At 33.3% G+C, this 144,179-nt stretch overlaps 10 protein-coding genes and 2 non-coding genes across 14 annotated transcripts; 8 read left to right on the top strand and 4 right to left on the bottom strand.

Annotated features, from left to right (window-relative positions):
- The first annotated feature begins 181 nt into the window (after positions 1-181).
- Positions 182-288, top strand: LOC113764333. The gene has a single exon (XR_003467603.1). It is a non-coding gene; the product is annotated as a small nucleolar RNA R71 (small nucleolar RNA).
- Positions 289-32,704: 32,416 nt separating this feature from the next.
- On the top strand, positions 32,705-33,834 carry LOC113760463 (zinc finger A20 and AN1 domain-containing stress-associated protein 5). Its single transcript, XM_027303044.1, has one exon. The coding sequence runs from the start codon at positions 32,939-32,941 to the stop codon at positions 33,500-33,502; it is 564 nt and encodes a 187-aa protein (XP_027158845.1). The 5' UTR covers positions 32,705-32,938; the 3' UTR covers positions 33,503-33,834.
- A 9,759-nt stretch (positions 33,835-43,593) lies between these two features.
- Positions 43,594-49,944, top strand: LOC113763259 (cathepsin B-like protease 3). 3 transcript variants are annotated; one of them, XM_027307017.1, is made up of 12 exons: positions 43,594-43,696; positions 44,543-44,694; positions 46,431-46,484; positions 46,582-46,662; positions 46,811-46,967; positions 47,073-47,077; positions 47,168-47,242; positions 47,330-47,455; positions 47,534-47,752; positions 49,222-49,335; positions 49,426-49,461; positions 49,550-49,944. In XM_027307017.1, the coding sequence occupies exons 2-12, from the start codon at positions 44,632-44,634 to the stop codon at positions 49,688-49,690; spliced, it is 1,071 nt and encodes a 356-aa protein (XP_027162818.1). In that variant the 5' UTR covers positions 43,594-43,696; positions 44,543-44,631; the 3' UTR covers positions 49,691-49,944. The 3 variants fall into 3 exon arrangements, with proteins under 3 accessions (XP_027162818.1, XP_027162817.1, XP_027162819.1); XM_027307016.1 differs by having other exon boundaries at positions 43,597-43,696; positions 44,533-44,694; XM_027307018.1 differs by having other exon boundaries at positions 43,609-43,696; positions 44,558-44,694.
- A 3,441-nt stretch (positions 49,945-53,385) lies between these two features.
- Positions 53,386-59,324, top strand: LOC113760745 (cathepsin B-like protease 3). The gene is made up of 12 exons (XM_027303444.1): positions 53,386-53,523; positions 54,417-54,553; positions 56,367-56,420; positions 56,520-56,600; positions 56,748-56,904; positions 57,010-57,014; positions 57,107-57,181; positions 57,266-57,391; positions 57,472-57,687; positions 58,571-58,684; positions 58,775-58,810; positions 58,898-59,324. The coding sequence occupies exons 2-12, from the start codon at positions 54,491-54,493 to the stop codon at positions 59,030-59,032; spliced, it is 1,062 nt and encodes a 353-aa protein (XP_027159245.1). The 5' UTR covers positions 53,386-53,523; positions 54,417-54,490; the 3' UTR covers positions 59,033-59,324.
- Positions 59,325-80,327: 21,003 nt separating this feature from the next.
- Positions 80,328-88,867, bottom strand: LOC113759473 (histidine kinase CKI1-like). Its single transcript, XM_027302051.1, has 8 exons — positions 88,861-88,867; positions 88,672-88,769; positions 84,177-84,416; positions 83,366-84,052; positions 82,759-83,134; positions 82,108-82,682; positions 80,865-82,025; positions 80,328-80,537 (listed from the first exon to the last, which is right to left on the bottom strand). The coding sequence occupies exons 1-8, from the start codon at positions 88,865-88,867 to the stop codon at positions 80,328-80,330; spliced, it is 3,354 nt and encodes a 1,117-aa protein (XP_027157852.1).
- On the bottom strand, positions 88,723-100,597 carry LOC113764053 (uncharacterized protein At5g08430). The gene is made up of 10 exons (XM_027308090.1): positions 100,203-100,597; positions 100,060-100,097; positions 96,746-97,701; positions 95,837-95,946; positions 94,257-94,316; positions 93,322-93,372; positions 92,845-92,915; positions 91,746-91,954; positions 90,376-90,477; positions 88,723-89,417 (listed from the first exon to the last, which is right to left on the bottom strand). Exons 3-10 carry the CDS (start codon positions 97,398-97,400, stop codon positions 88,996-88,998), a joined length of 1,680 nt encoding a protein of 559 aa, XP_027163891.1. The 5' UTR covers positions 97,401-97,701; positions 100,060-100,097; positions 100,203-100,597; the 3' UTR covers positions 88,723-88,995.
- A 14,568-nt stretch (positions 100,598-115,165) lies between these two features.
- LOC113763050 (sm-like protein LSM7) lies at positions 115,166-120,992 on the bottom strand. Its single transcript, XM_027306734.1, has 6 exons — positions 120,714-120,992; positions 119,191-119,255; positions 118,846-118,927; positions 117,651-117,722; positions 116,102-116,154; positions 115,166-115,548 (listed from the first exon to the last, which is right to left on the bottom strand). The coding sequence occupies exons 2-6, from the start codon at positions 119,191-119,193 to the stop codon at positions 115,459-115,461; spliced, it is 300 nt and encodes a 99-aa protein (XP_027162535.1). The 5' UTR covers positions 119,194-119,255; positions 120,714-120,992; the 3' UTR covers positions 115,166-115,458.
- A 2,473-nt stretch (positions 120,993-123,465) lies between these two features.
- Positions 123,466-125,692, top strand: LOC113761945 (60S ribosomal protein L31). Its single transcript, XM_027305146.1, has 2 exons — positions 123,466-123,629; positions 125,207-125,692. The coding sequence occupies exons 1-2, from the start codon at positions 123,544-123,546 to the stop codon at positions 125,484-125,486; spliced, it is 366 nt and encodes a 121-aa protein (XP_027160947.1). The 5' UTR covers positions 123,466-123,543; the 3' UTR covers positions 125,487-125,692.
- Positions 124,109-124,193, top strand: LOC113764308. The gene has a single exon (XR_003467580.1). It is a non-coding gene; the product is annotated as a small nucleolar RNA SNORD25 (small nucleolar RNA).
- A 2,992-nt stretch (positions 125,693-128,684) lies between the features above and the next one.
- On the top strand, positions 128,685-130,645 carry LOC113759472. The gene is made up of 4 exons (XM_027302050.1): positions 128,685-129,632; positions 129,886-130,034; positions 130,237-130,451; positions 130,554-130,645. Exons 1-4 carry the CDS (start codon positions 128,685-128,687, stop codon positions 130,643-130,645), a joined length of 1,404 nt encoding a protein of 467 aa, XP_027157851.1.
- Positions 130,646-132,775: 2,130 nt separating this feature from the next.
- On the top strand, positions 132,776-135,970 carry LOC113763431 (protein gamma response 1-like). The gene is made up of 3 exons (XM_027307247.1): positions 132,776-132,857; positions 133,475-134,894; positions 135,117-135,970. Exons 2-3 carry the CDS (start codon positions 133,484-133,486, stop codon positions 135,806-135,808), a joined length of 2,103 nt encoding a protein of 700 aa, XP_027163048.1. The 5' UTR covers positions 132,776-132,857; positions 133,475-133,483; the 3' UTR covers positions 135,809-135,970.
- A 1,888-nt stretch (positions 135,971-137,858) lies between these two features.
- Positions 137,859-139,451, bottom strand: LOC113761049 (DNA damage-repair/toleration protein DRT100-like). The gene has a single exon (XM_027303863.1). The coding sequence runs from the start codon at positions 139,220-139,222 to the stop codon at positions 138,122-138,124; it is 1,101 nt and encodes a 366-aa protein (XP_027159664.1). The 5' UTR covers positions 139,223-139,451; the 3' UTR covers positions 137,859-138,121.
- Positions 139,452-144,179: the final 4,728 nt, after the last annotated feature.

Below are 144,179 nucleotides of genomic sequence, written 5' to 3'. Positions count from 1 at the left end.
ACGTCTCGTATTACCTCTTTCATTGGCCCATTGGTAGTTATTTGTTGCCATTTCTTCTATCAAATTATGAGCCTCTTGGGGTGATTTACCCATTAAAGCTCCACCTGCAGCTGCATCGATCATAGTTTTAGTAGAAAAAACTAAACCATTATAGAAGGTTTGTATGATTAACCATTCCGGCAGTCCATGATGTGGACATTTCCGAAGCAAATCTCTAAATCTTTCCCATGCCTCATATAATGATTCACCTTCCAATTGGCTAAAACTAGTGATATCCATTCTAAACTTAGCAGTCTTACCTGGTGGAAAATACTTATTTAAGAATGCTCTTGATAGTTCATCACATCCAGTGAAAGTATTAGGAGCATGAGAGTGTAGCCAAAGTTTGGCCTTATCTCTCAATGAAAATGGGAACAATCTTAGCCTTATAGCATCATCACTAACTCCATTCATTTTAATTGTATCACAAATTTCCAAGAATGTAGCTAAGTGTGTATTAGGATCTTCTACTGCATTACCTCCAAATTGAGATTGTTGAACCATTTGGATAAGTGATGGTTTAATCTCAAAATTGTTAGCATTTACCGTAGGCCTTACTATGCTTGTTTGAGATCCTTGTGTTCCCGGTAGAGTATAATCTCGTAGAACTCGCCTATTTGGGTCATTTTCGGCCATCTCTTCCTCAAATGGTAGATCTATTGAGATTTCCTCTATAGGTTGCCAAATCTCTTGTTCCTCTTGCTGTGGTGGATGCCTCCTTTGTCTACGTAGTGTCCTCTCAATTTCTGGATCGAAAGGTGTAACTTCCCGAGACGCCCGGTGCATACACTACAAACAGAAATAAGAGATATTATGCAATTTCAATTGTCAAAAACTGATTACAATATAAGATTAAATATAATCTAAAAAAAATAAAGCTGTCTAAATTAATAAAGATGATTAGGCTCTAATATTGCCGCTCCCCGGCAACGGCGCCAAAAACTTGACGGGGTTTTTTTATATCAATGCAAGTTTAATTCCGAATTTACACCCGTTGGACTGCAAGTATACAGGTCGCAATTGTAGTACAAGATGTGTATCGGGTCGATCCCACGAGGAGCAATTAAAACAATTATTAGATACTAATTTACTCTATTATTTAGACTTACAATTAATTTGAGCAGAAATTTCAGAATGTAATTCAACTACAAAAATTCTTAACTAGATAAATGCAATTTCACAAAAGGAATAGAATTCACTAAATATTAAGATCTAGGGATGTAGATTCCACTTATAACACAAAAGATCTAAAATGAATTAATTCAACACTTGTTACTGCTCTTGTTTAACCAAGGATTCATTTCCAGAAATACCAAAATCACATTCTCATGATAATAATGGGTTAAAACAGATTAGTTTTTCCTAATCTCTTGGTAAATACTAAATCTGTTCTTATTCACACATGAAATGCAGATTTCATCCACTTGAATGTATTTCTATTCTCATGAATATACTACTCAAGCTCTACTTATGTCATTCCATTATTTTTACCATTTCTCAATGAGTAAAAACAACTATAAACCTGCTATTGGTGATCAAGCAACAACAAGTAATCCAACATACACAAGTAGATAAGTTAATACAAGACATAACAAGCATAAATCACAATCACTTCATATCATTTGGCCATAAGCTTCATCTACTTCCTAGATAAAGGAAATTAGCTACTCATGAATGATGAAACACTCATAACTTCATTAATGCAAATCATCATGAATTTACAAATACAAAAAGAGTAAAGAAAGTCTTAGCCAAGATATGGTGAAGCCTTCCAAAAATCTCCTTGTCTTGAACTTAGATGATTACAAGATGAAACCTCAATTGTCCTTTGCAAATACCTAGCTAGAGAGACTATGTTTTTCTGTAAGAAGCTAAGCTACGAATGGATCTCAGATCTCTCCCCATATCTCTGCATAAAAAACACTCAAATGCTCCATTTTTCCAAGTCAAATTCTATCCTTTGATTCCCAAATCTCCACTTTGTTAGCATAGTCAAAAACCAATATTTTTGACTTGAAAATAAGCCACTTTTCTTGCCCTTTTGTCTTCTGAAGCATGTGCACCGAATTCCCTTGCATCTTATAGCTGGAAAGTGGTATGAACACAAGAGAATTGGCTGAGTCAAATTGCAGAATTTCGGCTATAAAACGCGCCTACACAAAACGCGGTTACAAGTCACGTTTTGTGTACTCGCGTATTCACTTTGGCCTTACTTCATCTGCGATTTTCTCTATCATAAAGGCCGAACTAGCTTTTGTGCAAAACACAAAAGTTGTAGCCCTTTGAGTTAGCTTTCCAATGCTTCAAGAATCATCCAAATCGGAGCTTTGTAGCCTGAGATATGATCGAAATACTGAAGAGTGTCAAAACTGACTTGTATTGCATTTCCTCACTTGAACGTTTTTCACTTCATTCTTCTTGTTGCCACTTGAATTTATCACAAAATCTCTATTTTTTACCTCATTTGACATCCTTTGGTGATTGAATCATCATTCCTGCATAAAAATGAAGTTTTTACCATTAAAATCAATAGAAATGCAATATTATCCACTTTTACCAAAAATATATAATTTTACCAAAAACCTCTTTATTTTAATTATAAAACTAAATAATCAACTCAAAATTAACTAATAAAATGCACTTAAAAATACGTAAAATAAACTCTTATCATTTGTAAAAAAATATAATTCCATTACTGTTGACGGCTATTGAAACTTGAAAGAAGCTGCTTGATCTGACTGTAGCACTTTCTTTGTTCTGTCCAACCCATCGCTGCAGGTAAAGCCATGCATTGTTGCCCAGATTTTCTGCTTATGCTAATGGTTAATGATGTGTTTAGTTTTTGCATTCCTTTTTTGTATCATTGTTTATATCACGACATCCTATCTTCTCTCTTACATGATTGTGTTTGGCAGTTGCTTTGGTCAGTTCTTATTTTCTCTTTTACTGCTCTGTTCCTTCGAAGCCTCTTCTTCGTTTTGCTCTTCTTGATACAGATTGGTCAGGTGAGCTTTTTCTTTTACTCAACTATCTCGTCTATAATCCTGTTTATTCCAATATGTGGTTTTTGGTCGGTCATTCGTGGACTAACTCAGCTTTACTTACTTTGTTTATGGGTGTTTTGTATTTTGTCGTTGCATTAAGGTAAGCCTATTTTAAATTTCCTATCTTCTTTGATTCTTTATTCTATCTTTCATTTGTCCATTATTTGTTCTTATTTGTGTTCTCCCTTTTTCCCCTGTTTTCCCTTTACATTTTGCATGCAGCTTTTTTCGCCTGTGGTTGCTGTAAGGAGCTTTCTTTCTTCGTCATCTTTGTCATCTTCTCTTATATATCTGCAGCTTGTATTGGTTCAGGTTAGCTAATCATTCTCTCTTTTTTTTATAGCTTTTTGTTCTACCAGTTTTTTCTTTCTTCACCATCTTCTATTATATACTCTGCAACCTCCTTTTTTTTTTGCTGTAGGTTACACGTTCGTTCTTTTTTCCCTCTTTTTACTTTTTGTTCTGGCAGTTTTTGTTTCTTCGTAAACTCCTGGAAAAGGATATGAGTTTGTCCGAGAATTATTCCACAGGCCTTTTGTATTTTGATGTTGTTTATTTATTAGTTTTCACATACTTCTTTATTTTCCTGTTGCATTCAATATATATATGAATCTCTACATCTGTTTATGTTGTATATCTATTTCTTTCCTGGTTCTATTAGTTGAGTTTTATTGTTCATTGTTGTGCTGGTTCAGGTTATTGTTGTCAACGAATGATGTCTGCTTTATTTTTTTCTTACATACTATTTTTCTATCTTCTGTCTCCTTTTTCCTTTGTCTGTGCTTTTGTAAATTATTTTCTGTTCCTTGTTCCTTGGTTAATTAAGTTAGATGGATAGAAATGCAATACGCCGAAAACGATACGCAGAAATGCCCCAAAGTGAGAAGGCTACGCTTTTACGCCGTCGAAGTGAAGCTAGGGCTGCAAAAAAAAGAAAGGAATCATCGCGTTCTTTTGTTCATAGTGTTCCACTTGGTTATGTAGAAATAGGTGTATTTTTTAATGATCTTTGTTCACGTGGAGACAGTAACATTCAGGATAGTGGAAATGACAATGTTACACTTAATGAAATGCTACGACATAGCTCGCTTGGTTTTGCTGATGATCAAGGTGTTCTGATTAGAGAGGGATTGGACTACATGGCCAGCAGTGGATCTGCTGCCACTAATGTTTCCAGTCCTGCTCCTTCTTCTGTTGTTCCCATTGAATCAAGTCCATTTCTTATTATTCCTGAAGGTATATCCAGCCTGATTTTTCGCCACACATCAGCCATGTCTTTGTCACTCTATTGTTATACTAGTATCTTCCCCTATTTTTAGTTAGGCATCCCATCCTGATACAAGTCCAGCCTTTAATTTATGTACATTATAGAAACTTCACTCATTGGTGAGCTAGGGAGTGGAAGAGGTAGGAAAAAAACATGTGCGGTCATGCAAAGAGAAGAACAATGTGGATCTTCTCATCATTATCCTGCAGTACAATCTTCTAGGAAAAGGTACATGAATTCCATATCCACAAAACCATCTCATGTTTCAAAAAACACTGCTATTCTTTCTGCCAAGAATAAGCAAGTCTTCAATCTTCAGAGAGATAAATTAGATAATGTTTTCCAAGTTATGAAAAAGTCAAATTCTGATGTTGAAACATGTATCAGCTCTGAATCTTTAAGTTGTTCTTTGAGAAACTCTATTCCTTCCTCTGTTACATTGGATCCTCAGATAAGAAATACACTCTGACAAGCAAAAAGAAGCATGCTTTCCAATTTCCAATCTTTGGTCTACTATTCAACCTTCTAGGCAGCAATGCAGGAACACCTTGTCAAGAACATTGACTTGGGGTCCTCGAAACAGTACAATCCTACCTAATGAGATTAACCAAAGGTTTAATATACAGAATGAGAATTCGGATAATGCTTTTCATCATATGAATGAGCCAAATTCTGAAATCAATAATGTTATCAACTACAAATCTTTGGATAATTTTTCAACAAACCTTGCGTCTTCTTCTACTCAAGTTGATTCTGAGCCTAGATGTCTCTCTGAAGGTACAATATTGGTCTTTTAAATTGTCACATTTGCCAATATCTTTTGCTACTTGTCTGATTTCTTCTGATCATGGAAGAAAAAAAACAAAATGCTCTATTCACCATACATGTAAGATACTATGGCAAGATAATCTGCAATGGACATCTTATTAAGATTTACTATTGCAGTTATCCAGCCTTGTGACCAAAATTTAGCTCTGCAGCATCAAGCAAAGGCTGATGTTGCCAAGAGAAGAAAAAGACATAGAAACCCTTCTAATCTTGCTGCTGCTATTACTCCTCCTAGGCCAACACGTAGCCATCTTGTTCGTAGTAGAACCCGCGCAGCAGGTTGCATTTCGTTTATTAGTGACCCTAATACCGTTTAAGTCATTTTTTTACTATTCTCCCCCTCTCGCAGAACTGGACTTTGTTATTCCATCAGCTATATTGACCCATCTGCAGAGGCAAATGGTACAGGTGCTAAGACATATTTTTCAAGGATTGATCATATTCCTGATGCACCTTTGCTCCTTCCTGATGCTCCTGACTGTCAATATTGTGGGGCTAAGAGGTTCTATTTAGAACCTCCTACTTTTTGTTGTTCCAAAGGGGAAATCTTTATTGTCGCTCCTCGCATGCCTTATGCTCTCAAGCGTCTTTTCACAAGAAACGATGAAGAGAGTGAGCATTTTAGAAAATTAGCTTGAACCTATAATAATAACTTGGCTTTCACAGCTTTTGCTGCAAAATATGATTCAAAATTAACAAAGAATACAAAGGGCATTTATACTTTTCATGTTCAATGCCAAGTTTACCATTTTCTCAATAGCTTATCACAATCAGCTGATAGGTCTTCTGGAATTTAGCTATATATTTTTGATACTGATGAGCAGCTCAAAAGAAAAGTAGCTAGCTGTGACAAGTTGCGTGAGAGCACTTTGAGGTTGATGATGGATATCCTTTCTAAGAATCCTTATGCTAGATTTTTCAAGGATCTCAGAGATGTGCCAAATATTAACAACTTCAACATTGCTCTTAACTGCTACCCTGGTCTAGACCAACATGTATATAATCTCCCTTCTACTTTCCAGGTTGCTGCAACATGGACTGAAAGTGATGATGAATCTCTTGATAAACAGGCACATATTTTGGTCTATAGTCATTCAAATACAAGTCAAAGGATCCAGCATTACTACGGTTGTTATGACCCTTTACAATACCCTTTATTATTTGCTCGATGTGAATCTGAATGGCATCATGGAATTAAATGAGTCTATAAGAGAAAGAGAGGTGATGATTTATGTGAGGATGAAATTAATATTGATCCATCTTCTATTGAACGCTCCACTGATTTGATTGATTTGGAAAGAAGAGGCAAGTGCACATGCTGTCTGTCCAAATTTGTGAATATTATTTACAATAAATGCATTTCTTCATTGATATACTATTTCTTTCCTTTTTATAGTTGCTGACCGTGGCAAGAAAGAAGAATACACTGTCTCAGCTAGAGAATATTACTGTTATAGATTTTAGATTAGAGATAATGATGAATCCATATTGTTGCACACACTTAGATTATTACAGCAATTTTCTGTTGATGGGTATGTAAAGATTGAAACTTCTAGGCTGGATTTTCAATGAAAAAGACAGAATGATATTCGGACTGAAAGTCTTGAAGGCATGATGGATAGTCTTTCAGTAGGCTAGACTGAAGGTTCAAAAGTTGGTCATAAAGTGATATTACTAGCTTCGTTCATAGGCGGACCATGAGATATGAGGTGTCGATATCTTGATGCCACGGCCTTGGTTCAAAAGTATGGAAAACCTGATATTTTTCTTACGATGACATGTAATCCGATGTGGAAAGAAATTCAAGACAATCTACAATTTACAGAAAAACCTCAAGATAGGCCAAATCTTTTGTCTAGAGTGTTCAGAGCAAAATTTGAAATGCTTAAATCTAAATTTTTAGTTAAGAAAATCTTTGGAGAAGTAGCTGCATGTGTTTATGTTATTGAATTCCAAAAAAAAGGATTTCCTCATACTCATTTGTTATTAATTTTGAAACTACGGTTCAAGTTGTTGAATCCTCAATCTTATGATTGGATAGTATCTGCCGAACTGCCTAACCCTCATTAGTATCCCCATCTATACTCTCTTGTTCTTAAACACATGATTCATGTTCCATGTGGAGTTATGGATCAACTAGCCCATGTATGAGGAATGGTTCATGCAAGAATCATTATCCAAAAAATTTCTGTGAACAAACAGTTCATGCTGAGGATAATTATCCATGTTATAGGAGGAGAGATGATGGTAGAAAGGTAAAGGTGCGTAGATATGAACTTGACAATAGATGGGTTATTCCATATTGTCCTTATCTATTGGCCCTTTTTGATTGCCATATGAATGTGAAAATTTGTTCTACTTTGAAGCTGGTGAAATATTTATACAAATATATTTTCAAAGGACATGATTAAGGCTGTAAACAAGTCGAGTCAAGTCGAGTTTTGACCTAATCGAATCGAGTCCTGACTTAATTTTATTGAATTCGAGCTCGAGCTCGAGCTCGACGAGCTGATAATTTAAAGCTCGAGTTTGAGCTCGACTTGATTAAGCTCGAGTTTGAGCTCGACTTGATTAAGCTCGAGCTCCAAAAAAATAAAAAATAATTATTTTATTTTTAAAAAAATAAATAAAATAATATTTTTTTTCTTAATAAATAAAATAATATTAAGGATATATATATGTAATTTTACTATTAAAATAAAAAAATAAAAAATATATATATACTTAAAATAAAAAAATAAAAAATATATATATACTCAAACTCCCGAGCAATATTTTGAACTCGATTTCGAGCTCGAGTCGAGATTAACTCGATTCGTTTGCAGTTCTAGACATGATCTTGTTAGTTTTAAGATTGTCACTGGAGAAAACTCTGCTGATGTTGATGAAATAAAAGAATTCTAGTAGGGAAGATGGATTTCACCCCCTGAAGCATTTTGACGAATCTATGAATTCCGACTAAATGAGATGACCCCAGCAATTTATTCTCTTCAAGCTCATCTCCCTAGTCAGCAGCTTATCACTTTCAGCAAAAATTTAAATCTTTTAGAATTGATGAGAAAGATTGATTTTTCAAAGACCATGCTAACCGAATTCTTTGAAATGAACAAAGCAAACTCAAAAGCTGAAAATTTGAAGTGCTTTTATAGAGAGTTTCCTGAGCATTTTGTTTGGTCTACTAAATTTAAAATTTGGACTGAGAGAAAATGTAAAAAAGGTTATTCGAAGACTGGTAACTGTTAGTTCTAAGGAAGGAGAAAGGTATTACCTTAGACTGCTGCTAAATCATGTCCAAGCACCTATGTCATTTGATGATCTTTTAACTGTTAATGGTCAGAAAATGAATTGCTTCAGGGAAGCTGCTTTGAACCTTGGTCTATTAGACTCTGATACATATATAGAAGATACTCTTGAAGAAGCAGCAGTTTTTCAGATGCCATCATCGTTGAGACTATTATTTGCTACTGTTCTTGTTCATTGTTCACCCACTAATCCTAGATTACTCTAGGACAAATTTGAACAACAGTTATGCAGTGATTATCAAAGATCACAGGAACTTTATCACTATTCTTCTACTAAAATCAGAAGTAAAGTTTTCAAAGATATCAGCAGATTGCTTGAGTAGATGAGTAAAAATATTGATGATTACCATTTAGTTCCAGATACCCTTAGAGCTGCACATCATGAACAGATAACAAAAGAAATTGACAGTGAAAGGAATATTGAGGTATTACCAAAAGATTTGCTTTTGCTTTTTAAATTGAATGCTCAGCAACGACATGCTTATGATTTAATTCTGCATGCAATTTCTTCTTCTGCTGGCCAAAGTTTCTTTATCGATGGTCCGGGTGGAACTGGTAAGACCTTTCTCTATAGGTCGCTTTTAGCTACTTTAAGATCTCAAGGGCATGTTGCTATTGCAGTGGCAACATCCGGTGTCGCAGCATCTATTCTTCCAGGCGGAAGAACAACGCATTCTACTGCTAGATTTGTCAACAAATAAAACCTGCCAGCTCAGTAAGCAAGGTAGTGTTGCAAGACTACTTTTTGAATCAAAACTAATCTTGTGGGATGAAGCATCAATGGCCAAAAGAGAAACTATTGAGGCCTTTGAGAATTTGGTAAAAGACATAATGGAATCTGAGCTGCCATTTGGAGAAAAGGTCATCGTTTTTTAGGGAGATTTTCGACAAACTTTACCTGTGATTGAGCAAGCTTCAAAACAAACTCTCATAGAAGCTAGCCTTCCTAATTCACCTCTATGGAAAAAATTTCATATGTTGAAACTGACAGAAAATATGCGGGCCATTTTGGACCCAGCATTCTCAGAGTTTCTTTTGAAGGTGGGTGAAGGAAGAGAGCCTGTTGATCCACAGGGCCAAATAACCTTATCGAATGACATGGTCATTCCATATTATGAAAAAGAAGAATCTATAAACAGGTTATAAAATTGTTATTCAACTATGCTTCTTTTTACTACTTCTTCTCTTTCTAAATTTGCCCTTTATATGTATCTTGACTTACCTTTCTTATATCCAGGTTGATAAAATCCATATTTCCAGATTTATTGGTTTATTCAAATGATCCTTATACTATGATCAATAGGTGCATTCTTATTCCAAAAAACAGTTCAGTTGACAAGCTAAATGATATCATGATAAAAAGGTTTCCTGGAAATCTTCATGTTTATGTTAGCTCTGATAAAACTATTGATCAGCGCCATCAAGGAGATTATGAAGATTTTCTCAATTCACATAACCCAAAAGGTCTTCCTCCTAACAAGTTGTTGCTTAAAGAAAATTGTCCCCTCATTCTTTTAAGAAATCTGAACCCTGTAGAAGGATTGTATAATGGTACACGTCTCATCTGTAGAGAGCTCAGACACAATCTGTGCTGAAATAGCTTTTGGCCAACACCAAGGAAAAAGAATCTTTTTGCCTAAAATTCCTCTTCAAACATCTGATAGTGAAAAAAATGGCCTCCCATTTATAAGAACACAATTTGCTGTTCGACTTTGCTTTGCCTTAACAATTAACAAATCTCAAGGACAAACTCTTGATTATGTGGGGATTTACCTTCGTGAGCCGGTTTTCTCTCGTGGACAGTTGTACGTAGCTTTATCTAGAGCTAAAGCATCAGCTGCAATTAAAATTCTTATTGTGCCTGAAACTTTTGGAGACATTAAATTTAATTGCAAGACTAGAAATGTTGTGTTTCAAGAAATATTTCAACTAACTCAGCACTGATGTTATTAAGCTTTAGGTATACTATACAGATTTATTCATTCATTGTTCTTTGACTGATATGGTACTTTCCGGCCATAATAACTTTCTTCTTTTTCAAGAATAGTTGTTCCTGTATATATCAATGCTTCTGATATCTTTCTTCTTTTCTATCCATGAAAATGCAGAATGGAAAAGTTGCTGACAATAAAAAAAATTATGCCTGAAATGCAAAGCTGGACATGTAAAATCACAGTTCAAGAAAAACAACAAGTTACTCAATTAATGTCCACCCCGACAAAAAAACAAAAGTTCACATTTGTTAATACTGAGGTACACGGCCAAAAATATCTATATTAGACATATGCATATTTAAATTTTATAGAAAATAAACATGAATGACATGAAGTTATGTTATAATACAATAGGGATCAAAAGTTGAAGGCATTATTTTCAATAATGACATCCCTAGAATGAGCTCAATCCTCCAAGTTTATAAGAAATACAAGATATCCAATGCTGAAGTGAGTCCGATCTTGCCGAAATATCAGACTGCTGAAATAAATCATCAATGGACAATCACTAGCAGAACTGTTATTGAAGAGATTGTTGATGATGAAGACATGATGCCTGTCAAGTTCAACTTCACAAAGTTTAGAGATTTAGCACAGTACATGGATAATAAGGCTAAATAAGTTGGTATATCTCATTACTTGGTCTATATAAATAGCAGGTATATCTCTACATGAAATATTTGACATATTTTTCCTTTTTGTAGATGTCCTCGGAATAGTTATTGAAGCATTGGAGAAAAAGACAATTACCACAATCTACAGAGAGTCTATTGTTCAAAAGTTTGTCCTTGTAAATGAGGAGTAAGATATCCAATTCTTATCTTATATATAATGATCAGTAGTTATAATTTCTCCTATTAGATATATCTTATTAACTACTGATTATTTATTTCATAGTAGATCGCAGACTGTTGTACTTTCTATGTGGGATGATTTCATCAAAAAAAAAAAGGCGAACAGATAATTTCTGCCATGAACAACTATCCTGTTATTATTGCTCGAAGGATAAAAGTCAACAACTACAATGGGAACTTAGAATTCAATGCCTAACCATCATCTGATACATTTATATATAACTCTCTCTAACAAATGGTCCTAAATGAATAAGTATTCTCTGTAGGTGTTTCTCTGTCCATATGGTTTGATTCTGCAATCCTCGTTGATCCTCCTGTTCAAGAAGCAAGGGAACTAAAGAATTGGTTTTGATTTATTTCTTCCCCCTCATTATCATTCTCAGCAGTTCATGATTGATGCTATATAATTCGTTCTTTACATCTTTAACCTTATTTTATTATAGGGCATTGAGAAATAGCAAGCAGTTGACAGTTATTCTGGAATAGAAAAGTTATACTAGATACAACCCAGAAATTTCATTGAAACCAGACCAAAAATCCATCTTAATTTGCAATGTTAATCCTTCCCACAAGGTATAAACATCTTCGCTAATAGCTTATTTCACAGTATGTTTAGTTATCAAACAATATATTCATACTTTTTACTTTTGATTTTGAGAGTACATGGGTCAAAGTTCACTTTCCAACAGATATTTCAGAAATACTGGTATATGAGCTGCAAAAAATGTTATCGAGGTACTGCAGCAGCACATGGAGTCATTTTTAGCTGTAATACTTGTAAAGAAAAACATCCTGCTGAGCCAAGGTCCTTCACTGAAACCTTTTTTTTTTTTGTAGAAAAGCTATAAAGTTTACTATCATCATCATTTTTTACACATGCTAAGCTTTTATTTGCAAACATTTTTCTAGGTGTCGCTTTGATATGGATTTACGAGATCATACTGGAGTCATCACATTTTGTAGAAAAGCTATAAAGTTTACTATCATCATCATTTTTTACACATGCTAAGCTTTTATTTGCAAACATTTTTCTAGGTGTCGCTTTGATATGGATTTACGAGATCATACTGGAGTCATCACAGCTTCTATCTTTGGAGAACAAGCTGAACAACTACTAACGTTCAATGCTCTTGAAATAATGGAACACTTTAAGGGCTAATTGCTTAGAATATGGACGAAAAAAAGATTAATCGGACATCCATGGCTCTGACAGACCCACGGTACGAATCTATGGGTGCCAGTCAAACCTTCTGACGCTGCTGACAGCCCGGCAGCGGAAAAAACTTTTTTTTTAAAATAAAATTGTCGGCTGCCGGGCTGCAAGGCCCGGTAGCCGACAACTTCTGCACAAAGCTAGCTGCCGGGCTGAGAGTGCTCGGCAACCAGTCCACTTTTTGAAGAAAAAAAAAGTCCCAACGTTGAATTTGAAGTTTCCAAAACCAGAGAATTTGGACAAAAAAAAAGGCTGCTTGAATTTAGGCTTGCTTTAGCGTCTCGTTTAGCATTCCGTGTGGAGACTTCACTTTTCTGCGCATAATGCAAGGAAGCCAACTCTACCATGTGAAGATGCAAGAAGGCCAACGCTACCATGTGGAGATGCAATTAATCTTGTATATTCGAGTACTGGAAAGTGGAAAGTTCGATTAATCTTTTTTTCATCCATATTCTAAGCAACTAGCCTGTCTATAGTGGAAAGTTCATTTTACTGCGCATAATAAGAAGAAGCAATGCAAGGAGGTCAACTGTAATATGTGGAGACGCACAAAGAAGTATATTGGGGCACTGGAGAAAGCGGATTATGCATGGATAAAAAATGTTATATATTTTAAAATCATAATAAAAGCCCTCTTAAAAATTTATTCATCATCTAATGTCCAATACTTATATTTGGTAAATTAAAATAGTTAATTAAATATTCTATTATAATATAAGTAACTATATGTCATTGAGTCGAACGAATAATAATTTATTTTTTCTTTTTTTGGCATTTCAACTAGTTGTCTATCAAGTTTCAATTGAAATAAAGATTTTATAATTATTTAAATTATTCAATAAAATAATCAATTTAAGATGAACATAAATATAAATACATTAAATTGTATTATTGAAATATTTGATTTCATATGAATGAAAGACAAGAAGAAATGGCAAGAAATTTTTTAAAAATTCATGTGAGTTCTTTATAGTGGTAATCACCTTTATTTGTTATTATAATCATAATACCTGATCATAACCGATTGAAACTCATATCCTAATACTATTTACAACTAAAGTTACTATATACTCCAATTAAAATTTTCTTTTTTTCACTAAATTTTCTTTTATATATGATGTATGTGTTATCATTTGTTGATAATTAATATAACGAAAAGATGCTATTTAGGCTAATATGTCTTGACAATGTGGATTACTTTAAGGATTTTAATGAGAATTAGACCACATTTTTTATGGATTCAATCTAATTCACATTTTATGTCATTTGAAATATAATTATTTAAAACATAAGGGACCAAAAAATACGAAGTAAAACTTTTGACTAATTCTGACTTGTTTTGACCGTTATATATTATAGTTTTGTATTAGTTGTCCTAAATTTGGCTAAAATAAAAAATTTGCTATCATAATTATTTAGGTCAAAATATCACGGATTAGTTTAACTGATAGACCAAACGTTGGGGGGACCAAAATTGCACATGTTCCTTTATCTTAATCATATTTGATATCCCAACCCTTTCTTTTATATTTACACCTCAATTATTTGAAATATGAAACTCAATTAAAAAATAAAATCTACCACAATATTTGACATGTGCAAAATTCACTAAATAATGTTGAAAATTTCACTCATTTTCCAATACAACAATTTCACCTTTTTTATTAAAAACTTATGTCGCTTGACGTACTAAATCCGACAGTCTTTTAAGTTAATTAAATGACATTTCAAAATTCGAATAGCAGAAATAGACGAAAACAGTTTTGTTAAATCAATAATTACTTCTATAAGATGTTAAACTAAACAAAGGCCGTTTTAAACAAAAAATCTCATTCATTTTACAATAAGATGCAATTCTCAAATTGTTGAAAAATTATTTGTTAAAATTGTTATGTAATTTTTAATGTACAATATAAATTTATAAATATAAATTTATTATGCAATATAAAAACAAAATAGTCATATACAATGTCTATCATAATTATCCCGAAATGAACTTTCCACCGTAAACGTAACCTATTGCTTCTGCTTCTGCTTAAATGCATTCTTCTTTAACCCCCATTGCTTAAATGCTTCTATCTTGATTAGAGTCGGAATGTTTGACTGACACTTTTTAAAAAAAAAAATTGAACTGGCTGCCGGGCTCTCTCAGCCCGACAGCCAGCTTTTTGCAGAAGTTGTCAGCTACCGGGCCTTGTCAGCCCGGCAGCCGACAACTTTATAAAAAAAAAAAAAAAAATTCCGCTGCGGGGATGTCAGAGCTGAAAAAAAAATTTGACTGACAAGCCCAGCACCCATAGATTTGCACCAGACTAATGTCAGAGCAATAGATGTCCGAATTTTCTTTTTTTCAACCATATTCTGAGTAATTAGCCCACTTTAAGCAGGTCCATGTTCAACTGCCAGCAAATTATTAAGAAGACAATTGTTATTACAATGCTACATTATTCGTTTATACTAAATCATAAACTGGAACCATATTCTCTGTTTTCTAAAAACTTTTTTTAAATGCTTTCTGATTCACAGAACATTGAACTTCCACTTGAAACTGTCCACAAAAAACTTAAATCAAAGTGGTTCTTGGCACACATTAAGCCAGTACAAACTCAAGTTGCAGATACAAAGCAGCGATATACAATCATTTATTATTCTGAGATTGTCGATGCTGCTACTCAAGTTTCCTCTGTCAATGAATCAATCGTTCCCTTTCTATCAGTTCATGATCAGGATGACCCTTCACAGATCACAACTTCAGGTATATGAATGTACTTATTGCACATAAATAAATTTTTTTTCTTACTCTAAATTAATGTCATGGTTCTCCAGGCACTGTAACTATTGAAGAAAACAATCCAACTTCAAAGGTTCGTCTTTCATTGAATCAAAAGTTTGATCAGGCTAAAGAACCAGAAAAGAATACCTCTCAACTTGAAGGGACTAGCCGCAGCAAGAAGCCAAAACTGAACTAAGTTTTCATGTTCCACAGTTTGTTTTGAAACTTATGATTGCTACTTTGGACCTAAACTGCTCCTCTATGCTTTTTGTTCAGTGATTTATGATTTTAAGAAATCATAGTATTGCTGCTGTCTTTTGTTCAGCAACTTATGATTCCCATAAATCATAGAATGACTGCTACTTAACTATGCTCTTTCTTGTTTCAGGATTACATAATGATCTCTTGTTGTCCAAAACTGAACTAAGTTCTCATGTTCCATATTTTCTTTTGAAACTTAGGATTGCTACTTTGGACCTAAACTGCTCCTCTATGCTTTTTGTTGAGTGATTTATGATTTTAAGAAATCATAGTATTGCTGCTGTCTTTTGTTCAACAACTTATCATTCCCAGAAATCATAGAATGACTGCTATTTAACTATACTCTTGCTTATTTCAGGATTACATAATGATCTCTTGTTATCGACACAAAATCCTTTATTTGTCAAGCTAAATGTTTTATGTTATCAAAATTGTTTCCATTTATCTTTCTTCTTCAATTTATCTTTCTTACACGTATAAAAATACAGGTTCACAAAGTAAACCACATGCTCATTCTTATTTACCACAACCTTATCTCATTTTTATTATTCTGACAATATGCACCAACTCAATTTACTCTTACCATTATTTTCTGTCAAACTGTAACTGTGTATCAATTAAATTATAAGCTGACATATTCAACCATCTTCATTAATGATTCCTGTCCTTATGCATTCATTACGTTAAAAGAAAATTTCTTTTAAGTTTCTTCATTTTTTATATATACCTATCTTTTCTATCCTGAACTTCACAACTCTATTCTTACCATACATTCATAACCCCTTCAGATTCAGAATCTTTTTTTATTTCTAAACTCTCTTCTTTCATTTCAATTTTAAACCTTACTACCAACTAGAACAAATCCATACCTTACTTTTCTTCAAGATGGCAAGCACTAATTCACAAAGATGTTGCTTTCTCATCAGATGCAAAAATAGAGGCCAAGTACATTCCTTTTTGTTCAATACCACTATGTTTCCAAATTTTTCCCTTCTTTAGATTTCATTTAAAAACCATGTCATGTTAATATCATATGCAGGTTTTGCCTCCTCTTTTCAAATCGTTACTATCTCAACATGGCCATCATAGAATTATCTTCATGCATGGAATAGAACAATGGAATATTACAGTAAATGATGACTTGTTTGGAGCAGGATGGGATGAATACTGTGAACAGAATATTGCTAAGGAACATCACATACTATTGCTTCGACATACTGGGAATTTATTTTTTGATGTTATTAATTTTTGTGAACTGCAACAGCAAGTTAATCTCAGCTGGACAATCCCTCTAACCAACCTTCATCTTCAGCAAGATTGTATACATTCATAATACATCTTTATCCTTTCTATTTCATACTAATGTTCCAATCCGACATTATTTATTCCAACAAAAATGTTTCTTATGTGCAGCTCATGCTTGTTCACCAATTCATGAAGAAATAGTGACATCTTCACTTCAACCTCATTTTTTGTAAGATTTATCCAGTTCAGTATGCTTTTATCAAAACTTTCACTCAGATGACCCGTATACATTGGTAAAGAATCCTTATCATATTTTCCTTAAAATTATTCCCTAGCTAACTCATTTCCTTCAACCCAGCTCCCTAACTTTTACTTTTTGTATCAGAAAATCCCACGATTTGTTGACTACTTTCTCAATGAACAAAAAACTCCACTTATAGCTCTCAGAACTGGAGATAACATATCAGAAATTGGGATGAAAGGGAAGCGGCTCAAAAAAAATTGGAAAGCTTTCGTTCTCCAACATCAACTCCAGCACAATGACGTCCTTGTTTTCATCCCAGAATCAAGGACTATCTTTACTGTTTTAATATTTGATAGCAATGGGGATGAAAAAATTTTCCCTTGGTACCCTGTATTTCATATGCATTATTATAATTAGCCAATTTATTATTATAGTTACTCATTAACTTTTTGTATCTGTAACATTATTCATAAACTATGTTATCCTTATTTATTAATAATGAATTTCCTTTATTCTCTGTGGTTAATCAATAAACATGATTTGATAAATAAAAATACTAAAAAAAGGTAAAAATCAATTACAAATTGAACTTTACATCCAATAACAATTTCCTTTTAATGAACATTTACCTTGTTATCCATCTTAGCAGTAGTTCACCTCCTTCATATATAGCTGTCTTTTATTTTACCAAAAAATTTTACATTGGAATATGGTAGCATGCGTTTCAAAACCAAAAAATTTCGACAATATATTTTACCATTATCCACCATTTCATATGCAATTTATAATCACTTTCTACTTTATGGATCAAACTTTAGATATAAATGGAAGCAACATCAACAACTGAAAAGCCATTTCTACTGCTTTTCCATTTATAACTTTTAATGCTTGGACCATTCTAACATTTTCAGCTATCATGTACACCACTCTCCTACATTTATCCCTTTCTTACTTTTAATTTTCAATGTATGATTTCAGCCTATTTCACTTCCACACCCAACTCTCATCTTAATCATTCCATATTTATATTAATCTAAACTTAGCAGCCTATATAGTTTACATGCTTCTTCTTACTCTAACATCACGCCAGCTCTAAATAACCAATACAAGTTACGGCATAATTGCATTGATCCACCACGCATAGTGCGGAAACCACCTCCTAGTTCATACCAAAAACAGGTACGAAGGAGAGCTGTAATTTGGAGGCATCAAATTTGCTTTTTTTTTTTCTTGGCTTTTTCCCCAAGTCTGGTCAGTACAAAGGCCGCCTCACCCTGCAAAGATTTATCAAGAAAATTCCGAAAGAAAAGCCATTAGATGGCCCAAAATAGCCAACAAAAAACCAGCTTTTATCCTCACCATTGAGGTGAGGGTTTTGTGGTTCTCATTTCTTTTAAATAGTAAAAGACGTAGCTTTAGGGCAAGAAGGAGGCAAGAAGGAGGCAAGAAAAGTCGACTGCACGAGAATCTGAGGTGTGACAAAAGAGAAAGAAAGAGAGAGAGAAAAAAAAAAAAAGGTTTTGCAAAAATTTTTCGAAAAAAACAATCTGGCTGACCCGTGGTCTTAGAGCTCGATTTTTGCTTTTGATACAGCTCCGTTGGGGGAGATCTTGATTTCTGGGTAATCTAGGATCTTAGTAGAAGAATTTTCATTTAGAAAATTTTGGAAAAAAAAAACTCTGCAACCCCTTCGAATTGAGGCTTGAACTTGCTGCAGTCACAATTCTTGAACATTCTTCGAAGAAAGTTTCAGCTCTTGGATCCGTTCTACTTGAGATTTACCGCACTTATTTGACTCCACAAAGCATCAGAGGTGCCCTAGTTCATTCCTTTTCTTTCGTAGATGCTTAGATCCGTACCAAATTGGTTGAAAAATTGCTGCACATCGTTTGGTTTCTTTTCTCTGCTATTTTCTCTTTCTTGTTGCAGCCAATTTGTTTTATCTTCCGTTGAATCTTTTGTTTCAGTGATAAGATCTTGTGTCAATATTTGAGGTTGCATAACCTTATGTATTTAGATCCGAAATTTGGAAATTATTTTGGTACGATTTTTGGGCTTGATAAGCTTCCAAAATTGCAGAAAGCTTCGAGGAGCTTGCATGGAAGAATTAGGAAATTTCAATTTTGCCCCCTCGACTTTTGCATAATTACACTACAGCCCAAAAGTTTGTGAAAAATGAATCAAGTCTTCCCTTTTCAAGCCTTGATCTTCTTTTGTATATTTTATGTATGCTTTGAGTGATTTATTTCTTGATTTAGGATATAATTAATGCTTAAATGATTTTGTTGGATAGAAATTACCTAGTTAAATATTTTCCTTTTTTCTTTTGGGGATTTAGGAAAATAATTTAAGAAATGGGCTAAGGTTATTTTTTGGGTTTTGGTAAATGGATTTGCTTTTATTTTCTTTGGGTTAGGACATGGACTTTGGAATTAAAGTCCAAAGTTTTTTATGGGCCCTATTTTAAAAAACTAAATGGACTAGCCCATCCTTTCTGTGAGTTTTCTTTGGGCCTAAGAAGTTACAGCCCAGAAAAAGAAACAAGATGACTCAAAGGCCTTCTAGCCTTGAGAAATCAGAAAACAGAATTTGCAATTAAGCCCCTGATCGTCTGCGAAATTCATTCCAGCCCTAAAAATTTTTTATTTCTTTCAATTAAGTCCTTAATTTAATTGCATTTTGTTCCTTAAACTTTATCTTTTATTCAATTTTAACACCTAATTTTTTCAATAATTGCAAATTAACCCTAAAAACTTTCTAAATTTTTATAATTGGGTCCCTGATAGTTTTAATTTCTTAAGTATGATTGTTTATCTTCTTTAATTGTTCATCATGCTTCATTTAAATGCATTTAATTAGTAACTTCTAGGGATTTTATATTTATTCATATTTCTTTATAATAATAAAGTGAATTTGCTATATGTTTACATTTTCTTTTAAATTGTTAATTAAATTGGTGCCTTGACTATTTTGTTGATTTTGGTGTATAAATAGGACAAATTCCACCTCATTTAACCACTATTTCAAGGGAAGTACCTTCTATTATTACTTTAAGTTCTTTTATGTACTCCTATGTGTTTTTTTTTATGTGTGATTCCATGTTTTAAGTGTTTTCTCTTTTATTCCCTCATTTTATTCATTTTAAGTTTTAAATTGTTTTATTTAATTTTTTATGATTATTTGGGAGTAGGGCTGTTAACGGTCCGGGTCTAGACTCAGACCCGGACCGAATCCGTCAAAGTTATCCAGGTATGGGTAGGGATTTAATTCCGTTACCCGGATCCGGATCCGGATCCATTTTGTCAAACAAAAAAACGGGTCGGATACGGAATATAGTATTCCGGCCCGTATTGGACCCGGATCCGGATATAAATGGATTAATAATTTAAAATATATATTTTTATTAATATAATTTGATTAGGATGATATATTTGAGTAATCAATATAATTGGACCCGGATCCTAATCAAAATAATTTGATTAGGGTGATGTATTTGAGTAAGGTTAATTTGATTTCTTTTCTTATTTGATTTTTTTTGTATTAGTTAGAAATTAGTTTATAAATATATGTTTTTTTCTCATTTTTGTTAGGAATTATAAATTTTGTTAGTTTTTTTTCGGATAGACCCGAATCCGGATTCCGAACTAGAGTAAAAGACCCGTCAGGTAAACGGGTCGAATCCGGATCCGATATAGTGTGCCGGGTCCGAATCTGGAGTAATGAATTCCGGCCCGGACCCGACCCATTGACAGGCCTATTTGGGAGGTATTTAAATGACAATTTGTAATAAATAGGTGCTCAAGAAATGTATTTAATTAGATCATGTAATAGATAGATTTTATTTTTGCCAAAATTATAATTAGTTAGATAAATGTAATGGATAGGTTTATTATTTCCAAAAATTTCCCTTCTAGATTGTAGTTAGGACCTTCAATGTAATAGTTAGTTTTTATTTGCTTGCATGTTTATCTGCTTGTGTGCTTATGTGTTTATCCGCTTTCTCTAAAGTTTTGCATCTAGATATTATGTCTATGTGTTATGTGCTCTATGTACTTTATGTGTTTATTTGTTTTAATTATGCTTTATATGTTTTATTTATTTATAATAAATATATGACGTCACCAAAATAGTCCAATATTATTTGCAATCTTTTCCCCCTATTTCTCACTAGTTTAATGCTAATAAGAACTTGTAGAAATGGATTAGTTCAATGTTAGACCCTTTAGACCGTTTTCGTGCTTTTCCCCCTATTTTTCACTAGTCTAATGCTAGTAAGAACTTGTAGAAATGGATTAGTTCAATGCTAGACTCTTTAGACCGTTTTCGTGCTAGATTCATACCTTGTGTGACATTTATTGTATTTCATGCATTTTTTCTATTTTTGGGTTATTTTTATTTGCATGATATCTTCCCTACTATTATTCCCTTACCCTCTATATGTTTGGACCTTATCATTTAGAATTGCATTTCAATTTAGAAAATTAGAAATTGGTTAATCCAATTGCTTGGTTAGGTTACGAGAGTCACCCTTCAAATATGAGAAATGAACGAGTATGGTTTCTTACCCTTAACACGCTCTTATCCCTTCTATAAGAAGGCAAATTGAATCACGAATTAGAAGAACGAGTATGGCTAATCTTCCCGTAGCCGTTATGTTGCATTCCTCTCTTTTAGGTCACGTATATTTATCTATATATTATAATTTCTTTTTTTAGTCTCATATTTCGCTTTTTCGTAGCCTCTTCAAAGAATCATTCTTGAACATCACGATTGAAAGGGTGTCTTAGATCAAATCTTTGCCTTCCCTTTTTTCAAATGTGACTCTCGAACTCTTTTCTCTTATTTTCAAAAACCCAGAATCGTTTAAAAGGGTTTTATTTATTTCTTTTCATTTTTAAACATTATGGGTGATTTGATACACCTAAACTCAATACTAAGTAAAGACTCCTATTTTCCTTAAAAACCCTTTTTAAACTAAAATTTTGGATCCAAACCGTCGCACTTTATATGTCCCATTTTAGGCCTTTTTTCTTTCTTTATTTTCTAAAAATCAAAAACTCATTTTTTTAACACCATTTTCTAACGTCATTTCTCTTTTACTTTATTTTTAAAAATGGGGTGCGGCAATAGACATGCAAAAATGCAAGAGACCGGTTATAGGCCCCATTTGACAATATTAGAAGTTTTAAATTTTACGGGAGATATATTGTGAATTATTAAAATAAATATGTGATTTAATTGTGAATCCATACTATTATACTTTGTAAAGTATAATTTGTAGTGAGAGAGAATATAATGAAAAAGGGGATAATAAACTTATGATGCGACATATAAATTAAATTCAATAAAGTGTAATCTATTATGGATGCCCTTGTGAAAGTCAATTAGCAATTATCCCGTAAACAACTTATCCTTAAGTAGGAGCAATTTTTATTGGAAAATGTTGTTTACATTCTCACTACCATTTTTGTTATATAGTTTTCATTTATTAAATTATATAATATAAAAGATGATAGGAATACAAATAATAAAATATGGAATGAAAATAATAATATTTCCCTTTCTATTGAGGGCAGTCCATTATGGATGCCCTTACGAAAGTCAATCAGCACTTGTCACGTAAACAACCTATCATTAAGCAGGAGCGGTTTGTGCATGCCCTTTAAATTACTCGTTCCTTGACGTTCGTCAATTAAGAATTTCCACTTACACAAGCACAGTAGAAGTCGCCTTTTAGTTGTAGCTTTAGTTGAGTTGAGTTATATCATTGTACGCTCACCCCATTCCCATTACTGCTAGTGGAGGCAACTGCCTCATTATGAAGCCCACCAGCACGATGACAGCTTTGCGTATGCCATGCTTTGGAAATCTAATCAGGTTGAATCCGATGAGCGGATGCATGTGGAAGATCACATGCAATATTGTAATAATGCCAGTAATTCTAGGCAGCTGAGAAATCAAGTTGCATACTTGCATTCACAGCTTTAATCCAGGGCAAGTTTCGTTCTCTTGTAGCTGGTTGTAACTTGTCGTGGGTATTCTGCCAGTCTCTATCAGTTCATGAATTCACTTCACACACAATCAAACAATTTTCTAAGATTCCCAGAGCACTTCACCGACTAAGCACAGGAAAATATTAACCACTTTTCCCCAAGTTGAAAAGATCTTAAAAGGTTGTGGGGTTATAGCATCTAGGTCTTGCCCTAACTTTGAATTTTCTTTATATGAGGTGAGGTATTCAATCTTTTGCAAATTTTTTCGTTAGTGATTTGGTTCGTGTGAGAGCCAGGTTCTTAGAACTAAGAGGGGCAAATGCTATCTATGAAAAAGATTCCAAGATTCAACCTTTGACATTTTGGAACATGTTTAAATATTAAGATCCTAACTTTTCTATCTATGTGATGATATTTATTCCTCATGGGAACAAAAAAAATTAGTTCAAAAATTTTGAGATTTGGATTGATGTTTTTCTACACTGTTACTGTTAGTTTAAGGATTTTTTTTTTTTTTTTTACATTAAGAAATATGAATACATGGCATATGTTAGTGTAAAAAAAAATCTACACTGACAATACAAAAAAAAAAAAAAAACAAAAGCTTAATCACAAACTACCCCCATCCAATCATGAGTTAGTAGCAAATTACCTTCCATATTCACAAAATATACAAATTACCGCTAATGACTAATGGTCAAATTTATGGGATAGAATAATACCGTAATGCTTTTGTTGTAGAAAATGTCTCATGACCTTTTTCATTTTATTTTTCTTTTCTTCCTTCTTTTCTTTATTATGTTTAGATTTTTCCCCCTCCCCCCCCCTCTATTCCTATTACTACATACAATTTTTGACAATAACGTGTTAAAAAATTTTCTTTTACAGTTAAATACAAACTGTTAGATTTTATATTAAAAATAAAACTTTTTTCTAAAGAGTGAGGCGTGGAATTTAAGAAACATCAAGAGATAGATAGATTTGAACCCAAGATCTCTAATTCCTGAGACCTTAACCTTAGCCAATACAAATTATAGTTTCTTATCAAAACAATTAAATCATCATAAGTTATCATAACAAATTAAAAAAACTTATATTTTATGTAAGAAATTTAAGTATTTCATATCTTTATTAACAATTTCTATTATGTATTAATTATTAGCTAAATGTCATGATGAGTTTTTTAATAAATATAGAAATTTCATGAGATATTTTCATGAAATATATACTTTTAAGTTTTTATAATACTTTATGATAACTAGATATTTACATAACGAAAATAGCTATCTAAGCATGAAACAAATATTGACCCCTTATTGACAATTATTTCAGGCTTAAATATATTTTCATTATGGAAAAAATTAATTATCATCAACTATTATAAGAATTAAAAAATATCTATTATGTAAAAATATGTTGTGTAATTTTTATATATTGTTAAAAATTAAAGCATCATCACATTTAGCTAGCAATTAATACATAATAAAAATTTGTTAGTCCAAATGTGAAACACTTAAATTATATAAAATATATGCTTTTTAATATGATAATTAAATATTTTCAATATTTTCAATAAGAAAATAGAGATACGTGTTTCACCATAAAAGGAAATTCTTTAGCACACTAACGTTGAAATTTTTATGCAATAATAGGAGTAGAGAAGAAGAAAAAAGAAATCTAAATATAATAAAGAAAAGAAGGAGAAAAAATAGAAAAAATAATAAAAAGGACAATTTTCCTACAATGAAGGCATTATTGTCTTTTTTCTACCCCATAAATTTGACTTTTAAACATCAATGGTAATTTGTAAGTTCATAAATACAAGGGATGATTTATTACTAACTCATAATTAAAGGATATAGTAATATGTCTTTAAGGCAATAAATTTTTTTATGAATGATTAAGCCAATAAAAAATTAATCCATACAAGCATGCAAATTACTAATGTATTTTAAGTTACTTTATACTAACACCGAATAAGTGTCAGGGGATAAAGGGCAACCTTGGAGGGTGAAAAATGTAAAATGTGGAGTAAATAAGAAAAATAGAATAGAAAAGACTATTGCGTTGTCAGCACTGAATTGGCTGTTTACCTTTGTTAAAGAAAGCGCACATGCAGCCTTTCTCATCGGGCTAATGATCCATTGCCAACAAATGTTCGCGGCAAGAGTGCGGCTAGTTGTGCTTGTCCTTTTCCCTTTTCATTTTTTAAGCAATTTTTTTCTTTCTTGGTAACTTATGTCATTGCTTTTTTCTGAAATTTTTATTAAAAAAATATATTATAGCAATTTGATGTGCGTAAAGTAAAATAATGATTAAAATATGTGTTCATGAAAAATGTAAAATTTTTTTAAAAATTACAATATAAATAATTTGATATATGTGAAGTAAAAAAAAATTTTCTTTTTACGATCATATATATTTATCGTTATATGTTAGTGACTGAATGATATGATGACTTTTACATGCTAGAAAAGAAAACTTTTTTATACTCGAAATCATGTTAGTTCATGAAAACTGTGAAAGAGAGATTTTTTCTTTTGCATGTGCTTATGATGTTGGTTGATTATATCACATTTCGTATATTTTATTTCACAAAAGTGTAATAGTAAATAAATTTATAACTATTTTTAAATAATTTTTACTCTAAACAGTTTTTTCATTTTTCGGTTGGAGATAGGAACATACATATTTTGAGTAATTTTTTTATGCACTATCAATGTATACACATGTGGTATTAGATTTTTGTCATGTAATCTAATTTTAAATTTGAAATTCATTTTTTTTACAAGTGACATACATCCACAAATATTAGTGTAAAAAAAACACTACACTTACAGTATATAAAAGCTTAATCCATACATTTTTGTGTTTAACTCCTATATCTCATTCTTGCGAGTTCTGCATTACAATATTTGTCCTCCACCATGAGGTAAATAATAAGGATGTAAGTCGGAATCGGAATGGATTAAAAATCTATTGCAACGCAGAAGTATGAAATATTTCTTTTTGAAATGATATCTCGTAGCTACAAATCTCCCCCAATTATAGATGAACGTTATTTTTTTTTTAAAAAAAAAAAGGTATAGCAGAAAAAACTATTGATCAACATATCTTTATCGAATTCCCATTTAGCAGATCTCCCTTATTATTTACTAATAACTATAACTCCTCGTTTGGTACATGGGAAAGCCTAGAATGAAAAGGACTTTTTACTCAGAATATGTTTTCATTCAAAATGGTAGGGAAAAAAATTTATTATTCCATGGTTAAGAATCTATTCGAGGGGGAAATGAGAGATATTTTGTTTCATTACATAAATTTTTTTGATTCTTTCCTTTTAAAAAAATTCCATGACCTATTAGAACAATCTTATATATGATTTAATGATTCCTAAAAAGAGAATCATTTCTTTTATTACATTATTTTACTTATTTTATTTGATTTGGTTCGACCATTTTATTTAGTAAAATAAATAAAAGAGAATAATGGTTCGGGTCGTGTATATGTGGCCAATCTACGGTATGTAGATAAGTCAAAATGAAATAGTTTTTAAATGTTTGGTATAATCAATATTTAGATATTAGAATGGAATATATTAAATACAAATTTGACTTAATTGCCCTAGATTAGTTTACAGGACATAATATGTCTTATTATTTTTTGTTTTATTTGTTCTACAATAGTATTTGTTTATTTACGTGAAATTTTGATTCTTTTTTATTTAAAGCTAAATGAGGATTGTTATCAAAACTTTTCAAATGCAATACTTGATTCATTCTAATATACAGATTTTTAAGTTAAAATTGCATTTACTTGCAATATAATTAGCAATGTAGAATATAAATTACATAAAGTCAAACAATTATAATTTATTTTTAATCTATTTTTAATTTTGATATGAGATTCAAAAAAAATTCTCGAACAATTGCTCAAAAAGTCAAACAGTAAAGTATCTTAAAACATTTGTTCCTAGTATAAAAGAAAAAATTATTCTGAATACAAGAAAAATTAATTATTATAAAAAATTGCATTCATATTAATTGAACTTACAACTAGCCTAAAATATGATGATGCAGTAGATTTATAAGATAAATTTGACATCCTACTATTTAGGAATTTTAAGATAAAGGTGGAAAGAGCTTTCTCTATTTTTTTTTTTGAGGAATGGAATTACAAGAAAAAAGTTGGAATGAGAATTCTAATTCAATTGTCTAAATTTTTTTTTGAGCTTTCTCTAAATTGTCTTTTTCCTACCCCATAAATTTGACTTTTAATCATCAATGGTAATTTGTAAGTTCATAAATACAAGGGATGATTTATTACTAACTCATAATTAAAGGAGATAGTAATTTGTCTTTAAGCCAATAAATTTTTTTATGAATGATTAAGCCAATAAAAAATTAATCCATACAACTATACAAGCATGCAAATTACTCATGTATTTTAAGTTACTTTATACTAATACGGAATAAGTGTGAGGAGGTAAAGGGCAACCTTGGAAGGTGAAAAATGTAAAATGCGGAGTAAATAAGAAAAGTAGAATAGAAAAGAGTATTGTGTTGTCAGCACTAAATTGGCTGTTTACCTTTGTCAAAGAAAGCGCACATGCAGCATTTCTCATCGGGCTAATGAACCATTGCCAACAAATGTGGGCGGCTAGCTGTGCTTGTCCTTTCCATTTTTTTTAAGCAATCTTTTTCTCATTCTTGGTAATTTAGAATTGATGACCTTTTTAACTTATATACATCTTTCTAATTCACGAAAGTATTAATTATCTGAACGCTTGCAAGAATGTTTATGTTAATTGAACAAATAAGCTAATGTTCTTTTTGGCTATTGTTTCTTCCAAGTTATGTCACGCTGATTTTTTGAGTTATTTTATGCAATTTACTTTACTGATTAATTCTTGAATCAGAAGAAAATATGCTTGAACGTGGATTGATGATGATTTTATATTGTTCATGAGTAGATTCCAAATCATTGAAGTTAAGGAAAATAAACCAAAAAAACAAAACATAGTACTTTGCTGGATCATGCATCCAGCGACCGAATATTAGAATGGAATAGACAATTTAAAAATATCTGTTCTTTCCAGACTATTTTTACGTGCCAAACGAGGGGTAATAATAATTAAAAAAAAATTGACAATCAATGGCACTTCTTCTTTTCTTAAAGATATCCCCCACTATCTTCTTTGCCATAAGTCTCTTCTCATTAAAAAAAGAAAAAAGAAAAAATTAGTGGGAGGTGCCATTAACATTTGTCAAAAAGCAAATTAAGCAGAGTTTTGCCATAGAGCTGCTTGCCTGCCACAGAATCTGACGACGGAACTAGATAAAATTAACAATTGACGTTGGCTTAGATTAATCTGTTTATTTCACTTCAAAAACAGCACGTTTTGACGGCAGCGCAAGGGAAGGTTCCGACTTCCGCGTGCTGTTAGATGTTATTCACGAGTAGAGTAGTTTTTTTTTTCTCTTCGAGGGGGAAAGAAAGAATGGAATAACACGTTTTCCATTGACAACGGCAAGGCGATCCTTATATGGGGTTCTTTGTATCTACAAATGGAACAAGAAGATTCGATTAGCATTTCTCTTTCTCTAATAGATAACGGAAGATTTTTTTGGTTGAAGAAGTACGTTCTCTTGGTTTGTTCACAAAATATGACCAGAGTAATCACTTAAAAAATTTGTGTTTGGACAGGAGATTATTTGCCCAAATATATTTGCTTACATCACCATTATAATTTTTATTACACCTTTTTTATCTTCGCAATTACCTTTTTATCTCACATACATCACATCATAAAAAGTGCTACAGTAAAAAATCTCAAATAATTTACAATCCAAACACATAGTTTTTTAAATCTTTTTACCTAATCCGTTTGGATTAGCTGTTTTTAGGGATGTTTTTGAAACGTTTTACTATAGCAGAGTTTTTAGAGTATATTTTGCAATATTTAAGAGTAGTAAAGTTTTTAGAATATATTTTGGGATATTTTTTAAACATTAAAAAAAGTTTAGACTACTTTTTATAGTGCTTTTTAAAAATTTTTATAGTATTTGAAAAACTAATTTTTGATAAACTGGTGAATCCAAACAGAGAGTTTTTTTTTAAAAAAAAATTTATAGCAGGGGAAGGATGAAATTTAAGAAACGCGAAGAGAAAAAGTGTGATTGAAAATATGACCTCTAAATCCTAAGAGCTCAACATAGTGTTTTATGCAATAGTAATTTAAGCTTAACAATTCAATTGACAAGAAATGATATTCCATATTGCCGGTGAGACAGATACAATGGCCATATGCCGATTAAAATGATGCTTCCAGGTAAAGAGATTTTCCGTTAAAATCTTTGTATTGTAGCATCATATATGATATATGGCTTGGTCAATATTTGATGCCAATATGATAGAACAGGATTAAAGAAATCGATACAATTAGTTGATCAAAATCAACACCAAAATGGTAATTAGCGAATTAGGAAAAGCTATTTGTGGTTGATTAGGCAGGGAGGATGGACCATGGCGGCACTCCTATTCCAACTTGACATTGAAAGTTTAAAGGCCAACTTGACATTGAAGCGCCATAGAAATCATATGATAATTTGCCCAGAGCAATTATAGTGTACTATTTGAAAAAACAATCTATCTAATGGGTGTCCTATGGCACTCAGTAAAATATATTTCAAGTGTTATATTTTTAGAAATATAAGATTAATTTAGCAAAGTAAATAAAATATAAAGAAAGATAGGTAAAATTAAATAGAAAATGTATATAAATGTCAAAAAAGATAATAATTATTAGTACGTATATATATATATATATTGTAAGTTAAATCAATGTTAGGTATGTTAAGGGCAGCCGGTTAAAAAATTCCTTAAAAAAAATGAAATTTTATTTTGGGTAAGTTCATAAATGTGAAGGAAGCAATGGTTAGGATCACCAATCTCTCGTACAAAAATCCGTCTTGGATCCTAACCATCCTTCACAGGATCAATGTCAAATTGCATCCCAAGCAATATACAACTTAAATAATAGAAGCAAACTAAAAGACGAAACACGTTTTTAATTCTAGGAATTCTTGTGATTCTTGTGTCACAATAAAAACAGCTAGGAATTGGGATTTTTTCTCTATAGGTAAGACCGCGATTAAGCTTTTTTTTTTAAACAACACGATAAATCCAGTGAATTACTATCAACCCAAACGGTGCTTAGTTGGCTAAACATGAAGGCAAATTTTGAGAGTAGGACCCATTCTTTAAGCGGGCCCACAGAACCACATCTCCATCACCAAACGATAAAAAAAAGAAGTCTGTGGTGGGAGAAACCATTTTCTCCCCGTGGTGGGGACAACTTAAGCAACAATCCAATATGACTCGTTAAAAAGCGACAATCAAACTCACCATTATCACAACAAGCCACGTAGCAAACAGAATCCATCACAGCCGTTGAAATCGCAACATAGTGGTGGGTCCCAGGAGAAGTCCTGGAATCTTTGAATGGAGGGGTACGGGACGCGGGGACTGGGATAAAGAAACGACGGGCCACAAGGTTCTTAGGGGAGGGCTACGAGCTACGACCAATGGAGTTTCGACACGTAGCCGACGGAGAGTTGACGTGTGTGAAGGACACGTGTATCCCACGGTGAGGAGACGAGAGCGACGGGAGGAGAAAGAAAACTAGAAAAGGACGGTCAGATAGGGCGGCTTAAAGCTGGAGGGCGAGACGATGCCTATCTTTTTATCACCTCATCTCGTGGGGTTTGTGGGAGAGAGTGGAATTCCTTTTTTGCCCCTGGACAAACGACAGGATTATTAATATTCTTTTGCTAATATGCTTTTCCGAGGTTTAAAAAACTTTCATTTGTAATTTGTCGGCTGTAGGAACATTTCAGAGATGCCGGTATCAAAATCTTACTCAAATTATACTCATTGTGAACGTTCTCATTGTCTTGTATGTGGAGGCTTTTTTTTAAATAAAATTTCTTTTTCAACTTAAGATGAAGGTTTTTTCCCCAAAAAAAATATTTGATTTTTACCATATGGGTTACAACTAGTGAACAACTTTCATGTACATTAGTGTTCAAGTTATACTCAATGCGTGTGTAACTATAAAAAATATTTAAAATTTTTTCAAAGGTAAGAGATGTTAAAGGAGATATGGTAATGGACGACCATACATAAAGGGTATTTTAAGAAAATTATAAAGTAATAGTTTTTAGCTCACACAAAAAACTTCCTTCCCCTTCATATATAATATAGATATAGAAATTACCAAATCAAGGCATCACATTAAGATGGAATTCAATAACTTTTTTGTGGTTGTATAAGATCTACTAATCAATTTTTTGACACAAACTAATTAAAAATATTTGTGCATGTTATTTTATTGGTTCAATCCAAATATAGACTTTGTTACCTATTCACGACACTAATTTCTCGAAATTTGACAAAAGATGCTATTAGTTGCTATTGCATTTGCCATAACTTGATTTTAATAGAATTTGTGATTATTGTATAACTTGACCATATATTGATATGGCAAAGTTATTTTAATTGTTTTATGTATCATTTAATAAAATAATTCTTTGTACATGATAGTAAAATGTGTGCTAACTATCTTATGGACTATTTTACATTATATATATATATATATATATATATATATCTTGCTTTATAAAATGCATCAGTCTCCTTTGCTTGTTACTTTCTTTTTTCCTTTTTAATAAAAACGTATGTTTTTGTTATTATAATAGAAGAAGTTGAGGGACAACATTTTAAGCACACTAGGCCTCGTTTGAATTACTATTTTCTTTCAATTTTTTTTTAAGTATTGTATGAATGTATTTTGCTAATCACATTTTTTATTTCACATATATTAAATCGGTATAGTACATGTTTTCTATATAAACTCCAAAAAATAACAATTCAAATTTGAATGCTTTCTCGTCTTTGTGTGACAACATGGTGAATCTATGGCCTTGTTTGGCAAGCAAGTTTTTTGCCAAATTTATTTGTTATAAGTTTTTTAACAATTTTATCTATAATAATCTCAAAAAATTTCTCAAAAATTTTAAACTATACACTTTAAAAAATTCAAAAATTTATACACTTCAAAAATTTTTTTGACAACTTCTACAGTAAATTACAATAAAAATTTAGACAAATACCCAAAAAATTTACTTGTCAAACGAGGCCTATATTACATAAATTTACCAAATGAAAAAAGAAGGAGAGAGGAATGATTGCTTTGTTACAGCGTAAAAAAAAAAAAAGATCAGAATCATTAATCAAAAACTTACCCGCAAAGCCATTAAAAAGAATCCGAGATTCAGAATCAGAAGGATAAAATCATCCCACTTGTACAAAGGCTAATTTAGTTAACACGCATTAGACCAAATCAAATAAAGAAATCCTCAAATCTGACAATTACGTAGAAAACACGTCAGAAAAGGTAGAGACAATCTAGAACGGCCACCTCGCTGCCCTATGCCCTTCCCCGCCAACCCAAAATAAATGCCAACAAAAAAAAAATCACTAAAATATCCGTAAATCCTCAAAAGTCATGAGGGCATTTCCGTCCAAATAAGCCCCACAAATTGCCTGATACGCTTCCCTTTGAGGCCATTATTCCATCGTCATTACCGACCTTCTCCCTTAAAACTCCACCCTTTACCCCCCGCATCTCTTCCCCTCGCAATACCCCTTTCTCATCTCCCCTCTCCCCCATTTTTCCTCCTCCAGAAAAAAAATCCCCAAATTTTCCTTCGTGTTCCTCTTTACAATAATTATTAGAATTTATTTTAGAAGGTTTTTGTAGTTGATTTTCTGTTGAATTTTGCTTCTTTGAATATATCTCATCTCTTGAAAGGCTGAAAATGGCCCAGAAGACGGAGAAAGAAGAGACGGAATTCAAAGTCGTACCGGAGACCATCACGCCTTGTGTTAATAACTGTGGCGTTACTGGAAATCCGGCGACGAATAATATGTGCCAGAAATGCTTCAACGCCACGTCATCCGCCTCCACGTCGTCGTCGTCATCTTCATCAACATCCTCGTCTGTAACCTCCTCCGTAGCCGGAGCTATTAAATTTGGAGAGAAATCTCCTAGATCTAGCTCGTCTAAGAGACTTTCGCCGGAGAGGACGACGGATCTAGCGGAAATAAGACGAGATCTGAAGGAGGAGGTAAAGGAGGCTTCATCAGCTCACGCTACAGCTCCGGCGACGGCGGCGGCGGTTAAGAGAGAGGTAAATAGGTGCTCCGGTTGTCGGAGGAAGGTAGGCTTGACCGGATTCCGGTGCAGATGCGGGGAGCTGTTTTGCGCGGAGCATAGGTATTCCGATCGTCATGATTGCAGCTACGACTACAAAGCCGCCGGACGGGAGGCGATTGCTCGGGAGAATCCGGTGGTCAAAGCTGCGAAGCTAGTCAAACTTTGAGAGCAAAAAATGGAAAAAAAAATTGAAAAATGAAGAAATATGTTTTAATTATGTATCAACATCGATGAAGGGATCGAGAACGAAAACGAATCCAAAGTAGAACGAGATGAGATGATGATGGAGATCGAAGTCGATCGATCGATTTCCCTCCTGTAATTGTTGTTGATCTCGTGCTCTTCTCAATTTCTCAGAGTTTCCGAGAAATTAAGCTAGAGATGGGGGAGAGAAATTTGATTGGATTTTTATTTTTATTTTTTTGTTTCTCCGTTTGTGATGAAGAATTTAATTTCTCTCCTTGGAAGATTAATTGAACTTATTAATTTGTACTCCAATCTTCAATTTGAATTTTCGGTTTCAATTGCTAAAAAGGAAAAAAAAAAGAAGGGATTGTGCTTTTCCAGAGTGTACTGGCTTGCTTCATACATAATCATTAAATAATTCGCCAATTTTATGTACTTTAATTATATTTTTTTAAGGGAATGGAGAAATTGGTTTTTATTTTTTTGGGATGGGGGGGCGGGAGGGTTTCTGTATATTCCCTGAGTCCTGAGAGGATGAGGGCTGAGGGCGTAATTTTGAACTTATTGTAGCTTTTTGGTACCTTTCTCCTCCTGAGGTGGGTTAAGGGGCCCACGGGATGGGCAAGTGGTTACTGATCCAGGTGATGATTGGGGGAATTTTATTTTATCGTGATAATTTGGAAAGTGGAGCTGGAAGTGGAACTTGGAGGTTGAAGGGACAAAAACAAACGTTTTGGTGCATGTTTAGCGTGCAAGGACAAAGGGAAAAAACAAAAAGAGAAAAGTATGACGTAAGAATTTGCATCCCCACAGTATTGAGTCGAATTCTAGTATCAAATTCAGTAACTTCGAAAGTTAATTGCATTTAGCATTAGGGAATATCTATCAATTTTATTTTTATACTTCTTAGTTATTCATTTTTTTTTATTTTCAATATTATTCAATAGCAGAGAAACGTGTCGTTTTCTATGCTTTAAGAATTTGCCCTAATAAGAGCGATATTTACTCACCGTACATTACTTCTTGTGTTCTATTTCATTACGTATTATTACAAAATTTCGCTAATATGTGGAATAACATCTCCTTTTTTATAAAAACAAAAAAAATTTTGGGTTTTTTAATTTGTGTCTTGGGGTTGGTGGGAGGAGGTTTACTTTGGTGTCGATATTTGCAATTGAAATGTTGAATGGCGGCATGGCTTAGGCCTTAGTGTGGTGTTGGTCGAGTGGATTAGCAACTAACTAATGGAAACAAGCCGGCCGTCATACGTTGGAAAAATGCTAGCTTCGTATGGAAAAAATGGTTATGAGAAATGTCATGGATTTGTCGTTTTGTATTCATTTCACTTCCACTTGTGTTCTTGAGAAACTCAGCAGTCATCAGTGGAGACTTTAGCAGTAATTAGTAGAACAAGCAAAATCAGATTCTCATCCTCTCTAGAAAACAACAACATGATTTGCTAATGCTGAGTAAGGGAATATTGAAAGACTTGAGAAAAGTTTTGACCCAAAATAGCAACAAAAAATTTTTTTTTTAGGATTTAAACCTAAAATCTTTCACTTATATTTCGTCCTCCCGAACCACTCAACCAATTTCTTCTCCCAAAATAACAAAATTCAATAAGCATATGAAATACAAGGAATAAATCGATGCTAGATTGATGGTGTTATAGACAGTATAATAGGACAACATTGGAAGAACTTTTCCTTATAGGAAGTCTGACTCGACTTCAACAGTATTAGTCGCAGACCGTAAAATGGATGCGAATATCTTTGATTTATTAAAAAAAAAAAAGGTAAATAGGCCACTTATGTCTCTTGAATTTTGCGAGTTACGAATTACACTAATATGTCTATGCTTTGTATTCAGATCAAATTGTAGATGGCTAGATTGCCTGCTCATTAAATTTCATAAAATGAGACTAAAGTCCTGTTTGATAATTCAATTTAACACTTAAATTTAATTGAATTAGATCTTTAATATATTCAGATGGTTTGATAACCAAAAATTGAATATCTAAATTAATTAAGTGACACTGAATTTTCTATACAAAACTTACTCCTAAAATTAAATGATAAGTTATTCACTTATCAGTGAGCGTGATATGCACTCAAATGTATTAGATCTAATACTTAACAATTTAATACTTTAATGGATTCAAATTTCATATTTCAGGCTTCAAACTTCTATTTTCAAATTTCAATTTTGTCAAACGCACCCTCAACCTGACTTCTCATTCTTGAAATGGATTAGTTTTTCCAATTCCCCGCACTGCATGTCAAGCTTTAAAATTGGAAAAACCTGGCTTCTTGGCTTTATTGCAAGTCTATTATCAAAGGTAACTGAAAATCAAGAAAAGTTTATACTCTACCTTTAAGTTGAAATTGTTCCCATTTTTACATTCCTCTTTCTGTATTCGAATGAATCCTTTCTCTTTTTTTTTTTGTCGAAACGATAGATGTCCTATAACCTAATCTAGTCTAGTCTAAAGGGAAGAGGAGAGGGTTCGATGTGAGTACAGACTCCATCGAATGAATCCTTTCTCAAGTTTCCCTGTACGCTTAACCTAGTACATTTGATCAACGAAGATTTGTTGTCCAATTGAAAATAAATGATTATTTAAAAGATAGCTAAAATAAAACAACAGCCTTAACTAACAGAAAAAACCCATCCGTTGACAATTGACAGATGGGGCTGTGGAAAGTACTCAATTATTCAGTAAGAAAAAAAAATTTTTAAAAAAAAAGAGAATCGAGAGGTCAGTGTCACCCAGTTATGAAAGTGACATTTTCTCGTGATAAATAAAAAATTTTACACCTTTTTTGTATATGAGAAGATGACCGAGAACAAGAAAGACATATTCTCACGATAATATGACGAGTTCAAAATTTCCCAACAAGCATGTCGTCTCCACTTTCCAGCACAGAGAGGAGTCACTGGTCAGGACTTGGTCCTCCAATTGGAAAAATCCGTCAATTGGGAAAAAGAAAAAATAGTACCTAAAACTTTACGAAAATTATTTTAAGTATTATTTTCAGAACAAGTCATGTCTAAATTCTTTTACACTAGTGAATTTAGATAAATAATACACAAGTAATAAGTAAATTATTATCTAACTGTATATTATGCATATGAATATGATAATATCTACTTTAAATTTAAACTAACATATACAGAACCTCAAAATTTACTTAAATTAATATAGAAATGATCTCAAAAGCTAACTAGCAACTTAACTAGCAACTTAAAAGAAAAAAAAATATCGGCATTATAGGATTTTAAGAGAACAACATATTTTCCCGATCAAGTTTTAAACTAAAAAAAAAAAAAAATGATAGCATGAGACTTAAAAAAAATTTTGATCAACTATAGTCCCTTGATTAATGGATTTTTTTTGTCATTTTAAAATGATGAGCGAATATAATTCATATATTTATGTAATAATTAACACTGGATAAAATGGCATTTCAAACTAAGTATTCTATGCTATAAATTTTTTAAAATTTTTTCAATCTCTCATCTTTTTTCACATATTTCTCGCTCCCGTTTGTCAGGTTTAAAATTCGATCCCTAAATCTGACACAAGTACGAAATTATATACAAGGACCTATATATAAAAACGAGGAATTGAGAATTGATTTATAGACTGAGAAATCATAAAAGTTGGTAGGGACATGTCACTGGCCGTGGCTCCACAGAATTGAAAAAAAAGAAAGAATTGATTAAAAATGAGGCTAAAGAAAGTACAAAAAAAGAAAAAGAAAAAGAAAATTTAATTGGTTTAACAAAGAACTCTGCCGTCCACTGCATGAGGGACCATACGGATAAATTAATGGACCCAAAGGCATATAGCCATGTGTAGGGTGTAATAACAATCATTGGGCATTCCAATCAAACACAAGACAATGGAATATAAAGCAGATACTAAAAGATACTTTATCCCTTAATTATTAAACAAAAAATTGGAAGATATGCTTTTATCTCTTTATCTCTGGCACCATTGGTTTTTTTTTCCCTGCAGAATGTAAGCTAAAATGGGAATATTTAGTTCATTGATGTTCAGAAAACATAGTTGATATTGGACACCAAGATTTATCTTAGGGTGCGTTTAATAAAACTGAAGGCTGAAATCTGAAAACTCTGAAGTCTGAATTTATTAAATTATTGAATTGTTAAGCATTAAATCCAATACATTTGAGTGCATATCATATTCAGTGATAAGTGAATAGTTTATTACTTAATTTTGAGAGCAAGTTTTGCTTAGAAATTAGGTGTCATTTAATTAATTCAGATGTTCAATTTTTGGTTATCAAAATAGTTTGAATATGTTAAGATCTGAATTCATTAACTTTAAGTGTTAAACTGAATTATCAAATAGGGCCTTAATCATCAAATAGAAAAACTACAATGATTAGAGTTAACTAATGTATTTAAATTGTATGTAATCACATGTATAATGGATAATATTTTTTACATATTGTTAGCGTATAAAAGATTAATTTATAAAGAATTTAAAAATCTTGTGAAGCGTAATAATTATGAATTTTTAATTATCTAGGGGGCAATATAGATAAGAAAGCCAATTTTAAAAATTTTAGTGGCATGACATATAAGAATGTGAATTTTTAAAATTTTAGGGGAGACAAATTAGGAGGAACTTAAAATTTTTCAAAATTTCTAAACTTAAAAGGTAATTTTTTCAGAGTTGAGGAGGGTATGGGAGAAGGGAGAGGAGAGAACAATTGCTCACCCTCAACGACATATAGCTCTGCCCCTCCCTCGTATATTTGACACCAATCTTGATTTCCATTTTTTCCCCTTTTTTTTCAACAAGGTTAGCATCTGAACTTTTATTTGGTAATTAGATATTGGTAATTGGATTTTGACCAAATAGTCGGTATTTCAGTAAAATATCCAAAGTTTAAATTAATTTTCTAATATAGAATAATTAATTATATTTAATATGTAATTAACACTATACATGTTATTAATATGTTAATTAATACGCTTGTAAGGTCACATATTTGTTTATAAACATATATTATAACTAATAACATTATTGACAAATACATTAATATGTAATATGATATATTAGTAAGCATGAAATATATAAAATATTTAATCAAAATAAGAAATTTGATAATTCGGTTAGTAATCCAAAATCCGGGCATCAAATTTCAATACCTATTTCCAAACTATATTACCAAAATTTAAGATTGGATCTTCATTCGTTTTCCCCCATTCTATTCTACTGATATCCAATTTCCAATCTAAATTGGATTGGCTGATTATTCGATTTTCTCCGAAGTGTAAACACCCCTGATCCTTCCAACATAGTATATATGTACATGCTTTTCTTATTATTATTTTTTTAATTTTTTTGGGGTAGTCATAAGAGCAAAACGCCTGCTTTTTATCATTTTAAAGGTCTTCTATTTTAAATTTTTAAATTGTACTTGATTAGACACAAACTAAAACTTGAATAGCCTCAAACTTGAATTGGAGTTCAAGCTTGAGTTTGAATTGAAAATTTTTCTATTGGTTCTGAAAACCTTCCTTTGCTTTTATTCTTTCTATTTTAAAAATGAAATACTACATGAATAGCAAACCGAATTTGATACCATTGCCTTACGAAAACTTAAAAAACAAAAAATAAAAAAAGAAACCAAAGTCGTTGTCCGTTACTTTAATCTATCTTTGTTCGCTGACACGATTGATGGGCAAGTCGCTAATGGTCGGAAAAGGGGCAGGAACGGTTCGTGGCAGTTGACGGTCATGATTTGGTCAAAAAATTTTGTGCGGCTCAAATCACATCTTGTAACTCGATTTTCACGTCGTGTGTAAGACCCACAAAAATTTGTTCTAAAATTACGTCATGTGTAAAGAAAGTTACACCGTGTGCAATCAAAATTACGCACAGTGCAAAATGCACGTAACCGGTACAAACGGTTGCACCTCTTGTCCCTAATGGTCGTAGCGATTTGGTGATCATGTCACGAGAAATTGAAAAATTTATGGAAAATGCATAACTTGTGTAACTTACGGGAAAATTCAAAATTTGGTGGTATAGCAAAATCAACGGGACTCTTTCAATGTTCTACGTAGTTCTGGTGAAAGATACTGCATTAATTGCTTTCTTTGGAGAAATTAGAAAGAGCAAAAAGGTATCTGAAATATCAATCAATAGCAAATGTAAAACAGCATAAAAATATGCTACAAAGAGATAGCATTAGGAGAAAAACTGTAAAGATGCTATATAGACACCTCGTACATATATGGATACGGGGGAAGGAGGATAAATGAAAGGTCCCAACGAGCCCTTCCACTTATATTAAAAAAGTATATAATGTAAGTAAATATTTATAATACATATTTTTAGTATAACCTTGCACAAATATTCATAAGTTCAACTTAGAATATTGGATTTTTTTTTATGGAAGTATAAATAAAGGTTGTTGCTTTGTGATCTCTATTTCCATGGTAAATTTTGCAACCCTCACCATTGGAGTAGTCCATGTTTTATGGCTAAAAGTTTAGTATTTCCATCATAAAATTTTATCTTTTACAATTTTCTAAAATGGGAAAAGGAAATGAATTAGTTACACGAAATACCGTATCTTTAATAATTATGATTTGCGACAAGTATTATTAATGTTGTTATTACGTTATCCAAAGAGCTCATTGACTTGGGTGTAAAGCTTATGGATTAATCTTGACAAAAGATATTGACATTTATTAATGAAAGCTCGAACATAAGTGAGAAGAGTTCACTGCCTATTTCTTTGAAATTATTTTTCTTTCATTGTTTTTATACTTCTGTTACCCTATCTTTTTCTTTTTACACTTTTTAATGGTGTTTAATTGGGTCCAATGCTTGTGCTTTTGCAGTTACAAATTCACTAGGTTGTAACTCTGCTTTTACAAAAGTAAACAGTATTTTGGATAAAGTATTATTTAGAATAATTATTGTAGCACTTTTTATGATGTGATGTATGTGAGATAAAAAGGTAATTAGGAATATAAAAATGTGAGTTAGAAAATGTGTTTATGATGCAAGCAAAATATTATTTGGGATAATTTTACTCTCCAAACAAACCCAATTGATTCTTCAAAATTGAAAGAATTTGCTGCCAATTTGAAAGAAAGGGAAGAGCTGAGACCCCCAGCCGCGGCCCACCAGGGGGTCCTCAGATTCGTTTAGGTCATCATTTAATGCCCTTTGAGGGTGTTTTGTCAGAAAGAGCGTGACGCGCCTTGTTTGGATTGTGATTTTTCGTAAAAAAATTACGTCGTTTTCCGTGATCACATTTCTCTATTACCTTTTTCTCTCCCATACATCAAATCGCTACAGTAATTTTTTCATGAAAAATCATGGAAAATGCAATCCAAACACAAGACTTTTTGAGGTAAGTGTGTTTGGATAGTAGATTATTTAAAATAATTTTGTGAAAAAATTACTGTAACACTTTTTTGATGTGATGCATGTGAAATAAAAAAATAATTGAAAAAATGTATTGATAATACAAGCCAGTCAATATGTGTAAATAATGTATAATCCAAACAAACTTAAGCTACATATTTGAATGGACGACATGCACAAGCATTAATGTTATTTTTTAGATTTGTCATATCTACTGATTCCAGATCTATATGTATCTATATAATGTTTGTTTGTTTGATCTACCTTTTGCCATTAATATATATTTATTACATGAAATAAAATTTTTTATTTTAAAAAATTGAATGAATGCCACATGTGAAAACTTTTTATTTTAAATTCAAATAAAAATTAATTGTCCCATATTTAGGTTTTATAATATATATTTTGTCAGTGTATAAAATATTAGTCCAAGCTTTCTCAACACAAAACTTAAAAAGTTGTAATCCCAGTAGTAAGCAAGAGAAAACCATGGGAAACCATATCCCACAGAAATGAAGGTAAATTAATAAACGATATCCTTTGATTATACATCTAGTGGAATCAGGATAAGTTGTCATACCTGTACGGTACCTCATATATAGTAGTAACAATTTCCCTTGAAAATATCAATGCTCCAACGGATCTTCTGTTTCACCTTCTGTATTACTCTTTATTCCACTTTTTATTATATTGCTATTTTTCCTCATAAATATTATATTTTAGTTCTTTTTTATGTTTTCTTTAAATTCAATAACTATTAACTGATTAAAAAATAAATACAATAGTCTTAAAAAAGTAATATATAATAGAAAATTTAAAAATACAATAGAAAATTCATAAAAAATCTCATTTTTATGCATTTTGATTTTTTTGAGTTTGATAAATTTTGTGTATTATTCAGTTAATAATTATTGGACTTTAAGAAGACAAAAAGAACTAAAATATGACGTTTATGAAGGAAAAATAGTAATATAATAAAAAGTGGAACAGAAGATCCATTATGAATCAAATAAATGCTAGGATTTTATACAAAAGAGCCATGTTTAACTAAATTGCAAGAAAGGGCTATCTTGTTTTACTTTCTCTAATCTCTTATCAAAATATGAAAAGAATAAGAAGAATTAAATTGATAATCTCAATTTTGTTATATGAAGCTCAATATTTTTCCATAAACACTAGAAACAAAGAATCTTAAGCTAAAAAGTTAACATAACAACCTCATTCCAAAATTCAAAGTAAAGACAAAACACAAAAGAAAACTATGTTCTTCACCTGGTTTCTATAGTTCTTGCGAGTATTGGTATTCGATAGATGATTAAATATACTTGTGGCTAGAGTATATATTGATAATGTATACACTATCACTATTAGATCCATATTATATGTGTAAAAATTGGATTTCAAATTCAAATTTTATCATGTAACGCTAACAGTGTATACACCAAAGATTAATCCAAAATGTAAAAACAAAACAATCTTAGGTCAGTTTGGATTGTGTACTTTTTGGGATTTTGTCTAAAATTTTATGTAAAGTATTTAGGGAATACTTATAGAACTCTATCACCTACTACACCCCATCCATCCTTACCGCCACATCCTCACGACCAACCCACCGTCCCTACCCCTCTATCCCGCCAAACCTCCGCTCCTCCTACCCTAAAAAAAATCTGATGCAACCACTATCCTCTTTTCCTCACCACCACCCGCCATTCTCCCTCTCTTCTTTCCCACCACCACCTATCATCCCTACCCTCTTTCTGCCCCTTCCCATTCCCCTCTTCTTAGGGGAAGTGGTGACTGTGGTGGTGACAACGTCATAAGTGGAACTGGTTAGAGAAGGTGGTGATAGAAAAGGGAAATGGATATGTGTTTTTTGGATATTTTGAAATACATTTTTTTTATATAAAACTTAGTGGTATTTTAACAAGTTACTGTAGTTCAAGTTCAATAAAAAAAAGCAAAAAAAAAGCCGTATAAAATACAAAATTAGATTTCACTCTCTCTCTTTATATTATGTATGTATTTATGTGTACATAGACACACACAATAAGCTAGACATAAAAATCATGTGTGACTTTATCATCAGTTGAACACAACTAAATCTATTCGGCCCCGGCGGGCAGAGCATTTGGTTCCGTAACCTGCTCTTTAGCGGAAGGTCCTAATTTGACCCGCATTGATGACGTGGTGGCATATTTGGGCAGGATTCTTGCCATCGCAGAGGATTAGTCTGGTCCACAAGGTTATATTTGAATTGCATTTTTCTAGATTTTTTTAGAAAAATTACTATAGCGGTTTGATATATATGAAGTAAAAAGATAATTAAGAAATATATTCACGAAAAAATATAGTAATTTTTTTTTTTAAATGGCTCTCCAAACAAGGCCACGTGCATCGTGAAAAAAAAAAAACACAACTAATCTATTCAAAGTGTTTAACCACGAAACAAATAAAAGGTGTAAAGAACCCGCACGGCAGAACAATTGACAAGCTGATTGCAAGTTCCAGAAAAATATCTAAAACGGTGATTGCTTCCACCAATCAGCGTCATCCCTTCATCTTGGATGGCTGGATGCTGACGTCCCTCCCAGTCCCAATAAGTCCATAATTGCCACCCCCCAGTTTCTGCAAGACAGCTATAAAAAGGGCCCAAGGGCCGCTACTTTTTCTCCCGGAGCCTTGTCTTTATTGCAGTTCTCTACAACATTAATCCTCGACCCTTCATTCCTACAAGGGAGAATCATCACCTCCTAGGTATGTTCTTCTCATTAGCCTACTAATTTTTTCCTTTGCTTTTAACATTCTTGCTCAGAAAATTCAAATTTGTAGTCAAATATGTTTTAAGTAATATATTTCATTACTACGCTTCTTTTACTCTTCATTTTTTTTTTTGGAATTTTGAAGTTTGAAGTTATGACAATCGAGCTAATGGAAAAAGTAGTTTTTTTTCTCTGGGTAGTAATTTTATTATTCCGCAATTGTTGAAAGATATAGTAGTATTTCAGTGATTCAAATTTCCCAGTTTGACCAAAGGGCTGAACTATTTTTAAGCTCCTAGTGATGATTTTGGTGGATCACAGTGCATGTTAAGATGAAGTACTGATCCTCCAAAGTCCAAACTATAAGGAACACGTCATTGGAACGATACAAGTTAGTCAAAGATCAAATTTTTCTGTTTTTGGATAGATGCTTGTTTTGCCTATATTTTGCTAGTAGTGGAATTAAGTTGTCATGTTCTTTTAAGGTTGTATTTTTGTCAAAAACAGATCTTGGTTATTTAAGTTGTCTTGAGATTGATATGTCTCGACTGTTCCATAGTGATACTCTGTATCATCTTGGTTAGATATGAGGTGTGATTTGATTTTCTATTTCAGGGGATACTTACTAATTATAATACAGGAGTTGATGGTCATGTTGTTTCTGAGAGTGAATATGAATTTGCTTTTAATACTGGTATCATGCTTTATGGGGCATGATTTTTCACCAAAAAAAAGAAGAAGAAGCTAAACGTGCAATGTGTTTGGTTGATTCCTAAAGTTCTTAATGCTGTTATACTAATTCTGTGTACTTAGATCATGCTTGCCTAATAGTTTTTTCCAGGCCCTGTTCGAGCAGTTGAACAAATTACACTTTGAACCAGAGTGTCAGCGGATTCAGGTCTGGAAACAACTACAACTTAGGAAACGGCCATGGCTGGGATTTACATCACAGTCCTGCTACTTTTTGGTGCTATGTTAACATTCCAGCTGGAGGTTTGTATAGTATCATTATTTTGTGATTTTTATTCCTGTCCTTTGGATTTTTACTATGTCATCCTGGATTACCAGAGATTGCTAAAAGTATTAATTTCTAAGTAAACATAAGCATTGATGGATATATCAACGTACTTGGGTTCCTTTTCCCTTGTTGCCCCAAAAAAAAGGTAATATTTTTGGCTTCTGGCTAAGTTTTATCTACTAAACTGTAGTTTCATTACTACTACTTTCTTTTTATCTACTAAACTGTAGTTCCATTATCACTTCTTTCTTTTTGGCAAATTATCAATATCCACTGACATATCTGTGAATATCTGATTCCTTGTTATCTCATATAAATGGTTGATTAGTCAATGTTTCAGACAGAATGTCATACGCAATGCATCTTTACATGTGTTCATGAAGGTAAATCACTAGGATTTTTGGAAACTAGAACAAGGAAGGATCTTTTGACCATCCATTTTATTGTTTTTTGGTTCTATCAGGGAGAAACTGCTTTCCATTAGCATATAGGGATCTAGTTTTTTCTTTTTTTTTTCCTGGTAAGATCTTCATCCTTTGGAAATTGGATTGAAGTCTTTTCTTGTTAAGTCACTAGTAGCATAGGGCTGCTTTTAGAATTACTTCTCATCCTCTGTTGTTGTATCCTACCGCAATTTGTCAACAAACTGCTGTTACTATTGAGCATGGATACCAAAAATAGAATGTAAGAGCATTTTTCTTTGGGTTTAATTGGAATCCACCAAAAATAAGGTTAGTGGCCTTCAACTTTGCCAGCATCAATCTCCTTAGTAACATTTTTATAAAGGTTGTCATCAGGTCAGTTATTTTGTGTTAATTTTTCTTATCTCTTCGTATTGGACATCCTTAAGAAGAAAAAATTTCGACCTTTATTGGTTTCAAATATGATTTTGTGCGCATTTATGATGAAAACTATACAAGCCAAACTAACCTGTTCTAGCATTATTAGAGCTTGTCTAGTATACCTTTTCTCTTTCAAATTATGCTCCTGCTAGTTTTATACATCAGTTCTCATTCTTGTTTGAGATAAGGAAGCAGGAAAATGAAAAGTACTGCTGTAACCTTGAGCACCTACATTCACTGTACTTCTGGACTTTCTATTCCATTGTTTCTTGTTAAAGCTACATTAAGAAACATGCTATAAAGGAAAGAAAAGAGTCCTTCAAGTCATAAAATCACTAATTGAGCATGCTGCATTACATGTAAATTGTCTGGATGCGAGTTTTCATTCTTATCCTTTTTGTTTCCCTGCGTCATACTCTTTCCCAAGGGCTGACACATAACAGTCAGTCATCAGTTGCATGGACTTTTATGACCTAGGATCATTTACCAATCTTTTACTTCTATGACCTTAGGATCTGAAGTTCTACAGTTCTTGGGCCAGGGGGGGGGGGGTAGAGAGAGAGAGAGAGAGAACTAGTGCTATGTTAACTTGTTTAACAATACAAAATGGTTTACATTGTATGATTTATACAACCTCTGTGGTAAGAAGATTTATGTGAGAGAGAGAGAGAGAGAGTGCTACATTAACTTTGTTAACAATATAAAATGTTTAGATTGTATGATTCATTCAACCTCTGTTGTAAGCAGGTTTATGTGGAAGCATCAAATATGTGCGTGTGTGTGTGTGAGAGAGAGAGAGCTACATTACCTTTCTTCAACAATACAAAATGGTTTACAGTGTCTGACTTATACAACTTCTATGGTGACAGGTCCATGCAGAAGCATCAAATTCTCATCTTAAACATAATTCTAAGATTCTTCAGGTACTCGTGCTTAATTGACATATTGCTGTCTCTCCACATCTTTTTGAGGTATAGCTACATTGTGATGGGAGTTGTCTGATATGAAATGACCATCCAGGATTCCATTGTTGAGAGGATTAATAGTAATTCCACAGCTGGATGGAGAGCTGAAATGAATCTTCGGTTTTCAGACTACACTGTGAGTACAACTATCCACATTTAAACCTCCCCTGCCCCCTGAAAGAAAAAAAGAAAAATGAGAACATAAATAGACACATGTTCTTCCACTTTTGATATAAAAGAAGGAATAAGGAAACTTTGTAAATATGTTTGCAATTTCTTGACAGGTTGGCCAATTTAAGCAACTTCTTGGAGTCAAACCAACACCAAAGGGTGTTTTGGAGAGCACTCCGGTTGTAACACATCCTAAAGATCTGAAGTTGCCCAACCAGTTTGATGCACGAACAGCTTGGCCTCAATGTGGCACTATTGGGAGAATTCTTGGTCAGTCACATGCACGCTTGAATATATTTACTGACAATGTTTATGAAGGGTGCTAACTTTTTCCTTTTGAAATGCAACCTGTTGAAATGGCTGCACATTCTCAAGATCAGGTGACTTGATTTACCAACATTCATGCACTTCCTGTTTTTGTTCAAACATTAAATTCCACTCCTAAACAAATTTGGTTCTTGATTTGTCAGGGACATTGTGGTTCTTGTTGGGCTTTTGGTGCTGTTGAATCACTCTCTGATCGTTTTTGCATACAGTTTGGCATGGTAAAACACTGTCATGACGAATGAAATTTACCCTCTTTGTTTTTTCTTATGTCTGTAGACCAAAGGGATGTAATTGTTGTATTGCAGAATATTTCACTTTCTGCTAACGATCTCCTAGCATGCTGTGGCTTCTTGTGTGGTGATGGCTGTGATGGGGGTTATCCCATTGCTGCTTGGAGATACTTTAGATATGCTGGTGTTGTGACTGAAGAGGTAAATAATGCTTCTTCTAGTATTACATGAAAGTCTTCTAGCAATTTGAATCTAAGGTTTTGAATTTTTTCCTTGCAGTGTGACCCTTACTTTGATAAAACTGGATGTTCTCACCCTGGTTGTGAACCTGAATATCCCACCCCAAAGTGCATTCGGAAGTGTGTTAAAGAGAACTTGCTGTGGAGAAAGTCAAAGCATTTTAGCACCAGTGCCTACAGAATAAAATCTGATCCACAGAGTATCATGGCAGAAGTATATGAAAATGGACCAGTTGAGGTCTCTTTCACTGTTTATGAGGTAAAGACAGAATTAAAGGAATTTAAAGTTCTGATCCATATTTATTTAAACAAGAATTTTCTGAGCTTATTTAATATGCTTCTCCATATAGTGCTTTTTTATTTAGGGCCTGTTTGGAAGATGCAGATATGATGCCCTTGTGAACTGATGTCTTGTTTAGGGTGACTTAAGAATGGAACAGGCTATTTCATGAATATAGATCAAAACTACTTGGGAAATTTGTGATTGATAAGCAGATAAGCAATATTAACACAGTATAAATGTCAATCTATATTGTATGAACAATAGACATAAAGGTGGGTAATGGCTTGGGTCTCGAGTATGCTAGTTGTATACTGGTTTGGCTATTCTGGACTGGACTACTCCAAAACATATACTTTCTAAGTTGCTGGTTCTAATTAGTTTTTAGTGTATCCGCATGCCTTTAACATTTGAAATTTGTGAGTTAAGGTTGTCAAACTATTAATTTCTAAATGGAAAAATGTTAGGAGTTCAAGTTTAGAATGTCGTTCACATTCAAAACACAAAATCCTTATGATTACAGGGAAAACATACCAAATGTCAACTGTGAATTTTACAGATGACCTGTGGAATAGAAAAAGAGAAAACCAAGTATGAGAGTTTTCTGAAAACGAATAACCCTCTTACACATGCTAGATATCCACTGAACACCCAAGCTTCCCCAGCTGATGAGTCTCTTTCTGGGTTATTTATCTAAATATTGTCTTTTTTTGTAAGAAATTAGAAAACTAATGTTGATTTTATTGAAGTTCCATAAATGTAGAAATCTACTAACACTGTCCACAGATTTTCTTCTTCCCTTTACTTCGAATTCTGTGAGAAATTACATGCAAAAGAAACGAAGTACATTCAAGGTAACGAGAAAGAGGGCCATTGTGTCATTTAGAAGAAAGGACCAACAAACAACAGATCACAAACTCAAAAATTCTTCTTGGAACATGGTGGCGTGTCTGAGTAACAAACTCAAAACAAACTGAAGTTGACTACTTAGAAGTTGATTTTTTTTTTTTAAGAATAAGTTCCCAATAAACAAGACAACATTTGGGTAATTAGCCCACCTTTTTCTTCTCATTCTTTTATCGAAAGTTCAGTATTTTCTGTGTCTAAACCTGGATGATCAGTGAATATGATGGTTGTATCATCAAGATTGTCACTTTTGAAGTTTTGATGGCCCATCAAGGGCTGAGTGACTCCCTGGTGACGAAATTTTTGTTCAGTGCCATGGCATGTGAAAATAGGTAAATATGATTGAACAGTCATGCATGAAATGTGCTCATTCTCTTCTTCTCTTTTGGAATGATGTGATGATTTGAAGAATACTTCTTGAGACTTGAAGATTCTGTGTACGAATATCATCGTTTCTCAGTTCCTGATTCATTTGATTTCATACTTCGGGTATTTTTGCCTGTAAAAAATGTAACTGTACTGCTATTTTCTGTGAAACACAGGACTTCGCCCATTATCGTTCTGGTGTTTACAAACACACAACAGGTGATGAAATGGGCGGCCATGCTGTAAAGCTGATTGGATGGGGTACCAGTGATGACGGGGAGGATTACTGGGTATATTAATTTGTTCTTCTTAGAGATTGTTTATCATCTAATGCAACTCTTCCAGAATAGCGAGTATAATAACTACTTTTTCTGATACAGCTACTCGCAAACCAGTGGAATAGAAGCTGGGGTGATGTAAGCTCTCTATCTAATTGTTTAGGCTGTTGCTTTGCTCTGGCAAAATAAGGTCCTTCTTCATTTTTGCTGTCTTCTTGATTTGCAGGACGGATACTTCAAGATCAGACGGGGAACAAATGAGTGTGGCATTGAAGCGGATGTGGTTGCAGGAACACCTTCATCCAGGAACTTGAACTTGGTACCAGAATACGATGAGGCAGATGTCTCCCTTGATGCTTCCATCTAGGTGCAACTTGTTTTACTCAAACAGGGCTAGGCACCTGGGCAAATGCGAGAGAATAAAAATGTAATTGTAGCGTGTATTATTTACTTCAGTTGTTTGTCTCCATCGTTTTTAATATAATTGAGTAACAATGGTAATTCTTTAATAATTCAGCTATATGGAAAGAGCTGATTAACTTGGGTGTTATGTTTATGGATTAATCTTTGGCAAATGATATTGGCATTCTTAAGAAAATCTATGGCAGTCCATTTGAAAAATTTTCTCCCTTTCATGCTAAACTTTGCACCTCAAGTCTGAGTCTTTTGTTCAAAAGTTGAAATTTGGTGGTTGATTTGCATGTCATGGAAATTTATAGTCGTGTAAATTCTTATGTTACCACAGCATAATCAAATCTTGATTTTTGTTGTGACTGAAGGGAGGCAAGATAGCAACCTAAATGAAAGCTCAAACATAAGCGAGAAGAATTCATTGACTATTTCTTTGAAATTATTTTTCTTTCTTTGTTTTTGTACTTCTTTTATCTTATCCTTTTCACTCAGTCTGTGATTTCTTGCTGTACTAGTTACAAATTCACTGGCTTCTCACTTTGCTTTTACAAAAGTAAACGGTATTGATTCTTCAAAATCGAAAGAGAGTTTATCTACTAGTTGCTGTAAAAAGGCAATAATTTGGTGACTAGGAGTCTCAATTTGAAGAAAGGAAAAAGGTGAGAGTTGGAGGGGAGGGAATTGTTGGCTGCTATGGAGCATTTCCAAATCGGTTTTGTGCGAGTAGGTGGTCATTTAATGGTGTTTGAGGGTAGACCTATCATAAAAGTGAGAAAAATTTTGTTAGTGAGTGAACAAGACTTTTTCGAGAAATGCTAGTATCAATAGGTTTTATGCACTATTAGATTTGTATGTATATCACATATGTAAAATTTTTATTTGATATTCAAACTAAAGTTAGATTTCATACATCTAGATACGAGAGTATATACTCTGTCAGCGCATTAAAAATCAATCCAAACTTTATCAATAGAAAACTTAAAAGTTATAATTCTAACAATAAATAAGACAAAAGCATGTGAAAATATATCCCACAAAAGTGAAGGTAAATTGGTAAAATAACCTCTCATTCGCTCATTTTCTCCAATTTTCTCTTCTATTCAAAGGGCTTTCCACTTCACAAGGGAGATCAACATGGTCCCCTTTCCATATATTTCGTTTTATTTAATTTTTTAAATAAAGTTTCTTCTAAATTTTGATCTAAAGTTTCTTCTAAATTTTCTTGGTGAATTCTACGTCTCTTTTAGGGATTTCTAGTGAGAAATTTCTATTTCTCAAAGGGGTTTTTAGTAAGAATTTTCTATTTTTTCTTGTTTTGTTGTCAGATTGAAATTTGTTTCAAATTTGATTGTTAGATTTGACATTTTTTGGGTCTTAAATTTCTCTCAATAGATGTCAGCGTCATTATTGAACATGTTTCAATCTAATTGTTAGCAGATTTGATGATTGTAACATGCACAGAACGGAATTGCAACCTTGTTAGAAGACAACTTGAAAATTTGTTATGTATTCAAGATCTGTTCAAAAGTTTTTCAAATCTATTGTATCTATTAAACTAAATTACATATCTAATCCATTATTTCTAATGCATGTTTAACCTACCATCAAATCATACAGGATGATTTCCAACAATTGGTTAATGAAAATTGCTATTTATCAACAAAAAAAAAATGAAGCTAAATTAATAAACAACATCCTCTGATTATCCATCTTGTGTAATCAGGATAAATTGTCATAGCTGTGCCTCAAATACAGTAATAGTTTTATACTTGTACCTCAAAAAACAATAATAGATTCCGTGAAAATATCAATGCTAAGATTTTATATAATAAGTCACATTTAACTAAATAGCAAGAAAAGGCTATTTTACTTTACTTTCTCTAATCTTTTCTCAAATTACCAAAAGAATAAGAGGAATTAAATTGATAACCTCAATTTTATTGTTACGAAGCTGGATCTTTTTCCATTTTTTTTAATAGAAAAGATAATTTCATTCAAACAAATCTGCATTAATGGTAGAAAATATATCAAATAAATATGACACAAATACATATAGATCTGAAATCAATAAATATAACAGATCTAAGAAAACAATACAAATAAAAATAAAATTGATGCTTCTATATATATCTTCCATCCACATGAATCACTGTAATCCAATACATCCGTGCATGTCTGTTGACAATCAGATCTGATTAAAATTTGTTCAAGTCCAAAGAGAAATTTAGATATGACAATAATGGAGAAATTGTAGATCTAAAAAACTAGATTCCAAATCTACAAAATCTCAAATTTTACAAAGATAAAAATCTAAAAAACTCTCACAAGAAAAAATCCAGAAGAGAATAAAAGTCTCACTAGAATAATATATGAGACAAGAAACTCTCAAGGATATCCTAGGAAAGAAGAATCTCCTATTAGGAAATCCTAAAAGAGAATTCTTATTCAAATAAGAGAAACTAAAAATTATAAAGAATAGTTCCTCCCATGGGGAAAGACCAGATTTGGTCTCTCTCCTATGGGATGATGTTTTTCCATAACCACTAGAAAAAAATGAATCTTAAGCTACAAAGTTAACATAACAACCTCATCCCAAAATCCAAAGTAAAGACAAAACAGAAAAGAAAACTCTTTCCTTCACTTGGTCTCCAAAATTCTTCCTTGTTGTGGTATTAGATATGTGATTAAACATACTTGTGTCTATACAATTATAGTGTATGAACGTCTCACTTTTATTTTTTGAGGAAAAAGAAGTCTCACTTTTTATCATCATATTATTTTTTCATGTAATTCCAAGCTTCTAATTTGTCTTAAAACATCTCTCAATATAGTTGTGTGCAATACTTGTGGAACTAATTAGAACTATGCACTTCTGAAAAATTTTTAAAATGAAAAAAATGTAAAAACAAAACAATCTTATTTTTAACTTAATAAGAACAATCTTTTGTATAAAATGCAAAATTATATTTCACAAAAAAAATACTCACCATTTGGATTGAAGGAAAGGAAGGAAGGGGAAGGGACAGGATACTAATAGAAAAGAAAGGAAAAGAGAGTAAAGGAAAGTGGTTTCATTGATATTATTTGAATTAAGTATGGAAGGAAATAAAAGAAATACTAAATTTTAGTTTGGATTGAAGAAGGAAAAGAAAGGAAGGGAAAAGATCATGTGTTAATTTATAATTCAATAAAATAACTTGTCTTTCTCTTCCATTTCCCTCCATATCCTTTCCTTTCCCTTCTTAAAAATCAATCCAAATAACAAAAGGCAAATCCCTCCGATTTCCCTCCTTTCCTTCACCTTCCATTCCCTCAACCCAAGGTGCCGAAGTTAGACACAAAAATCAAGTGTGTCACCAGCTGAACCTACTCAAGTGTTTCCCATATAAATCAAACTAAGGTATCAAGAAACCACACGGCACATTGAACTTTTGGACAAGAAAAAACAACTAATGGACAAACTGATAGCTAAGTTTGAAGAAAATATGTGTTGTGTAACACGCTGATTAGTGAAAAAATGTGTAACATATGCGCTTCACCAATTAGCTTCATCCATTCGTACCGGATAGTTAAATGCTGCGGTCCCTCCCGCTCCCAACAGTCAAATGTTTGCCACCCACCATGGCGCCACCCCATCCCGTCCCATCTGCGACCCAATTTCTGCAAGATAGATTAAAAGGGGCCAAAGGGCCACTACTTTCTCCCAGTGCCTTGTCTCTCTTGCACTTCTCTACCACTTTCATCGTCAACCCCTCATTCCGACAAGGGAGAATTATCACCTTCTCCTAGGTATGTTCTTCTCATTAGCCTACTCATTTTCTCCTTTGCTTAATATTCTTGCACAGAAAAAATCAGATTTTGTATTCAAATCTTTTTGTTAAAAGTAATATATCTCATCTTTTTTGCTTCTTTTACTCTTCTTTTTTACTTTTTGGCTTTTTTGGAATTTTGAAGTATGAAGCTATGACAATCAAGCAAATGGAAAAAGTTTTTTGTTTTTTCTTTGGGAGGTAATTTTATTTTTCTGCAATTCTTGAAAGATGTAGTAGAATTTAGTGATTCAAGTTTCCCAGTTTGACCAAAGGGCCGAACTATTTTTAAGATTCTAGTGATGATTTTGGTCGATTGTGGTGTACGTTAAGATGAAGTATTATCCTACAAACTATGAGGAACGCGTCATTGGAACCATATGCGTTAGTCAAAGATCAATTTTTTCTCTTTTTGGATCGATACTTGCTTTGGCTATATTTTGCTAGTGGTGGAATTAGGTTGTCATGTTCTTTTAAGGTCGTATTTATTGTCAAAAGTAGAACTTGGTTATTTGCTTCTGTTTAATTCTTGAGATGATATGTCTGGACTGTTCCATATTGATATTCTGTTTGGTCTTGGTTAGATATGAGGTGGAATTTGGTTTTCTATTTCAGGTGATACTTACTAATTATAATACAGGAGTTGATGGTTATGTTGTTTTTGAGAATTAATATGAGTTTGCTTTTAATAATGGTATCATGCTTATGAGGCATTATTTTTCACAAAAAAGAAGCAGCAACAGCAGCAGAAGATGAATGTGCAATGTTTTTGGTTGATTTCTAAAATTCTTAACATTACTTGTATGCTAATTCCGTGTATTTAGTTAAAGTCATGCTTACCTATTTGTTGTTTTCCATGGGCTGTTTGAGCAGTTGAACAAATTAAACTTTGAACCAGAGTGTCAGCGGATTCAAGTTTAGAAACAGCTTCAAGTAAGGAAACGGCCATGGCTGGGATTTACATCACGGCCCTACTACTTTTTGGTGCTATGCTAACTTTCCAGCTGGAGGTTTGTTTAGTATCATCATTTTGTGATTTTTGCTGCTGTTCTTTGGAATTTTACCGTGTCATCCTGGATTACGAGACATTGTTAAAAGGATTGATTTCTAAGAAACATAAGCATTGATGGATGTATCAGCGTTAATCAAGTTCCTTTCCCCTTGTTGCCAAAAAAAAGGGCAATGTTTTCAGGCTTCTAGCTAACTTTTTATCTACTAAACTGCAGTTCCATTATCACTTCTTCCTTTTTGGCAAATTATCAATATGCACTGACATAACTGTGAATATCTGATTCCTTGTTATCTCAAACGAATGATTGATTAGTCAATGTTTCAGACAGAATGTCACACATGATACATCTTTACTTGTGCTCATGAAGGTAAATCACTAGGATTTTTGGAAACTTGAACAAGGGAGGATCTTTTGACTATCCATTTTGATTGTCATATTTTGGTTCTATTGGAGAGAAGCTGATTCCATTAGTGTATAGGGATCAATTTTTTATCCTGGTGAAATCTTCTTCCTTTGGAAATTGGATTGAAGTCTTTTCTAGTTGAGTCACTAGTAGGTGTAGGGCTGCCTTTAGAATTACTTCTCATCCTTTGTTGTTGTATCCTACTGCAATTTGCCAACAAACTTCTGTCACTTTTGTGCACCGATACCAAAAAGAGAATGCAAAAGCATTTTTCTTTGGGTTTAAATGGAATCCAACAAGAATAAGTTAGTAGCCTTCAACTTGGCCAGCATCAATCTCCTTAGTAACTTTTCTTTTTTTAAACGTTGTCAACGGGTCAGTTATTTTGTGTTTATTTTTCTTATCTCTTAATATTGGACATTCTTAAGAAGAGAAAATTTTGACCTTTATATTGGTTTCAAATATGATTTTGTGCACATTTATGATGAAACTGTAGAAGCCAAAGTAACTTTTCTAGCATTATTAAAGCTTGTTTAGCATTTTCTCTTTCAAATTATGCTTCTGCTAGTTTTATACATCAGTGCTCATTCTTGTTTGAGATAAAGAAGCTGGAAAGTGAAAAGTACCGCTGTAACCTTGAGCACCTACATTCACTGTACCTCAGGACTTTCTATTCCATAGCTTCTTGTTAAAGCTACATTAAGAAACATGCTATAAAAGAAAGAAAATAGTCCTTCAAGTCATAAAATCACTAATTCAGCATGCTGCATTAATGTAAATTGTCTGGATGCTAGTTTTGATTCTTATCCTTTTTGCTTCCCTGCGTCATACTCTTTTCCTGGGCTGACACTTAACAGTCATCGGTTGCATGGACTTTTATGACCTAGGATCATTTACTTATCTCACTATGACCTTAGGTTCTGAAGCTCTACAGTTCTTGGGTTGGGGGGGAGGGGGGAGGGAGAGTACAAAATGGTTTACATTGCATAATTTGTACAACCTCTGTGGTAAGAAGATTTATGCGGAAGCATCATATGTGAGAGATATATATATATATATCGAGAGAGAGAGAGAGAGAGAGAAGGCTACGTTAGCTGGATTAACTTTTTTTCTCAATATAGAATGGTTTTTACATTGTATAATTTATACAACCTCTCTGTAAGAAGGTTTATGTAGAAGCATCATATGTGTGAGAGAGAGTGAGACTGCTACGTTATCTTTGTTAACAATATAAAATGTTTACATTGTATGGCTCATTCAACCTCTGTGGTAAGCAGGTTTATGCGGAACCATCAATTGAGAGAGAGAGAGAGAGAGAGAGAGAGAGAGAGAGAGGCACTACATTAACTTTCTTTCACGATACAAAATGGTTTGCACTGTATGACTTAAGCAACTTCTATGGTGGCAGGTCCATGCCGAAGCATCAAATTCTCAGCTTAAACATGATTCTAAGATTCTGCAGGTACTCTTGGGCTTAATTGACATATTGCCTTCTCCCTACATCTTTTTTGAGGTTTAACTACAATGTAATGGAGTTGTCTGATATGAAATGAACATACAGGATTCCATTGTTGCGAGGATTAATAGTAATTCCACAGCTGGATGGACAGCTGAAATGAGTCCTCGGTTTTCAGATTACACTGTGAGTACCACCATGCACATTTAAACCCTCCCTGCCCCCTGAAAGAGAGAAAGAAAAAATAGAAGATAAATAGATACATGTGCCTCCACTTTGACATAAAAGAAAGAAGAAGGAAACTTTGTAAATATACTTGTAATTTCTTGACAGGTTGGCCAATTTAAGCATCTTCTTGGAGTCAAACCAACACCAAAGGGTGTTCTGGAGAGCACTCGGGTTGTAACTCATCCTAGAGATCTGAAGTTGCCCGACCAGTTTGATGCACGAACAGCTTGGCCTCAATGTGGCACTATTGGGAGAATTCTTGGTCAGTCACATGCATGCTTGAATTTATTTACTGATAATGTTTATGAAAGATGCTAATTTTTTCCTTTTGAAATGCAATCCGTTGAAATGGCTTCACATTCTCAAGATCAGGTGACTTGATTTTACCAACATTCATGCACTTCCAGTTTTTGGATCAAGCATTAAATTCCACTTCTAAACCAATTTACATGTTGGTTTGTCAGGGACATTGTGGTTCTTGTTGGGCATTTGGTGCGGTTGAATCACTCTCTGATCGTTTCTGCATACAGTTTGGCATGGTAAAACACTGTCATGATGAACAAAATTTACACACTTTTTTTCTTATGTCTGTAGACCAAAGGGATGTAGTTGTTGTTTTGCAGAATGTTTCACTTTCTGTTAACGATGTCCTTGCGTGCTGTGGCTTCTCGTGTGGTGATGGCTGTTATGGTGGTAGTCCTTTTGCTGCTTGGGAATACTTTACATACTCTGGTGTTGTGACTGAAGAGGTAAATAATGCTTCTTCTATTATTATATGAAAGTCTTCTCTAGCAATTTGAATCTCAGGTTTTGAATTTTTTTATCGCAGTGTGACCCTTACTTTGATAACACTGGATGTTCTCACCCTGGTTGCGGTGAATATCCCACCCCAAAGTGCATTAAGAAGTGTGTTAAAGAGAACTTGCTGTGGAGTAAGTCAAAGCATTTTAGCATCAATGCCTACAGAATAAGTTCTGATCCACAGAGTATCATGGCAGAAGTATATAAAAATGGACCAGTTGAGGTCTCATTCATTGTTCATGAGGTAAAGACAAAATTAAAGGAATTTAAAGTTCTGATCCATATTTATCTAGACGAATATTTTCGGAAATTTAATATGCTTCTCTATATGATGCTTTTTTATTCAAAGCCTGTTCGGAAGATGCAGATGTGTTGCCCTATTTTCATCTGAACTGCTGTCTTGTTTAGGGTGCCTCAAGAATGGAACATGCTATTTCATGAATATAGATCAAAACAATTCGGGAAATTTGCGATTGATATGCAGATGAGCAATATTAACACACATATAAAAGTAAATCTATAATGTATGGACAATAGACATAAAGTTGGGTAATGGCTTGGGTCTTAATTATGGTATTTGTATACTGGTTTGGCTATTCTAGACTGGACTATTCCAAAACATATACTTTCTAAGTTGCCGGTCCTAATTAGTTTTTAGTGTATCAGGTGCGTCTAGCATTTGAAATTTGTGAGTTAAGATTGTTAAACTATTAAATTCTAAATGGAAAAATGTTAGGAGCGTTAAGTTTAGTACGATGTTCAAATTCAACACACAAAATCCATATGATTATGGGGAAAACATGCTAGATGTCAACTGTAAATTTTACAGACAACCTGTGGAATAGAAAAAGAGAAAATCAAGTATGAGAGTTTTCTGAAAACGAAAATCCCTCGTACACATACTAAACATCCACTTAACGCCTAAGCTTCCACAATTGTTGAGTCTCTTTCTGGGTTATTTGTCCAAATATTGCCTTTTTTGAAAGAAACTAGAAATACTTCTTAAGATTAAAAGATTCTATATGTGAATATCATCATTTCTCAGTCCCCGATTTGTTTAATTTCATACTTCGGGTATTTCTGCTTGTAAAAATTGTAACTGTACTTCTATTTCCCGTGAAACACAGGACTTTGCCCATTATCGTTCTGGTGTTTACAAACACACAATAGGTGGTACAATTGGTGGCCATTCTGTAAAGCTGATTGGATGGGGTACCAGCGATGACGGGGAGGATTACTGGGTATATTAATTTGTTCTCCTTAGAGATTTTTTATTCTCCAATGCAACTCTTCCTGAATAGGGAGTAAAATTACTACTTTTTCTGATACAGCTAATTGCAAACGAGTGGAATAGAAGCTGGGGCGAAGTAAGCTCTGTATCTAGTTCTTTAGGTTGTTGCTTTAATCTGACAAAATAAGGTCCTTTTTCACTTTGCTGTCTTCTTGATTGGCAGGACGGATACTTCAAGATCAGACGGGGAACAAATGAGTGCGGCATTGAAGCAGAAGTGCTTGCAGGAACACCTTCATCCAGGAATCTGGTACCAGAATACAGTGATGCAGATGTCTCCCTTGATGCTTCTATCTAACTGCTGCCTGCTTTACTTAAACAGGGCTAGACGCTTGGGCAAAACACGAGAGAATAAAAACGTAATTATAGCATGTATTATTGACTTCAGTTGTTTGCCTCCATCCATTTTAATATAATTAATAACCATAGTAACTCAGTTGTACTAGAATGCTACTGTAATTGGTTCAAACTTTTCAAACTTTGTCTACATATCTTCATCGTTTACTGCTGTAATTTTGTCATCCTCGTGTGCATCTATCTCAGATTTCAAGTATCAAAGTTCTCCTGTTTGAGCATGATCTTGCTTGTAATTTTTTCCCTTGGCGTTCTTTGGGTGCAAATGGGAGAAACCAGGACCAATTATTTCATAATTTACTTTTCCTTTCACCTCTCATGCTTGTTTTGGCCTAAAATTTATTTCATATTTGGCGAGCGACATAGAGTAGAATAAAGTGTCTAAAGGATGCCGAATTTGGAATTGGTCTTCATGCGGATGCGTAAATAGGGTTCACCTGAATATGGATTTTTTTTTTTTAATTGAGGGTGGGGTGACAAATTGAAAATGTTGAGCAAAGAGGTGTCTTTTCTATGCAAATCTTGATAAGAAAAAGGGCAAAAAAAGTGTTTAGATGTAATATTTCTTCACAAAAAAAAAGAAAAAAAAATTGTGAAGGTGTATTAATTTGCAAATGAGCTAAATTCTTGGGGGGTTAAAATGAAATAGAACAATGTTGAATTGGAATTAAGCTCTTCTAGTCCCTTGGAGTATACTATAAACTTGTCATCCATTGTCTCAGTAGATTTATGTTAGCTTCTTTCAGAATATCTTGAGCATTTATGCTTCAGAACTGTTCCCTGCTGTGCTGAAGCTTATTCCCATGGGAAAAAGTTTTATATGCGGACGTGCTAATTTCCCTAGCTGAGAAATTCTACAATTTCATTTTTTTAATCCTGCTATTTGGTTGATGAAGTTAACGGTTTAGATTGTGGATTTTGTTGTCATTTTCAATATTCCTTAGATGTTTCAATACATATTATTATTTAACATGCAAGATTGTGTGGAAGAATATGAAAGTTCCTCCATGTTTGCAAACAGAAAATTCACGAAGTGGCCACTGAACTCGTACGGACCTCGCTATAGGTAGAGGATGAGAATGTGGTCTCTAATAAAAAGAAGAAATGGAATTGAAAATGTTTTCTGGAGCCACTCGCCATGGCTGATTTTTCTGGAAGAAAAAGATGAAGAAGGCCGGTTTGGACTTGTGGGTAATATGGGGCTTATTTACCTTTTTTTTCAATTTCTTTTGAAGAGTATAAAGAATTTGCTGATTTACCGATTTAAAAAGGTTAATTTTTTGGTATTTTTCCCCATTTGCCATACTAATAATGCATGTCGTCTTGTACTATCTCTAATCTAAGAATAAAAAATTACTAAAACATCATGAGTATTCCATCTGAGTTTTTTTTTTTTTTGTTTTTGTTTTTTTTTTTGGTTGGTGCTCTGTTGTGTCAAGTTTTATTTTATATAAAAAGATAAAATTTGCCAAAGGATTTTTAGATAAGTTTATTGCACATTTCAATTAGGATTATCCTTTGTAGTGATTTTTCGCAATCACAACTATTGATGTATTTTATATGTGCATAATTTAAATTCATATTATGTGATGCGATCCAAACTTGCTAGTATGAAAAAAAAAATTATACACTGACAGTGTATAAAAAACTTACACTTTCAATTTTATTGTCAAATTATTTATTCTTTTAAGAAGATGTATAGTACCGAATATTCATTTGTCATATGTAGCTTTAGTACTAATTCATTAAAGCATTTCGATAACCAAAAAAGGAAAAAGGAAAAAAATGTAAGGAATTATACTATAAATATTTGTTGCATGCATATGGCTGCTTTCTTCACTAGCTTTTTGTGTGTGATGATTTAAGAAAAGATATAGTAGCATGCACTTCAACGAAGTCAATTTTTAGCACAATATATTTAATCTAGGTTAATCAAGTTAATTTGATGTGATATATGTAAAATAAAAGGTGATTAAAAAAATATATTGATGATACAAGCAAATAAATTTTGATAAATAATCTGCAATCCAAACAAACTCAGTATTAGCAAACGACTTAGGTGGAGGCTTTAAGAGCGAGATTTTGAGTAGGACTGTCAATGGGATCGGATTAGTTCGAGTTTGGCCCGTTAGGCTAAAAAAAAGATCACTGAGCCTATGTTTTAAATTTTTAATTAGGCCGGACAGAGTTTGGGTTCAAATATTAGGTTCGAACTAAATGTAAGTCGAGTTTGGATCATACTAGACTCAAATTTGATTAAAACCCGACGCATATATGAGTATAATTATATATGTAAAAAATATATAATAATATATATAATTTATAATTATCTATGTTATATATAAAGAAAGAAGAGGGGGATTGGGGTAAACAAAAATTTGTCACTTTATATACTTCCTAAACTACTCTTGATGATGAGGGAACTTTTGGTAGGATTAATCTTTCCTACACTGACAATGTATACACTGTCAGCGTTGGATGAAAAATCTATTTTGATAACTACCCACTACCAATATAATTTTTTACCAAGTAATATGTATTTTTTCTTATTATATTTTTCAACTTATTCTTTAAATATTAATTTTAATTAGCAACTACCAATTATGGTTATGCATAACTACCAAATAACTATTTTTTATAACTTTTATTTTGGTGAATTTTTTTACATATATATTTTCAAAATATAAAACCAATTTTCTTGAAAATGATTTCAGTAAATATACTCAAAATATTTCACATATATTTTTTCTATTAGTTGCACACACATTAGTGTGTGCCTTGAGTACTAGTACATATTACGACATAAAATGTTAATAATTTATATATAAATTTGTATTAATTCAAAATTTTAAAAAATATATTATATATAATTACGTATTTAATTATGAATTCGGGTGAAGCCCGATTTGAGCGCAAAACTCATATAATAGTGTGAGATGATCTTGAGCTTTTTTAATATAAGCTTGAAGCCCAAAAGCCCGAATATAACTTATGAGTCGAGTTTGAACTTGCTGAATCTCGATTCAAAAATTCCAATTGACACCTCTAATTTTGGACTCAACTCTTTCCACTAAAAATGACAGTCTAATTTATATTAAGTCGGAGTATTTTCTGGGTTTACTCTACCAAAAAGGCCATGCTCAATATAACTCATTCTCATTTAGATTCGTAAAAGCAGCTTATTTGAGTTTAGCACACTAGTCCTTTGCAGTCTCTTTAGGAACGGGGGATATTAGAGAAGTATACCATGCCATTTAGTTGCTAAAAGGACTTCGGAGTGTCAGCTGAGAGTATAAAGAAATCATTAGCAAAAGTCAAATGAAATTGAAAGTTCTAGCATGTAGGATGGAAATCAAATCTCTCTAGAGTAATATTCCAGTTCAACAGTTTTGTGAAAATTTTCATCCAATCAAAAACAAATATGGGGAAATGGGATCTTCTTGCCTAAGTCCCTTTCATTTCTAAAATATCCAACCATAGAGCCATTCACGTTTAGCGAGAAGAGAAAACCCTCACTAGATTAATAAACTCCTAAGGAAAACTCCAAAGCTTCATAGCGCAGAAGAGAATTCATGATATTTATCTTGACCATTGTTCTAGGTGTAGTATTACCTTTGTTATAGCTTATGACCACCTCATGCATTAGTGGCACATTATCAAGAAGGTTTCTGCCTTTTACAAAAGTGCTCTGAGTATTGCTAATCAACGACCCAATCGCTTTTTTCAACCTATCTGTTAATATGGTGGTATAGCACTTGTAGATTGTATTGCAACATGCTTTATGCCTAAAGTTTTTCATGTGCATGGCGTTGTCAACATTGGGTACAAGAGTGAGCACTATACTTTTTAAAGGATGATATATGTAGCAATGAGACAAACAATACTGGACAACCTCTACAACATTAGTACCCATTAGACCCCAATTTAGTTTATAAAATTCTACTATCAAGTCCAGGGGTTTTCCATCTTTTAGCTTAAAAATACTTTTCCTAATTACCTCAGCTGTAACTTTAGCAGTTAAGCTAGCACAGTATTTAGTTGTAATCATAGAGAAAACAATTTGATTGCTTCATTTTATCATCATACTCATTCAACCAGTTGCCATCAAGAGCATATACATTTTTGTAGAATTGGACAGCCACTTCTTTATGGATATTTTCAAAATTTGATCAATTGCAAGACGGGGCCCCTCTTAGGACCCAATATAAGACTCATCACTGTCTGATTTCTGTAATGCTCAGAAGTTGTTCAAGTCTATTTCGCACCTCTTCATGTTCTTAATAGTTAATTACCATTTAAATGGTTTTAAACATTTAAAAACTGTCAGAACACTTGCATTGATGTTAAGGAACATTTTGACCAATACAAATACACAAATCAGTAGTGAAAGATTGCCATTCTTGATCATTTTCAATCTCAACTCTATAAAAGTCTAGAAGGGATGGTTTGCTGCAGAAAATCATTTTCTTACTACTAGAATTCTATGCAAAAAAAAAAAAACATATCATAGTTCAAGCAGGTTTGTCTAATTTTAGACAAGAGTCAAGACAAACACCCTTCAAATTATTCTAAAGGATATTTGTCTAAAATTTTTGCACACAAAATTCTGGACAAATAAAATTTAAAGAAAAGTGATCTTGAGTCACGATTTAAAGTCTTTTTGTATCATTTGCTTTGTAAATTTTAGTCATTTTTTCCTGTATTATCCCCAACAATGTTTAGACTTTATCTTCCTAGGAAATAATGGCAAGTTCATTGAAAGAATTAGCAACCAACATTGTGAAAATTGATCAATTTGATGGAGGAAACTCATAAGGTGATAAAAATGAGTTTGTTTCCTTTTCGCATCCCTGCAAGTGGTCTATGTGTTAACCGTTCCAAAACCACTCATTGTCAACTTTGAGGAAGGGACTCTTGATGACATTCGAAAGCGGCAAAAGTGGGAGAACGATGATGAGATTTATCGCGGACATGTTCTCAATGCCATGAGCGATAGACTGTTTGATATCTACCACACCATTGCTACCATAAAGGAACTTTGGGACTAGTTAGAGGTAAAATACATGCGTGAGGATGCGACAAGTAAGAAGTTTCTTATTTCATTCTTTAATAATTATAAGATGGTAGATAATAAACCTGTTATGGAACAATTTATCAAACTTGAAAGGTTTCTTAACCATTACAATCAACACAACTTTCACATAGATGAAACCATTATCGTGTGTTCCATTATAGATAAATTACCACCTTTTTGAGAAGATTTTAAGAGCGATTTCAAACATAAGAAAGAGAAAATCTCTCTTGAGGCTTTTGCTAAGTCCCTTTGTCTAGAAGAGAAAATTCGTATGTAGGAAAAGAAGGATAATCAAACCCTTGAAGAATATAAAGATTCTATTACAAAAGTACATGTGATTGGAGAGGGACAATCTAACAAGTCTCAAGGTAGCAAGAGAAGCCAACAATCAAAATGATTGTGTGCCAGTTTCAACGCCATTGGATCACAAAATTAGCTATGTAAAAAATGAAGGGAATCCAATTTCTCAATTAGAATATGTCAAAGTTATAGGATGCTTAATATATGAAATGACATATACTAGACCGGATATTGCATATGCTATTGATATATTAAGTAGATATACAAGTAATCCTAATAGGTTACATTGGTAAGGTGCAATCAGAATTTTGAAGTACTTGAAAGCCATTAAGAACTATGGTATATATTATACCAGTTATCCTTCAATTATAGAAAGATTTTTAGATGCTAGTTGGATCACTAATAAAGATGATCACTCATCAACGAATAGTTGGATCTTTATGTTAGGTGGTGGTTCGGTTTCTTGGGGTTCTAAGAAACAAACATGTGTCACTGATTCAATAATACTAGTTGAGTTTATAGCACCTGTTTCAACTTGTAAAGAAGTTGAATGATTACGAAATTTATTTTATGATATACCATTGTGACCAAAATTGTTGTCGCCTATCTCAATACATTGCGATAGTGTAACTACACTTTTTAAGGCATATAATCAAGTGTATAATGACAAATTAAGACATTGGTTTGAAACATAGTTATGTGGAAGATTTGATCACCAATGGAGTCATATCCATTGACTTTGTGAACTCTAGTCAAAACTTGAGTGATCCTTTAACGAAAGGATTATCAAAAGATTTTGTATTAAAAACATCAAAAGTGATGGGTTTAAAGTCCAAACCTAATGACCATTAATGGTGAAATCTCAATTCAACACTAGATACAACATCTAGTCTTTAATTCAACGAGTGAATTTACATCATTCTAATGGTTGGTGTACTATATCATTCTTCATCCCAAGGCAAAATAGTGCATTTTATTCTCACCTGATTACAGTTAGATTGAGTTATTGACTCTTAATGAATCTTGAAAGTGCCATTAATGGCGAGAGCATTAAAATGTTACCTATATGAATGTAAGTTTGGAGAACTACAAAGTTAAGGATTTTTCTTTGAAACATTCATGAAAGGATAGTGATATAAGGTTATAAAATGTATTATCAAAGAACATATGCTTATGTATTGATCTATGTGTGATGTGTTTATGAGACTAATCTAATGTACAAGTGGTTCAAAGTTGGTCTACTATTTTGTATTGATTAGTTTCAAAAAACCTTCACTAAAATAGTGGTTCAATCGAAAGACACCATTATTTATGCATATGAATGTCAGATTATTCTGTGACATTTGAAAGTGTATTTTCTAAATTTTGAAAATGACGGGGGATTGTTGGATATTTTTAAAATTTAATCAATTGCAATATGGGAGCCCGTCTTAGGATCGACATAAAACTCATCACTGTTTGGTTCTTGCAATGTTCAGAAGTTGTTCTAGTCTACTTGGTACCTCTTCATGTTCTTGACAGTTAATTACCATCTAGATAGTGTTTAAACATCAAAAAATTATCTAAACACTTGTATTGATGTTGAGAAACCTTTTGACAAACACAAATACATAATTTAGTGGTGAAAGATTGCAACTCTTGATCATTTTTAAGCTCAACTCTATAAATGTCTAGTAGGGATGGTTTGTTGTAGAAGATTATTTTCCTACTAGAATTTTTTCCAAAAAACACACTATAGTTCAAGTAGGTTTGTCTAACTTTGTGCAATAGTGAAGATAAACACTCTTCAAATTATTCTAAAGGATATTTGTCCAAAATTTTTGCACACAAAATTCTAGACAAATAAAGGTTAAAGGAAAGTGATCTTGAGTCACGATTTGAAATCTTTTTGTATCATTTGCTTAGTAATTTTTAGCCATTTTCTCCTGTATTTTTTCCAACATTCTTTGACTACGGTGTAGTCAGTAATTCTAACATTTTCATCATCATAAAAGGCCATGACTTTGTTTCTAACTGATTCGTTTATTTATATTTGCTTTATTTTTGTTATTTTATTGCTGATTCATTTACTTAATTGTTGGTTTTATTTATATTTGCTTTATTTTCGAACAGATGGCTAGGGACTTGGAATAAGATGAGTTTTTTAATCAGTGATTGCAATGGGTTTCTTTTTTTCCTTTTTAAATAAGAAAAAAATGACTAGTTGAATTTAATGTTTATGATATTTTTGCTTGCAGGTACCTTTGTCCTGGTTAAAAAAGAAACCAAAAGCTGTTCTCCCTATTTGGAATAAATGCAAATGTAGTTTGTGAATTTCAAGTTCAAGTTTAAGGTTTTTTGCATCTAAATGTTCTTACTTTTTGTTCAACTACTAATGAAGCATGTGCAAAGCACGTGAACATGATGCTTTTAGATTTTTTTCCTTTAAAATTTTTAGGAAATCAATTATTTTGAAAGGATAAATATAATTGAGACAAAAAAAAAATGTGAACTTGGTTTGCCTTAACCAATACAAATGTACAAAAAATAAATTATTCTTTATTCCAATAGCACTTTTATTTTGTAACAATATCAATATTTGTCTTTTGGTTAAATTTAGATATCTTAAATGTTCTTTTTTATGCCATTTGAGTTTAAATTTTTAACTTTTTGAATAATTTGTTGCTCCCCTTTAAGTTGTTCTATGAATTTTTTATTATTTTTAGTGAGATTTTCTAATTATTATCATTTTTTTGGTAATGGTGGATTGTAAAATGATCTTTAGTGCTATTGTAACTATAATAGTATCTAAATATATTAAAATTCCATTGTTCAAATTTAAATAGCTTAACTTGAAAAGAAGTATTTTGATTTGGTGAAATTTATTTGTATTTCTCACTGATGACACGCTTTATGATTATAGAGTTTATATGATTAAAAATTGTAAGACATTAAGATTATTTATTATACAACAGTCAAACTGAAATTTGATATATATATATATATATATATATATATATATATATTCATCTTTGAAGTACTCCTTGAAAATGATATTTTATAAAAAAATATTTTTTGGCTTAATTACCCATAACTCAAAGGGATGTTTCACCTTTGTAATTATTATTATGATTGGTATTGATGAATATAATATTCATTAATTTTAGTTTAATACTGTTACAAGAATATGATTGATAACATTCATTAAATTTAATCTTTATTGTAATTTAAATAAATAAATTCCAAACATAAAACTCTTTGCCTACCTTGATACTCCATTTCCTATTATATTTTGTATTAAAGTTTTTTTACTGAATATTTCTATATACATATTAAAAAGTGCTCTTAAGGCTTAATTTACTTGTATCCAAAAATTAAAAAGACTCGTGGTAATTTTTAAGAGACTTATAGTACTAATATTATGTTTTGATTCATGTTAGAAGCACTTTCTAAATTTAGATTTTGTAAATAAAATTTATTCTTCTTTCTTTTGGTAAATAAAAAGTAAAAAATCTTTTATTTTTGTAACTACTAGCATGTTCAATATTATTTATTAAAGATGAATGCAAAACAATTTGTCCATTTATTAGAGAGGAGTGTTACTTTGGCATCTACTGATGCTGCAGTAGCTTTGCATGTAATTAAGGGTGGAGATCCCTTTTTCCTATCTAAGCAGGAATATGTGGATTTTCTCCACTAGCGGTATGAGCATTCTCCATCGCTTTATGTCGACAAATCTGGTTGTTCACCAAGTACTCCTAGCAATGCACTTCAAAAGCTCAAGGAACATGGTGTGTATGAAGGAAGAACAAGGAGGAACCACCTAAGCTTCCTAAGGTTGCCTTTGCTCAGATTATTTTTTTAACGAGTTAAGTGATTTAGATACTTAGTGTATATATTTTATTGTAAAACCTTTTGTCCATTATTTGAAACAAAGGCAAAAAAATTTTTTATTGGCAACTTTGTTAAATGTAAATCCCAAGATGTTACACCTGCCCATCATATCCTTGACATGTTGAACTTGTAGCCATTGGTTGGCGTATTGTGAGCTAGGGATGAGCACGGGTCGGATACCCGCCCTATGCACCATTTGAATAACCCGACCCATACTTTACGGGTCAGCTATTTTCTAACCCTTATACACTTCGCATATTAGCGGGTATCCTATATGATAGGGTCAGATCAACAGGTACCCGTCCTACCCAACTTAGCATTTAATTTTTTTTTAAAAATAATTTATACTAATTTAATTTTATATTTTACCCGTTCATCTAAGATTTAATACAATTTTTTTTTTCAGAAAAGTCTCCCACCAAGAAACAAGCATGTGAAGAGAATATAAGAAAAAGTAAAAAAAATTAAAAAAATTTAAAATTAATAAAAGTTTGAAATAAGTATCACATTTTTTAAATATATGTTCTACATTAATTAAACACTTTTCTATAAAACATAAGATCATAACCTCTACAAATAAATTTTGTAAATAAATTATAGTCTTTCATATTTGTAATGCAATTTGTTCAATGGAATTGTTTATTTAGCTCTAAAAATATTATTTTATAGTATGTGCATAAAAGTAAAAAATAAAAAATATAAATACAGGGCGGGTCGAGTACTCGTAGGTTTTTAATTATGTGATCCTAACCCACCCCGCGTCTAAATGGGTACCCGACCCTCTTTTGAACCAATTAAATAATACGGATCGGATATCCTAATTTTCGGATGATCAAATCAGATATGACGGATTTTCGAATTAGCGGGTAATTTTGCCCACCCTTATTTTGAGCGCATAAATCTTTTAAGAAGCTCAGGGATCATGTGAGAATCTCATATGGTTTTGATTACATAGATTTGTGGATGTTATGTGCATACTTCTAATGGTTTCATTTTCTCGTTTTGTGAAAGGAAGTATATCATGGTTCGACTAGTGAAGAAAAAATAGAGAAGATTAGCAAGCATGATGTGCTGATAGTGGGTCAAGGGTATACGAACAATGAAGAGGAGTACTTTCTAATTAAGAATTCATGGGGTACAAGATGGGGGCACTTGGGATTAGCAAAAGTGAGGAGATTGAGGAAGGAAATTAATTGCTTTCAAAAGCCCCGAAAATAATTAGTAGGCTTTCACATCACCACTAAAAATTGGATAAAGTAATTGACCAAAAATGAGTTGATGGAAAGGCTCATCTAGAGCAAAGTTTTCAATCTGGATGACAAGATCTGAATTAACACTTTGGTCTACGTTATAGGCCTAATCAAATTCATATATAGATACAAGTTGAAATAATCTAGCAAATTAGCAAAATGAACTAACAAGTTCAAAAAGAAAATAAAAAAAAAAATTCTAATTTTTTTTGTATAGCAATCACAACCAAAATTTGCAAATCCTACCCAAGATAGAAATGTCAGGCCATGAAGTCGATAAATGTTTCAACTTTGAAAGAGAGGAATTTTTCTATAATAGGAGAAACAATATGAATATGCAAATATATGTCAATTAAACAAAATTTTCTAAACAATTTCATAGTGTTTTTTCCTATTGATGAAAGTAGAAACTACTAATCTTCCATTTGTGAAGAATTTTTTTCTTGCTTTTATGTATGAAACATATTTAAGGTAGAAAGTTGAAATAATCTAGCAAATTAGCAAAATTAACTATAAAGTTCAAAAAGAAAATCACAAAAAAAAATTCTAATTTTTTGGTATAGCAATCACAACTAAAATTTTCATATCCTACCCAAGATAAAAAAGTAAGGCCATGTGGTCAAAAAATATTTCAACTTTGAAAGAGAGGAATTTTTCTTTAATAGGAGAAACAATATGAATTTGCAAATATATATGGCAGAGGTAAAAGAAATTTTATTGGCGACTTGGTTATATACAAATCCCAAGATGTTACACCTGCCCATCTTTGTATCCTTGACATGCTGAAGTTGTAGCCGTTGGTTGGTGTGTTGTGAGCACATAAATCTTTTAAGAAACTCAGAGATCATGTGATAATCTCAGAAGGTTTTGATTACATAGATTTTATGGATGTTACGTACATATTTCTAATGTTTTCTTTTTCTCTTTTGTGAAAGGATATGTATAGCTGTCTGACTAGTGAAGAAAAAATTGAGAAAGTTAGCAAGTATGATATTCTGATAGTGGGTCATGGGTATATGAATGATGGGACAAACTACTTTCTAATTAAGAATTCATTTTTTTTTTTTTTGTCAAATATCAACTTCAATATATGTATCTAATTAAGAATTCATGGAGACAAGGAATTTGCAAAAGTGAAGAGAAGCGTATTTACTAATATCGGCTTTCCTATGAAATTTGTTAAATTCAAAGGGGTAGATGGGAATGGCAAGCTGTTGGATTAGGTTGGGTTCGGTTAATAATCTATGACTTGGTGTTTTATATGACTGGTGCTAATAGTTTTTTTTTTTTTTTTTATTATGATCAGGTGTTAAATATCAACAAAGTACTCTTCTATCTTCTTTTGTTCTCATCTTTTAGGATTGGGTTAATCTTTTAGTGTATGTTATTCACTTGCTAGAGTGTTGATCTATTTTTCTACTTATCTTGTAAAAGTTTAATACAAGATTTAACTTCTTTTGTTGTCGTTAACTTGAAGAGTTGAAGCCGAATTTGCTCCTACTAGCTAAATGGTATTGAATCTCGAGTTCAAGTCTATGGTTTTTTTTGTGTCCAAATGATCTCCCTTTTTGTTCAACTAATAATGGAGCACGTGCATTGTACGTGAACATGGTACTTTTAGAATTTTTTTTCCTTTAAAATTTTTAGAAATCAATTATTTTGAAGGAATAAATGTAATTGAGACAAAAAAAAAAATGTGAACTTAGTTTGCCTTAACCAATACAAATGCATAAGCAATAAATTATTATTTGTTCCAAGACACTTTTATTTTGTAACAATATTAATATTTTTGTCCTTTGGCTAAATTTAGATGACTTAAATGTTTCTTTTTTTATGCCATCTGAAATCAAACTTTTAACTTTTTGAATAATTTGTGGCTCACCTTTAAATCGTTTTATGAATTGTTTATTAGTTTTAGTGATATTTTCTAATTATTTTTTTTTTTTTTGCTAATTGTGGATTGTAAAATGATCTATAGTGCAATTGCAGTTATAATAGTATCTAAATGTATTGAAATTCCATTGTTTACATTTAAATATCTTTACTTGAAGAGAAATATTTTGATTTGGTGAAACTTATTTGTATTTCTCACTAATGACATGCTTTATGATTATAGAGTTGATATGATTAAAAATTGTTAGACGTTAAGATTATTTATTCTAAAATAGTCAAATTGAACTTGGATATAATTTACTCATCTTTGAAATGGGTATTTTATAAAAAAAAATATTTTTTTGGTTGAATTTGCCATAACTCAAAGGGATGTTTCACCATTGTAATTATTATTATGATTGGCATTGATGAATATAATATTCATTAATTGTAGTTTAATACTGTTACAAGAATATTATTGATAACGTTCATTAAATTTAATCTTTATTACAATTTAAATAAATAAATTCCCAACATAAAACATTTTGCCTACCTCGACACTCTATTTGCTATAATATTTTGTATTAAAGTTTTTTCTACTCGGTACTACTATATACATATTAAAAAGGTGTCTTAAAAATTAATTTAATTGTATCCAAAAATAAAAGGACTCATAGTGCTTTTTAAGAGACTCATAGTACCAATTTATTATGTTTTGATCCATTTTTGAAGTACTCTCTAAACTTAGATTTTGTAAATCAAATTTGTTCTTCTTTCTTTTGATAAATAAAAAGTAAGGAATTTTTCATCTTTTCAACTGCTAGCATGTTCAATATTATTTATTAAAGATGAAATGTAATGCAATTTGTCCATTTATTAGAGAGGAGTGTAATATTGGTATCACAAAATCTAATATCATTTTTTGTTTACACTATTAAGCACTAAGATTCACCATATTTTTTTAATAATTTCTAAATAAAATTTGTTCTTCTTTTTCAATTTAAGTCACTATATCTCAAGGGAATGTTTTTCATTCTTGTAATTGTTGGCATAATTGATATTAATTATTAATGAAATGAAATGCAATGTAATCTATCCATTTATTAGTGTCAGGGGCAATATAGGTATCACAAAAAACTAAGATTAATGTTTGCTTAGACTCATCATCATGCTTTTTATATAGTAATAGATAAATAGATATTTTCTGGGATACCAATATTGCTCTTGACACTAATAATTAGATAGATTACATTGCATTTCCTTAAGAGCACATTTTTAACGTGCGTATATTAGTATTGAGTAAAAAAACTTTAATTCAAAATATAACTAGTAAAATGCATGTGTATGAAATGAACAATGTTGTTTAAATATATGATATTGAACTTAATCAAAATTAATGTCATTGTATGCAAGAAAAATCAAATGTCGAAAAATCTATTAATGTCTAAAATTGAATTGGTCCTATGTTATAGTTCTTAGCGCAAATCAAAAAAGAAAAAAAAAATCCACTATCAAGTCCAAAACCATGACTGTGGCTTTATAAAGAGATGCTATTGATTAAGTTGAAAAATACATATTACACATCAAATTTTAAATTCTAAACAAAAAGATCGAACAAAATTCTACAAACTCTTCTACGACTAATAACAAAATTGGTAAAAATAGTAAAGAGTTGTATGGTGCACAAATTTTATCGACTTTCTTTCTTCATCCATTCTTTAGTTTGTTGTCTATTTTAGTGTGCAACACATCAACTAATTTCCTTCTCAAAATTAACAAAAAATCTGTTTTTTTTTCTGAGAATATGTAATATAATATTATAAGATAACTTTTATTTTTAACATTATGAGTTTTTACTTTCTATCATAATTGAAAATGATTTTCTTTGTGTTAAAGTATATAACTAATACAAACTCATGTAACTTAAAAATTCAATATTATTTAACTATAACTTTTATTGCAATATGGATTCAGTTCAATAGAATTTATGAAATATAGTTACAAAAACCTAAGAGCTACAACATAAGCCTGACAGTAAACCTTATATTTGTTGTTTCATTTTTAATTGCCATATTGAGATAGTTGGCATGAAAGCATTTGTGTTTTAAAGACTCATTTATTCTTCAATTTTTTATTTGAGTTGCATAAAGACAACACTACTATTTTTTTTATTTGTTTTGCCTTTTTATACTTATCAACGATTTATTTTAGTATTTTCTCTCTTTTATGGCTAGTAAATGTTGAAGATAATGTCTTGGAAAGTTACATTTTCTATCATACATTCATACTGCATAATTGTTCATATTTTAGTTACCATGACTTTCCATTTTTTTTAAAAAAATTTATTAGCTAACTGTTAGTTTAACCCTCATTCTTAAGATACTACAGTAGATCTTAAGCAATGCCATTTGACATAGTCATAATATTCTAATATTTTATAATTTAGTCACTCAGTACTCATAAAATCAATGTAGTTTAATAAAGATTTTTTTTTTGCATGAAAGAAGTTATAATTAAAAAAAATTCACATTTCGTGTACATATTTGACTGCTCTAGTGTACACTGTTCACACTGAAGATTTACAATTATTGGCTTTAGCATATTATAGAAGATATTAACAAAATTGTATAAACTACACAATTAAAAACATTTATTTAGATTCATAGACATTTTACTTTGACTCTTTAGAAATCTTTTTTTGCAGTTACATTTTGACTATATATGTTTTGAGATTTTCTTCAAATTTCAGTTTGGAAGAAATTCAAATCATTTCTACTTTTTATTTTTGTGATACAAAATATGAAAAATGCCTGATAGAAAATTGTTTTTACAAAGTTAATTTTATTTGTCCATGTACCCTTTTTTTGAACAGTTTCTCACCGATATTTGTGATTTTACTAGTTTATTTCCTATATTTTGCTCAACTATTTGGACAACATATAATTTATCAAAACTCTTTTGGATAAATTTGTTATTTATAACTAAAAGTTATCATATATTATTTTATTATTTTCAAATCACATTCCTATAAAAGCTCAACAGTTTACTCCAATATTCACATATTTAATAAAATCACACAATTCTTTCATTAATATATTATTAAAATATCTTAAAACTTTCATTGAAGCAGAGATTCTTCTTTTCTATTTTTTCTATGTAGTTTTATTACTTTCTTTTCATAAAATTTTGGTTCATAGAGAAATGTCTGAAAAAAAAAGAACATACTGCATCAACCCAAATGCCTAACTAAACTAAAAATGGCAAATTGTAACGATTAATCACCCAAAAGTTTGATAAAAAATATTAGAGTCAATTAAAATTGTCTTGTGTTTTTGAATATTAGTGAGAGCATGAGAGTGTGAGAGAGAGAAGCCAATTTGTAAGTTAAGTCAATTTTTACTATTTTCAACCAAGAGTGTCACTTTTGGTTCTTAGAAAATAGAGATTTATTTACCGACTAAAATGAAGTATTGAGTCATTCCTACATGTCTTGTGAATAAGAATTTTTAGCCACTAATTTTTATCTTTTTACTACATGTACAAATTGTAATCACAAAATTGATAAGCCAACTAAATGTGTAGTTCTATACTCCAATATTGTGTCGCATGATAAAAATGATGAGAGGTTGACCTTATACCTTGTTAAGATATTGCATCATCTGTAACCAACTTTAAGGAGTTTAACATATCTACGCCACATTTTCAAATGGCAACTTTAAGTATCTTTGCTATTAGAAAATCAAATGTCTAAACTAATCCATCTTCTTGTGACTGCGTCTTTTTTAGTTTTGAGACAACCAAATCATTTAGCATTTTTAACTTTTCACTTATAAATTATACTAATTGCCATAAAGATTGCTTTTTCAGATTTTTCTTTTTAATATGAAAATAAGCATTTGACTCTAAATGTAACTCAGATTGTCATTCTCACCATCCCCATGCTTTTTTTCTTCCTTCTATCGCTAAAAAAAATTAAAACTGAGAATTTACCAAGAAACAAATAGCATAAATAAATATTTTGAAATCTAAATAACTTGTAACCTAAACATTAGTGCATAAATTCACTCAATAAGCATAAAGTGTCCTAAATATATAGACTAATCAACAAAGTTCAAATCCAATTGATATTTAGAGAGGATTATTTACCAAATTTAGGAAGTCCCCCCTTTCTATATTTATCAGAAAAATCAATTAGAATAGTATACATAAGAATAGTAGACACCATAAATAACTTTTACTTTCAATTATGATAACTAATAGCGGAATCAGGAGCTGTAATTTAAAAGATTTGATAAAATCATAGACATAAAAGTTGTATACTTAAAAGTGATTCTTTTTCACTTTGTAAAATGTTTGATAGACAAAGGCTATTTTTAATATTTTAAGAGTATATAAAATGATTTCTAAAATATTGGTTTTTTCTGTTTTTTTTTTTGTTTAAAATAAATCCTTTCTGCCATGACATGTGATATATAGTTGAACTGATACTAAGCGAATTAACTTGGTTTTTCTCTAAACTTCATGGAATGGGGATTTGTTGGTTTGTATATCAAATTTAGATTATTTGGTCAAAAATCAAATTTATTGCTCTAATATTCTTTCTTTTTCCTCATTTTTAGTATAGCATTATTCTCTTATTTGGAAAGGATGATTGTATTTTTCTATGTACGATTAGTATGGTAGGGCTAATACTTCAATCTTGAGAAATGACTTCCTACTGGTTGCAGGTAATTGCTTTATTGAATTTAATAATAATCTCAACATACAAATAAGAGCATGATTAATTAACTTGAGAAAGGAAAAATGATGTAAAGACAACTTGTTAATGAACATTTTTAACTAAATTGATTGATATAAAGTATAACAAGCATATATGTAAGAATACCAAACATGAAAATTTATAATATTTTCTTTAAATACCATCTTTTTTTTTTTAAAGGAAAGCATTTGATAACGATAGCATATTTAAACGACAGAAAATATTAACATGAAAACAATGTCAAAAGCATCAAGAAGATGCTTCCTACCCCATACCCTAACCCCATTTCCTTAATAGTCTCCTAAAACCTCACCCTCCCCTAACTTTTCTAGACACAAACTCTATTTCAACCTCACGAATGATTGCTCGGAGGCGTTGTTCCGACGGCTTATCTCGGCCATTGGCCTTGTATTTCATCGGAACTTTAACTTTCACCTCCCAATTCGGATTGGCCTGCTCCACCTTGATAACAACCTCCAGATCCGCTTTTGATCTAATCACAACTTTGGAAAAACTCAGGAGACGTCGATATTTCTTGTCAACTTCCTTCACGGCGGCGAGATGGGTCTTACCAGCTTTCATGGCAGCTTTCTTGGCAGCACGATTTGCCCAGAGAACCCTTGATGATATATAGCGGGGCAGAAGCCATTTTTGGAATGATTAATTTAGGTTATGATTTCTGGAATTAGGGTTATGAAGAGGAGATCTGTCCTTCTTTAGATACCATCATACCAAGAATGGAAATTTTTCTCAACTATTTCAGCAAAATCAATAGAGATCCAATCTAAAATTAGATTACCTAAAGTGATAACAACTCAAATATGGGCAACAAATGAGGCATAGAGCCTCAACACTTATAAACCAAGACCATTAACTTCTTTGCCTAATAATTTCTTATAATTTGAAAGAAGTTGTAGAATTGAACAAAAAAAAGATTAGGCACCTGAATTCAGTTCAGCCATTGATAGAATAAGACTACACTCTTGCATCTAAATTGATAAGTATACATCTGAAGGATGACCAAGTATTTCAATCATTGAAATTGTATAGATACGTCATTTCTTTAAATACTTAAAAAAAAGGAAATTTGGAGCAATTAAACTTTCAAGTCTAAAAACATAGAGCATTTGTGTTCAAAATTTTAGAAGTCGAGGACAATAAAGTGAGGAAAAAAAGCCTAAAAATTCATCATGATAAAAAAGGAGCAATAGCAATAATGTAACTAAAAAAATACTACTTAATAAATACCAAGAAATTCTCTTCAAGTTTTCTACAAAGTTAAATAGATAAAAACATGTAAAGTTAGGATGATTCCAATTTAAAATACTATAACTATTTCTAATATGTTCATGCAGTAATGGCTCAGATTAATTTTAATCATCTTTTTAGTTTTCTATTACACCTTTTGAATTTAAGCTTATTATGATGAGGAGGAATAATAGCAACAACATAATTAAAAAAATTCAATTGAAAATAACATGAATATTCCTAATATGTTCGTGCAGAAATTGCTCAAATCAATTTTAGTCCTTTTTAACTTTTCTATTTGCACCTTCTAAAATTGTTCATGTAATAGCTCTCTACTGTCCAAGAATTATAGTTTTTCAATACTATTAAAAATTATGGGAGCATATTCCCTTAAAAAAATCAGAAAATTAACCATAAGCAAGTATCGATTATACATGCTGGTGATGTGAAGTTAACTTTTAAATGTAACACCTGAGAACGGCGGGTTAGTGTTTTGTACTTGATACTTGTTTTGGAGTGCTTTTGTTGTTTGCTTTGTATAAAAGCTGGAAAGATATGTAATCATCCAAAAAGAACAAAATGCCCTAAAATCGAAAATAAAATTTATTGGTTGTTTTATTGCGGTAATAATTAAAACTTTAAAACTATTCTCAACTTTTATGGGATTAAATTGTACCTACCTGATTGTTTGTGACGGGTAATTTAGAGTAGTAATTAATTGGCAATAGAATAGAGCAACCAATAAGAATGCAGTGCAAATCAAATAGGAGTTATCTTATGTCATAATGAAATACGATTAGGATTTAGGAGTTCGGTCATTTCGATTAGATGGATTAAGTAAAGGTATACATACAATATTGGTTATATTCGATTGTTTAGAATCTATTTTGCTAACATTGTTGAATTATTTATAATTGCATACAATATTTGCAATCCATCAATTTCAGAAACTAGTGAAGAATGTAATTAAAAAGGACTATCTTAAAGAATGTAATCAGAATTTATTCAAACTAATGTTCGTTGCACTTCACTTACTGAATACATCTACTGGCTTGCTCCCTCTCCAACTATTTTTTTAAAACTTATTTTTGTTTCTTCCCAACTTAAGAAGGGAGTTGAATTGAAGTAGGAGATGTTGTGTCATACTGAAATCAAATCATTTATAAGTTTGCTGGATTAGATTAGATAGATGGATCACATAAGTAAGGGTATATTAGGCATTACATAAAAGGGAAGAAATACAATTATATTATATGGTAATAGATAGATAGATAGGAAATGGAGTCCTAAGGTAGGCAAAGAGTTTTATGTTGGGAATTTATTTATTTAAATTGAATTAAAGATTAAATTTAATGAGCTTTATCAATCATAGTCATGTAACAACTGATAGTATTAAACTACAATTAATGCATATTATATTCATCAATGCCAATCATAATAATAATTACAAATGTGAAACATCCCTTTGAGTTATGGTGAATTAAGCCAAAAATTTTTTTTTGGTAAAATATCAATTTCAAGGAGTACTTCGAAGATGAATAAAAATATATCCAAGTTCAATTTGATTATTACATAATAAATAATTTTAACATCTTATAATTTTTAATCATATAAACTCTATAATCATAAAGCATGTCATCAATAAGAAATACAAATAAATTTCACCAAATCAAAACATTTCTCTTAAAAGTTAAGCTATTTAAATTTGAATAATGGAATTTTAATATATTTAGATACTATTATAATTACAATAGCACTACAAATCATTTTACAATTCACCATTAGCAAAAAAAATAATTAGAAAATTTCACTAAAACTAATAAACAATTCATAGAATGACTTGAGCAACAAATTATTCAAAAAAAAATTAAAAATTTAAGCTCAAATGGCATAAATAAGAACATTTAGGTCATCTAAATTTAATCAAAAGGCAAAAATATTGATACTGCTACAAAAGACAAAAATGCTCTTGAAACAAGGAATGATTTATTGCTTGTGCATTTGTATTGTTTAGGGCAAATTAAATTCATAGAAAATACAAAATAATATAAATATTAAATATCATATTTTTTTGTCTCAATTACAGTTATTCCTTCAAAAAAATTAATTTTCTAAAAATTTTAAAGTTTTTTTCCTCCAAAAAATTAATTTTCTAAAAATTTTAAAGAAAAAAATCTAAAAAATCATGTTCATGTGCAAAGCACGTGCTGCATTACTAGTCTCCTAAAAGTTTAATACAAGATTATTATTATTATTTTTTGGTTAACTTGAAGAGTTGAAGCCAAATTTGCTCCTACTGGGAGCATGTGGGTAAATGGTGACAGGCAAGTTTAGACATAGTTGCTGAATTCGTCCTCCAGTGCAAAGCTGAATTTAGGGAGAATTGGAAGCATATGCAAAGCTAGATATTCTCACATATCTAGAAACAGAAAGGAAAATATGTTGTATTTGCTCTTCTGATGCTGCAGTTTCTGTTCTGAATGCTTCATCGGATCAAATTAAAAACCGAGCTAGGGGAGCACCTTAATATATTTACATTGAGGCCCATACTCTTGCTCACCAAAAGGTGGCATTTCGGGTGCAATGCAACACGATACCAGAACTCTACAAATTTCAAAGGTCGTAGCCAGGGTATCCCATGAGCTAATCAAAGATCACATCACCTACGTATGAAGTAAAATCCAAATGGAATATCTTTTCGGATAGTCCAGCACGCATGGATCTGGAAACAATTTCTGAAGAAAAATATAATGGAAGTGAAAAAGAAGAAGCCCTCAAATTGAAGTACACAAAACATCAATCAACAGAAATAGAAGAGTTTGAAAAGGATATTCTGCTGAGACTTGAGCGTAACCTTTAAAGATCATTTGCCATGGATGTGAGACATAGCATCCAGAAGTTGCTCCTTCCTCAGAGGTTTGGATAAGTAATAATCCATTCCAGCTTCAATCATCTTGGTTTTCTCTTCATTTTGCGTATGAGCAGTTAGTGCAATGATTGGGGTATGCACACCATATTGCTTCTCCTCTTCTCTTATGCATCTAGTAGCTTCATATCCATCCATGCCTTGCATCTGGAAACCAGATTTGTTTTCATCTCAATCGAAACAGAACAACAAAGAAAAATGTAAAGCGGGTTTCATATGATAGCCATGGCAAAACTTCAGTCGAGTATTCTTAGTTTAATGTAGTCAATGTGTTAAAATTTTTTGACTGCAGAGCTGAATTAAGACCATATTTTAACAGGTCAAACCGCAATGAACACATTTATTGGGAAAGTATAGTTTCACCATTTGCAAGTACAGTAACATAGTTGTATTTTTCTGTTGTATTGTGTCTTCTCATTCAAATGTATGAATTTATTTAACATATCGAAGGATAAGAATATAGGGAATTTTTACCTCACAGTCCATCAATATATAATCAAAAGGTAGAGTTTGATGAGCCCCACTCTCTCGTCTATCCCTCAAATTCTTGCAAACAACTACTAGAGCTTCTTCACCATTTCTGCACGAGTGAGTATCTGCACCAAGCTCAGAAACGAGTACTGTAGCCACTTTCTGTAGAACTTTATTATCTTCTACCACCAAGACTTTCTTACCCTGCAATGGTTTTTCACCCTTTGAGCTACCAATTTCCTGTATTTTCTTGTTCTGGTATGAAGGATGTCTTGATTTAAATTGTGCATGATCCCTACAACTTAGGCTTCTTGATTCAACAGAAACAGTTTTACTCTCGTAGTTGTTTCTTTCCATAATTTTTGCTGTTGGCATTATACCCCCGAACTCCGGAAGAAGTCCAATAACTTGATACAAACGTGATCCATGGAGTGGTTTGGAGATGATCTGATCCATTGCAGGAAGTTTATCCTCTTCAAGGCCTTGAACATTTATGCTGCCAGCTCCTGGCCCATCTATCCAGACAATCCTATTGCAAGTGCTGCAAAGGTCTCTTCTAAATTCAGCCACAGCCCTACTGATCTCTCGAAATGGTCCAGCACTTGTGTCAATCACAATCAAGACAAAGTTTGGTGTTTTCTTGGTACTTATTATATTCTCTGATGCAGGTAGAGAATCCTTTCCATCAAATGCACTAAGAGGCACGTCCTTTAATCCAGAACAAGAGTTACTAGACATAACTCTGCTCGATCGGTCAGTTCTCGACTTAAAATCAGATTTGTTGTTAGGCTTCAGACATGAACTCGTCAGTTTTTGTTTGATCGTTTTGAGAGTTTGAGGAAGGTATTCATAGTGCTTCACAACAGACACATCTATCCCTTGGCTTTCCATGAATTTCTTTGTGATTTTGCTCCTCTCATCACTAGAGAGGAAGAGTACAACATGGGATCCCTCTATTTTGGGGCTATGGATTGTAGTATTCAGTCCTGGCTGCTGATGGAAGTTACTTGAATACTGACTACCATGTGACTCCATGTCGTGATCATGTTCTTGGCTATCAGTCCCATACCCGCATGGAGTAAAGAAGGTGTTAAACCTGAAACAAGTACCCCTTTCACCTCGATCCTTTTCCACGATTGCAATCTCTCCGCCCATAATCCGAACCTAACATTGGACAAAAACATAATGTCACGGCAGTCTAAGGACTAATGAGGATTAAATAGAGAGGTGAAGTGAGTCTACATACCAGAGATTGAACAATGCCAAGCCCCAAACCAGTTCCCTCCTGTCCAAGTGCTGTCTCTTTGACTTGAACGTAGTTTTCAAAGACCATATTTCGCTTTTCCTTGGGAATTCCTCTTCCAGTATCACTCACTTCAAATACAAATTCCATACAACTTGGATCCTCTTGGATTCTGTTAACGACTTCCAAGTCCTCTTTGGTACCATCAGTCTGGAAAAGAAAACATGACATGCATCTGATTGAATTTTTCTGATTTGCAGAAAGTATTTTGTTTTCAAAACTAGGTTTTTTTGCCCAAACTCTAACCAAGACATGTCCTTCAGAAGTAAATTTGACAGCATTGCTCAATAGGTTCCATAAAATTTGTTTAAGTTTGCCTCTGTCACCTTTAACATGAGAACATTTCACAACAGATCCATCACAGGGGTCCAATACCACATCTATACCTTTCTTCAAACCAACGGTATAATACAAATCAACCACATCTTCAACAAGTTCTTGCAAGTCAAATTCTTCTTCTTCAAGTTGTGTCTTCCCGGCTTCGATCTTACTTGTGTCCAGAATGGAATTCAACATACCTACAAAATCTTTAGTATTGAGTTGAAATGACTAATATATTGAGCCAACATGCAAAACAAAATCTCCAAGACTAACCTAAAAGATCCTCTGCATTAGTTTCAGCTTGGGTTAAATTTTCCTGCAAATCTGATCCATAAGCTACTTTTACACTACATAACCTTATAGAACCTATAATAGCAGCCAGAGATGCACGGACATCATGACTTGCTCTTGCAAAGGCAAGACTTTTGTTCATACTTTTCCTTTCAGCCTGTTGAGTTGCTTCCAATTGTTTTATAAGTGCAGCACAAAGATACATTTCTCTCCTTGCAGCTCTAACAGAGGAGCAAATGAATGTGAAAATGGAGATAGCCATGGCAAGGACCATTAGCACGAGGAGTACAAGTGCAAATTTGACATTCTGGTGCAAGAAACTTACTAGTCCCCCGTATGGTATAGCTAACACATACACCTACAATACGAACAAAGTGCAGTTACCTCGCCATGAACATGAAGATGTTCAAGCCATCAAATTCATACTTACTGTCTTCAAATGTATGAAAATGTACAAACTTTTCTTGCACTTCATACAACCAAGCATATAAGGCATTATGACATTGTTGGAGGATTTAAGATTATAATAGATGCCTTAGGAAAAGAAACTTTGTTTTTTCTGTTAAGGCATAGCAGAAAGGTAACTTACCAATTTCACTCCAATAATTTCAAGAGGCGAACAGTAAAAGAGATACTTCATTTCCAATATTTCCAAAACAGAAGCTGTCAGGTTGCTGTCATTGGACTGACATGCAACATCACCAACCTTGCCTATTTGATCACCATTTGGTTTCCATATCTGAACTGAAACTGAATTACCGGCTTTCACGATTTGAGTATTTGGGATCCCTTGACTGAGTACTGTTCCATTATTTGTTGCCAGATAAAATGCCCCTCCATAAACTTTAATGTCATTCGAGAAGAAATCAGTAAATGGTTCAACAGGAAAGCCTAGCGATAAAGCTCTTCTTTGATCAATGCTAAAACTCATAAGTAATAGAGGATCTTGATCAGTACTCCAGCCAGTTCCTACTGAAGAATATCCATTTCCACTCTCCAACACTTCTAGAAACCAGCTTGAATTAAAGTCTAAGAGTGGAGGAGTCCTCATTGCTTCTCCGCAAAGCTTCCCTGTGTCGCGACTCACTGGTTGATTGTACCAAGTATAATTAGTCGCAGTAGCATGGGGAATGAAGGAAAATGAAGTGTTAGAATATACAGCGAAAGGTTGATCCCCTCTGATGTAATATGAGAAAAACAAGCCGTCCAATGCAATATATGAAATCTGGGACAGGTGTGGAATTGTAGACAAAGCAAAAAATAATGTAGGAGCCACCTATATAGTTTACCACCAGAAAAAGAAAAATTTCAGAATGTTAGCATTTGAATACTTATAGTATCTATAGCAATTAATGTTATCCCAAGTGAAAAACGATACAAAGACAGAAAGGCATATCAACCCGAGTTTCTATTGCTGAAAATGGAGGATCAGTTGTCTTCAAAGATGAGCTTAAAAATCTTTGTAAGTATGCAAGTGAATGATTTGTTGGTGACAACAACTTTGCTGTATTCTCAATCCCAGATAGTATTCCTTGATGGACCTTGTTGGAGTTCAACTTGGCTTCTGTTTCGATTCTATTAATCTTATTGATCCATAAAGGAATCAGCAAAGCAGGTAGCAGCAGCAGCACTATGAAAGACTGCACGTTGAAATACAAACATCTTCCAAAAGTTATATACATTTGACAAAATTAAATCAATGGAAAAACATGAAAACGATGTAGAAATGGGGAAAGGGGCTCTTAATCAGGACTCCAAGATACTACACAATTCAAGTTTTTCATGAAAAGGAAACCCCTGAAGTTTCAGTAATCAAGTCAAAGTTCAATTTTGTCCAGAATATGGCAACTAGAAAGAAATATTTTATCTTTGGCATCAACGATATAGTTTAAACAAAATTTCAGAAGTCTCACCAAAATTATGAAGAAGCTAAGTGGCCGCAAAACCAGAAATGAGCTTAGCTTCATGGAGGTTGGGACTTTAATTTTGCAATCAAAGGAAGGCCAGTGTCACCTCTGCATCTTACAGAGAAATGAGACAATTAAGAAGCATTAGCATTGTCCTGTTTTTCCATCAGTAGCATGATCAAGTTAATCTTTCTCTGCTTTTGAAATTTGGAATATCAGTAAATATTTCGTGGCATTGTAGGCAAGATTTTGGATTCATGACCATTGCTTCATGTGAATACAGATGTTTGATTAAATCAAAATCACCATTTTCCATCTTTTTCCAATTAATAACATTTTCCTTAACTTTACTGGGATAACTTGCAATTTTATGAGTTGTACAGCATATGTTCACACTCTAACAAAAGACCATCTGCAATGGTCCAACAACTTGTATATTCTGTTTCAACTCATATAGAGAAAATGTTTAACAAAACAAAAAAAATTTTAAAAATTAAAAAAGCTTTTACACATATGTGTTGGAAGTTTTATCAAAAGCCATCAAATAAATTCATCAATTCATGCCAAACGTAAAATATTCTATTATTCAGCAAATGAAATTATAATGTATACCCTTATACCTGTCTAAATAATCTTACGAGAATACTTGCATGTCAAATCATTTTCTAAAATTAAACATTATCGAAAATCACTAAGCATAGTTCACTTAAAATTTTTCAACACAAATTAATCACAAAACACAATGTTTCAATTCCATGCATCCGCATATGTCAATAATACGTTGAGAATTAAAAATCATAATTATCAAGTAACTCAGTCCTATCAATGACATGAAACGGAAATAAACAAACAATAAACTACAAAAAAAAAAGGAAAGAGAGAAAACCATAGAACTATGCAAATCCTAAATCGTTTTAGCTAAAGAAATCTTTTCCTCTCATCTCCTATGATTATAGAACCCAATAAAAATTCTATAATTTCGAGGGTATCCCATACAATTAATGCCTGAAATCATCAAAAGAAAAGAAAAATAAACAACAGAAGTTCTTCTACCTCTAATAACAACAAGAAAGACTTTAAAGTTGATTGCTTGGCTGAATTACACTAAGAAAGCTTAAGCACAGAAAAAAATAAAATTAAGTGATGGCATAATTATCATGGTTACGTACAAAATTCTACTATGAAAAAAAGAAAAGAAAAGGGGTTGAAAATTTACCTCGTAAGATATAGCTGCAAGAGCTGTCTGCCAAATATTATGCTTTCTTGAACTCTGTATATATACCAATCACACATATGTGATGTTCATAAATGGAGGCTGTCAGTTATTGCTTCTTGTGCAGTAGAGCTGCAAAAAGTTGGATGAGTTTAACTTAGAGATTAAAGGTAAACAAAAACTACCTTTTAAAAGTTTTCAAAAATCAAAAGTAGAGTTTATCATGAGAATCCCTTGGCAGAATTTTTGGATATGTTCCCATATGGTAGATTTGTTTCCTTTGTCATAGGCTTTTGTTTTCCTTTGTTAGTTTTGTTTCTTTTTCCCAATGCATGCATACAGGACTAGTAATATATGGACTTTCTTCCTTTTTTCCACAGTCAAATGGTGGACAAAGATGACAAATCATGACTAGTTTTTGTGTCTTTCCTCCGAATGTTTTACATGCCGTTTCTTTAGTTCTCTCACAAATTACAGTTAAACAATCAAGGATCAATTAAATGAGTTAATCATCTATTACTTTATTTAGTTTTAAACTATTGTTTTGGTCCAATCTCTTAACCCAAAAAAAATAGTTTTTTTTTTGTTTTGCCATTGTAAATCCATTATCTTCTATGAATTTAAAATTTAAGATGCGAATGCTTGTGAATTTAAATTTTATGGTTCCAATAGACACGGAAATTATCTTGTATCTGCATGCATCCAGGCCTAAAATTCATTTATGATGAAGTAAAATTTCCACAACTTCTTTGACAAGAATTATTTTTCTTTTCAATTAGGAGGACTTGTCATAGTAAATAATGACTAGGCAATCGGCAGCAATCGAAAGTAACAAATATTCAGGGAAGTAATTACAAGTAAGAAAAGTAAAAGAAAATCACAATAGTGGTGATATATATTGATCCTCCTTATAAAAGTGATTCTGTTTCCTTCTTAAAAGATACAAATTGATATGCTTCTCTTTAGTTTTCTGTCAAGTACTGATACGAATCACAAAATGGGCACAAAAAGAGGCTTCGAAAGGAAGGAAATCAGTACATGAATGACAGCATTTAGTAGCTGAACAATGTGGAAAGAGGCTAACAGATACATGCCAAAATGTAGGAGCAAATTTAAATGTTATATTATGTTACAATATGATAAATTGGTTTATAATATCAAGTAATTATAATATATGTTATATCATGTTATAATATCAAGATAAATTGATATATAAAAATTATATCAAGTAATATGTTATAATATGCCAATTTATCATGTTATATTCCTTTTTTTTTTTTTTGAAGGATATCATGTTATATTCTAAATAAACATATGTATACTTTGTATCAAGGGGAATAGGGGGTTTAATCTTAACTTTTTTGGCCACTTTTTATATTTTCTCTTTTAACCTCACAACAAAAGGGAAAGTACAATCTTCTCACGGAAGGAAAGAAGAAGAAAAACACACAATACACAAATTTACGAGCCTAATTAGAGATATCAAAATGGGTGACTTGAGAGGGTTTAAACGGGTTATAATGAGTAACGAGTATAACTGGGTCAACCAAATTATACCTATTTAATAAATGGGTAAAAAAATGAGTTAACCAATTTATATCCATTTAATAAAGAGATATAGGCATACCCAATTACCTCATACCCATTTATGACTCTTTTGAAACTCTTTTTTTTTTTTGCATATTATTTGACAAGAAATAACGACATTTTATTATTATTAGATTGGTAGGAAATTCAAATTTATCTATTTAACATCCACCAAAAATTGAGTTTAAATATATAATTATTTTTAAATGGGTATAAATGAATAAGTTTAATCAACTAACTTCTCACCAATTAAATGGGTTTAACTGAGTACCTATTTAGACCCATACAAAATTCATTGCATATCCAAATTGACTTATTAGTAGGCGGGTTTGGGCTAATTAATATATTGGGTTGTGATTAACTCATCTAAACCTAATAACCACTTCCCCCCCCCCCCCCAAAACAACCACACACAATAACCACCACTGCTTTTCTTTCAATTATGCTATTCAATTTACTGAATTTCGATCTTTTCTGTTACGGTGCAAATTTGACTCTTTTATCAAAGCTTCTATATTATGTTCATGATCACCTTTTTAAAAAAAAATTAAAATAAGGAAGGGATAAAATTTAAAAAATGAGATAGTGGAAGGAAGATTTAAATTCAAAATTTCTAAATCTTAAAAAGTTATCCCTAACTACTAGACTGAGACCTTATTAGTGTCATGGTCGTTTTTTCCTTCTTTCTGAGGGAGAGAAGGGGGGGGGGGGGGGGGGGTTATCTTAATTTCTTTGTTCGCTTTTAAAATTTCTTCTAATGACCTTGCAACAAAAGACAAAGTGTCATCTTTACACAAAAAAAGAAAGGAAAACACATGTCATGAATCGAACGATAATAGTGTATACACAGTTAGTGTATATAAGATTTACACTTTTTTTAAACCTATTTTTTCTTTTAATTTGCTCGCACATGGTATGTGCTCTTTCCTCAAATATGCATCAAGAGCCATAAGTGAACCTACTTACTCTTTCAACCGCACTCTTTTAACATACAGGATTTCGAACCCTTTTATCTAAGCTTTCACGGTCACCTTTCTTTTTTCTTTCAGCATTGATTGTCTTCTATTTTCTTCTTTTTTTTACCTTTCTTAACAATCAAGTATTCTTTGAATTTTGCCAGTGATACCTTGGTCTAGTGACAAGGTTGAGGTTTCAGGAATTAGAAATTTTTGGTTTAAATTTTCCTACCCCTTCCCGCTCCTTAAGTTTCATCTTCTTTGGAGAAACAGACACAGCTAATATCCAAGAAACATTTCCATTTTCACCTCTAATCAAATCACAGTTCCCTATACAAGAAAGCAATAGCTAAACCAAATCATCAAACGAGACATCTGAGACAGCATCCGTTCACAGTTTGCCGACTGGTAAAGCAGTTACCAACCATCACTGGGTATGTCAAAATCCCAGGTAAACAAATTGTGTCTCAGACACTATATCATCATAGATTTAACCTATTCAAAGAGAATAGAAGTTATTCACAGCATTTGCTAAGGCTTGAACTAATTAACCTTGTTAATTCTCTATTTCTTTACAAGGGAAATTCTGGCGAAGAGCGTCAATCAGTAAGACCGCCTTGTCCAGGCTTTCACCAATCTTCCAAACCTTGAAGTCTCGGTCGAAGTAGTTGGCATCACTCCATCGCTTTAGCGAAGTCATTGAAAAGGGACCTTGCACCATTCCCTGTGGATCCAAATAATGCCATAAACATTCGTCAGGGTTTCCAACAGCAGTATGCTTTTCAATCTTCACATCTTCAACTTCAGATTCATCATCACTTAATTCAATCACTTGAGCTGGTTTAACCTCTTTTTCTGATATTCCCGGAGAACCCCCATTGTCTTCTGAATCAACAGCCTGCACATCTGTACTGCTTTGCTCACCATTCACGACGACAGGCACTCTTGCTTTCTGAACAAGATCCGAGTGTTGGTAGTCTGCATTAAGATCGACCTCACACCAAGTCATACATACATATCGCATATAACTCTTTCAACGTAAAGCAACTCGGTATTAAATTAGGTATGGAGACGATGACGTGGTGATCGATCAACTGAGATAATAAGACTACTAAGCACTTGGTTTATTGACCTCAGAGATCCAACTAAGCCAGTTGAACATGGCATTATACTTACCAGCATTCCTTAAAAACAATTTTAAAACACGCCAACACGGTCTATTCATTCTGAGTGAAATAAATTAACCACAATATGGTAAAAAATGCACAAGGCTCCCAAAAATCAAAGCTCATTCCAAGATTAAAGCTTTTCTTGTTTTGCATATGCAATAAATGATCCAATACGACTTGAAGAAAAAAGTATATTTAGTCACCCCTTTCCTCAACCTGCCTAAACATCTCATACTCAGCTTTGGATCCAGTATAAAACAAAAAGAAAAATATTCCTTCTATAGGAAATCAAATTACCAGGCTTCGTAATTAGATGCTACAATGCAGGTCAAGAGTTTGGTGCCATATACTCCTGGTCCAAAAGAAAAGGTTATGGCAACAAATATTTGATATTAACCTAATTAAAGAAAAAATAAATTGAATAATTACTTTTCAAAATGTGTAACTTACTCTTTTCTCCTGCTAAGCAGAGGTTAGCTTTCTATTGATCGCTACTCTTAAGCTCAATAAGACTTGAGCAGTTCATAACCAAATGTAATCCAACAACGACAGCAGTAATTTTACCTAAATATATGTAACAGGTCCAATTCGTTGCTGCTTGTTAAAATATATTTGTCTCAATGCATGCACGTTTCATCTTACATAGCTAGATGTTGCTGGTTTTATTACAGCAAAGGAAAGAATAAAAGGTGCTTCAAAGCCTTGCCATCGTCATGAGAAAGGGAACAAATTTCAGCACATAAGAGGGGATGAAGAAACAAATTTACCATTTACATCTTCTACACATGGAATTTCACAAAGAGAACCACTAATCTCCTTATCTGAATTGCCCTCACTATGTCTGGAATGGATCCCTACATCTGCACAACCTGAATATAACCATAATATTGCCAACAGTATAAGAAAATTGAACCCAGCAACTCCTTTTACAATATTAGTAAGAATTGAAAACTGAAAAACTTGATTTCACCCTTGAACTGTAAAAAGACTAAATTAGAAAAATAAGGCCATGAATGACTCGTAAATCATATCATCAGCAATGAGAATCCTAGTTTCTTGTCCATCAACAAAAAAGACCCAAAAGGATTCCTGAAGCTCTCCCTAGAGAAGCAGGCAAAATACTCCCGAGAGCAATAATAACCAAAATCACTAGTACATTAAGAAGCAGAGCTGCCCAATACAATTAACCATAACCTCATGATAACAACTGCTTGAATCTACAATGAAATCCACTAGAATGATTGTAAACAGCAAGTCCAATCATTGATAGTATTAAACCAAAAATAAACAATTGCAGTTTCTCTGCTTGAAGGAACTCTGAAAGAACAGATGAAAGTTGAAGCTTGATACATTAACCAGACCTGCTAAATGCTACAATCAAGTTCATTTAAATGATGCTAGAAATTATGCAAGCACCAAATTTACTGGACCAAGCAGTTAAAAAATGCATATTCTTACTTTAAGGTACTTAGGAACAGAAGAAAAGGCAAGCTTAGCAGAAACACCAAAACAGAAGGAAGAACTAGACAACGCAAGTGAGAGATGAGTTATTTCTGGTGTTGATGCATTCTAAATGAAATAACCAACAATCAATAGATTGAAACAGGGTAATTTACAACGAATAAAGAGCAACAGATTCTCATGCTCAAATTTGGCTTTGCCAGAGCTGCAATTTGAGATATTGTGGTAAGGACATGCCATGGACTAGCAAATTTTGGCAACCCCCCACCCCTCTATGAAGAAACATGTTTAGATGCTGTTCATTAAGAATGAAAAACCTTTGCTGCAACAGAGGAGCAATGTCTGTTAACCCACACCAGACGGTGAACTGGAATGATGACTGGTTCAAGAGATCATTCTTAAGTTGCCCAAATCCAGTCATAGATAGAGAGAGAGAGAGAGAAAGAATTGTGAGCCAATGGTTCAACACTGGCTTTTCGACAGTTTTGGCTGATTTCACAGGTTTTTGTCGAGGTTTGACCAGTTTGTTAGCTGCCCAGTTTTTTCACTTAAACATACTGGATAGATGGCCAGTTCACGATTGAGCCAGTTGGGTCCAGGTTTAACTACAGCCCAGAGAATTCCACAGAAGTGGAATGACCAGTGACCGACAGAACCAAGAGAGCTCAGTACTCACCTGCATCATAAGTAAGATTGATATTTGAAGCCTCCAAATGACTTGATTTTGGTGAAGAACTATTCCTTTCTTCTACCTTTTCTAGGGCATCCACAGGTGTGGCTTCAGGCTCTATTTCATCAGCGATCACTTTGGGCGTCTCTGCTAGAAGTCTTTCCTGTTCAGATGACTTCACCAGCTGCTCTTTTCTTTCCAAGTGCTCAAACATTGTAAATTCCAGAGCAGGTTAAGTAAACAAATATGAATATCTGTCGAGTTTCTTATAGGTCGATTTGTCACATGGGTGAGCAAAGGAAAATGCACACACTTTTTCCCCTGCAAAATGAGTTCTTGATTGTTCTACATTATCAGAAATCCTATTGTCAACTTAATGTGAGGTAAAGATTGTTGACAGCAAAGAACAACTTAAGATTATGATCGAGCACCATCATTAAGAGGAAACCACTAACTTTCCCCAGATGCATTGTTTTGCAGATAAATTACCCACATCATTTCTCATCCAAGTCAACTAACAGTTATAATTTCTAACTTGCTCAAAATATCATCTCAGCAACATTAAATTTTTAACCCAACAGAAAGGGATGATTACAAGACAGGATGACAAGCCCTCAAGGTTTTCAGAAACTACTCATATGACAAAGATACTGAGAACTTGATGCTTCAGAAGGAAAAGTTTCTTTTCCTGAACAAAGGAAACACATAATCAAGATTGTCACTTCATGCTGTGTGATTTCTTTAACAGTATTCTCTTCAAAGCAACCTAAAGTTTATTTTCTACGTCATGCAATTTAACGCCCAGAATAATGCAAGATAAGATCAACATATCCATTTTTTAACCATCTTATAACACATACACCCCATAATATTGCGACAAACATTACCAGAAAAAATAATGCCTTAGTTGTTGAAGCAATAGTTCCTGCATTTGTAAATCTTAGCCAACAAGAAAATCAAAGATTACTCTTTAAACCATCTTGTAGCACTTTTAGAACTTTATAAATGACCATAAAGCAGCTCCAACAGAGCATTTTATCATGTATATGAATTAAGAACCTTACAATTTCTAATAGTGTATAATTAAGGTATATGGCAAGGATATTCTCTACGCCACCCCTTCTCATTCGCCCGATCGATAAACTTTTGCAAAAGGGCAATTTGTCTTGGAATCCACTACAATCACAGAAATATATGAAAATTCTGGAAATGGTTAGGAACAACCAACAGCACTAAAACTACACTGTAGCAGATTCCATAAATGCAAATTGGAGGCCATTGTAACAATTATTCCTGCATAAAAAATGTGGAAGCAACTAGGAACTTGAGCCAGAAAACAAATCAGCAAGCATATAGGTGCAAAATCATTTGCAAAAGACTCTTTCATCTTCTAAAAAAAGTAAAAAAAAAAAATCAATGATAATAAAAATTGATGACCGAACTAAGATCTAAATTGACATTCCAACAGATCAGTAAGTAGAGACAGGAGAGAGAGAGATAGATATTCCTGTTGTATATGTATGTTTATATATATATATGTATATAGAGAAAGAGAGAGAGAGTTTGAAATATGTCTACTTACATGCTTTGTTATATCCTTGTGCAACATTTTAGCTTTCATCTCAAGCTCCACCTATCACAGAATCCGCAATTGCGGTCAGTACTTGATGCCAGAGAAGAAAAAATCTTTGAAGGACAGTAGACAAAGAGCAAATGAAATGAACAAACAAATCCTCAATCAAATGGATCTCTTTAGGAGTTTCCACCACAGCTATGCTCACAAAAGAAAAGCACTTATTTTAAATTAGTTTTCGCTATCAGATAGAGAGAGATATCCCACATGAAACTTGCAAACAGAATAAAAACATTAGAACAACTGAAACTTGAAACTCTGAGATGAAAGAGATTTAGATTACAGACAAAGACTTGCGTCTGACATGAATATTGAGAGGGAGCTAAACATAGTTTAACAACTGGAAGCAGCATCAAGGATAACCTCTCTCTCTCTTCCCCCCCTCCTCTCCCTCTCTCTCACTCTCTCTCTCTCTCTCTGGTGTTGATCTATCCACATGAAGTACATACATTTTACCTGAAAACTCCCCATTTTGGGATCTCAAAGTCAATGTCTTTAGAATAGGTGGTTTCAGTTATCCAGTGTGCCATCATCCCTAGTTTAGTATATAGCTGCAAATAAACCAAGTAGAAATCTCTCTCTCTCTCTCTCTGTGGTGTTGTTTATCCAATGAAGCCCATGCATTTTATATAAAAGCTTCAGATCTCAAAATCAATCTCTTCAAAAGATCCAATGGTTTTATAAGACACAAATACTCTGTCTCAGAGCAATGTTGTATACTTGACACAAGAGATTGAACCTTAATTCTAGCTAGAGATTTGTTTGTCCTAGCCTGACAATCCAGAACTTTGAGTCCAATTATCTTCCGTTTATCTCTTCAAACAACAATAAAATGGAAGGATGTCAATTACAATAATCATCCGAAACTGAAGAAGAAATCTTACAACAGTAGGCCTTTTAAGCAAACCAGCTTTGACCCTTTCACGCAAATCCTGACATTCTGCCTGCAATTGACACCGCAAAGATGAGACGCCATGTTAAAAAATATAGGATTTAACTGATCCTCTAATAGTCAGTGATAAGAAAACGAGTGAAAATCCACAGTCAACATGTAACTCTAGTTTCAAAAATAGGTATATTGAAGGTTTTAAAAAAATAGCACGAGGAAACATTTAAAAATTAATGAAAATGAGTTAACAAGAGATAATGATGATTAGGTTACCAAAAGGAAAAAGAATGACATCATTAGATGGTTCCAGTGAAATTTTAACAACTTTTCAAGGCAGCATTATGCAATATTGCTGAATTTGGAAGAAAAGAGTACTTCACTGTACTAAGGAAAAACAAGGAAATTGCGAAGGCAGGGGGAAATATCGGTGGCAGAGAGAACTTTCATATGCACATTGAAAATGCACTTTTTCGTGCTCCTCATCTCATTTGGGTGGCAAGAGAGGAGGGTGATATGCACATTGCCAGTGCTGTTTTTCATGCCCCTCTACCTCATTTGCTGGGATGTTGAGGATCTAAAGTTCCCTGCCATTCCATAAAATGGGGGAGAAGCTAATTAAGACAAAATGGAATCTGGTATTCTCTTCAAGAAGACTTCATCCTATTTAAACCATTTTAGCTCATCTTTGTGATGGAATAATTTTTGATTGACAAGATCCCCAGTGCTTTACTATTTCTATATCTATTCTTTCCAGAGAAGAACATACAGACTGAAGTTTAAGATTATCTCCTGCTTCTCAGGCTGACTTTTAGATTCTTGGCCCTTCCAAGGGTGATACGCACAAAGACAAACCAAGGACCTGTCTAAGGGGGGGGAGGGTTGGATTGGGTGGTAAGGGGGGAGGAATTGTAAGTATGAGGTCTGGGGTAGACCTCCCACTTACCCCAAAAAAACAAGAAAGGACCTGTCTGAGGGATAACACCGACCTTAAAGGACAAGAAAGGAACAAAACCCCCAACTAAATGGGGGCATCTCATGAGACAATGCCTACAAGGACTCTAGACAGACTGATATTCAGATTGAGATCGATGAAAGTTAATGAATTGAATAAAAGCTTTTACATCTTATTCAACTTGAATATTTGATGCACACAAAACCCATGGTTCAACCCCAACAAGTCTTTGGTATCAAATTCGTTGTTACTCAATATTCAACAAGAAGAAATTAAAAACTAAGTTCCAAAAAGAACTCAAGAAAAAGAGAATTAGGAAATTTCTACAAAACATCATTCTACACACAGTGATGATTAGGTGCCATCATGACATTAAAGAAAAGACACTCCTAGCAAGTCTATTTGTCCTGATCCCTGCACTCAATACATCTTTTTATCCTCTTTCAAAAAAATTTCTCTCAATTCACCATAAAAAGAGAGAAGTCCATATGCAAGGTGCCACATCTTTTGTTATGCCCTCTTTGGAAGAAACTTAAGTTGATGACTGAGTGACCAATTCTGATTTCTCTAGCAATCCTACTTCCTGTTACACTTCAATAGCTTCAGAAGCACACACCAATTACCTCAGAGAAGTTATCATCGGACAACATTTGAATTCGTACTTCTTTCATGTAATTTGAAAGTCGAAGGTAAACTTCTTTGCTACCATCGCCTGCTTCAATCATCTGAATACCTGTTTAAAGACTGAAAGTCATAAATAACCAGTAAACAGCAAAAAGAAATGACACAGACAATATAGTATTCAAGTACCGTTTTAATGTTCTTTAAGAAATGTCTATTGAGAGAACTGATATAACATATACCTGGAAAAAAAGGAAAAACTATACTATCAGAACTACTCCAGTGACTCTTCTCATTATGCATATGATGTATTAAAAAACTCATGAGGTGTTCAAAAAGTCTGGAACTACCAGCCTTTTCAATATATTTTTACCAAGAATAGTATGTAGAACCACTCTCATCAAATCACAGATCATATCTGTAGATATTGTTTGCAGGGCAGAAATTCAAATGGGGATTTTCCTTATCCTATGAAATTGCACATATAACAGAAACAAGAACCCAAAATCTTATAAGCACAATATTTGTAAATGAAGGAGCATTTTTTCCAACCTCACAAGTTGAATACGAAAAACATATGACCTCATGTTTCATGCAGGATTACAATATGCTTCCAAGTAAAAGTAAAGAATTAGCTGACTGGCTGGCATTCCTTAGAATGAATTCTTCCACTGAATTTTAGGTTGGCCTTCTCATTTCTTTCATAATAGGAGGGAGAAACACTTGCAGCACCAGACATACAGTCCTTATGCAATTGATCATAATTGCACAATTGTTATCCAATCATTTGCTAATTAAAAGCAAGAACAAATTCTATGGATTCATATGCATTAGTAGTGAATGAATTTGCAAAGGATGCTAACTTTGGAAATAGCATTAGAAAAAGATGCACGCAGATAAAATACAATTACCTATTATTTGCTGCAGCTGGTGGGAGTTTTTCTGTAAGTAATCATCGGGGTCAGATTTAATCTTCACGAAGCTACCCATCAATTTATCTTCAAAACTTTCAGGGGCAGTTACAAGATCCTGAACTAGACTCCTTTTTAGATAGACAAGCTTAATATTTTCAGGAATGACAGCGGCAAAACAGCTTTTAGGACTTTCAGGGACTTTTTTCTGTTGGTAAGATAATTTGTGCTCTAAAGTTGAAGCTTTCTTGTTCATATAGGTTATATTACCACCCTCCTCTTCTGAACTGTATTGAGAATCATCTTCTGAACTATCATGGTTTTCAGCAAAATGAGCTTCCAGCAGATCATAGACCTTTATCCGAGGGATGGATCTTTTTCCAAAAAGAGCATAAAGCCATTGATCACACATAATTTTCTTCTTCTTTGCAGGATCAGCTAGGTTATTGGCATTTATATATTCATTCATGATGGCTGTAACCTCGTACCGATTCAGCTTCTTGCTGGTATCCTTTCCGATTGATTCAAGAAACTCCATGAGAGGTTTTGACCCCCACCCAACAAACTCTAGTTTCCTCACTTTTCTCCTTTTTTTCATAGGAAGGAAGGATGGGTCACTGGATTCTTCCACCCAAAAAGATGAATCGTCCTTCATGTCTCACAATGAACGAAAAGGACGAAAGCTTTTAGACTTTATAAGCCTTAACCAACTGCAAATTTACTCGCACTTCCAAGAGATAAAAATTTGTACAGGAATAGAAGGACTACACGTTTAGCTGGTTCCTTGTACCCTTGAGTATCCAGAACTGTATGTGAATGCACGACTAAGACTACTGAGAGCCAAGAATGGACATACTACTCTACTCAGTGAGAGCAAAACCAAACTGATGTGCAACTTTGCCAACACAACAAATTCAACTCCATTAGCTCAACAATTAGTTCAGCCTCAAACAATGCTGCACAAAGGAACAAAATTCAAATGATATTCTCCTTTGAGAAGGTATTCCGAGATAGAACAGGACTCCAGACATAAAAAGCAACTTGACATTGTAACAACTGAGAAAGAAAACAACGTCAAAAGAACATGGCTGCAAAATTCTAAAAAAAGATTGAGATCTCACTTCAACAAAGCAAAGTTAAATCTATACTTAAATGAACTGCAAGATACTTTGCCAAGGAAACAATAAGACGTAATTGATAGGGGGCATCCTATAGTTGTAAGTTAGAAATCCCTCTTCAACAAAAATCTGTATGCATGCGCCCCAGCATAGTTGGCCATGCAAAGTTATCCAAGACTGCACATGTCACCCAAGATAAGGTAAAGGGAGTCCTCTTCCTTTATGGGCAAATCTTTGCCTAAAAATAGTATGAAAATAAACAAAATCAAGGAGAACCACTCAGGAAAAAGAAACTGCTAAGGTCATTTGGATTGTTTTTCTCATAATATAGCATTATATAACCTCAAATGACAAAAGAGAGCCACTAGGGAACAAGTAAAAACTTTCTTAATTTGGATTGTGTCTTGATGGACAATTCACCAATTAGTATGGTTCTGTGCATTTAGCACCCTCCTTATTCTAAATGGAGTAAAAATCTTCTTACATGGAGAAGTATAACCAAATGGTTAGAATCCACAAAGAATGTTTTACAAGAAAAGAAAGACCAATGTTAACAACTTACGTTCTTTTCTCCGTGTTACCTTTTAGCAACTAAATGCCTCAAAACTGCATTGCAGGGTTCCAAAGCACACAATTTAACCTTCATCAAATGATTCTATGCAGGAAGACAAAATACTTTAATCTAAGAGGTTATAGCTAGATCTGAAACTAAATCATTAATCTTATGATATATTTAATTGCAAAGATAGTCCCAGAGAACTATATTTGTATGTAGCATTCCAGGCAGAAAGATAGTACCTGATGTTCCTGTATATGACTTTATACAATTTGATCACTTTAGAGGTACATGACACGCATGTTCCTCACATGTCCAATAAAATTGTATATCCTAGTGAAAGCAGGTATCACTCGCTGAAAGGTAAATTAGTAACATATTAGATTTACGAATGAGCTATTATTCTAAACCTTGTAATTCTAGACAGCCACTTGCTCACCCTTCCTATCACATGGGAGAAAAGAAAAAGACAGTGAGAGGGCTTTCTAATTTTTTTCGCATTTAGTTAGAAATCATACACTTAACAATCTCTTTCATGGACAAATTAAGAAAGCCAATTTTCAGAACGTCATTCAACCAAAAAATGTCATTGCAATGTACAGATGTTGGTGCATTCCAGCACATTGGAAAGTATAGCTTTTCTACAGTGACTACACCATCTCATATGGCTTGAAAACATATGATCGAGGGAGTACCAAGTTGTAGCTGTCTAGTGCTTATATTCATACCAATACCATTTGAAACTCATAAGTTGAATGCTTACCATAAAACTCTTCTTAAGCAAACCAAACTGATATTTAGACTGTTCACTTGTTAAGTCTGTAGTTTTTTACCAAAAAAGGCATTCAAGGGCAACCAGCCCTACCGCAGTGCGTCTGAAGCCAAGACAAGTCTAATACTGAGCACTGATCAACTGCAAGTAAGTATTATGAAGTTTAAATATCAACTTTATAACTCCATAGTTGACTACCAATTTTTGTTTCATGCCTACTTCCTAACATGTCAAACTGTTTTGCATTTTTAATTTCTCAGCAGGCAAATTCCAGCCAGCAAACTAAATATACAGTATTTGATTCATCAAATCAACAAACAAACCTTTAATGCAGTATAAGGCTTTTGTCTCAACACATTCTAGCAAAAGCTATGTTTCAGTAGGCAGTAGCCTCCTTCAAACATAAAGGCCATTACGTACATTCAACATGAAAACAGCACTACCAACTCTGCCCCACCCCATTCAAAGTCACCGCCAAGTTCAAACCATCACCTCACGGACCTCACTTATCCTTTTCACACCATAGCTTAATGAAGAATCACAAGCTACTATATCCTCAGCTAAATATCTACTATTTTCCTTGGGCATTCTCCACAATCCACAAGACAGCGTATTGGACAATCAGTAACTCAATTAAATTACTTTTTAACAAAAATGTTCTGACAATTTCACTAAAAGAATTGAATGATTGAACCCACTTTATCAATTTCCAACAAGTGTAACAAACCACCCTTTATCAAGAATTACAAATGAAGGCCACAACTCAACTAGAACATGTTATAAGTGAATCTAACATGCACAATGGAATCCATTACTTTGTAAAAAAAATGAATAAGATAAAAGGAAAAAAATAGAAAAAAAAATGTACCTTAGCAGCAATAGCCAATGCTAAATTCCAGCAAAACCCTGAAAGGAAAATTACAAGTATTAACCCAACACAACCAAAAAAAAAAAAAAACCAATAGAAACAAAGAATAAATAACAGAAGGGATATTTTGTACTATTTTGTACCAACTGAAATACTTCACCAAAAATTGGAGGGACAGAAAATAGAAAAAGAAATGTCAAAAATTGGAGAGGCTAAAAACCAAGAAATGGGCTTGCATGCATTAAAAAAATAAAAAATTTGACTTCAAAGAATGTGAAAATTGCTCTCTTCAGTGCTCAAGTGAAGAAACAGACGGTGGGGTTGTTCGAAAGAAGGAATTTCTTGCAATGTAAAAGTCGGAGAAATAGTGGGGAGAAAAAAAAGATAGAGAAAGACGAGACAGAAGAGAGCGAATTGGAGAGAATGGAACAAGGAGGTTGGTCGTATGGGCAGCTGTCGGAGCCGGAGAAGCTTGCCGCTGACGATATTACTGTAGACTATACAGTAACAGTTTTGCATTTGGAGGTGGACCAACAGTTACCGTTCAAAGTTCCACCTATTTCTTGTTTTTGAGCGACTACAGGGTACAAGTGTACAGATGCTAGTATTGTAGGTTACTAGACAGGCCCAAGGGGTGGGCCTCCAAAGGGGTGCAGGCCCAAGTGGGCTAAGGGGACTAGAGGTGCACTAAGCTGTAAACGAATCAAATCACCGGTAAGTGCTTATGAATCGATTTAATCAAAATTCGACTCAATCTCAATCAATATCAACCTCGAGTCGAGTTGGAGCCACCCCAATCGGGGGCTCGAGCATAGAGAAGCTGAGTTCGTTAGCGTGCGCGAACTGCTTGGTTATATATATATATATATCCCTAATTTCTATTATTTGTTAAGGAAAAACTACTATTTTATTCATGTTTTAAATAAAATAATTCTTTTTTAATTCTTTTAAACTCGAGTAGGTTTGAACTTGAGCTCTACTCAGCTCGCATTTGAGGTCGACCTCGAGGTTGAACTTTATATTTCGAGTTTGTCGAGTTCGAGATCGAATTCAAGTTTAGTAAAATTGAGTCTAGATTCAATTCGATTAAACCAAAACTCGACTCAAATCAACTTGACTCATTTGCAAGCCTACTTGTCGTCTCACCTGCAATCAGGGCTGTATCTCATGTTTTAGCCAACTCATTTAAGGGGAGTTCATTGCTACTTAGCATGTGTTATTGCTATTTTCTCTCTTCTTCAATTAGAATCTTTTTTTTATTTTTGGTTTGAGGTCTTATTTTTTATTTGATATATGTGTGAAATGAAGGAAGATTTAAAAAAAAATATTTGATTTTAATATAAGTAAAAATAGAACTAAGAAGAGAATAGAAAGTCTTTTAGAATTGGTGACCATACAAGATTAACTGAAAATAGATCTTGAATGAATGATAACTATACAAAATTTAAACTTGAAATCCAATATTTACACATGTCATGGATCCAACAGTTTAGTGTATATACTGTCAGTGTATATAAGATTTACTCATAAAATAAACTGCTAAAAGTAAAGAAAGAAGATAGTAGAGTAAATAGAAGAAAATAGCGAGAATATTTGTGTTACTAACTTATCAGATGTTCCACAGGTTCAATGGATTTCAAAGGTCACAATGAGTTTTATATGCCCTCTATTTATACGTAATACAAGTTCAAATGTACATGTACCGGTATTAATGTAGATACATATAGATACATGAATTTAGTATTTTAAACATGTAAATTGAGTAGTTCAATAGATGAACTAACAAACTGCGAGAAGATATCTAAATATACCAATCAACCTTATATGAAATGAATATTCTAATGTATATTGGGAAGATAAATAGACATCTTCACTTATCACTTTATTAATTTCATAACAGAAACACTTGTTTTGGGGTAATTTCATGATCCTCTGTCGAGGTTTCTAATAATTTAATTGTATACTATGAACTTACAAAAATAACGTAGTACCTTCTTAGACCATTTAAAATTCAACCATTTTAATGAAACGTTTATCCCATGAATGGCTTTTATATTTTTTATTCATTTTTCTCCTTCTAATGCCTCCTCTTTATATTTTGCCAGCAAAACTATTAAACTATCAATATTGCCTCTAGCATCTATCTAATTCATAACCAAATGTCGATTTAGTGATATTTTTTGAATAGTTAATTTTGAATGTGTTTTTTTTTTTTGTTGATCTTTCTTTTTCTTGGGTATCAAGTCAACAATAGCTCAAAACGAAATGGCCCTAAACCACTCCAAAAATTCACAAACCTTTTTTTAAAATATTTTTATAGTATAAGTGGGAGAGTTCGAATTCGAAACCTCTCACTTACACTTCCTTGTCCCCAACCCAAAAATTCACAAACTTTAAAGAAATTATGGCAACACTTTCTTTGCCATCTTAGAAATCTATATTTGTAGTAAAATAACATCAAAACTGTCTAACATAGTGATAAAATTATTGTCATGTTTGCTTATCACATATGCAGTTCGGTATATAAAAAATTTGGCCCTCCTTCCTTATAATTGTGCTAATTATTTTGCAATTTTTAAAAAGTAAATTATGAGGCCATATTAGGATAGACATTTAAAGTTTTGACTCTTATTGCTAAGATATCAAATGCTTGGGAAACAAAAAAAAATTAAGGAAAATTTTGAAATCCATTGTGCAAGGAAAAATTTTGAAGTTAACTAAGGGAATAATAACAACTTTTTTAAGTTATGGGGTGGGTTTGTAAATTAAAATTGACATCCTTGATATATAGTAATGTCACGAGATGGCAATTTATTAACATTAACTACTATGGTAAACATACTTAACACACTTAAGCGGGAGGCAAATAAGGGAGTTTGGCCTATTCATAGACAAATCAAAAAGATTTAAAGAATTTTAGAATACTCTACACTTTTAATTAGACAATTTAACATCTAGAATTTTGTACATAAGCTTAGTCCCTAAAGCATCTTATGTACAAAATCCGGCCATTCTATATTATAAAAGATGAGCCTAGAATAGTCTAGAGTGTTCTAGAACCTCCATACGTCTACCAAAACTTCTATGACAAACCAGCCTCGGTCCTCGCGAGTTACTGGTTCGACCGTGAACCAGAACGTTTTGAGCACAAACCAATTTCTACTTTGTACCTAAAGCATGTCACATATTATGGTGAAATCCTCAAAAAGGCAATAATATTGCTATAGCGCACTGCCATGCACCATAGTCGACTCTCATTTCCTAATGATTAACCAGGATGGGAAAAAAAAAATATAGGACCCGTTAACATAATACGACTTCTCCTTGGCGACAATATGATTCTATCTCAAAATTAAGGTTGTCAATCGAGTCTAGTGAATTGGGTCTAAATCAAATTCTATTCAAGCTCATAGTTTAATATATAATTATATATAATATGTGTTATGTTTGCACATTATTATATGATTATGTATAAACTATTAATTTTTTAATTTATATTATGCATAATTATATATTAATTGTATTATTATAGATGTTATATATACATAAATATGCAATTATTTGGGTTGGATTTTAATCGGGTTAAGCCTAATAAGATCCGAACTCAATTCACATTTAATTCGATCCTAATATCTAACTCAAACTTTGCTTGACTCACTTAAAAAAAAAACTAGCTTTATTTTTCGGGTGAAATTTGGGCTAATTCAATCCCATTGACTATCCTACCCAAATTTGGAAAAAAAGAAACTTTCATGAGTGACCAAGACAACTAACACACCCAATCACCTACCAACACAGATCAATGAGAAATTAGCACCCGAATTGCACAAAATATGCACCAAACCAATTATTGTAACAATGTAAACTTGATTCCAAGGCCAATCGATCACAAATCTGAGCTATCAATCATCAAAATCAAGAGTAAAGTTCAATTAACCAGCATTGATCTTGAATCTGGTCAAATATATTAATTCGTAGACTAAAACTCAACACAAAAAAAATCATAATTGTGTGTGTGAGAGAGCGAGAGAGAACACTGAGGAAAGGATTGAAAATGACCGTTTTAAGGTTTGAAATCCTTTATTTTGGGGTGGGGGGATTTCAAATCTAGCTCCAAAATTATCCAAATAGATTAGTAGATTTGGGTGTGGATTGATCCAAATCATCTCAAATCGACAGTAGACTTCTACAATAGAAATCCAAATGCAACTATTAGGACACTTAAGATACGGATACTTGTAGCTAGGAATTAGAAACACTTCTTCCGATTTAAAATAATCCTATTTTTTTAAGAGAGGAATTGTTGGTTGAAAATGACAAGATGGCTCATGTCACTTTCTTGATTAAAGTAGTATGTCATCATTCGACTTACCGGCTGTTAATTAGAAGTCAAAACACTTGCAAACACATGCATGAATTCCACTAGAATTACAGCCCTGTTTGGATTGCATTTTCCGTCATTTTTCATGAAAAAAATATTGTAGCGATTTGATGTATGTGAGAGAAAAAGGTAATAGGAAGATTGTAAGGATCGAAAACAACCTAAGAGGACGTGAATTAGATTGATTAAAAACCTAATTTAGTTATGGGCACTTTTTGCTCAATATGAAATTTACCCTCTTTTCTAAGTGATCACACAATTAATCAATTAATGAATGAACAAAATCACTTGAGAGAAATAGAAGAGATAAGTAATGTAAAGATCACAAATGTAACAATAAGTAAATAAAAAGGAAAGAATTGCAAACCAATTAACTACCCAACTCCTTCTGAGATTGTAGATTAATTCAAATAAGTTTCTTCAAGTTGATGAATTACAATCACTCTTGTGTACAAAGAAAAGTTCACATCCTCCTTGCCCCGAACTCCATTTGATCAAGTTAAAAAGTTTTACTATCCCTCAGGACAACCCTCACAGAGCTACACTCATAAAGTATTCATTTACAAATGAAAAGTTTACAATGAACCTCACACCACTAAAACTATAAATCTTCGTTGGAGAGTATTTTCTCACTAAAACTACTCTAGATCTTTTGTATCTTCAGTGTGCAAAAGTTGCTTGAAATATCTGACCAACCACTATTTATATAGGACCAAAAAAGTGCTTCATTAATACTTCCAACGGATAGAAAGTAGTTGAAGAGTCAACTAGCCGTTGGAATATTGGACGTCCGGTACATCCGAAACATGCGTCCGACAGCAGGCAGTGAATTTGAAATTTTTTTTTCAATTCTATCGGACGCCTGGTGCTTGCGTCCGAAAGCAGACAATAAGTTAGAAGGAATATCTCAATTCTATCGGACGTCCGGTATTGTTTTTGTAAGAGTCTGACAGCTTTCGTCGAGTTTGAGTGAACCTATTGGACGTCCAATGCTGGCGTCCGATCGAGGTTAGTGAGTTAGAGGGAATGTCTTATTTCTTTCGGACGTCCGGTGGTGGAGTTCTTCATGCGTCCGAAATTGAGCAATAATTATCGGACGTCCGATCCAAGCGTCCGACAGCTTTCAGTAGCCTTTGTCCCTTTCAATGCACTTAATCTTTGAACCTGATTTATTTCATAGTTGAAAATATTTCTTGAAAAGATATTAGTATTATCCATTGTTTTGTAAATATCAAAAGTTAGGGACCAAGGTCAACATTCTCCCCCTTTTTGATGATGACAAAACAATAGATGGAAGAAAGAAAAAGATTTTGCATATGAGTATAAACTCCCCCTCACTCATTGCATCAAAAAATTTTATAAGCTCAGAATAACTCATCTTTCACATAGCATCCATTTCTCCCCCTTTTTGTCATTATAAGATGAGAGTAAAATTCAACAACTATAATTCAATAACAACAATAGAGAATCCAGTATTTCAAACGAAAGCAAAGAGATGATACTAGAATTCAGCAATCACAAACATACTAACATTTACCAACATATCACAGAGAATTGATACCAAAAGAAGTATCAAATAGAAAAATGAAAGAAGTATCAAATAGAGAAATAACAATCAAAATAATTTTCAAAACAAATCATCATTCGATCAGCATTATTCATTCCTCTCCCTTTTTGTCATCATAAAACTTCAGTAATATTCGAAAATATCAAGGAAAACACAGTTCAAAATATCAGAAACATCAAAAGAAAATTACAAAAAAGCATTATGAACAAGAATCTCATCAATCTTATCAATATCTCCTATTTGTTAGAGTTAGCATCATGTCTAACTGTCCACATGCATTTCATATCTCTTCTCATATTCTTTCTCACATAACAATTACTTTTCATATGACCTTTTTGACAACAAAAATTACACATAACCAAAGAATTATTTACATGAACAGGTTTAATAAATGTTACTTGTCTTCTCTTATAAATATCAAATTCATTTGCACCAAAATTTATCTTCTTCTCATGAGTGCCAAGATGAGCCTTTGATTTATTACCTTGAAAGTATCTTATTTTTTATGTTGGAGCAACTCATTTAAATTATCCATTCTTCTTTTCAAATCCCCTTGTTCCTTTTTGAATATTTCACAAAGTCTTATTCTTTTATCAAGTTCAAAGTGTAAAACAATCTCACTTTTTTTAAAGAAATCACTTTCAGTTTTTATTTTTTTATTTTCTTGAAAAAGACGTGCATTGTCCTGAAGAAGAAAGCCAATTTTATATTTTAATTCCTTATTTCTAGTATAAGATTCTTTCAAACTATCATGCAATTTTATAATGAAAGATTCAAGATCATCATCACTTTCATCATCACTTTCAAATTGAGAGTTGGAAGATGTTACCTCATCATCTCCAATGGCCATAAAAGTCAATTGAGCAGATTCTTCTTCCTCTTCAATTTCACCATCGGAGTTGCACTCATTCTATGTAAATTGAAAGTTGTTGAATCTTGATTTTCTTCCTTCTTTCTTCCTCATCATTGGACACTCACCCACGTAGTGTCCAGGTTGATCGCATTCAAAGTATTTATCAGTTTGCTTTTTATTGTACTCTTGCTTCCCTTTGTTTCTTGTGTTGCTGAACTGATTTGAGAATGAGTTGCTGTTTCCTCCTTTTCTGAACCTTCATTTGTTGAGGATTCTTTTAAAACTTTTTGTGATGAGTGCAATATTACTGTCATCACCTTCCATGTCATCTCCATCTAAGGAGGCTGAATCATTTTCATCTTATGAGGCTTTTAGAACAATATTCTTTCTCACCTTTGTATCTTCTTTCTCCTGCACCTTGAACTTGAGTTTCAACTCATAAGAAATTAGAGATTTAATAAGAGATTCAATGGATAAGGTATTTAGATCTTTAACTTCCTCAATAACAGTCACTTTACTCTCCCAATCTTTGGACAAGGCATTCAGAATTTTTTTATTTTTCTCACCTAGAGAGTATTATTTTTCCAACACTTCTAAATCTTTAATGAGATCATTGAATCTACAATACATTTTATCAATATTTTCATGAAGCTCCATTTTAAACGACTCATATTTAGTAACTAAGATAGATTTCTTTTGTTCTCTAACATTGTCACTACCTTCATGAATTTCTTTTAGTTTGTCCCAAATTTCTTTAGTTGACTTGCAACCCTTGACTCTAATAGATTCATTTGAGTCTAAAGCACAATATAACACATTCATGGCTTTTGCATTTAAGGTGAGATGACCTCTATCCACAACAGTCAATTCACTTCTTATTTTTGGTCTAGATCTATGAGTATTTTCATCTATAAGAGAGGCATCATATGGACCTTCACTAATAATAAATCACAATTCAATATCAATTGATTGCAAAAAGATAATCATTCTTTCTTTCCAACTTACATAATTTGACCCATTAAATATAGGTGGTCTAATGACAGAATGTCCTTAAAAAAAATGGAATTATTGGTTGTCATTATTACTCCTAAGCCGATTGAGCTTAATCTCAAGGAGACCAAATTCTGATACCAATTGTAAAAATCGAAAACAACCTAAGAGGAGGTGAATTAGGTTGATTAAAAATCTAATTTAGTTATGGGCACTTTTTACTCAATATGAAATTTACTCTCTTTTCTAAGTGATCACACAATGAATCAATTAATGAATGAACAAAATTACTTGAGAGAAATAGAAGAGATAAGCAATGTAAAGATCACAAATGTAACAATAAGTAAATAAAAAAAAAAGAATTGCAAACCAATTAACTACCCAGTTCCTCATGAGTTTGTAGATTAATTCAAACAAGTTTCTTCAAATTGATGAATTACAATCACTCTTGTGTACAAAGGAAGGTTCACTTCTTTCTTACCCCGAACTCCACTCGGTAAAGTTAGGAAGTTTTACTATCCCTCAAGACAACCCTCACAGAACTACACTCATGAAATATTCACTCACAAATGAAAAGTTTACAATGAATCTCACACCACTAAAACTACAAATCTTCCTTGGAGAGTGTTTTCTTACTAGAACTAATCTAGATCTTTTGTATCTTCAGTGTGCAAAAGTTGTTTGAAGTATCTGACCAATCACTATTTATATAGGACCAAAAAAGTGCCTCATTAATACTTCCAACGGATAGAAAGTAGTTGAAAAGTCAACTAGCTGTTGGAGTATCGGACGTCCGGTACATCCGAAACATGCGTCCGACAGCAGGCAGTGAGTTTGAAAAATTTTCTTCAATTCTATCAGACGTCTGGTGCTTGCGTCCGAAAGCAGACAATAAGTTAGAAGGAATATCTCAATTCTATCGGACGTCCGGTATTATCTTTGTGAGCGTCCGACAATTTTCGTCGAGTTTAAGCGAACCTATCGGACGTCCGATACTTGTATCCGATCGAGGTCAGTGAGTTAGGGGGAATGTCTTATTTCCTTCGGACGTCCGATGGTGGAGTTCTTCATGCGTCCGAAGTTGCGCAATGATTATCGAACGTCCGATCCAAGCGTCCGACAGCTTTCAGCAGCCTTTGTCCCTTTTCAATGCACTTAATCTTTGAATTTGATTTGCTTTATAGCTGAAAATATTTTTTGAAGAGATATTAGTATTATCAATTGTTTTGTAAACATCACAAGCTAGGGATCAAGGTCAACAGAAATGTGATCACGGAAAACGGCGCAATTTTCTAGCAGAAAATGGCAATCCAAACAGAATTTAACGGAAAAAGGTATGCAAACCACAACCATTGTAAACATATAAAAGACTATAAAATAAATATAACGGAATGAAATATGTCACTCAAACACCAAGATATTAAAAGCTAAGACACACTATTGACTAAAAAATTTTTATGATAAATCTCCACTTGATTTTCATGGTATTGGACCATATTCGTGAGGGTTTTCAGATTTATATAAAAGAGCTTATCTAACTGCAATCCACGGATATCATCTATCAAGGATCAAAGTATTCATTATTAGACAAATGAAATTAATTTAAGACTACAACTAAAATGGATTCCTAGTGGTGCAATTAAGATTATGCATGAGTTAGCTTTCCATGCTAAAGCATCTAATTTTATGGAATCATTATGAAATTCCTCATCAGAGTTTGCAAAGCAGCTCATGTTGGACAATCTTCAGCGATCTAGTTAATAATAGTCGTCTTTTTTATAAAAAGAAAAAAGAAATTGTATCTTTAGAAGCTGAAGATATCCACGGCCAAAATTGGTTGACAATCCAGAATCAAGTATCTAGGAGAAGAAAAATCAAATTTCCTTCCATTTCTCCCTCTGGACATTATTTTTGACGCTCTTATTCTTCACCCTACTGATTTTCTCTAACGCTTCGCCAAGTATAGTTGTAAGGCTACTAATCCAAGGGCATAAAATCTCTTCTTGCGGTCTTTATCTTGATATAGAAAATAGAAAATTAGGCTTGGAAATCCCACAGATAGTTATAGGGGTTTGTGCTTGTTTTGTATCTCATATTGATGTAATCTTGGAATGGTTCGAAAGTAAAAAAATCCAGATCATTTTCGAACTCTCATAAGTTTGAAGCCTGTAACGCTGCATTGTGAAATCTCAATTAATTTTTCTTGATCATGGATGGATTCAATTTTATCATAATGCATACATTTGTCAAACTGGTTAATATATGATAGTGTGTGTTTTCAAAAACTTTTGTTTAAAGCCTATCTTCACTTCCATCAATTTTTCGTATTCTTCTTTTCATCATCTCATCTCATCCTTTTTTTTCTCAAATCTCAAAACCCTCCATTTTCTTCTTCTCAAATCCATTCTCTATCTCTTTTTTTTGTTCTCTCTTTTACTTCTTGTTAATTTCATTAATTTCTCCATTCTTATCATCACCACTTGTCAGTCATAATTATCGCCTTCCAGTTCTTGCAAGCAATTTATTCTTCAGCTTTATTATTAGCTGTAGTAATTAAAGAACTCGCATCTATCTTGAATTTTTACTCAAATCTATCTAAGTTCTGTATGTTTCTTTCTGTAAACCCAAAATAGACAGCCTCTAGCCATTTGAGTAATTTTAAAAGGCAAATAGTAAACATATTGATACAACATTTGTACGCCAAACAAAAAAAAAAATTTTCTCCTAGTTGTGAAACAAGAAATTAAATTTCAGCACGTGCAATGCACGAAAATTACTCTTCTTGTTGTATCAATTGTTCTTGTAAAGAAAGCTAAAAAAAAAAAAAAATTGAGCATAGCCCTATTGTCAAAAATTGAATGATGCAAAAATAAATTTTTTTTTTAAAGAAGTATGAGAAAGACAATTTTGTTTGACTTCTCTTCACCAATTGAATGTTCTTTTCACAAAAGAAGTTCTATAGATTTGATTCTATCCTAAGCAATGAGCTGATCAGTATTAGATTTTCCTTTCCCTACTAGGATGGTCGATCATGGTGGAAGTGAATTGTTCCAGACCACTTAGCCAAAGAAGCATAGATTATAGACTCCACAAATTACTGTTGCTAATCACAACTAATTTCAAATTTTTGAAACAAATCTCCACTTGATTAAAGAACTTGCTCACTATGCACCCATTAGACAAATCAAAAGATTTATAAAGAGATTAGTTATATCATCGTGATCAAATTCATGATTAAAGAAATTAGCACGCACCATAAAAATTTTGGTCACTATGGAGTTCCGTGGAAAGTAGTGATTTTTTCGTCAAAAAAATTGCATTAATCGTTCCTCACTTATCACGTAGGAGAAAATTTAGTCCTTCAAAATGAAAACAAGTAATTTTAGTCCTTCATATATCAAATGTGCTTGTTTTTCATTTTTAGATACCTTATTGGGTCACTTTTAACAAAATTTATGCTGTTGACCCTAAACTCTGCATGATGCTTCCATGATTTCATCCAATCCAAATTCCATTTACGTAAAATTAATCCCTGATTCTTCTTCTTCATCTTAGCTTATTCGGTCAATTAATTTGCATTTCAGAGTTCCATTTCTGATGCCAGCCAGGAAGAAACCAAGTTTCAAGAATTGAGAGACTCCATCGCATTAATGTTAAATTTCAGAACAAAAGTTTTTAGAACTTATTCCAAGTACGTACACTTTATTTCTACGTACGGATGCATCTTAATTATGGAAAATTCGAAGGCCTTCCATCAACATTTTTGAAGCGTAAGTAGTTAAACTCTCCCCCTTCCCTTTAAGGTTTGGATTAGATGTTAATGAAATTTGCTTTTAATAAAAAAAAAAAATTTTTTTGGTGTAATCATGAGTTTATACAAAATTATGGGTTAGACAAAAATTATACTAGTTTATATCAAAATTCTGTCAACATATATAGGGATCTAGAGAGGCCCCATTTCCTGCAGCATCAACAGTTGTGCTTTTAGAACATGCATCACTTTGCAAATTGGCTTTAAAATTTTTGAGCCTGCTCTAGTGACTAATATGAAGTTTACACTTGAAACTGATTCTACTAGGTCAATTGACCTGCAAAATCAACTTTCAGTAATCGAGAACATCAATTCTGTGATGTTCTTGTAAAGGAAGTTCAATGAAGGATAGATAGTACATGGTGGTATTTAAAATTTCTAGATTTGTGCATGAACTTGTGACTACATTTGGTAGCATATTTCATGGAGAAAATGTAAAGAAAATTTGAACATAGTTTTTAAGAAAGAAACTAATTCTCAATACGTTCAAGTTGAACGGTTCAACGTACAAACATTGCTTTTCTTGCTCTATTTCATGTTCTTGTAAACGATGTTCAATAAGAAATGTAAAAATGAGAAATTTCTTACGGAATATGTTATAAGGCATGGGCTAGCAATATCCGTGACTTTTCATTTGCCAAGGAACGACTTCACGAGGGTAAAATCCAATTATTGATCAAAAAGTATAAAATCCCTTCTAGTGTCATTTATGATCTTGATTCTTGATACAGAACATGGAAAGTTTAGCTCGATATATTTGAAGCATTGGTTTCCTAGAAATTCGTAGATTATTGTAGGGGTTTGTACGCGTTTTGTATTCCTTTTGTCCCAAATTTTTGATTGCATGTCCGGATTCTAACTATTTAAAAATAATGTCTTGATTGTGATATTACTGCTTTATTTTCAAACCTTTCTTCTAAAACTCAAAATTCAAATTTAAATCTAGCATGAAACATAGATAAACATATGGATAATATTGAGAAAGAGATGAAATAATTTTGACTTCTGTAAGATAATAAAGAATTTGGACGTCCAAAATTTTTTTCTTTTTTTTTATCTTTTGGTAAGTGGGAGGTTTTGAATCCAAGACCTCCTACTTATAATTCTTTCTATCTTACCATCCAAAAAATAAAAAGTATGACATTTTTAATTAGACTGAAAAAGTGTTTTGTAAGAATGTTTATGACACTTTCAATTAGACGAAAAAAGTGTTTTGTAAGGATGCTATCTTTATTGGTCTTTTTTTCTTTTTGGAGGATATCTTTTTTGGCTAATATACAGTAATATGCCTTTTCAAAACTTTTGAAATTGTCAACGGACTTGTACACGAAATTGGGTATTGATATCTCATGGAGAAAACTTAAAGAAAGTCCAGAATGCCTTTTTTTTTTTTTTTTTTTTACGTAATGGCTAAAAAACCTGGACACAGTTTCAAGAAAGAAACTAACTTGCACGTCTGATGCATAATTTTTAAGAAAGAAACTGACTTTTCACACCTCCGACGTAAGGAAATTGCTTTTCTTGCCCTATTTGATTTTTTTTAGTAAGGAAGTAGGATATAAAGGAGAATTTGAAACCAACAACTCTAATTATCGATGTTTCGACCTTAACACTAGACAAATGCCTCGTTAATAAGCCCTATTTGTTGAACAAAGCAGAACTTTCTTTAAAAATGTGAGAATAAGAATTTGATTCTACTTCCCTTCATCCATTGAATTTTTGTTTTGAGTCTATCTTCACTAATGTAATTTCTTCAAATTCTTTATTTTCATCATTTCATCCATTTTTTCTCAAATCTCAAAACTCTCCACTTTCTCCTTCTACGATCCACTTCGAGTCTCCTTTCTCTATCTTCTTATCTCTGCTACTTTTGCTTAATTTCCTCTATTTTATCTATGCCCTCACACTCACTCAATCGAAGCTAAATTGCTAGCAACTCTGATTATTGTCATCATCATCGTGGTCATTAGATTTGCTAGTGTTTGGATTGCATTTTCCATGATTTTTCATGAAAAATTACTGTAGCGATTTGATGTATGTGAGGAAAAAAGGTAATAGGAAAATGTGATCACGGAAAACGACGTAATTTTCCGACGAAAAACCGCAATCCAAACAAGGTTCATTATTTTGATCCACTCCTCTTATCAGTTTCTTCTAGTTTTGTAAGCTAAGCAGTCAATTCTTCAGTTTTGTAAGTTTGAGCATTGGAAAGCTCGCATCTAACTTGAATTTGTGCTTAACTCTATCTTGGAATTTGATTATTTCTTTCTATGATTTAGATGAAATAGGCAACCTTGTAAAAGAAATGTTTCACAGTAACTATATCCTACATTCGACATCACATTAGTTAAATCAATGCATGCCATCATTTACAAGAACCAACCCAGGGCTACTTCTGCTTTTGCAAATCCAGTCAAAATAACACAAAAACTAAAATAAACTAGAATCAGCAGCTCCTATTCAGTAACTCACTCTAAGTTTAGCACCAACTTTCCCCCCATTACATGTCCACTCTTTATTCCAACAAAAGATAGAATCAACAGCATAGCCAACAGTAGGATGATGTTAATCATTATTTTTTCCCTTCTGAGGCTTTTTGCAAATGTTTCTTCCATTTGATTCACCCTTTAGCAAACCCTATATAAAGATCATTCCTCTTGTGCAAATTGGTTCATCAAGTCATTCAAAATATTTGCATTTATCAGTTCTCTACAAATATAATCACATTCTTCAACATTAGCAAAGTAAAGCCATAATTTAATTTGAGTTAAAATAGTAAGAAAATAAGGAATTTTTTTACTAGCCATCACGGACAATCATAGAATCTTCTCCCAGGATCATCGTCTTGCCAATTTTGGTCTCAATCCACAACTGCAAAGACGATGGCTACTCTTGGATTACATTGATGATTGAGAGCTCTTGGATCTCATTTTATGGAAATACGCTTGGAAGAGGAAGATTGTTGCTTGATCAAATTGAGTAGGCTTTCATTTCTTTACAATTTCTTAGTAGGATGTGATTTTGAAGAGATGGTTTAGTCCTGCAAATTTTTCTAGGGAAACTGAAGAAGGGAGAATGAAGAATGCTTTTTAGTTTTGCTGAATTTAAGTCACACAATAAATTACTTAATAGGCTTATGCTCATCACGTGCCCAATTTCCATTAAAATTGATAATGTCTCATTTAAAGTTGATATTGGTCAACATTGATAGTTCAGATATCAAACATGTTATGCCAAAATGTTTAAAGACGAAATGTATCTATAACAAAAAGTTTGGGGACGGAAACTAGCATTTTCCCCTAGAAAAATTGGCTCTAATTTAGTTCTCAAATTCTCTATTTTTCCCTTACTCTTACAAAGCTCGGAGTCTTCTTTGTTCGAGGAAAGAAGAGGAAAAGTCATTACCTCTACCGGTTTTGGCGACCCACAGAGTATAGAAACGTTGTTACGTACATTCGTGAACGAACGTATACAACGCAATTGATCAAGGTACAATGCTATAGCTTCCTCAATTCGGTAGCATGACGCATTAGATTAGTAAGTATTTTTAGTCAAACGCCATGAACATTCAAATCGTGAACGAGGCTATGATAACGCCTTTAAGAAGATTACAACAGACAATTTTCATGATCCAATTCACATTTCAATATTTTCCTACCAAATAAGTTCAAGGTTAACAAAGTAAAACTAGCTTAAACCTTTCCATCAATCTGCTGCTTAAAAGTCATAAAGCAGATTCCCTCTGGTGCTGTGGAGAAGCGAATGCTGATTAAATTCAGCTTGAAAACGAGAGTGATTTATGCACCATCTGGCTGGACAAAAGGATTTGCAATCTCGTCTGTGCCATCAGTAGGTGATACAAGCATCACTGCAGTACCCCTACATATCTGCATTGAAACAAAAGCAGAACGACTAGTAAGGAACGAAATATAAAACCTAAACTGTCTATTGCTGTGTTGACAGAACAGACGGGGGAAGTTCATCTGAATTCAGCAAAGATAATAAATCAAAACAATCCCTCAAAGATTACGAGCTAAAACTTCAGATAGCATGGAAAGGGACATGGAGGAAGGAGGAGGAGAAGAATACAGAATGAGTATTTTAAAGATTGAAGGAATACTGTTTACAGGTCAAAACTAACTGTACTCGAAAGAATAGTTTTTCCTACACCGTGGCAATAAACAAGGAATTGAAACACAACATACTGGATCACTTGTATACTTTCAATCTCCATACAAAGTGTGAAGACACAAAACAGAACTCCGCGGTAGTAGATGCACAACTGATGTTAATTCACAGAACTAAGTGCTGATTTTATAATGGTTTCTATTTTCTACTTGCATTTACATATATGGACATATTTAAGACGTAGCTATGCTTCTGATCCATGAGACACATCTTGGCAACAAATTAAAGTAAGTATAAATTAGAAAAACATACTATCAAGCCAAGACGTCGCGTATGATCAGTAGTCTTGAGGGGATCATCTGGATCTGCAAAATAAAGGTTCCAATATATTCTTCACGCACAGTTACATGATAATAGGCATGAAAAGAATAAAATTATAAGAGTTCAGTGTTAAGGTCATGACATATTTGGAATCAGATGGCCCATAGTCATTTAAACTTATTATGGCATTGCGCCCACTAAAGCACACAAAAAAATAATAATCAAGAAATAATGCAGGCAGTGGTCCAGCTTTTGAAGGTACATACATAATCTCAGAGGATAATTTGCTCCAAAATGAATGTGATGAACAGAAGAGAAAAGACAATAAGTTCTGTAATAATTCTCTCCAGAGAGAAAAATACTCAAACCCCTGTATATCCTTGAAGATAAAAGCATAACTCATACAAAATGATCAACTATCGCTAGAAGAACAAGCAACTGGAGGTAATACTGATCTCAAATTAGTTGGCTGTTGGCAAAACTAACTGCAAGTCAATCATTAAGATGTCATTGATGAAATTTTAGGACGCCATTTGCCACAGATCTAGAGATAATCCGAGTACAAACCCAGAAAAAATAACTTGCATTTTCATTACTCCCATGTATAACAAGTAATTCTTCAAATCCACTACTAATATCAACCTGCCTATTAGAAGATTGACACAGAAAAAGTTACAGGAAACAGAGAAAGTCTCAGCACAAAAGTTCGACTAGAAAGGGGAGTCGTCCAGGATTAATTGAGGAGCAATACAGCATTTTAGCACATGAATATAGGGAAATCCAGAGTCTACACGACTTCATACCAGGAAGTATACATTAGCTTGAAATAAACTTCAAAACACAGTTATCAGGATGGAAGGAAGAACAGCAGACGTGTTTGGGTATACACAATTTTCTGGAAGTATCAATGAAAATTGGTTTAAACATTGGAAACTGGGACCAACTGGATGCATTCACTCACCCACAATTTTCATTCAATCAAATGCACCAAAAGCCATAACAACACTTTCTTTCTTTCTTTCTTTTTTTTTTTGGTTTTGTTATTTGGGATGACAACATAATTTATGTTCTTTTTTCATTTATTTTTCTCATGAAAAGATGCTTTTCTTACTTTGTCTCATAATGACAATAAGACTGTGCTGCAAGGTTGAATATCATAGACCATCAAGTTTGATCTTTCACCAAAAAAAAAAAAAAGGAAATAGATAATTGAATTCTCCATGGTGATGATGCTTATACACAAGTGCCCAAATAAGCATTGGGAAATATATGTAATGAAATAGGAAAAACAGGACAACATAAAAGAACTAAGCCAAGACACTGGAATTTATGAAAACCAGCAGATTGTCTAATAGGTTCGACAAAGAACAACCAGCATGCTCTTGGCAGTCTTAAGGCTTAAGTACAGTGTGTAACTAAATAAACAGAATAAATTTTCCAAATATTCGACTCCACGAGTACAAGAAATACAGCCATGGAAGAACTGATATGCTTCTATGTAAAAGAACATACAAACAAAGTCATTGCAACAGAAGATTACCTCTGAGAAATTCTATGGCCTCATCCAGGACAAGATTTAGCAATTGATCATACCCTTTTAGTGTTCCAGTCACTGTAACATAAGAACCAATTAACAATTTCCTACTTAAAGCAGGAGAAGCTTTGCAATGGAAACAAAAGGTTTTGCCTCTGAATGTGCAGCTACTGATCTTACATTAAGAAAAGTGAAAACTACAATAGTCAAGTTTGCAAGTTAACACCCTGCTTGGATCAAGGGATGAGAGGGAAAGGAAGCAAATCAAGTAGGTTACGCATACTCATTGGTTTAACAACATCTTATGATTTTACCTTTGTCTTTTAGTCTAAATCTGAAAACTAAAACACACTCCTGCTGTCACTTGGGTTACTTCCTTCAAAAAGAGAGCCATGGATCTGTAACACCTCCACTATTACTTCCCCTCTATTTCCTTATGGAAAACTTCACCTCCTCTTCTGTGTCTAACTTATCCTTCACCCTTTCCATCTCTCCCCCCATCCTCTGCCTTCTCTATGGTAAATGGAGCAGCAATGAAATAATGAAAAAGAAAAACATGGAGCAGTCCCCAGTCTATGCTACTAAGCAGCCACTTTCTCCAAACGCCATTCAGTGCACAAAATCTGCATGCTGCCAAGACTACTCTTCCCTGTCCTTCTGATTCCCCCTCTTTGATCCCCCTCCTCTATTCTTCCAGTTTGCCACCTCCCCTCTATCTGGTGTCCTGTCTAACTCTCTCTCTATTCCTTCACGTCTACATTCCTCACCACTACCTAATTCCCTGCTTGTTCTCCAGCCTGGTCAGTGATTGTGGTATACAAAGCTGGGGGTGAGACAATACAAAATTAAAAAGGTCCCATCTGATGCTTTTAAGCCATGTTGAACAAGTAACATGGGGAGCTATAACTGTCATCATGATAAAAACAACAAGTAACACTCCTAAATCCTCCAAGATAACCAGCATAAAAGCCAAAGAAAATGCCTAAAGATGACCAACAGCTTTCACAAGACCCTTATGAAGCCATGGCATTTCTCTGTAGATTGGTGGAAAACTCAATGGATCAATTTTGCTAGCCTTGAAAACATAACTGAATAATACCAATTGACAAGAATGCCTATTATTTACATTGCCTTCACAGGGTATAGGCCTTGAAATTACTACTTGGTTTACAGTATCAAGTAATGTGAGCATAAAGTTTACCCTGTCTTCCGCCAGTAAGCTTCACTTGGACTCCCTTATCAACAAACTTCGCCAAATCCAGGACCGTTTCTTTTCTTCCAGACTGAAACAAAAGACTAGTAATTCAAGAAATAGGAAAAAAAATCATTCTTTCTAATAAAGCTATGTTTAACATGAACAATTCTTATTCCGGCCCTCAAGAAGCCTGTGCCAACTCACTTTATCTCACTTTCCAACTCCCAACTCAAAAGATCATATTTAACTCTATAAATCTCTACTTCTAATACTAAAAACAGTTAATTTGATCAAGTAAATATGATGGCAAACATATAAACATATTAACAAGAGATCAGGAGAGAAATGTACCATGTTTTCAGAGCTGATATGACTCTACACTGCAGGCTTAAATTGGCTTAGAGATACCAATTGTACTGCAAAAATTAAAGACAAAAAATTTTACAACAGTTTTACCTAAACCCAAATGTTAAACCCTAATCAGGAAAAAATGTTCAACAAAAAAAGTAAATACAGAAAAGAGGAGGTTTTAGTATTACATTCCAATGGTAGTCACTGGCGTCAAGAGGAGACTGGCCGGAATTTTAACCGGTTGCCGGAGGTGAAAAAGAAAATCGGAACAGAAGGAAGTGAGGAGGTTCAGGAAGGCGTGAAGATTGTTGGACTAGAAAACGATAAATAGCATGACCAAGGGCGGAATTTGGAGGGGAAAGTATGTTAGTAAATAATATTGCATTCAACCCCCTCGATCTAATTTTGATTCAACATTGGCCTCACCTAACTTTCAAGTTTTTTTTTTTTTATAAATACTTTCAAGTTTGTGTGCCCCCTGGTTTGTGGTAGCTGGTAAGTTGGGCTAGTAATGTGAGATCCCATACCCTTATGCTTGTTGAAAACCATTCACGTAGAGCATGGGTATTTTGGGTAAAGACTCTTTTCAGGTTACCTGTGGTCCAGTGGTCACTGCCCAGCCTTCTAAGACTTGGTGGTGTTGGGAGTAGGGGTGAGCATTCGGTGCAAATGCGGTAAATCGGTGCGCTGAATTCGGTTTTTTCGGTTATTGCACCTATAGAAATCTAAACCGTTTTCAATTTCAAATTGGGCATTACCGAATTCATGCCGTACCCGATTTCAAATTCGAAAACGGTAATGAATTCGGTCTAACCGAATTCATCTATTATGTAAAAAAAAACCCTGAAGCAAATTAAGAGAATATATAAAACCAATCTTTATAGTTCAGCAACTACCAACCCCCGCAAGCCATGAGAAAGCTACAAATATTAGACTGAAAATATGTAAAGAAGCTAGACATATGTAGGCCTTCTACTGGTTTGTAGTTATAAAAGCTAAATTGCTCTCTTCGATATGTTCTAGACTTGCTCCAATGCTTTCCATTACTTATTCAGGAGCTGATTACTTTTATTGAGCTTATTAAGGTGACCTTTCAGCTTATTTATACATAGATGTTTCTTCTTTTACACATTGCAGAAAATTCATATCCAGAATCCTAGGTACAACTTCTGGAGCCGTACTTTCACTAGATGTGCACCACAGATTGAGAATCTCCACGGACAAAGAGGTAAAATTTTCATTTTAGCAAGTTTTTTCCTTTTTAATTTTTCTAACGGGTAAAAGGTGGAATTTTTCCCCAAGGCCTTAACCTTTAAAGCCTGCACAACTGGAGAGAGCTTTCTTGTGTATAAAATACAAAGCTTATGTTATATCACACCTAATCTAAACTACTACAACAGTTAGAGTTTGCAATTCGAAGCTCAGATTTCGTCCCCTTATCAATTCAGGATAACAAATTTCCTAGTCGATCTTGGCCCATTTTAATGCCAGATACACAGAGCCAAAAACAGAGGAGCACTTACCTAAGCGAGCCAGAGATGAGCAGTGATGAACCAGCGATGAACCAGTGAGATCTTGGTGCTTCGTCTTCGACACTCGGCAGCGATGAACCAGCACGGCAGGACACAGCCGACAGGAGGCGTAGAGCGCGGCGGACTGGCGGAGGCCGGAGAGGCGGAGAGCAGCTTCGATTTGGGAATTGGGACTTGGGAGTGTTAGTGCTGTGAAAGCCCTAGGTGACGGCAGTCACGGCACCATGCAATATTGCAAATTTGCAATGGTTGTTTTCTCACTTGTCATCAGCTGAAGATGAAATCCGACTCTTCCCAAATGAAGTGATTTTGTAATTTTTAATTTATAAATTGGGGCTCCTAAATTATAATACATTCATTATGCTCCTCAATGATTTAAAAATTATTACTGATTTGATCCCCAAATTTATTCATAATTGAACACATTACTTATGTTCAAATCATTTTGTGGTTTAATTGGCATTTATTTGATCACTTATACCTAAAATTCTTGGTCTATGATTTAAAAAACACATAAAAAGTGATTAATTTAAACTAATTTAGTTAGTAGTTACAATGAATTTATAATTTACAATGATTAATAATAAGTAATATTAGTTACAAACTTATAAATTACAATGAATCAATGATTAGTGATAAGTTACATTAATTACAAACTTATAATTTATTTCAAATCAAAATAAAACTTATTTACTTGATTTGCAACTCACATGCATTCACTTACACAGTTTAGTTATTTTGTCTATACTTAAAGCCTTAAGATTAGTAAATAGATAATATGAATTTTAACTTATTTGATCACTTATACCTACAATCCTTAGTCTATGATTTAAGGAACACATAAAAAGTGATTAATTTAAACTAGAATAAACCTTAGGCTGTACAATGATTAGTAATAATTTATGAATTTATAATTTACAATGATTAATAATAAGTAATATTAGTTACAAACTTACAAATTACAATGATTAGTGATAAGTTATGTTAGTTACAAACTTATAATTTATTTCAAATCAAAATTAAACTTATTTACTTACATATGTTATTGTGAAAGTCAATACACTAATACATTGATTAACAATTCATATACATTCACTTACACTGCTTAGTTGTCTTATCTATACTTAAAACCTTAAGATTAGTGAATATGTAATGTAAATTTAGAGTACACTAATACTTGCAAGTTATAGATTACGCATTCAAATATTCAATAATTCAAACATGAATGATGTATCAAATTACCAATATCTAAATTCTAATTACTAATTATGTTTATTGTTTAATATTTAGTATTATACATATATGTATTAATTATTATCTAATTCTAGTCATGTTAGTATGTTACTCATGTATAAAATAATAAGTATTATAGTTATCTTATATTGTAATGTATTACTATGCATTATTGTAGTCATATAACAATTAATAAATACTAAAATAATATAAATATATTGTACATTATTATATATTATTAGTATTATAAGTACATGATATGATGATAATACCATATACTAATTATTATTAATAGCATTTACCTATATAATATAATAAAGTATTAGTAGTATATACTAATACTAAATAGCATTTATCTATATATTATATAATTTTATATATCAATTTGGTATTCGAATGCGGTAATGTGGTACCCGATTTCAAATACCGAATTTTGAATTCGAAATCGGTTATTACCAAATTCATAATCTCATAACCTATTTTATACCATATTAGAATTCAGTGAATTCGGTATGCACCGAATTGGTACCGAATTACCAAATACCTGATTTCAAATTATCGAATTGAATTTGAAATCGGTTATGAATTCGGTACGAACCGAATTTGTTCATCCCTAGTTGGGAGGTCAAGGGTTCGACCCTTGCTTCCCACCAAAAGTGTCACAATATGTGATGGTCTTCGTTGACCATTTTCGATGGGGTTTCTACTCATATTGAGTCCCCTCCCTCTCTCCCTCCCCCATAGATTAGGCTAGTTTAGGTTATAGAAATCCTATCGTTGTGAAAAAAAAAGACAACTAAAAGAAATTTGGATGACCAGAGAGTCGAACCAAGACTCTTACCAACTGATCTCAAAGTTACTCTAAGTAATATTTTTGAGAACTAAATTAAATTTTGGAGACATCTAATAGGTGTTTGGGTTATCATAGATTTTGTCGCATCCAAGACGAAAATACAGAGCAAGAATCAAGTTCAGCTCAAAAAGAGTTTATATTAGTTTCATGCTGTAACTAATTAAGCCAAATACAAATAGCATTTTGGCTTGAATTTGACTCAATTAACATAGAATTTGAATTTTATATGCAAAATGCCCAAGCTACTTTAGCTCTCGATTCAATAAAAGCTTATTTGAGTTCGACTCGATAAATAAATACGTCAATATTGATTACATTTTCAAGCTTGTCAAAAAATAAGTGAAACAAGTTTGAACACTAGAGTTTTTAATTGATCATGTTCATTTACACCTCTTATTTCTCCTTTTTATTTTTGTAATGTTACCTTTTTTTTTTCTTAAACTTATGGAGTATATGCAAACACCGAACCCTCCACCTCCGGCAGCCCATGATACCCACTGATGCAAATTTACTTGAAGACCGTGGATGACCCATAAAACCCAAAGCCCATTTTAATCCCACCACTAAACCCATCTGAAACCCATCTGAAACCAGCCCGACCTACCTATTCTTGCTTTCTCCGTAATCCCTATAAATACCTGTCATCCCAACGCTAGGGTTTCTTTAGCAGCCTCAGCTTCCCGAAGTACCACAGAGGCGTATAGGGTTTGAGAGAGAGAAAGAGAGGTCGGCGAAATGGTTGAGAAGGGAAATAAGCCCAGGAAGGAGGAGGTTGTTACAAGGGAGTACACCATCAACCTCCACAAACGCCTCCATGGATGGTAACCCTAACTTCTGCGTCTCTTTCTCTTCCTGTCTCAAGTGTGAATACACACACAATACACAGTTAGATGCTTATATGATTGATTTTGCGTTCTTTAGGTTTTGTTGATCTGATAATTTCATGACTTTTTTCGTTTTTATACGGTCTTGCGAAACATTTTAGTCCAAACCATTGGCTGCTTTTTTAATTGCATTTAGAAATCTCTGAATTCCATGGATGGCTATCAAAAGTTGCATTTTGCATAAAAAATTCAACATTGGAAATGGATTCTCTGTCATATATTTTTTGATGAGTCAAGGTTATATGTACAAGGCTTGACATTTTGGTTGTTAGTTGTTGTGGTTTTACACTTTTGCTTCTTACTGTTATTTGTGTAAATATAGGATGAACAATTGAGCTGAAGCGATCATGCATGTTTTCTTGGATGTGTCCTTAACCACCCTCTTGTTGACCTTTTCGGTGGATGTTGGCAAATGAAACAACAGTGATGAGTTCTACAGACCTGTAATGAATTGCGAACATGATCGCAACTCTTTATGAACATCTAAGGGACTGAGTTGTTTCTCATTCGTAGCTACCTCCCAATTTCGAGTTCCTATTGCTGATCACAATTAAGCATTTTTATAGCTGTGATCGACAAAATTAGAGCTTTATTCAAACATTTTTTTGTCATTTGCTGCCTTGTTTTTGGATTTTGTTGAGCATTCACCCACATGTAGAAGTTTTATTTTAGAAAATTTGATTAAAACTGCAGCTGATGGTTTACACTAGGTCAATTAATTTGGTCATGACAGGACGCAAAAACCAGATATAGATGAGCTCTGTGCTGTTAAGAATTTAACTTGGCCGTGGTAGAAACCAGATTGAAATTTTCTCTGTACATAGACCTCAACAGTTTGTCTTAATTATTTGTCTCAATTATGTGGTTTTTTTAAAGGATTTAAAAACTAATTTTCTGCTTAAGATTTTGTTGGTTCTACTGAGTTAATATTCCTGTATATGGAACTTGAATCTTTCCATTTCCAGTGTAAGTTTAAGACCAATGTATTTAACTAAATATATATCACAGTTGACCACCATTAGTTGAAAGAAGCAATCAACAGTTAAAAAGTCTTGTCATACTTGGACGCTTGGATGATGGTTGGTTCAAACAGTAACTTTTGTGAAAGGACCTTATGATACTCTTTGCTGCTTTCATCCTTTCTTCCCATAGCACTTGTGGTCTTGATTCAGCTCATATCAATTTCTACTTTTTGTTATTTCTGTCTCTGTTTGGAACCAAGTTTTCTGTGTTTTTTTTTCATCAGATGATTTTCTGTCCAGTGGATTAATGGCCTTTGAAATTTCAGATTTGTAAAACAGAAGCCACTGGAGGATAGCAAACTTTATTCACTGTCAATCTTATTAGGAAGCTTTAGTTTTCCACGTGAAACAGTTTCTCATTAGGAAGTGTATCATAGAGTTCGCTTTGTTGTAAACCATATTTCTTGTTTGGAGGCTTAATTGATTAGTTGTTTTTGCTCAATTGAGTGATGCTTTTTGACTTCTGTAATGAGTTTGGTTCTTGATATGCAGCACATTTAAGAAGAAAGCTCCAAAAGCCATCAAGGAAATCAGGAAGTTTGCCCAGAAGGCCATGGGAACAACTGATGTTAGAGTTGATGTGAAGCTGAACAAGTTCGTTTGGAGCCGTGGGATCCGCAGTGTGCCAAGAAGAGTCCGTGTCCGAATTGCACGCAAGAGAAATGAAGATGAAGATGCCAAGGAGGAGCTTTACTCCTTGGTTACTGTTACTGAAGTTCCCGAGGGATTCAAGGGGTTGGGTACTAAAGTTATTGATGATGATGATGAGTGATAATTTTCTCAGTTTCTATGCCATTGCAATTTTGGCTGTATTATTAGATCATTTTGATGTTAGTTCAGTTTTGACTCCCTTACTACAGGAGAATGACTTGAATGAATTATTATTATATCAGCTGTTTGCTTGTTTCAGACTGATTGTGGCATTCAATTCGTATATTCTCAATTAATTTTCGAAATGTTGCAGGCTTGCAGCCTTCATCTACATTGCATTTACTTGCCATTATGATGATCTATTATAGTTGAAAGTTCATTGTTTTGGTCTCCAGACACTTAAAGTTTAAAGGGCATTTGGCTGTACTTGTAGAATGTTTGGCTGGTTGAAATAACCGAATAAAAGTGAAGGAGCAAAAGTTGTTCTTTTTGCTTCGGTTTTGGTAAATGTCTAACGGTCTAGATAAACAGAAATCCACCTTATTTCGTATTTGTTTCTAAACCTTGTGCCATTGGGTTAAAGATTATTCAATGACCGAGCAATTCTCTTCCATTTCTGCCTTAGCCTCTGGTAATAGTCTGATGTATCTTTTTTCTTCTCAAGCTAGCCAGATTAAGACTCCAAAAACCTTTGGCATGCCTTTCTTAATCACTGGAAACGTATGTGCGAAACAGAGCCATTTATAATCCTCCCTAAAGGATCAAGAATATATGTAGACAACAGATCAATGTTGGCTAAGAAGAAATTCTTTTCATTTACTGGTCACATCCCATAATCGGCTCCTTTTGTTTCAGATTAAAGCTCCCGAGTTTTCTCCTTTTTTGGGTAGAAAGCTCCCATGTTTTCTCACCAGAACCAAACGGCTTCCGACTTACAAACGACGGTACAACTTCATTCCCTAATTTCCTCCGAGCATGGTCTGAAAAATGTAAATGTATCAACTCATGCTAATACTACCAGCGAAAATACCAATTTTCATCCCTAAACTTTGAGCTATGTACATATTTCATTCTCAAGCTTTCTGGTATAACACATTTAGTATTTGAACTATGAATTTTTGACCAATTTTTTCCTCAAATGGGAAATGAATCAATTTGAACGGAAATTGGAGTTGGGAAGAAAGATATTGGAGTTGAAAGAGTGAAGATAGCCATTCTATTTTGCTGATTTTAAATTGTGCAAGACTTTTTACTTAACGGGGTCATACTCATCAAGTCTCTAATTTCTGTTCAAATTGATTAAATTCTCATTTGAGGATGAAATTGGTTAAAAATTGATAGTTTAGATACTAAATATATTACGCCAAAAAATTTGAGAACGAAATGTGTTCATGATCAAAAGTTTAGGGATGGAAACTAGCATTTTCCAACACCACTATTTTAGTAGCGGCAGTAATGGAAATAGAAGAATGTTCCACAATTCTTCCCAGGCTGCAAATTGGAATAGAACATCTTCATCTTCATAATGGATTTCAAATAGCTAAGCAACATTTTTTGTGATCCACTTTTGTGATTGGAAGAATGACAGTTTTTATCAACTCGACACCAAAAAAAAAAAAAATTACAAATCTCGTTCTTTCCAAAAGTTATACAAACCAAAAAAATTGAGGAAGATAGTTCTATAGCAATGCAGGCTAAACGAATTCAGCTGCTACGGTACCCAGTTGAATGCAAGATGAACAATTACACCCCACACGTTTGGGTAAGTAGAATCAGAACCTCAATTAAGACTCTCTAGAGAGTCAAATCTTTTCTTTTCCATTCCCGGTCAACTAGAGGTGTCAAAATGGATGACTTGGGCGGGTTTGGATTGGGTAAAATGAGTAATGGGTATAAGTGAGTCAACCCATTTATATCCATTTAATGAGATGGGTATAAATGAGTAAGTCAAAAAATGAATTGGGTAACCCAATTACCCATTTATAACCCATTTATTTTAACTTTTGTAAACTCATTTAAATTCGTTTTTGCAAACTAAATTATCAATTTATACCGCCCTTTTCACCCATCATTAGTTTTAAATATTTACTTATAATGTTCAATAAGCCTAATTATCAATTTTTTTCCTATCCGTACTTTATGTCTCAAAATTACATGCTATTTAATAATTGAATAATAAGAATATAAAAATTTGAACTAAGTACTATAAAAGTTAACATAAAAACTTAATCCAAAAATTTTGAACTCCTAACATTTTTTTCATGTATAAATTTAATATTTCATTTTGGAAAGATAGGAAAAGCGGTAAAAACTTATTATAAATTGGTAACGTTGAAAAAGAAGCAAGTTAACAAACAAAGAGAAAATAAAATGATAAGACAAAACCAACAAATAATAATAATAATGAAACAAAAGTAGTTAACATCATGACAAAATAAAAAATTTGAAAAAAAAAAAGGGTGGGGAAAGAGAGTAGACTTGAGGAAAGACAATTTTAAATAGGTTAATTGGATTTGATGGGTTATCCAATAATACCCATTTAATAAATGGGTATAATTGGGTAACACATTTATACCCATATGAAAAAATTTAAGATACTCATACCCATCTATTCATGAGCGAGTATGAATAAATTTAATTAAATGAGTTGATTTGCCACCTATAAATTATAGGCATTAAATATGAAGATTACACGAGTTCCTACAACCGACTCAAACTTGAGTTATATGGCAGTATAAACTATAAGTTCCATACAAGAAAATTAATAGTGTATAAATAGTTTTTTGGGCTAGTACTATAGTAGTATATCAACAGTTTCAATAGCATCAACATGCACCACCTCCTATGTGGATTACGTCGTGCAATATGAACTGCCTAACATAAACAACATTAATACATCCCCCGTTTTACATTTTCCTGCAATGAAACGTTATTTACACTCTATTTTTGGTTATTTGCACCTTAATCGTTTATTTTATCATATGATTTAATAAATAAAAATTATATTATAGAAATGACAGTGAAAGTGTAAATAAAAAAAAATGGGAATGCAAATAACATTTTCGGGTAAACGGATGCGAACTGCAAACGCGATTGATACGATCATACGAACCCTTCTTTCTTGGAACCATTCTCGTGTAGTTTATTGGCAGACAACTATGTAAAAGTCCTTTGTGTTTTTTCCCTTCTTGTTGAGCTAGATGTAGGCAACTCTAAAACCCTTTTATCCTCTGCGCATTAAACCCTGATACAAAAGAAATGTAGCTCGGACCTGAGGCCTTGCTATTCCTTCCTGAAAATTATAGTTGTTTGTAGCAGAATGGGTTTCTCGCATTTCAGATCAAAGCTCCCAAATTTCCTCAGCACAACCCAGAAAAAGCTTCCAACTTTCAACCAAAATGCAGCTTTCTTTACCGAGTTCAGGTTTCTGCGTCATCAGCAACAGCAAAGACTTCAAATAGAGAAGTCCATCATAATGCCTGTAAGAAAATATTCAAGGTTTACATCTTTATCTGGGCTTGGCTTGAAAAATGTTAAGAAATCATTTAGGACTGGCAATAATACAACTTTAGTACTACTTGGAAGTAATGGAAGAAGAAGAATGTGTTACTCTTCCCAAGCTAGTAATGATGAAGAACCCTCTTCTCCCTTTCGGGAATGGCTTAGGATTCGTATGAGATCTGTGGGTAAATGTGTGGTCTTTGTTATGATCTTTGGTAGTTTGCAGGTGGTTCCTTGTTCTGATAGAGTTCATCTGGTGCTAAGTACTGACTTACTGTCAAAGTTCTTCGACAGGGTAAAATGGGAGAACTATCAAAGGGAATACAGGGGAACAATACTCTCCCCAACAAGCCCAGAAGGTGTTCGAGTGGGGAAGATTTTAGGAAAGATACTTGAAGGAATGTATGATGGTTTGGGGCTCCAACATGACTACCATGCTTCTATTTACTCTCCTGAGAAAATTGATTGTGATCATTTTAGCATGGCTGTTCAATCTGATGATGGTCAGAAGGAGATCAGCCCACAAAGAAGGGATGGAAGATTTGGGATAAGATATGGTACTAAGCATGTGGAAGGAATGAATTGGGAAGTGATGCTGGTTGATTCTGATTTTCATAATGCTGAGTATCTTTCTGATGGAAAGATTGTATTTTACACTGGGGTGCTAACATTGGCAGGGAGCGAAGAAGGTAGAAGGATGATCAAAGATGCAGACTCCTTTGATGCGTTTATTGACGCTGTTATAGCAACTAGCCTGTCGCATGAGGTGCGGAATGGCTGTTTGCGTTGAATACTTTTTGATTTACCACTCTCTCTATATGTTATACTCATATACAAGTTGATTGTCTCTCTTGCTTACAAATTGACTTGCTGATTGGATGGTATCCTATTTAGTTATGCCCAATAATTTGGTTGTGTACCCTTGTTATTCAGTTGGAACTATTTTCCATTTTTATTATGGTGAAACAAGCAAAACAAAGAATTTGCGGTGATATATATTGCTTTTCCGATTATAACAGGTAGGACACGGATTGGCACACCATAAAGCAGAACTTTTCATGAGGGGCTTATGGCTTTATGTCCTTCTAGTTTCGCCTTTTCTCCGTCATGTTGGTATCCTACCAATTGGATTGTTGTGGGCTTTGATTTACTCTTTCCTCTCAAGGAGGTAAGTCGTTCTTGCAAACACTCTGCTATATTACAGTGAGAGAGGTTATTGCTATATCGCATCAGTGTTGCAATGCTCTCATGGTTCAGATCAGTGAACTTGTCATTTTTTCCCTTTTCTTATTTGATTCTGCACTTTTATGCCTCATCAACTCCATAGCAACCATAAAAGAGGACTTCTGTCTTTGTTTCTTCTTTCAAAGGGATGAGCTCGAAGCAGATCATATTGGAATGATGCTAATGGCTGCAGCTGGCTACGACCCTCGATATGCTCCAATGGTAAGATGGTGGCATAGCCTGTATGGTTCAGATGAAGATGCATTCTCAACTCATCCATCTTGTGAAAGAAGAGCTAAAATTCTTGCCCAAGATGAAATGGTGAAGCAAGCAATGGATGTATATAAGAAAGTTAAAGCGGGTCAGAGATTCAGCTTCTTCAATTGATCAGTAAAGCGGATGTATATGTTCTGGATTTAGGAATCGTTCATGCTTGCCTATCTTCACAAATTTTGCTGTTCAGTGACATCTGCAGACTCATCTGGATCATCCCTTGCTGGATCCCTTGTATTCCAATTGAATGACACCAACTTTAAAGTCTTCCTAAATGGATAGTTCAGATTGTGGGGAGAAAGGACAAATACAGCAAATATGAGTGGTTAATTTTGTTGAATGAACCGTCAAAATAATGAGGCAAACAAGGATTCAGCAAGTTAGTAAACCGATGACTGTTCAAGACTAGGTTGTCTGAGCATATAAATGTGCTGAATCTGAGTAGTATTCTGCTGGTTATTCTTCTTTCTTTATTTCCCTCTTTTGGGTCTAAATTTTCTGCTGGTGATCGTACCTAGCCTGATGAATATATAGTAAATGTTTTTCAAGAAACTTGGTATGATCTATTCAATTGATAGGCTAATCAGAGTGCATATGACATGCCTTTTACTGTTCTGATTTCCTAATATAAGCAAATGTAAAGTTTACATGCATTATGCCATTATGGAACAAGAGATCAATGCTTAATGACAACATTGATTTTTTTTTTCCCAGGTTAATTTCAATAATCCACCTAAATTTTTGGTCATTGTATTTCGCCTCCTAAACTGTCAGTTGCAAAAACTAGCACTTTTTAGTTTCTTGCAAAATAGGTAGTTATTTGAGGTTATAACGGATAAATTTTGGCTGGCCTATTAAGACTCAAATGACAACAAACAATTTTCCTCTGTTGTAAGTTTACAAATTGCCCATTTTAGAATAATCCCTAAGTGCCAACTGCCAAACCAGTGATCTATTTTTTTTTTCCCCTTAACTAAAAACCCAAATAAGTATCAAATTTGGGACACTGTCTTCTTATACAATTGATGGTTGGGTGATTGATGCAAAAGTTTAGGAAAGAATTTTTGTCACTCTTTAAGTGTTGGGTTACATTTCTGTAAAGTTGGTTGAGCCGTTGCTCAAATACTATATAAAGTTTAGACATATCAATACAAACATCTATCGTTTTCGGGGAAAAAAAAATTGATGCAAAAGGATCAATTTAAGCAATTGATAGCATCAAGTGTACTCTTTTTTTTTTTTTTTTTTAACTTCACATAAAAGGCTCGCCAAATTATGGCTATTGCACTATTGTGACAGAATTTAAAACCCTGTAATTGATAGTCTAGGAGGCTAAATTTAATCTTGAGGAGTTGATTTCCTCTTTCTTCTTTCCTCTTTCTTAAGTTTGCTAATAAGACTTTTACGAATCAGTTTTCTCTTGCAATTCCAAATGTGTTTTCATCACACAAATTCTGGAGTTTAAATTTTTTTCATGGTCTCTCCCTTCTAATGGCCAATATGCTGATAGTGAAAATCCAATTTATGCATGAAAGCTGAATGTATGGTTAATGTAATTACAACAACTCCTATAAGAGAAAAAAGTATAGCTTTAACTTATCAACTTACGTAGAGAGATAAAGTATAACATAAAATTGGGGGAGGGTGGGAGGCTGGGTTAGATGGTCGGAGGGGAGGGAATGTGATTAAAAGGTTTCAAATTCGAACCCTCCAGCTTATACTCAAAAAAATACACCATAAAATGAAACAACAAATTAATAAGAAAAAAGGTATTATATTAGCAACTTTTAATGACCTTAAAAAATAAGAATAACAAAAAGTTTTAATTACCATAAGGCACCTATGCCCGAACTTACAAAAATACTTAAAGCCCATTTAGATTGGAGTTTCTGAAAGTTTATAAATATATATATATATATATATATATATATATATTATAGCCCTATGATGTATGTGAAGTAAAATAATAATTAAAAAAATGTCTTAGAGGAAATATTCCAATTTTTTTTTTTTTTTGAAAAACTTGCAATCCAAACGCATTCTTAAATTTATAATTGTTATTTGTAACGTTTCTTTCCACTAGTGTAAATATATTCCATATCCTATCCTCATTGAACAAGCACAAACAGCAAAATAATTATGAAGGCATTCAATAACCAACATATAGAAATACAATATAAAGATTGAAACACATTTTTGTCCATGGGCCCAACCAAACTTACTGGATAAGTCATGCAAACTTGTGCTATTCAAGTCCCAAGCCCACTAGCTAATCTCGTGAAAACCAAAAAAAAAAAAGAATAATTTTGAAAATAATTCGTCCCGCGTTGACTATTTATCTTTGGCGCGCTTTTGCCTCAAATCTTCTCTGACACTCTTCTTGCTTTCGGAGGAGTGTATACCTACTCCAAACAAGCTTCTCCTGTACTCTTCCTTTCACTCTCTTTCATAAGCTAAAAAACGACGTCGTACGTGCTTCTTCCTCCGGCTCAAGGTTTCAGTTCTCTGCTTCTCTCTGTCTCTCACACTCACGAGCACACACACACAACACACACTAGTAGAAATTCAGTTTTGCATTCGGTTCATCGTTGATATTTAAATGCGTTTTTCTGTACAATTGGAATCAGATTTAGTTCTTAATTAGTAAATTGAAGCAATTTTTTGATTCAGAAAAACTGTGTCGAGGTGAAATGGATTGATTTCTCTGCAGTTTTGGTGCATAATTTGTGCATAGATTCCACTTATCCCTGCTTGTTCAATTTGAACTGAAACTATAAACTAAATTCACGAGTTAATTAAATCAAGGTCTTGTTGTTCCTGAAGATTGGGTTTTGTTGTGCAGAAGAAGTTGAATAAATCAAGGTTTTGTTGTACTTACGGATTAATTTGGGATGTTTTTGTTCGCTAATCATTTTATTCGTAGTGGATTTTAAGTAAGAGTACAGTTGCCGAAATTTTGCAGAGAATTATGTTACTGGTTAGCTCTATGAGTTTTATGATAGGAATCTGGTGGATATTCATGCTAATAATTACTTCCAGGAACTAATTCTTTTTAGAGTAATGTTTATTTGGAATAATTATCAGCTGCTAAATTTGGTTAGATTCTTTTAGATTTGGTAGATGGATGGGAATTTGCAGAAGTCACCACAATTAGGGTCTACTGATGACAGCATGGAGTTCAAGTATATATCAGGGCTCAGTACTATTCTGGTTGCCACAATTCAGGAAGCTAAAGATAGGATTTCCCAGATTGAATATGTATTTTGCAGTCAAATTTATCCGCATTTTCAGGCAAAATCTAAGACCCTTCAGAGGTTGTATTCTGAAGCCAGAGAATCTGCGGAAAATGCTTGCAAAGAGAGAGAAAAAGATCTGCTACTTCAAATTGGAAAGCTTCAGCTCGAAAAGCAACAGTTTTGTGCTGAAATCAGCTCTCTGAAGTTGGAGAGGGAAGAATTTGCTAGTATTGGCTTGTCTCCAGATAGTATTCGCAGTCTCCAAGAAGACCTGCAACAGAAGACTAAAGATGTAGGCGCATTGCAGGTAGAAGTGAAACAGTGGCATGATTTGTATAATGTCGCAGAGAAGCTGGTGGAAGACAGAGACAAGGAGCTGAAAGAACTTGATGACAAACGTTGGAAGCTATTTACAGAGCACACATATCTGGAGAGGGAAGTCAAGGGTTTGAAATCAGAGCTAGCAAACAAGACTAGGGAATTTGATGCTGCAATGGGATTACAGCTTACACTTCTCCAAATGGTTCGATCAAATACTTCCCTAATGATGGATAAAGAAGAGGAACAGTTGACAGATCACCAAGGAGATGCAGATTTAATTATTAGAAGATTTGGGATTATGAATGGGAAGATTGACGAGCTTCAGGAGGAACTGAGAAAAAAGAATGAGGAAATTGAAAAGGGAAGAAAAGTGCGGGAGAATCTCCTGAAAAAGGTCGAATCACAGGCCTCGGAAATAATGGAGCATGAGCAGCAATTGAACGAATATGAGAAGGAGAAAAGGCTACTCGCCACAAGACTAGTAAATTTACAGAATGATATAAATTTTCTAGAGAAGGAGATAGGAAAGAAAAATGATGAAGTGGAAGAAGGAAGAATTTTGCAAGAACAGCTGATGCAGCAGATTGATTCATACAATTTTGAAAAGTTGAAAATACAGAAGGATTTTGAAGAGCTTGTGAAGGAGAAGCGACAGCTTCTGGAGAAACTAGGAAGAGGCCCAGAAGAGAAGGTTGATATGCATCAACCCAATCTGCAAGAGGGAAGCCAGGGGTCCTCAGAAGAAATGGAATTACACGGGAAGTTACTTCAGCAGATTGAAGCAAAAGACTCCCAGTTAATGTCTGAAAAGCAGAAACGAAAGGAAGTCATTGTTGCTTATAAGAATCTCAAATCTCAGTACAACTTTTTGTGTTCAAAGTATGGTCTTACTACAGAAAATGCGCTGCCCCAAAATAGAATGGAAGATCAGAGTGACACCTTGGGGCTGAATCATAGCCCATTAACTTCGGTTGGTAAGTCCTTTCTTCTCTATCCCTAGTGCTGAAATCTTCTAAATGTTCCACTGTTTTATGATGATTGTGCCACAGAACATCATCCAGATGACTCTACAAACAGTTAATGACTGTGATATGCTTAGCTTTCTTGTTTTTTACATCCTCCCCTCCCCCTCCTGGCCCCTTTTGGGAATTAGTATGCACTTATCCTCATTTAACTCTTGGTATCTGGCAATATAGACGTCAACAAAGGTCCAAATGCCTCTGGTGTTAGTGGTGAAGCAGAAAGAAGGAAAGGTGAGGGAGAAGAGTTGAAGAATGACAAGGAAGTCCAGTTAAATCAAAGATCAAACTCTGTCTCCCCTTCTAGGTCAAGAACTTCTATCCAACCAAAAACCTTTGCCAGTGTAAAATCTTGCCCACCAGCTGGAACAAAACGTCCTGTGTCTTATTGGAGAAATACGAGGTCTAACCAGAGTAAACTTGGACCTGATCTCCATGATGATTTTCTTGATACCCCCTTGGAGAAAATTAGAGGAGACTTAGGCAATGCCATTAAGGATCAAATTTGTAATCCTCCAGAACCAGCTCAAAAAGACATAGAATTCAACAGCTCTGATGACGAGACAGAAGACATGAATGTTGACCGTGAAAAGTGTCAAATCCCACCTCAGAGGCCTGGAACATCAAATTTCAAGTTTGTGGAACCAGTAAGAAAGAAAACTGTGAGGGAAAACCTGAAAGGAATTGAATGCAAGCAATGCAAAAAGTTCTATGATGCTGTTCTTCCCAATGAATGTAAGGAGGGGAATGGCAATGGACAAAACATGCGGTGTGAGCATCATGATGGAGTTTCAAGACATCGTTACAGGTATGCTCCTCCTCTGACTCCTGAAGGATTCTGGAACATAGGGTTTGAGTCAGAGATGTGAGTTTGATGTGCTGATGTGCATTTCAAACTGGTCATGAAAAAATCACACTTTGGTTTCACTCTTATTGATGACTTGTCTGAAAATTGGAAGGGCTAGTTGAAGGCACAACATATCCTCTTTTCATGATTAAGCTTTGGGTCAATTGAGAACAGATACAGAAATTTAAACATATAATCTTCAATAAATAACATCTGTATTGTCCAAAGTGCAACAGTTGTTCATGCATCGACTTTTAATAGCATCAAATTCTAGACTCTCCAAGTCAATAAGCTGACACAACAAAGATGGCAACTGGGAACTCGTGAACTCGGTGCTTGCAAAAATATTGTACCTTAAAACGGCCCTGCTATTTCCTTCTAATATCCTTATCATGTAAAGAATTCTCTGTGAAGCAGTGTGCTCCTCCCCAATGATAGTCAGTATGAGGGCTAGATAACTGAAAACACTCCTTGTTAGGGCCAACTGATCTGACACAGGGTTCTTGAGGTAAAAAACCGAATTTTAGAATGCATGAAAAGTCCAGGATACTGAAAAGGTCGCCCCTATTTTAGTATTTTAAGTGGATGACTAAGAATGTTGACAAAATCTTTCATTGATCTATACATTAGAGATAATCCTTTCTATATTTGCCTCAAATTAATTTTGCTTCTTTTCTCCTGATCCTCCTTGGAGTGATTACAATTATTTGAAACAGCTGAAGTTTACCCCGAAACCTTGAACAGTAAACAAATCCTTTGAGTCCGCAAAATACGAATGAATAGGCTAGACACTCCGAAGTGGCCATCAACCTTTAGAAGCTGCTCAATTCCTTTCGTTGTGTGGCTAAACGCGAAGCAAGAACTTACCTGACTGCAGCTTTCTTAAGAGTCTAAAACCATTTTAGAACGAGTTGACATTTGCTCTGTTTGACAGACAAGATAATAGCTAGTTGCAGCTAAAAGTTACAAACATTTAACTGATTGTAGCCATCTGTACAGGGGAATGTGAACAAGAAGAAAATAAAATAGGATGGAAGAGAACTCAACTGAAAACAAAAAGTACTTAGAAAATTATGCTGAACTTATGTATTTGAGGTGAAAAGTTGATTGAGAAATGTATTTACACAAAACATCAAAATTTTTCTGCTAACAACCACAATCTAAAGTAAGGCCTCCCAAATTCTCTCAAATTTCACTTTCTATTGCACAACATTGAAATTGGCTATTTTGGTCTGGAATTGTCACTATAAATGTTGGAAACGGATCCCCTTTTGCATTGCTTGAATCATGAATGCATCCACTGGCTCTTCACTATCAGTCTGTCACTGTATTAGCTGAGCTAAAGTTTACCGACCTGTTTTATCCTATTTGGAAAGAAACAAAATGTAGTGGGACCATGAAGGATATATAAAAACAGTTGATGTATGGGCAGGTCACATGGGATTGGAAATTAGGAACATGCATTGCCCTGGCAAGAACTTGACCTCTGTTTGCTGCTTCCCCCAAAATTTGTTGTACCATCATATTTTTTAATGCTCTGCGCATTGAATCTCTCATGCATGTTTCACCAACCAAATTAATACTACTAATATTTATGCAACAGATCCTAAACTGTCTACAGGACAGCTGCGTTATCTAACTCTCAAATGCTGCAATTCTTTTCTTTTTTTTTTTCAGAAGGAAAATAATTAATGTGACCATATTTTGCCGAATGAAAAAAGAGCTTCTGTAGCCAAGGATTTTTCCCTTTCTTCTTTAGCCAAAGTTTTTCACCCCCTTCAAAGGCTGCTTCAAAAAATAATAATAATAATGGAGCAGGCAAATCAATCTCCACCTCTCCCATTGACCTACAAATAACGCTGGCGTGATCACTTTATGCACATATTTGTCAACGCTTTCATCAACACCAAATCACCAATTCACCACCGCAATGATTCCCATTGTGACCAAAGAACTATGCCATCAAAATCACGAACGCTCCATAACCTTTATCATAAACTCATGATTCAATCACATAATTTCATGGACGAAAGTGCCAGTAAAGCCAGCTAGTGTCACTATACAAAAACACATGCAAAAACAGAATCCCTTTCTTTACAATAGATAGATTTGATTCTCGTACAGAAGTTCGCACGCATTTTACACTTGCATGCAACCGATGCACTCTTATAAACAATGCACAATTGAGATTACACACTTTAAAAAACAAAAAAAAAAAAGGGTTTATCCTTATAGATCGTTACGAAGAAATATCACACAAGCAAGCAGCAGTAATAACCAACCGACATTTTCGGTTAATTACAACTTACTACTAATCCCCATGATTTAGATTCAATTAACAAGTACGTAGTGGTGATCCACATAAGCAATCGTTATTAGCAAATGAAGAGGCCTCAAGGTGATCAAAAGGTGAGCCAACCGGAATCGGTCCGCAAAGGTGATTATAACTCAAATCCAAGTGCCCAATGTACTTAGCCGATGATAGTGATTTAGGAATTGAACCGCGCAATTGGTTATACGATAAATCAAGGACCGTAAAATAAGTTTTCGGTCCAAAAACGTCGGGTAAATTGCCCTCCAAACTGTTTCGGCTGATGTTTAAAACGTTTAACCCGGCACTGCTTAATAAGCTCGTCGGTATGCTTCCGGATAGTCGATTGCTGTCTAGATTAAGGGTTGACAGAACCGGCATTGTTCCGAGTTGAGCCGGGATCGAACCGGAGATCCGGTTCATGGATAGATCAATGTCGGCCAGCCTGTAAATGTTAGCAAATGAGATGGGGATTGAACCGGTGAGCTGGTTACGGCTCAACAGTGCCCTGCTCATCATGGTTAGTTTTCCGACGTCAGCGGGGATTTCTCCTGTGAGTTTGTTGTTGCTGAGGTCGAGATGCATGACGCTCCCGAGGTTGACAATCGACGGCGGAATCGCACCGGTGAGCTTGTTGTCGGCGAGGTTGAGAACAGTTAGTCGACCCAGTGAGCCTATGTCGGCCGGAATCTTGCCGGAGATCTGGTTTCCAACTATGTCGAAGATTCTGAGAATGGGTAACGAGGACGGAATGCAAGCCGGGATTTCCCCCGCGATTGCCTTCCAGTCTGCGACGACGAGGGTGGTGAGCCGGTCGAGTTGACAAACAGAAGCTGCTATTTCACCTGACATGTAACCGGACCGGCCGGCTTTCTCAAAGATGGGGTCCTCGGATTCTCCCCGGAGGACAATGTCGGCGACCCGTCGGTCAGGGTCACAGCTGACACCGTACCAGTTGGTGCAGCAGTCGGTGCCCGTCCAAGAATTGAAGATGCCCAAGTAAGGCTCGTTGAGGGCAGCTTTAAAAGCTAATAATGCTGCCCGATCCCCAGGCGGGCAGGCATTAGCGGAAAAACAAAAAGCCAATGTTACTAAGGCGGCCAAGGAAACTTTCATTCTCCCCATGTTTGCTTTCAGTTGTTGTTTTGAGCTCTTCTTTGTATGGTCTGAAGAAAAGCCGAAATGCAGTGTGTGACTGTGTGTTGTTTTGCAGTGATATTGGGACTTGTGAGGGTCTGTGAGACTGTGTGTTGTGCGTGTAATAATGGAGAGTGTAATGGCCTAGTGGGTTTTATGAGTTGAGTGGGAACTGAGGAGATGGGAACTTTTGGGGTAGTAAGAAGTGTGAATGTATGCATGGTTATATATACAAGTCGAGGTGGATGAGGATGCCCCTGGAAGTGGGGTGGAATTCCAGTTGGGATTTGGGAACTTGGGATTTGAAGTTGAGGTAGCTAGCAGCCACTAGGCCTTTGGCTGGTGGTCACCACCAGTCTTGGCGGAGGTGAGAGGTCAAGGAACCAATTGCCATTTTATGTGGTAATTTTAATTGACTTTTTTCAACGAAGTCTCTATTCACATCGAGTTCCCTTCTCCTTCTCTTCAAATTATACTAGATTAAGTTATACGACTTCTATCGTTGCGAAAAAAAAAAAAGAAGTTGAGGTAGCTAGCAAGCTAAGTACAGGGCATAAATGATACTTTCAATTGTTAAAAGTTATGTTTTAGTGATTTTTTTAATAAAACAAAGTAATTTATTAATGAGATTGTTAGAAATCATTCAACGCGATTTGTTTGACAAAATTTAGAGGAAAATTTGACATCGATTCGAAAAAATTGACAGTTTTTGCATGATGAGTTAAATAATGAGCAACCTCCTTATCAGTCTCTTTTAAAATCCAAAGTACATTGACGATATTAGTCTAATAAAGCCAAATAAGAAGATGTTCCTTATAATTAATGAGCTTGATGATTGATGATCCATCGCCATCAGAATCAAGTTTGGGATTCTTAGTATCTTAGATAGATGTTTTAGTGACGTTAATTGTTTACAAGTTTTATCACAATTTTGTCAAATGTAAAGTGAATATGTATCCCTGATTTTGAAGAATTTTGTTATGCTAAGCTGGCCTAATTTGTTCTCTAGCATGTTCACTAAGAAGATTAATTTCAAGAGCAATTATTCAAGATTTGGTTTGCACATGGTAAGTCCTAATACATATATATACATTCAAGCTTCAATGGAATCTACTCGGAATTGGCTTATGTCCGTTGTAAACCTCATTTTGCATCTACCTTCCTGATCAACTTTTTTAATCAAGGGATATAATTGAGAAATTGGCCAATATAGTCCCTCGACTATTATGCTAAAACTAAAACAGTCCTTAAACTTTATTTCAATTATACATCGACCATCACAAACCAGAAAATTAAAGAATAATAAATTGCCAATTCCAAATTCCCAACTGAGGACTTTTATCTGTTTGTGTATATACTGTCAATGTATCAATTAAGTTTTATCCTTTGTCCTTTGTCTTGGATTAATGCCGCAAACATACGAAACTTCAATGGAGTAGAGTAGACTGCAGCCTCGTTTGGCAAATGAATTTTTTTGTTGTTTGTCTAAAACTAGAATGTAGCTTATTATAGAAGTTGTAGGAAAAATTTTTAAAGTGTATAAATTCTTGGGTATTTTGAAGTGTATATTTTAAAATTTTTGAGAAATTTTTTAAAATTATTGTAGATAAAGTTGTTAAAAAACTTGTAGATGACAAATTTGGCCAAGAACTTGTTTGCCAAACTGGCCCTACCTTACATTCATACCCTGCTAACAAACTTAAAAGTGCCCTACAACTTTTCCAGCATTATGAAAATCATCAACAAAATTCTTAGGCACTTTGATGAGACATGATCTTACATGTTACTATAATGTATCTATCGTCGGTACTTTAGAACCGCAGTTAATGGAGACCAAAAAGTTCAGGTGACGAATTTCAAGGGGAAAAAACCCATAAACATAGATGAAAAAGTAGATTTTTACCCATAATATTTGAACTTTGTAAGAAGGCACGTGAGGGGGCTCTGCAACTTTACACATAAAACAACGACCGACAACACAAGAATTAATGTATTTTAGTACGTAATCTGCAGTATGTTAGTGAGAGATTACACTTGGTCTCATTGGTCAATTAACAGTTAGACTGATGATAAGACGACAGGGAGTTTAATTTTCTTATTTTGGTTGTATGGAATCTATTATCCGATGTCGATTTGATTAATTGAATCAAATTCTTTCTAATGCCCGTATAGATAGGGCTGAAAGATGGGCAAAATTACTCGATATTCAAATCAAACTTGAATTGGTAAGAGCTTATTCGAATTTGGTTCGCCAACTAGTCAAATCAAGTTCAAACAACATTTTATATTCGATAAACTCGGTTGAGTTTAGTCTGATTAGTATAAAATTCGATTTTATATGTAAAAATTTCAAATTACTCGAACTCAGCTCGAGTTCATCTCGATAAAAATTCGTTTAAGGTTGATTTAGCAAATAATACTAAGTGTTTGACAAATTCGTTTAAGGTTGATTCAGCAAATAATAATTAAGCGTTTGACTTCATTAGACTCATTTACAACCCTATGCATAGATTTATCAATTTGGATACAAATACCTAAAAGTTCTTGGCAATTCACAAGCACCACACTGTTCATTTGTTAGGTTAGGCATTCCAAAAACAATAAGCTTGCTACGATTTGCAGTGCATATGATATGTGCTTTTCACAGATCAGATCACATGGCACATAATTGACCATGGAGCAAAAAGTTAAATCCAAATGCAACCAATTCTATGATCGAGGTAAAGAAATCCGATTAGTAACATTTGTAATTTTTTTTTATTTTTTTTATGAATTAATCCTGTCACTAAATAAAATATAGAGGTTTCGCATTAGTGTTTTGAGTCACTCTGTTACTTGATGATCTAATTTTCGTTTCCTTATAAAAAGAAAAGTTTTACTACATAAAATGCTAAAATAGTCCAGTACGAATTGATTTACAAAATGAAGGGACTATTGTGGAAGGAATCGGGATGCCTAATTTTGGATAAAACCGGGTATGTTTTCTGGATAATGAAATTTTATTGGTGTATTGATACATTTTATAAACCAATATCTACTCGAAAAACATACTAAAATAAATTCCAATTTTTTTTTTGATAAGAAATAAATTCCAAATTAAACAATCTCAAATCACAAGTTAGTCATTATTCACAAGAATACCTTTCCTTGCTTAGTAATTGGGATCATTGTATTCTCTCTCTTTTTTTTTTTTCTATATATATATACTTTTGAGAAAAATCCAAGAATAAAAAGCAAAATAGAAAGCATAACACTGCCAATTCCAAATTTCCAACTGATGATTAAAATGTGCTATAGTTGATGGAGAATAATTAGTGACAGATGAACCCATGAATTGGGTGGAGTTACCCGCAAGAAATGGGCTAGAGTCGCGTGCTGTAGAGACCGACTTTCACAATAAGCGGAACGGCGGAGTAGGTGTCTACGCGTTTTGCATGGCTCTAGATGTGACCGAATTTGTGGTCTCTTTTTCCGAGAATTTATTGCTCAACCTCCTCTGCCTGTCTTCAACATCTTGCTATCATGTATTGATTTTTGATTGCCGTCATTTTGGTACTTTAGGCTTAGTTTGGCAGCTTAGATTTGATGAGAAAATAAAAGAAAGTGAGAGAAGATATGTTCGGAAATTGTGAAGCCAGTAAAAGAAGATACAAATATCCTAGATAGTTCAAGTGGTAATCACTCTTAACCCTTACTCAAGTCGCAAGTATATTTCTCTAGTCCTCGAGCGTAAATTTGGGCAGCATGTCCTTTGTATTTACCTAATTTTCCAGCCATTTACGGCTTCATTAGTTTCCTCATTCAAACCCAAAGGTACACACACAACAATCTAATTTCAATAGCCATTCAATAGGCTCAAGACAATACAAGGACAAAATCAAGCTAACAACAAGTGCGGAAATGAAGTTTAACAAGAGACAGATTTGATAGAGTTTTCCGTAACTGACACAACCAAAGCTACGCTTATCGGATTGGTGTACAACTTATACCGTTTCGAAGCTAAGACGAGGGTCTACAACTTTCATGAAGATCACTTAGTCAAATTTCCAGTGTAACCCAGCCAAATTCCCAATTCACAGAACCAACTTCCAACTAACCGGCTAGTTAACCGTACTACATTTAAATGGCCATATCTCAGGCTACCAAAGTTCGTTTAAGGCGTTCTTGAAGGCGTGAAAAGAAAGGAAATAGAAAGATTTGGATGGATCTGGGGGTGTCAACGGATCGGGTTTGGACTCGGACCCCGACCCGGATCCAATAAATTTTTCCAAGTTTGGGTTGGAAAATAATTTCGATACCTAGATCCGAATTCGGATCCGTTTACTCTAATAAAAAACGGGTCAAATACGAAACATAAGATTCCAACCTATATTCGACTAGGATTCCAACCCGTATTCGATCAGGATCCGAACAATAATTAATAATTATAAAATATAAATATTTCTAAATACATTCTTTTACCAAATTAACAATTTGGTAATGATTTTGTAAATTGATTTGTGGTTAGTTTTGGATTGACTATTGTGAGTTATTTCTGATTTAATTTTGTAATTTGATTTGTTTAAGTTTGGAGATTAGATTTGTGATTGGTTTTGGATTTAATTTTGGACCTTTTAGACCCGACTCGATCCGGATCCAACACAGACCCATTGGATTCAATTCTGGGACTCCAAGGTCAAGAACTGTCTGATATACGGGTCGGGTTCGGATCTGCTACATAAAAATGGGTCTGGGGCCGGAATTTTCAATTCCGATCCGAATCCGAGCCGTTGACATCCCTAGATGGATCACTTTGACAATAATAGTTGAAAAAACAAAAAAAAAAAAAACAAAGTTGAACCAAACTTTATAAAATCTTTTAAACTATCATTTTTATTCCTAAATGTCTATTGAACAAAATTTTATTGACATATATATCCAATATCATTTCATTTCCTTTCTAAAC

Source organism: Coffea eugenioides, chromosome 2 (genome assembly GCF_003713205.1).
Source record: "Coffea eugenioides isolate CCC68of chromosome 2, Ceug_1.0, whole genome shotgun sequence".
In the NCBI taxonomy this organism is placed as follows: domain Eukaryota; kingdom Viridiplantae; phylum Streptophyta; class Magnoliopsida; order Gentianales; family Rubiaceae; genus Coffea; species Coffea eugenioides.
Note: the sequence above shows the minus strand (reverse complement) of the source record. Positions and strands in the feature narration are given on the sequence as shown.

Bases quoted from the DNA above. Each gene is read 5' to 3' on its own strand.
- LOC113760463 (XM_027303044.1), top strand. From the start codon at position 32,939: ATGGCCCAGAAGACGGAGAAAGAAGAGACGGAATTCAAAGTCGTACCG.
- LOC113763050 (XM_027306734.1), bottom strand. The intron at 117,723-118,845 runs GTAAACTTTATG...CTTATGTTACAG, and splicing joins GCTTACTGGCGGAAGACAGG to TGACTGGAACACTAAAAGGG. The intron at 116,155-117,650 runs GTAATCTTCTGT...TTTATTTTGCAG, and splicing joins GGCCATAGAATTTCTCAGAG to ATCCAGATGATCCCCTCAAG.
- LOC113764053 (XM_027308090.1), bottom strand. From the start codon at position 97,400: ATGAAGGACGATTCATCTTTTTGGGTGGAAGAATCCAGTGACCCATCC. The intron at 91,955-92,844 runs ATATCCTTGCCA...TCTGGAATTTAC, and splicing joins GAGAAGGGGTGGCGTAGAGA to AATGTTTGAGCACTTGGAAA. The intron at 90,478-91,745 runs GTGAGTACTGAG...GGTTATATTCAG, and splicing joins CAATCTTACTTATGATGCAG to GTTGTGCAGATGTAGGGATC.
- LOC113763259 (XM_027307017.1), top strand. From the start codon at position 44,632: ATGGCTGGGATTTACATCACAGTCCTGCTACTTTTTGGTGCTATGTTA. The intron at 47,753-49,221 runs GTAAAGACAGAA...TGTGAAACACAG, and splicing joins TCTCTTTCACTGTTTATGAG to GACTTCGCCCATTATCGTTC. The intron at 49,462-49,549 runs GTAAGCTCTCTA...CTTGATTTGCAG, and splicing joins GGAATAGAAGCTGGGGTGAT to GACGGATACTTCAAGATCAG.
- LOC113761049 (XM_027303863.1), bottom strand. From the start codon at position 139,222: ATGGGGAGAATGAAAGTTTCCTTGGCCGCCTTAGTAACATTGGCTTTT.
- LOC113759473 (XM_027302051.1), bottom strand. The intron at 84,053-84,176 runs GTTGATATGCCT...TAAACTATATAG, and splicing joins TTTCAGCAATAGAAACTCGG to GTGGCTCCTACATTATTTTT. The intron at 80,538-80,864 runs GTAAAAATTCCC...TCTGGTTTCCAG, and splicing joins ATATATTGATGGACTGTGAG to ATGCAAGGCATGGATGGATA.
- LOC113759472 (XM_027302050.1), top strand. From the start codon at position 128,685: ATGGGTTTCTCGCATTTCAGATCAAAGCTCCCAAATTTCCTCAGCACA. The intron at 129,633-129,885 runs GTGCGGAATGGC...CGATTATAACAG, and splicing joins CAACTAGCCTGTCGCATGAG to GTAGGACACGGATTGGCACA. The intron at 130,035-130,236 runs GTAAGTCGTTCT...CTTCTTTCAAAG, and splicing joins TACTCTTTCCTCTCAAGGAG to GGATGAGCTCGAAGCAGATC.
- LOC113761945 (XM_027305146.1), top strand. From the start codon at position 123,544: ATGGTTGAGAAGGGAAATAAGCCCAGGAAGGAGGAGGTTGTTACAAGG. The intron at 123,630-125,206 runs GTAACCCTAACT...CTTGATATGCAG, and splicing joins CACAAACGCCTCCATGGATG to CACATTTAAGAAGAAAGCTC.
- LOC113760745 (XM_027303444.1), top strand. From the start codon at position 54,491: ATGGCTGGGATTTACATCACGGCCCTACTACTTTTTGGTGCTATGCTA. The intron at 54,554-56,366 runs GTTTGTTTAGTA...CTATGGTGGCAG, and splicing joins TGCTAACTTTCCAGCTGGAG to GTCCATGCCGAAGCATCAAA. The intron at 57,392-57,471 runs GTAAATAATGCT...TTTTTATCGCAG, and splicing joins CTGGTGTTGTGACTGAAGAG to TGTGACCCTTACTTTGATAA.
- LOC113763431 (XM_027307247.1), top strand. From the start codon at position 133,484: ATGGATGGGAATTTGCAGAAGTCACCACAATTAGGGTCTACTGATGAC. The intron at 134,895-135,116 runs GTAAGTCCTTTC...CTGGCAATATAG, and splicing joins TAGCCCATTAACTTCGGTTG to ACGTCAACAAAGGTCCAAAT.